At 37.3% G+C, this 140,863-nt stretch overlaps 3 protein-coding genes and 1 non-coding gene across 5 annotated transcripts; 3 read left to right on the top strand and 1 right to left on the bottom strand.

Annotated features, from left to right (window-relative positions):
- Positions 1 to 29,651: 29,651 nt before the first annotated feature.
- C5H4orf54 (chromosome 5 C4orf54 homolog) lies at positions 29,652 to 49,286 on the top strand. Its single transcript, XM_001099986.5, has 2 exons — positions 29,652 to 36,609; positions 44,603 to 49,286. The coding sequence occupies exon 1, from the start codon at positions 31,180 to 31,182 to the stop codon at positions 36,571 to 36,573; it is 5,394 nt and encodes a 1,797-aa protein (XP_001099986.3). The 5' UTR covers positions 29,652 to 31,179; the 3' UTR covers positions 36,574 to 36,609; positions 44,603 to 49,286.
- Positions 49,287 to 61,867: 12,581 nt separating this feature from the next.
- Positions 61,868 to 110,075, bottom strand: MTTP (microsomal triglyceride transfer protein). The gene is made up of 18 exons (XM_028848642.2): positions 109,749 to 110,075; positions 102,828 to 103,015; positions 101,408 to 101,551; positions 95,568 to 95,675; positions 93,959 to 94,075; positions 93,524 to 93,663; positions 90,417 to 90,567; positions 88,086 to 88,243; positions 84,571 to 84,739; positions 83,592 to 83,699; positions 78,451 to 78,663; positions 77,268 to 77,479; positions 75,011 to 75,108; positions 74,798 to 74,919; positions 73,098 to 73,325; positions 67,074 to 67,198; positions 64,944 to 65,114; positions 61,868 to 63,175 (listed from the first exon to the last, which is right to left on the bottom strand). The coding sequence occupies exons 1-18, from the start codon at positions 109,807 to 109,809 to the stop codon at positions 63,004 to 63,006; spliced, it is 2,685 nt and encodes an 894-aa protein (XP_028704475.2). The 5' UTR covers positions 109,810 to 110,075; the 3' UTR covers positions 61,868 to 63,003.
- Positions 110,076 to 120,322: 10,247 nt separating this feature from the next.
- Positions 120,323 to 136,785, top strand: TRMT10A (tRNA methyltransferase 10A). 2 transcript variants are annotated; one of them, XM_015138874.3, is made up of 8 exons: positions 120,323 to 120,449; positions 124,916 to 125,123; positions 126,062 to 126,224; positions 126,852 to 126,923; positions 128,055 to 128,129; positions 130,282 to 130,431; positions 133,188 to 133,293; positions 134,825 to 136,785. In XM_015138874.3, the coding sequence occupies exons 2-8, from the start codon at positions 124,939 to 124,941 to the stop codon at positions 135,091 to 135,093; spliced, it is 1,020 nt and encodes a 339-aa protein (XP_014994360.2). In that variant the 5' UTR covers positions 120,323 to 120,449; positions 124,916 to 124,938; the 3' UTR covers positions 135,094 to 136,785. The 2 variants fall into 2 exon arrangements, with proteins under 2 accessions (XP_014994360.2, XP_077858149.1); XM_078002023.1 differs by lacking the exon at positions 120,323 to 120,449 and adding an exon at positions 120,665 to 120,802.
- On the top strand, positions 120,694 to 120,765 carry MIR7190 (microRNA mir-7190). Its single transcript, NR_128376.1, has one exon. It is a non-coding gene; the product is annotated as a microRNA mir-7190 (primary transcript).
- Positions 136,786 to 140,863: the final 4,078 nt, after the last annotated feature.

The raw sequence follows: 140,863 nt of genomic DNA, 5'->3' as shown, positions 1-140,863 counted from the left end.
AGAAATGAGATGTTGCTCAAAGAGTACAAAGCTTTGGCTATATAGGATAATAAGCTCTGGAGATCGAATACATAGCACGGTGACTATAGTTAGTAATACTGTATTGCACACTTTAAATTTCCTTTTTTGTTTTTTGTTTTTATTTTGAGATGGAATGTCGCTCTGTTGCCCAGGCTGGAGTGTAGTGGCATGATCTCGGCTCACTACAAGCTCTGCCTCCTGGGTTCACACCATTCTCCTGCCTCTGCCTCCTGAGTAGCTGGGACTACAGGACACCACCACCACACCCAGCTAATTTTTTGGCATAATTCAAATTTTCTAAGAGAATAGATCTTAAATAGTCTCAGCACCAGAAAAAAAGCTAATTATGTGAGGTGATACATATGTTAAGTAGCTTGATTGTGGTAACAATTTCACAGTGTATGTATATATCAAAATATCACATTGTATACTTCAATATACACGATTTCTATTTGTCAATTGTACTTTAATAAGACGGGGGCGGGGAAGAAGACCCCCAAAAATGAGACGCATAAAATAAGTTGAAGAACAGTACATAAAATGTAATTTCAATTGTGTTATTAAAAAGAAAAGATATTTTAGTATTCATGAAACATATCTGGACTGAGAAAATGGCTGCCATAGGGAAGAGGTGTGAGGAGGTCAGGAGAGTGATAAGATACAGGAGATGTTTTTTTATTCAGAGGTTTTGAAAACATTGTTTGCTTTTCCACATGGGATTCTCCAGGTGACAGGATGCCATTTAGGAGGCTCATGCCTTGTATGTAATTTAAAACATTAAGCTCTTTATTTGTTTACTAAAGGTTGTACTTTAATTATAGGTCAGAAAGACTCCTAATGAAATAAATTAGTCTTTCACAAAACTGTTTTATATGCCTTTCACTTTTCAGAATGGCTATACCTTCCACCAAAGAATATAGTGAATCTTTCAAGTAACTAATATATATTTCTCTTGTTTGATCAATGCCCACCTACTTGGCACGTTGTTATTGACTCGTAGCAACACTGATTTTGCGGTAAACAGTTACAATAGTTTCTAGGCAAAGAATGCTTTGTATGGTAGACATACACTACACCCGAAAGTGAGACAAGTCATTCAGTGGCTGATCACAGTTGAAAGCAGAATCAATAAATCTCTGTAACATTGGGCTTGCCAAACAGAGCCCTGTTGCACTACAAATATACTGACTAGTGAGAGAGAGAGCCTCCAGGTCACATCATTCACTCCACACCCCCGACTATCTTCTTCTCGTCCAACTTTTTTTTTCCATGACCATATTGCAGTCTCTGCTGAAACTTAAGAAAGACTAAAAATCAGGGACAGCTGTTGTAGTTGGAAACAACCATGTTTTCTGTGTTATAGTGGCCATTGAGCCCGACAGCTGCACATATGCAAGGCCAGTCAGTGTTCACTTTAATAGAAGTGTCTTCTCTGTTTGGAAGAAAACAATGCCATCAGAACCTCAGATTATAAGCTGATACTGGGGGTTGGTTCATTTTTGCAGAAGAAATATTTTATCATTTGTTTCTTTCACACATATAAACTTAGATGATGGCACTTGCAGTTAATTTAAAGTCAAAGTGGGGAATCACATAGATATATGTATATATGTTTAAATATTTTATTTTTTCTTAAACTATAGAAGTTTATTTATTTTCTAATGTCTGATGTAGAGCCAATGATGATTTTGGTGTGAACACGGTGTTTGGAATTCTCTTGTTGCCTCTTTTATGTGAATGTCACTTTGTATTTTGTACAATTTCTTAATGTATTATGCATTATAGATTTATTTAAAGTAGAATTAATACTCTAAGATAGTTATAAAACAATCTGAGAGTAGCTTCCATTTAGATTATTACAATCTTTCCCCAAAGAATTAACTCTTTCATACATAACTCCTCAGCAACACTTCTGGTAGTTTACTGATACTAATACTTCTTAGTATTCATAGAAAAAAATGTATTAGTTCATTTTCACACTGCTGATAATGACATACCTGAGACTGGGAAGAAAAAGAGGTTTAATTGGACTTACAGTTCCATATGGCTGGGGAGGTCTCAGAATCATGGTGGAAGGTGAAAGGTACTTCTTACATGGTGGCAGCAAGAAAAAATGAGGAAGACGCAAAAGTGTTTTTGTTTTGTTTTGTTTTTTTGTTTGTTTTTTACATAAACCAATCAAATCTTGTGAGACTTATTCACTATCATGAGAATACCATGGAAAAGACTGGCCCTCATGATTCAGTTGCCTTCCCCAGGTCCCTCCCACAATACGTGGACATTCTGGGAGATACATTTCAAGTTGAGATTTGGGTGGGGACACAGTCAAACCATATTAAAAAAAAGTACTCCCTTTTCACTCGATTTCACTGGCTTATATAATATATAATTAAATCAATATAATTGAAATAACAAGTACAACTGGCATTTACTAGCTTGAAGACAAAGTCCAACTGATCCTTGGGCAGTAAGTGGCTCTCCTGGAGGGAGGAGGGGGGTAGGTATCTGTGGGAACAGCCCATAGGAGTGCCCCATCAGTCACCAAGTGCATCTATCAGCACATCTTACTTAACTCTGGGAGAAGGTGATGGACATGTTGGTTCAAGGAACATCTGCTGTTTATTAATTTCTTTTAGAGATTTTTAATGCGTTTTAAGCAACATGACCCTTTCTTCAGTTGAAATCTTACACAGAAAAACAGAATATCCATCAAGAGAGGAGCTGTTCTGGGGGAATTATATTCCTCATCTCTATTCCCCCATGGAGGTCCTTGAGAAACATCTAGAACTGTCCCAGGCTATATGAAGCACAGTATAACAACCTATGACAGAGTCCAGTCCTTTTGCATTAAAGTGATATGCTGGAATCTAAAGATCTTCTGACTGGAACTCAGTTTTTCTGCTTCCTGGGCTTATACTTTTTCTGTTACATTTTCCATCTTTTACTTCCCATGTGACTTGCAGCTGCCTCTCATGGGGTCTTTTTGACATCTGATTATCTCTGAGTGGCAGCCCAGAGTCACTTACAAGTGCCCAAGTACTCACCTCCTTGGTGTCAGCCCTGATATTTGGCCTAGAGGTTAGGAAGGAAAATAGCTTGGCTCAGCATGGCCTTACTCTATATAGTTAACTGAACTTACCACTAGCGACTGACCCCTGTGAATCAGGTGTATGGTGGACCAGGCATGAATTTCTTTCTTTCTCAACTTTTCTTCGAGACTGTTACTTTTCAGTAGTCTGTGGGTAAGAGGGAATTTTTTTTTTTTTTTTCTGAGACAGAGTCTCACTCTGTCACCAGGCTGGAGTGCAGTGGCACAATCTATGCTCACTGCAACCTCCACTTCCTGGGTTCAGGCGATTCCCCTGCCTCATCCTCTTGAGTAGCTGGGACTACAGGCATGCACCACCACCCCCAGATAATTTTTTGTATTTTAGTAGAGACAGGGTTTCACCATGTTGGCCAGGAGGGTCTTGGTCTCCTGACCTTGTGATCTGCCCCCCTCGGCCTCCCAAAGTGCTGGGATTACAGGTGTGAGCCACCATGCCCAGCCAGAAATATTTTTATTGCCTTCAGATTGCTCCCAGGCGAGGTTGTATACAAGCTGGGCTTGGTCTGTAAAAGGAGATGGAAGGGTAAAAGGAAATTCTAGGCAGAGGGAGTATCAAATGCAGAGGCCTTCACTTGACTTCACCAAGCATGGTATTGCAGAAGCAAAAGGTAAGAACAAAAGCCAGAATCATGAAGGGTTTTATGACTGTGCTAAGAGGGAGTGGAAAGTTATCAAAGTTAAAAGCAAGCAGGGGAATGGTATGATCAGACTGTGATTTAGATGGGTCACCTGTCAACACTGGAAAATGAATGGGGACGAGGAGAGATTGAGGCAGGGAGACCAGATAGGAAGCTGTAACAGTAACTCAGGGGAAGAGATGATAGAGACCTGAACTAAGGCAATGATAATTCAAATAAAGAGGAGGAGATAGATTCCTAGATATTAAGCATGCCTATACTTAGGACACTTTCCAATGCTAACTGACTAGAAAGCTGGATTAAAGTGCCAAAACAATCTTCGGGGACATGAAAGAGAGTGTAGATTTCACATGTAATCAAGCTTCAGTTTCAGTTTTAGGGAATATTGTAGAGCTTCTAGTTTTCCTATTGGGGTTGCCTTGTATGGCTAGATATGCTGTGCACTAACACAACTTTAGTTTTTAAAGTTTTTAATTTTTTTTGAGTTGGAGTTTCACTCTTGTTGCCCAGGCTGGAAGGCAATGGCACGATCTTGGCTCACCACAAACTCTGCCTCCAGAGTTCAAGTGATTCTTCTGCCTCAGTCTCCTGAGTAGCTGGGATTATAGGCATGCGCCACCATGCCTGGCTAAGTTTGTATTTTTAGTAGAAACGGGGTTTCTCCATGTTGGTCAGGCTGGTCTCTAACTCCCGACCTCAGGTGATCCACCCGCCTCGGCCTCCCAAAGTGCTGGGATTGCAGATGTGAGCCACCATGCCCGGCCACAACTTTAAAATGTGCTATGATTATAGACCGGAATGTTTGAAGCCTCTTTGAATTGTGCAGTGCTTCAACTCTTCTTCTTATGGTTGTGCAAACAAAATTTTCCAAAGATAGTCTACACAGCTTCTTGAGAAATGTCATGTGAGGTATATAAGCCCTAAGATCTAATGTAAGACTGAAACAGTTATTACTCCACACAGGTGCTGAGAGAGGTAAGAGGAATGCCGATGGCAACAGGCTCTCAGGTAGCTGGAGAAGGACCCCACAAGAAGGTAATATAAAGCCTTTTGTATCAAAACAGACTGAGGGAAAACTCCACTTCCATCAATGTGTCACAGCCTGGAAACCGGTCCCAGTAGGGACACTCCACCATGGTGCCCAATTCAGGGGTGCAGGATATGGACTGCAGAAGAATGTGGAAGAGTCTCTAGATTGCTAAGCTCCTCCATAGGATCTGCTCCCAAAAACCAACAGTCCTTTTTCTTTCCATTCTCTTTTTGGGAAAGGCTAAGATACATGCACCTTCCTTTGCTTCACTGTAGCCAATAAAGTTTGTAAGTCTTCTAGAAGTAGGCCCTTTGTTCACAATCCATGGTGTATCTGAAATATGTGAAGAAGTAAATGAATGTCTGTACTTGCCCATTTCTGTACACAGTAGATGTATTTCTGATAAGTTGTAGATATACTTCATAGAAACCAAATTTTACTTTTAAATAGTTTTTATCATGATGACATTATAAAACTATCTAGCAATTATAGTTTATTTAAACATTTATTAAGCATTTTAACCCAGGGTGGACGTCTGTAAGAGAGGAAAATTGCAGATGAAAGTACACACACTGTGTTGATTATAATATCAGTGCTTAACACATATATGTACCTGACACATAGTAGATGCTTGATGAATGTTCACTGACCACAAATAAATGAGTCTGTTCAACCAAGAGCTTCTACACAAGTTATCTCATCACTAACAAGTCTGTGAAGTAGGTGTTGTTATCTCTGTTTTGCATAAAAGAAAACAGAAGCTCAAAAATGTTAATTGACAAGTCCTAGTTTCTATTCATTTTGAAGATGGAATAATTGAGTACATGAAGAATATACAAATAGTTGATAGGCACAAAAAGAGAAAAAGGAAAAGGGCAAAATACAAAAAAATCCAGGAAATTTTGACTTCTTAACTCTCCTATTTTGTTCTGCCTATTGTTATCACTTCCTTCATTTTTTAGCTAGCATTATATAACACTTATTTCTTTTTTTTCTATCTGATTTCAGATTGAAAGATTTGTTTTCCAAAATTGTTATCCTAATTTGCTGGGTTGACTTGACAAACTGATAAAATAGATATTTTCTGGAGAAGAACAAACAAGCTTCAAAAAAAATAGCAGGTGTTGAAAACGATAGATGGAAGGGGCCATGATTCACTGGGACTCTGATGTTTCCTCTGCACAAAATCTAATGCAGTTGACCCTAATGTTGGGGAAAGCTGGTTTCATAGTGTCACCTCTCCAATATACCAAAAAGTAGAGACTCTGCCCATTTGTGGTTATTCAGGTTCCCACATCTCTCCCACCTGCCTGGAGACCTCCTGGGCTAAAGTCAGCTCAAACCATCACATCCTCCCTTGGTGATCCCCATGGCTTCCACTGGAGATCATGTTACTTGGTTCCTGTCCTAAACCAGTGCTGAGCTTTGTACACTTGATGTGCTTTTTCTCTCCTATCTTTTTTTAGGTGAGGGTGAACAGAAGTCCAAGGATCAGGTGCTGGCTACAGAACAGAGAGATTTAGTTTCTGTCAGGATCAAAGGTGAACATAAACCAAAAATAAGGACAGCACCTCCACTGTTAGGGTCCTTTCAGACAATAAAACAGGATACATATTTACAATCTGCAAACACCACTCAGGAGAATTTGTAGCAAGCAATGCACTGTCTTAATTTGATTGACCCAATCCTTTTTTGGGGGCATTGGGTCTCTACAACCTCAGTTGACATTTTCCAAGAACTGCAGAAACCTCAATCTTATCTTTGGTTAAACTTCTTTCATTCAACCTGCTCTGATTCAGAGATCTTTTTATTCATACTTTTTCTAAATCATTGAGCAGGAATTGATTAAATATCAGACTTTAAAACAAAAAATAAATTTGCTGGGGGTTTTAGTTGATAAAAGAATGTCCAATAAGCTAGAAATAAATACATGCATGCATGAAATTTTGGTGGAGGTGGCAATGTACTCCCCAGCAAGTAAACTGCAAATTCACAATGGTGTTTACTGAAGTGCACTATTTTTAGAAAAGGCAAGTCTAATAGAGGTTGGCTTTGAGAGCTGTTTGATCCAGCCTTTCATCGCTATGAGGTGGAGACAACTTTGGCAAGCCCTCAGCTGGGAGAAATCACCACCAGGGCTTCCACTGCACGAACCTCTGCTCTTGTGACCAAACATAGACTTGCTGCTTCAGGAAGGTTTGCATAAAAAGGGATTGATTTTCATTTGATTCTGCAAATGGACTCTCTGAGCTAGCCTGGAGGAAAGGAAGAGAATAAAAAGGGGGACAAAATTTCTTTGGCAGTTCTGGCCAGCTTCCAAACGCTTCAAGCTGCCAGCACAACTGGCTTAATCTGCTTCTTTAGAGCAGAAGACATGCTTAACTTTCAAGGCCAGAAACTCAAGACTTAATGAGGGATAATCTAAAATTCTGAATCTTTTTTCTGGTAAGAAACAAAAGCAAAAGAGAAAAAAAGCAAGTTAGTATTCTTGGACTCTTCTGCACTTAAAAATTTTTTAATTGCAGGAATGGTGGTCGTTCTCCTTTAAAAACATTTTTAAAATTGTAAAAATGTGCAACATCTATAAGAAAGAATCCTCCTGCATGTGTTGTTATTATATTATTGAGTTAAAACAGTTTAAGACAAGAAAATATCTCTCTGAAATAAAATTTTTTGAACTTGATCTAAAATTGCTACTTTTTTGCAGACCATTTATCATGGGCAGGCATTAATTTTAGTTTAGTTACAAAGATGAAAGATCAATAAAACATATTCCCTATACTCAGGGACCTCACAATCTAGCAGGAGAAACACAAACTCATGAATATATAAAGATATGTCTCCTAATTTTCATGCAGTGTGAAGAGCATTATATGAAAGATATGGGCAAGATGTGAAACAAGGTAAGGTAGCAACAAATTCAGCCTAGGTGGACAGAAGTTGATTAAGGCTTCACAAGGATATTAATGTTTGAGCTGGACTTTAAGGAAATATTATCTAACAAGTGTTGGAAGTGAGACCAGGACTAAGTGAGGACTTAGAAAGCACTTGCTAATGGTGAGGTCAGCTCTGTTCAGACAAGGGGGGCTGGGCCACACACAAGATTGCACAGCTGCTACCACCTGGTCAGAGCTCCAAGAGACTTCACCAGAACTGGAGCACTAAGCTTCTGACAGGGCTTCTTGCTTTACCCATTATCCTTCTGTAGAAGACTTTTCTCCCCAGAGTGTTAAGACTCAATCCTTTAATATATAAATCATTTATTTCTTAAACACATATTTATAGAGTGCCTACTATATGTCAGGCTCTCTACTAGACACTTGGAATACACCAGTAAACAAAACAGAAAAAAAGCCTTGCTGAACTAATTCCTTAGTAGTGGGAGATAGTCTCACCATGAAAAAACATAATAGATTAGTATAAACTAAAATTTATAGTATGTTAGAAAGTAGTATTTTTTTTAAAACTATGAAAGCAGATCAGAAAGACTGGAGCTGGGAGGAGGTTAAAGTTTTAAAAAGAGTGGTCATGCTAGACTGCACTGAGGCATTGGTCTTTAAGCATAGACCTGAAGGGGTTAGCCATGTGAATGATTGGGGAAGAGTGTTATAGGCAGAGGGAATAGTCGATACAAATGACAAAAGTGTTTTCAAAAACTGCAAAGAGGTCATTGTGGCTGGAACAGGGATTGAGGGAGAAAGAAATAAAGTCATCTCATGAAGGGTCAGGGTATTACAAGATATCTGGCTTTGCTTGGTGGGAAATGGGTTTTGAGCAGAGGAATGACATGCTCTGATTTATACTTCAAAATGAAACAACCTGGCTGACTTGAGAATAGACTACAGGAGAAAATGTTGAAATGGAGCATGCTTGAGAGACTACATCAGCAACCAGGAGAGAGGAGGAGGAGGCTGAAAACAGGGAAATAAGCAGAGGAAGTTGGGTGAAGCAGTGAGAGTCTGGATATACTGTGAAAGCAGAGCCAATAGGATTTGCTGATGAATTGACTGTGAGGTGCGAATGGAAGGAGTTGGTGATGACACCAAGGTTTTTGGCCTGAGCATCTGGAAGAATGGAGTTGCCATCCACTGAAATGGAAAAGACTATAGGTAAAACAGGCTTGGGGATAAGACAAGGAGATTAATTTGGGGCATAGCATATTAAGTTTAGACACCCCAACAGAGACAGAAACCTGAGTTTATGGGAGAGGTGAGAATGGGGATATTCATTTGGAAATCATTGGTGTATAAATTGTATTGAGTCATGAGCCTGGATGAGATCACAAAGTGAGTATGTATACAGGGAGAAGAAAAGAAGACCATGTGCTGGGAAAGGAACAAGCTCAAAAGACTGAGAAGGAGCAATGATCAAGGTAGGAGGAATACCCAGGCAGTGTAGTTGCCTAGAAACCAAATAATGAAAGTTATCATCAAAGAGTAGAAAATGGACAACCCTGTCAAATGCTGATGAAAAAAAGCAGAGAACTGCCCTTTGTATTGATCAACATACAACTTATTGTTAAATCCAGGGAGTCATTGGTAAATTTTACAAGAGCAATTTTAGTAGAGTGGTCAAGGTAAATCTTGATTGGAGTAAATTATTCACAATTCCTGCTTTGGAGCCATATTCCCAACCTTTTCTTATTTTTGCCCTGCATCTGATCCTCCTACTCACCTTGCTGTTTTCTTTTTTCTCTTCTTCAACTTATATTTTAAGTTCAGGGGTACATTTGCAGGATGTGCAGATTTGTCACATAGGTAAAGGTGTGTCATGGTGGTTTGCTATACAGATTATCCCATCACTCAGGTATTAAGCCCAGCATCCATTAGCTATTCTTCCTGATGCTCTCCCTCTCCCCATTCCCTCAACACACTCCAGTATGTGGTATTCCTCACCATGTGTCCATGTATTCTCACCATTCGGCTCCCACTTATAAGTGAGAAAATGCATTGTTTGCTTTTCTGTTCCTGTGTTAGTTTTCTGAGGATAGTGGCTTCCAGTTCCATCCATGTCCCTGAAAAGGGCATGATCTCATTCCTTTTCATGGCTGCATAGTATTCCATGGTGTTATGTACATTTTCTTTATCCAGTCTGTCATTGATTTATATTTAAGTTGATTCCATGCTTTTATTACTGTGAATAGTGCTGCAGTGAACATACATGTGCATATATCTTTATAATAGAATGATTTATAATCCTTTGGATATATACCCAGTAATGGGATGGGGGTCAAATGGTATTTATGCCATTTGTAGATCTTTTAGAAATTGTCACACTGTCTTCTACAATAGTTGAACAAATTTACACTCCCACCAACAGTGAATAAGCATTCCTTTTTCTCCACAACCTCACCAGCATCTGTTGTTTATGACTTTTTGATAATAGCCATTCTGACTATAGTGAAAAGGTATCTTATTGTGGTTTTGATTTGCATTTCTCTAATGAACAATGATGTTGAGGTTTTTTCATATGTTTGTTGGTCTCATGTATGTCTTCTTTTGAGAAGTGTCTGTTCATGTCCTTTGCCCGCTTTTTAATGGGTTGGTTTTTTTCTTGTACATTTTCTTAAGTTCCTTGTAGTCTCTGAATATTAGACCTTTGTCAGATGGATAGATTGCAAAATTTTTCTCCCATTCTGTATGTTGTCTGTTCACTCTAATGGTAGTTTATTTGGCTGTGCAGAATCATTAGATCCCATTTTTCAGTTTTTGCTTTTGTTGCAGTTGCTTTTGGTGTTTTTGTCATGAAATCTTTTCCTGTTCCTGTGTACTGAATGGTATTACCTAGATTTTCTTCTAGAGTTTCCAGAGTTTTGGGTTTTACATTTAAGTCTTTAATCCTTCTTGAGTTGATTTTTGTAGGTGGTGTAAGGAAAGGGTATAGTTTCAATATTCTGCATATGGCTAGCCAGTTATCCTAGCAGCACAATTTATTAAATAGGAAATCATTTTCCCATTGCTGGTTTTTATCAGGTTTGTTGAATATCAGATGGTTGTAAGTGTCAGGTCTTATTTCTGAGTTCTCGATTCTGTTCCATTGGTTTATGTGTCTGTTCTTGTACCAGCACCATGCTGTTTTGGTTACTGTAGCCTTGTAGTATAGTTTGAAGTTGGATAGCATAATGCCTCCAGCTTTGTTCTTATTTCTTAGCATTTTCTTGGCTATTTGGGCTCTTTTTTTGTTCCATTTAATTTAAAATAGATTTTTCTAATTCTGTGAAGAATGTCAATGGTGGTTTAACAGGAATAATACTAAATCTATAAATTACTTTGGGCAGTATGGTCATTTTCATGATATTGATTCTTCTTATCCATAAGCATGGAATGTTTTTCTATTTCTTTGTGTCCTCTGATTTCTTTGGGCAGTGGTTTGTAGTTCTCCTTGGAGAGGTTTTTCACTTCCCCTGTTAGCTGTATCCCTGTTCTCTTTGTAGCAATTGTGAATGGGAGTTCATACCTGATTTGGCTCTTTGCTTATATATTGTTGGTGTATAGGGATGCTAGTGATTTTTGCAAATTGATTTTGTATCTGAGACTTTGCTGAAGTTGCTTATCAGCTTAAGAGGCTTTCGGGCCAAGATGATGGAGTTTTCTAGATATAGGATTATGCCATCTGCAAATGGAGATAATTTGACTTCTTCTCTTCCTATTTGAATACACTTTATTTCTTTCTCTTACCTGATTTCCCTGGCCAGAACTTCCAATGCTATGTTGAATAGAAGTAGTGAGAGAGGATATCCTTGCCTTGCACTGGTTTTTGAAGGGAATGCTTCCAGCTTTTGCCCATTAGTATGATATTGGCTGTGGGTTTGTCATATATGGCTCTTATTATTTTGAAGTATGTTTTTTCAATAGCTAGTTTATTGAGAGTTTTTAACATGAGGGAATGTTGAATTTTATTGAAGGCCTTTCCTGCATCTAGTGAGATAATCATGTGGTTCTTGTCTTTGGTTCTGTTTGTGTGATGAATCACATTTATTGATTTGTGCATGTTGAACCAACTTTGCACCCCAAAGAAGAAGCCAACTTGATGGTGTTGGATAAGCTTTTTGATGTGCTGTTGGATTGGGTCTGTCAGTATTTTGTTGAGTATTTTGCATCAATGTTCATTAAGGATATCAGCCTGAATATTTTGTTTGTTGTTTTATCTCTGCCAGGTTTTGGTATCAGGATGAAGCTGGCCTCATAGAACAAGTTAGGGAGGAGTCTCTCCTTTCTAATTGTTTGGAGTAGCTTCAGTAGAAATTGTGCCAGCACTTCTTTGTACCTCTGTAGAATTCAGCTGTGAATCCATCTGATTCTGGGCTTTTTTTGGTTGGTAGGATATTCATTAATGTATAAATTTCAGAACTCATTATTGATCTGTTCGGGGATTCAATTTCCTCTTGGTTCAGTCTTGGGAGGATGTATGTGTCCAGGAATTTATCCATTTTATTTAGGTTTTCTAGTTTATCTGCATAAAGGTATTTACAGTATTCTCTGATATTCTGTGGGGTCAGTGGTGATATCCCCCTTATCATTTGATTGTGTTTATTTGATTCTTCTCTCTTTTCTTCTTTGTTAGTCTAGCTAGTGGTCTATCTTATTACTATTTTTTTCAAAAAACCAACTTCTAACTTCATTGATTTTTTTGAAGGTTTTCTTTCTGTCTCCATCTCCGTTAGCTCAGCTCTGATTTTGATTATTTCTTGTCTTCTGCTAGTTTTGGGGTTTGTTTTCTCTTGGTTCTCTAGTTCTTTTAGTTGTGACATTAAAGTGTTAACTTGAGATCTTTCTAGATTTTTGATGTGGAAATTTAGTGCTATAAATTTCCCTCTTAACACTGCTTTAGCTGCATCCCAGAGATTGTGGTATGTTATCTCTTTGTTCTCATTAGTTTCAAAGAACTTCTTGATCTCTGCCTTAATTTCATTATTTACCCAGTAGTCATTTAGAAGCAAGTTGTTCAATTTCCAGGCAGTTGTGTGGTTTTGAGTGAATTTCTTAATCTTGAGTTCTAATTTGATTGTTCTGTGATCTGAGAGACTGTTATGACTCCAGTTATTTTGTATTTGCTGAGGAGTGTTTTACTTCTGATTATGTGGTTAATTTTACAGTAATTCCCAGTTGCAAAGAGAAGAATGTATATTCTGTTGATTTTGGGTGGAGAATTCTTTGATATCTGTCAGGTCCACTTGATCCAGAGCTGAGTTCAGGTCCTGAATATCTTTGTCAATTTTCAGTCTCCATGATCTGTCTAATATTGTCAGTGGAATTTTAAAATCTCCCACTATTATTGTGTGGGAGTTTAAGTCTCTATATAAGTCTCTAAGAATTTGCTTTATGAATTTAAGTGCTCCTGTATTGGGTGGTTATATATTTAGGATAGTTAGCGCTTCTTGTTGAAAGGTATTACGTAATGCCTTTCTTTGTCTTGTTTGATCTTTGTTGGTTTACAGTCTGTTTTGTCAGAAACTAGAATTGCAACCCCTGCTTTATTCTGTTTTCCATTTGCTTGGTAAATTTTCCTCCATTCTTTTATGTTGAACCTATGTGTGTCTTTGCATGTGAGATTGGTCTCTTGACCACTGCATACCTATGGATCTTGGCTCATTATCCAACTTGCTAGTCTGTGTCTTTTAATTGAGGCATTTAGCCCATTTACATTTAAGGTTAGTATTATCACATGTGAATTTGATCCTATCATCATGATGCTAGCTGGTTATTTTTTAGACTTATTTATGGGGTTGCTTCATAGTGACACTGGTCTGTGTACTTCAGTGTGTTTTTGCAGTGGCTGGTAACAGTTTTTCCTTTCCATATTTAGTGCTTCCTTCAGGAGCTCTTGCAAGGCAGGCCTGATGGTAATGAATTTCCTCAGCCTTTGCTTGTCTGAGAAGGATCTTATTTCTCCTTCACGTATGAGGCTTAGTTTAGCTGGATATGAAATTCTGGGTTGGAAATTATTTTCTTTAAGAATGTTGAATATTGTACCCCAATCTCTTCTGGCTTGTAGGGTTTCCACTGAGAGGTCTGCTGTTAGTCTGATGGATTTTCTTTTATAGGTAACCTGGCCTTTCTCTCTGGCTTCCCTTAACATATTTTTTTCATTTTGACCTTGCAGAATCTGATGATTATGTGTCTTGGGATTGATCTCCTCATGGAGTATCTTACTAGGGTTCTCTAGATTTTCTAAATTTGAATATTGGCCTGTCTTGCTAGGTTAGAAAAGTTCTCCTGGATGATATACTGGAGTATATTTTCCAACTTGGTTCCATTGTCTCCCTCTCTTTCAGGTACCCCAGTCAGTCATAGGTTTCATCTTTTTATGTAATCTCATATTTATCAGATGTTTTATTCTTCTTTTTCATTATTTTTTCTCTATTCTTGTCTGCTTTATTTCAGCAAGATAGTCTTCAAGCTCTGGAATTCTTTCTTCCACCTAATCTATTCTGCTATTGATATTTGTGATTGCATTGTGAAGTTCTTGCATTCTATTTTTCAGCTTCATAAGGTCGGTCGTGTTCCTCTCTAAACTGGGTATTCTAGCTATCACCTCCTGTGTTGTTTTATCATGATTCTTAGCTTCTTTGCATTGGGTGACAAGATACTCCTTTAGCTCAGTGAAATTCCTTATTGCCCACTTTCTGAAGTCTACTTCTGCCATTTCGGCCATTTCAGCCTCAGCCCAGTTCTGTCTTTGTGGGAGAGGTATTGCAATCATTTGGAGGACACAAGGCACTCTGACTTTTTGAATTTTCATCATTTTTGCATTGATTCTTTTTCATCTTTGTGGGCTTATCTACCTTCGATCTTTGAGGTTGCTGACCTTTAAATGGGGATTTTTGGAGTTTCTTTTTGCTGATGATGTTATTGTTTTCTGTTTGTTTTTCTTTTAACAGTCAGGCTACTCTTTAATAGAACTTCTGTGGTTTGCTGGGGGTCCCCTCCAGATCCTAGTTTCCTCAGTTTTTCCCATACCTGGAGGTATCACCAGTGAAGTGTGCAAAACAGCAAAGATGACAGCCTGCTCCTTCCTCTGGAAGGTTCATCCTAGGTGGGTACTGACCTGTTGCCAGCCTGAACTACACCTGTAGGAGGTGTCAGGAGGTCTTACCCAGTCAGGAGGAATGGGAATAGGGACCCACTTAAAGAAGCAGTCTGGCTGCTTTTTGGTAGTGCAGCTGTGTTGTATTGTGGGTGACCCTTCCTCATCTGCACCATCTGAACTCTTCAGAACTGGCAGACTGGAACAGCTGAGTCAATGGAACCACAGAGATTGTAGCTTTCCCTCCCCCTTAGAACACAGTCTTTCTCAGGCAGACTCTAGCCTGTTGCTGGTGGCTGGCTGGAATTCCAAGCCAATGGCTCTTACCTTATGAGGTGCTGTGGAAGGGATTTAATACAGAAACCAGTGGCTCTTAACTTATGGGGCCTAAGAAACAATGCTGCTTGGCTCCCTGGATTCAGCCCCTCTCCTGGGGGTATGCATGGATGGATCTCCCACCTTGCTGGAAATCCTGAGGCAGAATATGCAAAACTCCTTGGTCTCTGTGCATGCCTGAGTGGCTGCTCTGCTGGGACTCCACACTGCTCTGTGTGTTGGAACCAAGGCCCTGGTGGCATGGGCTTACAAAGGGATATCCTGGTTGCAAAGATTAGTGGGAGAAGCATGGTTTCCAGGGTGGGATCACATAATCACTCACTGCTTCTCTTGGCTGGGGTGTGGGTTCCTTTGGCTCTGTGCTGCTCCCGGGTGGGCTGTTGCCCCACCCTGCTTTTCTTCATTCTCTGTGGGCAGAGCTGTTTGCCTAGTCAGTCCCAGTGTGAGAATCTTGATATTTCAGTTGAAATTGCTAAATTTACTTGCCACTTTCATTCCCTTCTGTGAGTTCTGCAGACTACTGCTGCTTCTAATCGGCTATCCTGCCTTACTGGTTTGTTTGTTTGTTTCTGTCTTCCTGTCAGGTTTGTACTTGGTGATTGTCCCCATCTCCATGGTTACAACTTTGCTTCCTTTAAATAATGACTATCTGTCCCAGTCACATTGCCTTCAGATGTGTCAAATACAAACCTCTTCTAGCTCTCGCTGACCCTTATCTCCATGGCTTGTTGCTACTGGATTTTTTGTGGCTTTAGAAGGGACCAGAGACAAGTGTCAAAGAGCTTACTGTAAATTGGATTGTTGGCAAGACTTCCTGGTACACAGATCCTAAACCAAGTTTCGTTTTTCCCTTCAACCCAGTCTGTTTCATTTTCCCTAAGGCAGATTCACCAACCTGGCTGTAACGATTTCTCTACCTTTCCATGAAACTAGGATATTTCATGTCTTTATCTGGCCACAAGACCTAGTTTTTTTAATGGAGAGTTCTATCTCCTGGAAAACTATCTTCTTCTGAATTACTTTGAAGATACTTTGGCATTTTCTACTTCTAAGATCATCCCATATTAGAACTTCCACTAAGTTTTTCTTATCAAGAACAGGTCTAATATTCGTCATATTTGCAACACTATATGCTAGGGTCTGCTGAAAGCTAGAGACACACAGATGAAAAGAAGGTCAGGAAGGTTCCTAATACTTTTCATCAAAAGAAATATGATATAGGGTATTCTTCAGGAGCTTATGCTGATCCTTATGTTTGTTGTGGCTCCATTCAATACCAAGATGTGGCTATAACACCAGCATGACAGTAGATCTAGTATTTAGATTTCCATGAAAATTAAGGGGATGAGCGGATAAGAATAAAGAGTTGTTGAATAATGACTGCTAAAAGACACTCTCCAGGGAGAAAACTAATTTCTTTTTGTCCATATTCTTTAGTCCAAATATTTTATGATGGCTTCCTAAAAATAAACACAGTAGTGGCACCTTAGAATGGCCATAGTGCTTATGTAAGGCATCCTAATAGCAACTGTGTAAAATTCACCATTTACTTAATTTAACAATAATGGAAAATGTTGATGGTAAGCTCTTTGACACTTTGATAAAATGATGATAGCCAGCCTCCAAGATGGTCCCAGTGGTCTCTTCCTTCCAGTATTCCCACTCTTATGTAGTCCTCTTCCATAATATAATCAACAGAATGGGGCAGAAGTGATGGATGCGACTTTCAAAACTAGGTTATAAAAGGTGCCATGGATTCTGTCTTGCTCCCTCTCTTTCTTGGATCAGTTGCTCTGGGAAAGCCAGCTGCCATGTTAGGAAGCCATTCAAAACTGCCCTGTGGAGAGGCCCACGTGGTGAGGAACTGAGGTCTACCAACAGCCAACAAGGAACTAAAATTTCTTGCCAGTGTATGAGTGAACCTGGAAGTGGATTCTCCAGCCCCAGTTAAGCCTTCGTACATCTTCAGCCCTGTCCTACATCTTGACTGCAACCTCATGAGAGGTTTCAAACCAGAACCCACTAGCTAAGCTACTTTCAAGTTTCTGACTCACAGAAACTATGCGAGATAGTAAAAATTTGTTGTTTTAAGCCACTAAATTGTGGCATAATGTGTTACACAGCAATAGATTACAAATACAGTGTTTTATGGAAACTTTTGAAGGTACTATCTCCTCTCAAATTCTAGAGCGCTAATAAAATAATTGACTTTGTTTAGTGTCTCTGCGTACAATTTAATTTCCCTTTGAAAATGTTTTCAGAATTCTGGAAATTTTATTTCTTTACCTTGATATTTACCAAATTTTAACAATAGCACTAAATGATTCAAAAGTTGGGCCTTGGAATCAACAAACTTTAGTTTAAATCACAGTCCTGCTATTTGTTACCAGTATGACCTAAAGGAAGAAGTGCCTCTGTTTTCTTGTTTGAATCATGATTGTAATAAACACCTAACCTAAAAGACTAACATAAGGATTAATTTGATAATTGCAAGATCCCCCAGTTCCTCTTGCTTTCTTCCTGTGTCCTTACTGAAAATCACAGAGTGCCTTGACCATTTTGTGAGCCAACCAGCCGCAGGTTTATCCCAGCAGGCCTGAACCCAAACTGGGGCCTTGAACATTCATAGACACTGATAAAGGTCTCTAGGTTGTTGCCCAAAACACTGAGAGGAACTGGCTCCAGCCTTGAGCAAAAAGTTTTAAACCCTCATATAAACTCTGTACCCTGACCCCCTCTCTGCAGACATACCTAAGTAAAATATCATTTTTTTCTCACTGTCTGTCACAAGGATTAGTGCAGCACTCTGTAATTAGGTTCACCTCATAAATGCTTTGGGCCGATTACCCTGGCATTTATTGCTTCTTTCTTTGGAATCCCAACTAGCTCCATCTCAGCTTGGTGTGTGGGCACTCCTCTGTAGGAATTCCCCTGACACGGCTTTTGGGGTGATTCCAGCCTCAGCATCAAAGGACCAAAACAAAAATATATGTAAAACAGTGTATTGCTAGCTTATAACAACTACTCATTAAATTGTACTGAGGATGATGATACGATGATGATGATGATGATAATGTTGACATGATGATGAGGATGATGGGAAAGGAGAAAAAATCTCCTTGTTTTTAACCTGTAGGTAAATTCTTTATAAAGTAAAAGATAGAACATTTGCATTTCTGTATTATGATGTTCTCAGTTTATTGCCCTGTATTTTCTTCTTGAACATGTATAATTACATCTTTAATAATCATTATTTAACTTGGCAACATAACTCCCTAGCTTCTTCACAGTTTTCCATAGCCCATGGTAAAGAAGGCATGTTGCAGGTATTCTCATGATAAAAGCACATACTATTGAGTCAATTAAAGGACAATTTTAGCAATAAGTTTAATTTTGGTCATTATTTAGATTCCTATTGATTGCTTTTTCTGCGGTTAGTTTACTTGATAGTAAAGAGATAATGAAATGCATAAATTGTTCAACTATTCAACTCTTTGTAGAGATGTACAACCATATCCTTTGGCCAAGTGTCTGAAAACCTTGTGAGGTTAGTTAAATCTCAATAGTAGGATTAATTTTAAAAGCTACATAGAGTTCACTTTCTTTAACAACATTTTACTGTGTTTCAATCTGATAGTTAAATGTGAGTTTGGATTTCCTTTCCCCATGGAGTTTAACAAATGAGCAAAGAAGACCTACTTATTATCACTGATATGACAAGAATTTGGTGCTTCTCTTAGTCGCAATTTTATTATCTTTAAAATAAGTGGATTGAGCTAAATGACTTACAGAGTAATTCTTCTTACAGATTTCTACTCATGCTCCAAGTGGTGAACCACAAATCTACTTCCCAACAAAGGTTACAAAATAAATGCTTCGCTGAATCGTCTTTGCTTCTAAATGAATATCTAGCATTAGAGGAGAACTCCACCCAGCCTTTTATATGTCTTTGGAGTACCTGGGGTCAGTAAGTTATGAAAACTTTGCTAGATGTTCCCCAAAAGATCAAAACTCATTGCTAGGATGTCCTTTGTGATGAGACTGCAATAGAAATGATAGCAACAAACAACAATGATGGGCTCACTGTAAGCTGGGCACTGTTTTAAGCAATTCACATGTATTATCTTGTTCAATCCTAAATCTGACTCTATCAGCTATTGCTATATTTTACAGGGTCACCTGGTGTCTCACTAAGAATATTCTACATTCTCTACTTCCAGACACAGGAGAGATCATTCTTATTCTCTCTACAGTGTTCTGGCCTAAGCAATTGAGTCATCAGCGTTGTCCTCTTCATGCCAGTAGCCATGGAAGCTGAACTTTTAAAAAGTGTAGTTCTGCAAACCTAGAACTAAGTAAGAAAATGTCCATTCACAGCAAAAGGATAAATGTGTGGTTTAGAAGTCCATTTTGAGAGATATAAACACTTTGCTCAGAAGCTGTGAAGCCCAGTACTCCCCTACCCTTTCACTCCATTATAAACACAAAAACTGTATACACATACAGGAGGTGTTCACTTGTGCCATTTTACATAACCTAAATTTGATTGCATACCAGAAGAAATGGAAAATACATTTAATGGCTTTTTTTAAAAAATGCAAGTAAACCAGGTGAATGAATCATTTTATACAAGAAAGGCAACAAATAACAGGAATTTGAAAAGATCAGGGCTATGGCTAGGAAATAAAAAATTCTGCCTCTCTAGCTAATAATATGGATCAGTGGTTCCTAGATATGTGTTTCTTGTGTTTATTTGATTTGTCTAATTAAGATCACTGGCATTTATGAAAGCATTTTCATGGAAACAATGTCTAAGGTGAACAGCTGGTTCCAAATGACCTTGTTTCGGACACAGAACAGGAAGCAAGACTTCAGAATAGAACTCAGAGGCCAAAAGGTATATCTAATCTCTGAAATAGAGAACTTTCTTGACTCAAGTGCATTTGATTTCTATAAATTCAACCACGCTGTGTGTGGGGGTGGGGAACTCGGAAATAAAATGTTGTAAAGTGTTATTTTGCATATATGTTCTTTATTATATACTGAATAAATATGTGCACTTATATATTGCATACAAGTACGTGCATTCACATATTATGTTATGCAGGTTTTTACTCAAAATCCTGAAATCAGAACTTATGAGTGATTTAAAGGATTTCTAAGGATAATTTTGACCTTTCCTGCTTTTTATCTTAACCTGCCTTAGAAGCCCAACCAGATAGCAACATGAGACTCCACTGTGAATTAAAATGGCCCTGTGAGTGAGTGACAAGGCTGATAGGATGGATATCTCCTGCTTCCAAGAATTAATTCAGATCTGTTTGCTAATAAAGTAGGGTCTCTCCCTTTCACATACTGCAATTCACCTGGAATAGAGAAGGAGGAAAAGTCAAAGTGGCTCAGGATTGTATTTGATCAGCCTGTTAGATTTGATCCAGAATTGTGCAGAAATTGCTTTCGTTACACTAGGACAATTGGGAGAAAACCCAGGTAAGAATTATCTTTCAACTAGGAGAACATATTCCAAAATCACTGAGAGAGGGTTTTGTATGGTATCATATTAGAACTGTGTTGTGTTGAGTTAGAAATGGTTTTCTTGCTCACAATTTTTCTTCCTCAGCTGCTGAAGGCAGGCAGAGAGGATGACTTACCAGAGTTAGTCAGAAAAGCCCCCTGCACCTATTTCTATTCTTAGAGGCTGTGTGCATGATAAAGGTACAGAGATCAACTCAAGTCTTGTGGAAGGGGGCGTATGTTTCAGGGACTAAAATAATACCACGTATAAGTCAGGCAGGTACTTGCCTAGGAATGAAAAACCATCCTCTCAAAAGAGTCTCTGGAGGTTTTTCTTTAAATGTTTTCAGCAAAATAAACTGTTACTAGGAAAATATGTTCTCATAAATATAAGAAGGGTCTGCAGGCCTGAAATGTATCTGGCTGATGTATCTTTCTTTGTAATCCCACTAAGCCCAGATACTCAGCCATGAAAGTCAGAACTCCCTGCACCCTTCATCACCCATTGCTGCTGGCAGAAAGCAGCCAGTGTTCTGAGCTTAAAGTAAACAGTCTTTCTTGATTAATGACCCCTGACCTTTTAAAGACTATGTCTTCAGTGAGCTATTTTGAACACAGAGGCTCTTACATGATATATGGGCTGATCAACAGACTTGGAAGAATTCTGTTGTCCCGGTTTAATGAAGTGCTATAGCATACTCCAAAGAGACCTACTCTTGATTTGCCTCATCAATTTTTGAGCTGAATGATAAACTAAAATCATTACTTCAGAATTTGTTAATTCTGAATTTGCATCATTTAATAACAACATATTAAGTATTTTATTGTCGCTTTAATTTAAAAAGCATTTTATTAAGCAAATTCATAATGTAAACAAGATAAGGAAATTTTTGCTAACTTTTGAAAATTAAGTGTTTCTAAGGAGTTTGTATAAAACTATTTGTAAACAACTTGCTAATAACACCTATAGATCATAATGCTATGATGCATTAATTATAAACTTTTTAGCCTATTCAATAAAGGAGGATTTTTTCCTAAATATTCTTGCTACTTTCTCTCCAGTTATCCAAAAGTAATAATTAGACAGTTTAATTATTCATTCAATAATGTAGGTAAAATAGCATTTGCTGTGTTTCTATTGTTCAGTCATTACAGAGTTAATAAAGATGTATTGCATACTCACTGTGCTAGGCCCTTTTATGGGCACTGAAGACAATATAATGAATGAAAGAGAAAAAATAAAAAGAACAAAAAGAAAAAAGAAAATCTTTGTCCTTGTGAAGCTTGTATTGTCCTAGATGTTACAATTAAAACAATAAATATGTTAGACATGATTCCTGCCTGTATACAGTTTTGATTCTGGTGTAAAAGATGGGCAACAAACCAGGAAAATAATTTTATAAAGAGAATTCAATAATAAGGTAATGTACAGGGTGATGGGATAGGACATGGCCATTCTAACTCCCACTTTGGATACAGTGGTCAGAGAAGATCCTGTGAAGAAATGATTAAGCTAAAGCATGAGGGATAAGGAGCCAGACATTTAGAGCCAAGGGAAAGGGAAGAGTTTTCCAGGCCGGTTGACAGCCCTAGGCAGAGAAGAGTTTGCTGGGGGAGGAACCTATGACTAGAGCTTAGTGTGAGCAGCCCTGGAGGTTCAGGTGGGAACCAGCTCATATGTGTTCTTGTAGCCTGAAGTAAGGGGATTGGGCTTTACCTAAATGAAATGGAAAGGGGTTTAAGACAGGGAGTAGCAACCAATTTCTATTTGTAAAAAAATATTTCTGTCTGCTGGAGAATGGATTGTGGAGGGGCATGGAAGGAGCAGGAGGGCAGCTTGGAGCCATGTAAGAATGGTGACGGCTTGGACCACGGTAGTGACTCTGAAGATGCAGAGTAGGGAATGTGTTTGGGATGGACTTTGGAGGTTTATTTGAGAGCCTTATTTAAAAATGGGATGGGGATGAGCACAGCAAAAGGGAAGAACCAGGTCTAAATTGATGAAGTGCCACATATTAAAATGGAAAAGACCAGGGTAGAAATAAGATTTGCTGAAGGGAAAGTTGACATGAACAATGACGAGTTCAATTTTTGATGTGTTAACCTCTGTGATGCCAGTCAGGCATCCACATGAAAACATCAAGTAGCCCATGGGATATGTGAGTTAGAATTGAGGGCACTGTTTAGGCAAAGGTATAAAAATTAGCAAGCAACCATCAGCAAACAAAAAATGTTTAAAACAAAGGGCCAGGATGAGATCAACGAAGAAAATAATATAGATGAGCAGGGGCCAATTAGTCAGCAATTCTTTATTGTGTGCTCCTTATGTGAGAGGCACCCTGCCTCGTCATTTTTGACAAACAAAGATGTATAGGACAATATCTTTATCCTCAAGAGACTTACATTAAAGGTGAAAGGAAAAATACATACAAATGAAAGCAAATGTCAATAAAACAATCAAAATGTATTAGTCCAGAGAGTAATTACTTTGGGTATCGAGAATAAGAGTCATTTTGTGATGGTGATGGTAGTCTGGGGAACCCTAGATGGGGGGCTGGTCTAGGATTCAGGGGGATTGTAAAACTTCCAAAACTAGATGGTTTGTATACATGTGCTTTTTTTTTTTTTTTTTTTTTTTTTTTTTAAAGAGTGAATTGTGAAATTCTCAAAGGGTTTTCTGAATCAAAAAAAGGATTAGAGGCATTGCCGTTGGAGATAAATTTAGTCTCAATCTTAAAAGGATGGGTTAAATTATAGAAGGTACAGAGAAGGAGGAAGGATATTTCAGGAAATGGGGAGAGCACAAAGAAACTTCCTGAGATAAAAAGACATTCAAGGCATCTGTGGGAATAGTTTTAGACACTGTGTTTGGGACACGGGATTTATATAAAGCAGTGAATAAAATAAAACTAGAAAAATAGTTGGGAACTGAAATGGGGGACAACCTTAAAGGAGAACTAAGGAGATTTAATTTTCTTCTACAGACTATGGGGAATTATTGCATTCAATTCAGCTAAAAAATATTGAGCATCTGATAAATGTAAAACAATGTGTTGTGTCCTGGTGTGTGTGTGGTAGGGGGTAGAGACTCACATGTAGTAGGAGAAGGGTTAAAATTTCCCCATAGCATAACAATAGTTAGCAATTATTAGCATTTATTCAGTGCTTACTATGGGCCGGGTTCTGTACTAAGTGCATTAAATGTATTCTGTAACTTAATCCTCACAACATTATTGAAGTGGACCCTATTAGGATACAAGGAAGCTAAATTTCATGTCCTTGGTTACATGACTAGGAATGGTGGAGTCACTATTCAAATTCAGTCACTATTCAACATTCAGTGCCCATGCCCTGAATGTTGTCTCTGACTCCCTGCTTCTCACACCAGGGGCATTGACACCTCTAGAGGCACTCTGCAGTGTACAAACTGGCATGTGAGGGGCAAAATAAATATTGCATATTTTAATAAACCATAAACTTCTTTTGAAGATTTGAAATATATACATATGAAAACAGACATGATTGTAAAAATCACATGAATTCTTAATGACCATATTGTATAACATTTATTCAGAAAAGTGCACAATCATAAGGATACAGCTCAATATACTTTCACAAAGTGAATGCAACCATGCAATTGCCACCCAGATGAAGAAATAGAACATTATCAGCACTCTAGAGCCCCAGAGTGCTCTCTGACACTGTAACTAAAATTAACCACTATCCTGATTTCTTACTAATCACTGATTACTTTGTCTTGTTTTAGATTTCTATATAAATAGAAACATATAGTATGTTCTATTTGCCACTGACTTCTTTTCCTTAAAATTATGTTTGTGAGATTCATTCTTGTTGTTACATGTGACAGTAGTTTGTTGATTAAATTCACATAATTTTTAAGATAAAATATGATGTCACAATGAAATTTTTTGCCTTTTAAGGGAATATACAATAATTTTTTGAGAATGCAATTAAGTCTCCTCTTCCTTCTGGTCACTCTAATGACAAAGTTTGAACAACACAAGAGCAAGCCCTGATTTGAGGTCAGGAGAAATGGATTTTAGTCTTCCTCCACTGTTCATAGCTCTGTGACTTGGGCAAGTCTCTTCTCTAAACTTCTGTTCCAGTACTGATAAAATAAGGAAGTTAAGCTAAAATGTCTGTCTTTAGTCTACTCCATTGTGAATGTTCCTTGCTCTAACTCCAAACTTCAGCTTAGTTTGGGTTTAACTTTAGGAAAGTTATAGAGAAAATACATTTTTCCAAAACAAAATTATTTTTTCTATTATAAAAGAAAAGCACGTTTGTTTTAACAATTCAAACAACACAGAGCTACCTAAAGGAAAATGTAATAATGTACTCATCCCTTTGTTGAATTCTACCTTCCCAGACATACAAAAATAACGTTAGTTTTGTATTTATACTCCCATAATATTTTCTATGCTGATAGAACTATATGCTTACTTAAATGGATGTTACTGTTTGTTTATTTATTTATTTATTTATTTATTTATTTATTTTGAGACGGAGTCTCGCACTGTTGCCCAGGCTGGCATGCAGTGGCACGATCTTGGCTCACTGCAGGCTATGCCTCCCGGGTTCACGCCATTCTCTTGCCTCAGTTGCCCGAGTAGCTGGGACTACAGGCACTTGCCACTATGCCCAGCTGATTTTTTTTTCTTATTTTTAGTAGAGATGGGGTTTCACCGTGTTAGCCAGGATGGTCCCGATCTCCTGACCTCATGGTCCCCCCGCCTTGGCCTCTCAAAGTGCTGGGATTACAGGCGTAAGTCACCACGCCTAGTCTGTTATTTTTGAAATGGAATGGTACTAACACATTTTATTCTTCAATTTTCTTTTCATGGAAATCCTTTCAAGGTCAAAACTGTTCATTTTAATTAATGTCTGCACAATGTTCCATAGCATGCATTCACTGTAATCAGTCAATCATTTCTCTATTGATTGATATTTAAGTGGTTTCTGTTTTTTTCTATCATAATGCACTGCAATAAGCATCCTCATGCATATAATATTAAGCCCTCATAGTTTTTCTCATTTTGTATGATAGATAAAAATGGTCAGATTGTTTTCTAAAAAGTTGCTCTAAATTGCATCTCAGTACTTGAGGTTTCTGAAGTTTTGAATGTGAGATTTAAAGAAAGGTAAGACATGATGTCTTAAATAATTTTCAAAAATATTCATAGAAATAGAAAGCTAAAAAATAAAATATTGAGTGTATCTTTACAGGCTCGTGTTTGAAATTGCTGAAGTCTGAAATCAGATGTATAGGGAGAAGAAACATTTTCCAAACTAAACAGAAACAGAAACATGGTTTTAGCCCCCAAAATGCAATATCAAGAATTAAAAGGCAAAAAACAATTATTTTTTAAAAAGTCACAGAAATAAGTCATTCATGTGATTCTGTACACAGGCAGCTGGGCTGGCTGCTTAATTAAACTCTGCTTCAACATCAACCTGAAAAAACTTACAGCAACTTCTGAAAGCCTAATGAGGCAGCTCTTCTGTCCTGCCCTCCACACTGGGGAGAGTATCCTTGGCCACTCACTTCTCTGGGCCCTATATCATTCATGCTGGGATAACAGACAGAGGTCTTGGATAAGATGGACCAAGATTTAGGATTAGGCTACTTGAAATTGCCAGTATTATATAGAGAAAGAAAGATTTGTTTGTCCTGTTGATGTTTCATTCTGAGGCTGGTCTGGAAGCAATAATTTTCCATTATCCAGCAAAATCTGAAACACCAAAACTTCCACAACTCCCTTAAGAGAAAGCCAGATGAAAACTATTATCTGGGACAACAAGTCAGGTGCTAAGAGGAAAAAGAGGGGCAATGGGAGGGAGGAAAGGGAGGGCAAATGCCTAAGAGACCATTCAGAGAGGAGAAGGAGCGGGAGGGAGATCAGAGAGGAGTGACTCCTTAATATACAACCTGACTCAAGGGGGAAGGTAGCAAACATTTTTGCATCACCTCTGGCTTCTGTGTGCAGGTTTGAGTGGCTGTTAGTAAGCTTTTATTTCTGGCGGTGAATTGTTTCTTCCTGTCCTTCCAAGTTTTAATGGCATAGCTAAGGGGTCACATCTACAATGTGTATGGCATGATTCTACAATAACGTGCTCTTCTTTGCACAAGAAGATAGTGCTACTTATTTATCCTCGTAGTACATGCTGTTTTTCTATTCACAGGGATAGTTTATAATAGTTGTGCCACTCCATTTCCTTGGACTCCATGGTGACCAGCTGTTCCTGTGTGCAGGCAGCTGGTTGAGGCTGTGAAACAGCTAACCGGCCAGCAGTGGGCACGACCCTGTGACCTCCACCAAATAGGCTAAATGCTCAATCATCAACTTAGCCTGAGCTCCAGTCACTCAGAGCCGGGTTCTAATCAAGGCTCTAGCACTTACTGATTATGAAAAGTCATTCAGGGCACGTGTCTTCACTCAGCCTCCAATTCTTATCTATACCTGGGAATAATAGTTGTTCTTTCACAGTATGTTTGAGAGGACTAATGAGCAAAAATATGTAAAGCATTTACCCCAGTAGACAAATAAATAATAGTCTTTGGCACCCTCAGGAAAAAGATAATACAGTACCTTTCCTTCAGATATAATTCTTTTGCATGCCTCCCTTGGCCAGGAAGAGAAACAGCTGGCCACCCTCTGAGTATTAAGCTGTGGCCCACGGAAGAGACTCCTTTCCATCAGTGTGTGTGAATACCTGCACAAGAGTCTATGGAAAGCCTGACATAAAATTTAAGATAGTCAGAGAATATCCCTCGCCCATCACAGCCCAGAAAATCCTGAGAATGTCTGTGTTTGGTAAGTCCTTTTTCTGACCCCTTATTTGAGTCTGAGTTTGACTCTGTCTTCATTTCTGGTCTAGCGCTCTACCTTTGATAAACTGTTCTTCCTTTTGAATAACATATTTATTTGTCCTATTATGCCACCGTCAGAGACCCTAAATATAACCGTGTCCTTTTACCAACTGGTGGATAGTCTGGCCTTCATTCTTTTACATACCATCATCTCCAACACTTTCAGGGAATGCTAAGAAACTTTCTCTGCAGAGATAAAAATAATGATACTGAGTCATTGCCTTTGTTACTCTTTGAATTCCCATATAAAGTTATCAACTAAGTGTACCTACCCTGGTCTAGCAAGTATGCCTGCTTAATATGGTTTAATGCTGGTGACATTAGTCACTGTTAATTGCTCAAGAGTTGAGATCAGGTAGGCAATCACTGAGTTCATCTGTAAAAAAAAATGACTGTAGTCATATTAAGGAATAAAAGGCTCAATGGCTACCTAATAACTGCAAGTTATTTCAACAGAACTGACAGCATCCATTTTCATAGTAACATATACTACAGCAGAACTCTGAAAATGCCAGAGGGCAAGCAGTTTGGAGTTCTTAATTGTTTTACTTTAGCCTTTATTGTTTTTCTATTTATCAGTTGTTTTTGCTTTGAATAGAGTCTGTTCTATTAAAATTTTTCAGCTCATACGGTTTTTAAAGAGAATTTGTGGTTTGAATTAAACCCGACTGGAAATTGACTTCATTTAAAAAGATTTCTCTGTAAATTTTTTCCTACACTGGCATTCATTTAGATAGAAAGCAGTAAAGGAGCCACACAGATACTTTGGAGGTAAGTACTACTGTCAGAACGATGTTCTCTCTTTGCCTCTTGGGGAGTTTTAACTAGGACTGTGCTCTGTGGAGGAAGCAAGATGCTGGAGGTAGATTTTCAGAACTTTGGGTGTTAAGCAATTATGTTTTAACCTACACTTACGGCATATGACCTTCCAATTTTGCAGTGTGCCAACTGCAGAGAGAAACTCTGCTGAAATCTGTTGTCATGACAGACAAGGCCATATGAAAAGTGCTGGAAAAATTCCTCCTTAGACTATAATTGCCTTGATGGGCAGAAACTCTGCCTTCTATTCCACTATGGAGTATGTATGCGCCACAGCCCTCAAGGCTGTGTTCAGGGTTTATCGTCCAAGACACGGTTAGCCTCAAAGCAAAATTAAAATGGGACATTGAAAATATTTGGCTTGCCTGAAGGAGCCAACTATATTTTATTTCATTTTATTTCTAGGATTATGATCCTTAATCCCTGAGTAGATAAAATGTACATAGTTTTGTTATATGAAAAACCACAAAAAACAAACAAGTTATGTGGTATATTTGTAGTCATGCAGATGAAATGAAATTGCCTAGTGGATAAGTGGCTTCCTTCTAATTGTGAATCTGGGTGCCCTGTAGAGTATTTGAGCATGGAAGTCAGTAACACTGTGTAGCATAATGGTTAAGGTCCAAGCTCTGAAGCCAGACTACCTGGGTTTGAAGTCTGTCACATCATTTCTTAATATCATTCTGCCTCAGTTTTTCCATCTATAAAATTAGAACAATGATTACACCTAACTCATCAAGTTGTTAGGGGGATCAAATAAATTAATACACACATTTAAAAATGTTTCAAGTAGTTCTTGGCACATAGTAAATGCTCTGGAAGTCTTAGCTGTGAATATTGTAATTACTATCATTAAGAATCTAAGGGCTGGGCACCGTGGCTCATGCCTGTAATCCCAGCACTTTGGGAAGCCAAGGCAGGTGGATCACCTGAGGTCAAAAGTTTGAGACCAGCCTGGCCAACATGGCGAAACTCCATCTCTACTAAAAATACAAAAATTAGCTAGGCATGGTGGGGTGCCCCTGTGGTCTCAGCTACTAAGGTCTTGGCTGAGGCATGAGAATTGCTTGAACCTGAGAGGCAGAGGTTGCGTTGAGCCAAGATCGTGCCACTGAACACCAGCCTAGGCAACAGAGCAAGGCTCCCTCTCAAAAGAAAAAAAAAAACCCTAAGATTTTGTGGTATTAAACATGGTTCTCTATAATCAAAAAGTTGATTGCACATTTAGCAAGTTCTCTGTCTTTATTCTTTCATTCTCTTCCTTTGTTTCTTTCCTTTTCCTTTCCTCTTTTACTCTCTTCACCTAGATCTCTGGCTTTATGTCTGCATTCTGATTCTTGGTATTTTTAGTCTTGCCTTAAGTCATACTTTTAATGGCAGTGGTGTGGGCAGAAAGGAGTTGGGAGGATAATGGCAGGCCTGAGCTGTCCACAGCCCAAATATGAGAAGGTAGATACTTCAGTTGTTAGGGGCTCCCACTCCATACCTACCCACATGCCTATTCGGAGGAAAGAACATTTTTCTGTGTGGAGGTGGCATTCATGTTGAAAGGGGATGGTTGATGGTGTTATTTTTGTTCCCCACAAATGTGGATGTTTAAAATAGTGCTTTATTCAATCGGCATAAGTGACACATAGACTATGTATAGTGGTGGAACTGGGCCTGGCAGGTGACAAGGGTCAGATCTCACCAAAACCAAGCATCATGGTTCTCCACCGATAGTACCCAAGGAATCAGCTCTGAGGATGGCCAGCACAGACCCCCATCTTAAGTGGACTGGCAAATTTGTTTGCACAACTACCGAATTGTCTGAAATGGAGGTACCTCAGAGTCAGTGAACTGGGATTTTGGCTTCATTTCCATGGGTCATGCCAGTGGGTCACATTTCCTCTCTGAATCTCCCTCCAAGCTGCACTGTACTCTTGAAGGGTAAGTGTATTGGTTATTATTTTGCTTTTTGACTCAGTGCCCTGCAGGCCTGGAATTCAGCCAGTGTAACTGAATCATGAGGCTGCAGCTCAGGCTATATTTAATTGGAGGTTTATTGTCTTGCCATGGTTCTACAAGTTTAGGGATCTTTTTTCAGATTGATTAAGGCACTCCAGGGATTTGAAGTAGTGTCAATTTTGGCTCCACATATCCTTTTTAGTGACTATAATGAAAAGTTTACTTAAAGTGTTAAGTTTAGTTCTTTGAAAATTGCCCTTTTATAATTTGAGTCACCACAGTAAGGATTCCAGGAGAGATCCTTTTGAACCAAACAGGTCATGTTTCATAGAGTGTAACTTTGGGGGAAAAGGGATGGAATATTCTATTCCTATGAAAAGTTTTACTACCAAAACTCATCTGATTTGGCTCTCCAAAGAAAAAGAAATGCATAGATTTTGAGGCGAATATAAAGCTACCATATGTACCAGGGAGACTTTGAAATATTTCCAGAGTGTCCTTAATTCATTTGAAATGCGTGAAAATTTTGAATTTTATTTAAGAACAAGTGGGGGGAACCATTTAATCAGAAACATGAGAGTGAAAGATGGCTGTGAGGAAAGAATAATTTCATACTTGCTAGACATCGCTATAATAGATTACATAGAACATTTGGCTGATTTGAATTAGAACCCACATGCCTCCTCCACCCCCAACCTTCTCTTTTCATCTCATTAGAGCCTCTTCTTTTTACCCTCAAGTGTGGTTTCGATATGACTAGGGAATGGACACTAAAAATATTTCTGGAATGACGTGACCCTCTCTCGCCCCATCCAGGAAAGGGACAAGGCTTCACAAGAAACAGCACATGCTTTCCTTTCATTTCTGGGAGTCCCGGGGTCAACCTACAGATGCTGCTTCTTCCGTGGCCGATGGCATTCAGACTCCTCGCTGCTGCCGACGGGGCCAGGCAAACAACTGGACAAGACAGCTCAGCTACAGAACACTGGCCACAGTCTCGGCCAGAGCAGCAGCCCCCCAGCCACAGACCACCTCCACCGCCCCATCCAGGAGCCTTCCCACCTCCCTCAGGCTTGCTGCCGCCCCGCCACAGGGGCTGAAGAACTGGGAGGTGGTGGCAGCAGTGGCAGCGGTGCCTACAGCCTTGGGGCCAGTCCAGACACGTGGGACCCTGCTTCGGGCAACTCTGCAGCCCCTCCGGGGCGGGAGACGGACCCAAGGCTTCCCCAGTGCTCACCATTGTCTTTTCCTGTCGCTGAAACCTGGGCAAGGGCTCATAATGGAAGCTGCCCCTCCTGAGCTGAATTCGAAAGCAAGACAGGCGGAGGTAGGGGACGGGGTGAGCAGTGCTCAAGACAGCCAGGAGCTCAAGCAGCAGCTGTGGCCACTTCCCAAGCCTTCAGCCTCCTCCCAGCGAGAAGCGAAATACGTGGAGATGTGCGCTTCAGCTGAAGTCCAGAGGGAGAGTCCCCGGACCATGAAACTTACCCTGGGGCACTGCCCTGGGGATCAGAGGGCCTCTAGGAGCCCAAAGGAGAAAGCCCAAGATGAACCCAGCAGTCAAAAGTGCAAGACTCCAAGCCCCCAGAACAATCCTGCCTCCTCCGAACTCTCTAGATCCCAGCATTCTGCCTCTGAAGAGGGTGGCAACTTCTCATCTTCCTCATCCTCCTCCTCGATGAACAAAGTAGAAGAGGATGGCCTTTCCAAAATGGAGGACTCCACCACATCCACAGGGGCTCTGGCCACCTCTTCTTCATCCTTAGGCTTTGAGAGTGAGACTGGTGAAAGTGAAGGTTGCCAGCCCATGGGAGGAGAAGGAGAGAAAATATCAAGAGGAGGGGGAGGAGGAGGAAAAGGAGGAGGGGGAGGAGGGGCAGGAGATGGAACAGAGTGCAGGGACATTATTGCCAAGTCCCAGGGCAGCAGGGACCCCCCCAAAGTCGAAGAGGCTCACTACATCACCACCCATGAGATCCAGCTGAGTGAGGTGGAACAGGACATGGATTTCGACGTGGGACTGGCCTCCCGCTGGGATTTCGAGGACAACAACGTGATCTACTCATTCGTGGATTATGCTTCCTTTGGTGGCAGCGACGAGACCCCAGGGGACACCACCAGTCTGACCGAAGAGGACGACGACAACAGCTGCTACCTCAGCACCACTCCCAGCACCAACACCACCCGGACGCCCAGCCCTACCAGCAGCGACCTGGCCCGCCCCAATGCAGGCCACAGTGGCCGCGACACCAGCAGCACGGAAGTGGGCAGCGGCCCCTCTGACAGTGGCCCCACTCCCCCACCCACTGGGCCTGGCACTGCCCCCCTGACTGAGGCCTTGCCCGAGACCCCGGAGGCAGCTTCAGGGGCAGCCGCCGCCGCCGCAAGCAGCTGTGGGAGTGCAGCAAGCCAGATCCTCCTATCAATCAAACCGGCTTCCCGGGCTATAAATGAGCCTAGCAACGTGCGTGCAAAGCAAAACATTATTTATGCTGCCAAGCATGAAGGCGACATGAGCCTCCGCGTCTCTACAGCTGCTGAACACAATTCAAGTTCTCTGAAGCAAAACCCGGCTGCAGCAGTGGCTCAGGACCATGCAAAGAAATTCATTGCTGTCCCTGCTCGCCTGCAAACCAGGTGCGGGGCCATCCGGGCAAAGGAGCTGGTGGACTACTCCAGCGGAGCCTCCAGTGCCGTGAGCGAACTGGACGATGCCGACAAAGAGGTGCGTAACCTGACCTCCCGGGCCTTCCGGAGCCTGGCTTACCCCTACTTTGAGGCTCTGAACATCAGCTCCCGGGAGTCCTCCGCCACGCTCTCCGAAGTGGGCTTTGGGCGCTGGTCCACTTTCCTGGACTTAAAATGTGGGGGTGTTGGGGCCAGGGTGGAGCAGAGCCTCCTCAGGAGCAGCGCGGCCTCTGTGGCTGCAGGTCTGAGGAAGGGCAGTGGGGCCCGGGCCACTGCCGACCAGCTCTACATCCAGTCCAAGAAGTCTCAGACCAAGGCCTTGGAGTTCGTGGTTAGCAAAGTCGAGGGGGAAATCAAACATGTGGAGACGCCCCTGTGTTTCCAGAAGCAGGTCCAGACGGGCTCGCGCGTCGTCACCCTTTTGGAGCCCCTGAATGTACGCAGTGAGAGCAAAGCCAGCTCAGCCCCTGGGCCTGGCAGGACCACCAAAGGCCCCGGCAAGGGTCCCGGGTCGGCATACACGGACGACGGCTCCGAGACCTCCGAGGGCAGCAAGCCCGCCTCCCGCGCTGATGGCCCCCAGAAGTCCAAGTTCGCCTCTAGTCTGCTAAAAAATGTCATTTCCAAGAAGATGCAGCGGGAACACGAATTCAAAATGGAGAGGGGAGAAGTCACGGATACATCCCACCACCTCACAGGCACCTCCAAGGAGACGGAGGGCGCCCCCGGGAGCGAGAGGCAGCGAGAGAGGGGCCTGCAGAGGCAGAGCTCTCGTCACTCCGAGGCCGGCTCCGAGTTCACCGTGGTCAGCGTGTCCGACGCGGGCGGGGAGGGGTCCGTGGCGGGCTCCAAATCCCCCGTCTTCAAAGCCAGTACTCCTCGCGAGCGCAGCGCAGGCCCTGGCCGGAATTTCACCGATGGACACACAGAAGTGTGTGAAATTAAAAAGAGTGCCTCAGAGACCGTCAAGGGCATCTTCCTCCGTAGTCAGAACAGTGCGTTCCGGTCATGGAAGGAGAAAGAGGCCGAGAAGCGAGAGGAGCAAGCCCCTATCGGGAAGCTGAAGCTGCCCAAAGGAGGCGACTGGCGGGCTGATCTCGGGGAGATTTCTGCCAGCAAGAACACCATCATGTCACGCCTCTTTGTCCCCAACATCCAGCAGACACCCAAGGACAAGCAGCCGGGGAAGCAGGCCACCAAGTATCCTGCTGCTCAGGCCACTTCCACAGCGGTGATCAGACCCAAGGCTCCCGAAATCAAGATCCGGCTGGGGAGTGTGCAGCAGCCGAGCTCAGACTTCAACATTGCCAAGTTGCTCACACCCAAGCTGGCTGGTGGCAGCGCGTCTAACCTGTTCAAGACCATCGAGGACAATAGCAGGGCACAGCAGAAACTCTTCCGCGGGGACAACCTAGAAAAAGTGCCTCATTTCCAGGTGAGAGACATCAGAGACAAGTCCAAGGCTCCAGGCCCCCTCCACCAGGTGAGAGATGTCAGGAAACTAATTAAAGGGTCAGGGGATAGCAGTGACAAGGGCAGTGTTACCCCAGAGCAGGGGCTGACTGGACCCAAATCCAGGCAGCTGTCTGCAGCAGCTGGCGGATCTGGATCCCTGTCTCCCATGGTGATTACATGCCAGGCTGTAGTGAACCAGAGGGAAGATAGCATGGACCGAGAGCCCAGGGAGAGCATGGGCAAAGGGGGCGGCAGCAGAGTCTTGAATTCCTCCTCCCCAGAAGGGACAGTCTTGGTTCACAGGGCATCTGGCAGGCTGCCTGTGGCTACCATTGCCCCCAATAAGCCCGAGCAGGGCTCATACCTGCCTGTGCTCAAGATTGTCTCCAAGGCTTCCACCCAGAAGACCCCAGAGAAGCTCAAGGAGGAGGAGGTCAAGGAGGAAGGGAAAGCCACAAAGCCAGCCCGGAATGCCCTGGAGAAGCTGACTGCAGCCGTGAGGTCCATGGAAGAGCTGTACAGCTTCAACAGGAATGAGTGGAAGCGCAAAAGCGACCCCTTGCCTATGATGATGGACAGCCACGTGCTGTCGCTCATTGCCAGTGAGGAGAGGGAAGGGGTGGTGGGTGCTGAGGGAGACCACGACAAGCTGTCCAAACGGCTTGGTGAGGTGGAAGAACGGGGCACAGGAAACAAAGCTGGTGTGGTCCTGCGAGGGGCCCCCATAGAACGTCTGCAGCGGAGAAACTCCAACCCCAGCGCTGAGAGTGTGTCTGCCAGGGCAGCGGCCTTTGAGAACCTGGCCAGAGAAAGACCCCGATCTCTCTATATTCCCCATGTCCACAAGGATGTGGAGAGAACACAACCCCTGCAGCCCCTCCCACCACTCCCCAGCAACCGGAACGTGTTCACTGTAAGTGCCAGCAGCATCCAGAAAACTGGGGGTGTCGCTGGCAAGTTCCCACAAGGGCCTTCTCCAGAGAGTCCTTCAGCGGCTAAGGGCATCAAATCGCAGGGACTCCGGTCCCTCAAGATCCCTCCAGCCACCCGGACACCTCCTGATGAGGTGACCAACAGGAAAAGTGGCAGCAATTTGGAGAAGAGCAACAGTGACTGTGAGAATTACCTGACCATCCCTCTTAAAGGAAGCTCTGCTGCAGGGGAATTTCTTAGCAGGCCTGGGGTTTCCAGGGAGGGGCCCCCCAACTCCTCAGCTGCCACTCTCTGTAGTTTACCCCCACTGAGTGCCCGCAGTCAGGTCCCCAGTAGCTCCAAAGGCTCTCAGGTTAGTGGAACCAGCCGACCAGCTTGGCGTACCAAACCTGAAAACCCCCGGGAGACAGTAGCTGCCCCCCAAGGGCCCCAGAGCCCTGAGCATCCCCCCACCACCATCTACCACCAGCCTCCGCTGCCCTTCACTCTACAGGGGGCCCAGCCCCAGGTCCTCTGCTTCTCCCCACCCAGCATGCCTGCTCCTGCACCTGCAGGCTCAGCTCCAGTTCCCACAGACCCCTTCCAGCAGCCACAGCCTCAACAGACCCAGCGTAAGATGCTCCTGGATGTGACAACTGGCCAGTACTATCTGGTGGACACACCAGTACAGCCCATGACCCGGAGACTGTTTGACCCTGAGACAGGGCAGTATGTGGATGTGCCCATGACCTCCCAGCAGCAGGCTGTGGCTCCCATGTCCATCCCTGTGCCTCCCTTGGCCCTGAGTCCTGGGGCTTATGGACCTACCTACATGATTTACCCTGGGTTTCTGCCCACTGTGCTGCCCACAAATGCCCTGCAGCCAACACCAATTGCTCATACTCCAGGAGGCAGTGAGCTCTCCCCAATGGCGGCTGAGCCTTCCAGCAAAGAGGCAGCTGCAGCGTTCACGGAGGCCCCATACTTCATAGCTTCTGGTCAGTCTCCAGCCGCCTCATCCTCCTCAGCCCCAGCAGCCACATCTCAACTTGTAGGGGCCAAGGGCTTTGCCCAGCTGCATGGCAAGCCTGTCATCAGCATTACTTCGCAGCCCCTGGGGCCACGGATCATTGCTCCCCCTTCCTTTGATGGCACCACCATGAGCTTTGTGGTAGAACACAGATGATGGGCAGCCACCAGGAAGTGGAATGAAACACTCCTGGTAAGTGAATTTCACTTTGATAATCAGGTTTAAGAGAGTAAGAACAATAATTTTTTTGTTTGTGTTTGAAGTAAGAGATTTACAACAAAGGAGGCTGTCTCTAAAAATGGATGTTTTGAGAGAATAGAACAAAACCACATCCAATTTACAAAGGGGATAATTTTGCCAGGATTCCCCCCTCTCTCCAGGCTTCAGTCCCCAAGGTCAGCCTTTGCCCTTTGACCTTTTCAGATTGCCTGAGTGTTTTTTCCCACCTGAGAGTAGAAGGGGAGTGAACCTTGGGTCTGTCCTTTCAGTCTGTTGTAAACGTTGTCAGGGCAAAGAAATGAAAATCCAGCTTGGATTTTGTGGAGTGAGCCTCACTCTGCTTGTGACAGCCCCAGGGACAGGAGGCACTGAACATCCTAGGAGGTCATTGCAAAACCCTTCAATCTGTTTGCTCCCCAGAAGTATGGAGAAGCAAAGACAGATGTTTCTTGTAGAAACATTTTCTAAAATCTGCAGAAAAGCTTCTTTCTCCTCTTGTATCTTCCTTTTGAAATTGCTTATAAAAGCGGCTGTATTTTTTAAGCTCTTGTTTTTCAGTTTTCAGATAATCAGAACACATTCTTAGGATGAGTTCAAGGTCTTTAATGTGTCTTACACACACACACACACACACACACAGACACACACACACACGCACACACTTTGATTTCTATGGAGGATTCTGGAGCTGCAGTTACTCCTTGCTTGAATGGAGTTGCTGTGTTTAATCCAGTCCTGTTCAGACTGAACACATTATGCTTTGCTGCTAATCCCCACAAGACTGTTATTTTCATGTCTGCATTCTTTCTTCAGAAAAGAATCAACTTCTACACCTACCCCCAGGTAAAGGAAATCAGAGTAAATAGATTCCTGACACCTAAGTTAATCCAAATGTCCAAACAGGAATCCCTGGAAATACAGTACATGGAACTTGATAGGAAGAGGGAGCTTTACTTGTTCAAACCGGGACACTTCAGGTCAAACACATGACAGGGCAAAGACACCTTCAGATATGAGCGTAAAGGTGTCAGAACTGTGTGGGGACAAACTTGCCCCTTACACTCCTGTTCTCTTCAGATGGGGAAAGGGTGATATTATAAATGCTTCTAGGACTTTCAGTCTTTGGTAAGATCATATTCTTAACCAAAAAAAAAAAAAAAGAAGAAGAGAAATCCTATTTATGCTTCTATAATAAAAAATAAGTTATTTCTCTCTTCTCTGTTATAATTGAAAAGGAACGGGAATATTGTTGCTTTGTGCAATGAAAGAGCCTTCATTCTGGAGTTAGGATCATTGGATTTTGGAGTCACACAGCTTCTCACCAGCTGTGTGATGTTGGGCATTACAAGCTTTTTAGCATTCATGTGTCATCTCTAGTGGGGACAATAATATCTAACCCTAAACATGTATCTAAATATCAGATGATATAACAGTGTATTGCAAGCTAAAAATTTTGTTCAAATTAAGGGATTGTTACTGAATATTATTACACTTATTGGACTGTAAGACAACATTAGGCATTGTTTAAAAAACCCTTAAACCTTTCTCTAAGAATTCAGTTGAAAGCACAAGCCTCATTTTAGCTGCAATCTAGAAATACATTATTTTAATTATTCTTCTGGGAGAGTCTGCAACAGGCACTGTGTGATGATAACATATAAAGAGGGGAGGGAGAAAATTAAAGCCAAATAAGTCATATTTTGTTTAGTGTAGAAAATTAAAAAAAATATTCAATATGCATGGGTAGGAAACTCAGAATTAGAGAATTAGTTTCGCAGAAGGAAAAGAGTAGCCTATAGGCAAAAGTATTTTAATCGCTTAGACAGGTGGTGTGTTTACCTAGGGCTGTTTGGGACCAGCTAATGCTATGAGACCTTTGTGCAAGCTGTGAAGGTACAGAAGCAAGGGGAAGGGAGGACAAGGAAGAGAGGAGGGAGGATCGGGCACACACTTGCACAGTATCCTCTTAAGCAGCTGCCTTTGGCCTTTCTCCTGTCTGTTGAGTCTAGAGAGATTAGACTTGGGGTTGTTTCCAATAGACACAGATATGCATTAGAGTTTTTAGCATTTGGGACTTGAATGGTGATATTTGAAAATTTTTCCCTTTTTGAAAGCACGACCTTTATTTTAGTAAATAAAGCCCTAAAGATAGACAGAAAAGCCAAATCTGGTTGGCAACTAAAGATTAGCTTTTTGTATGTAGGCAAAAGTTGACTTAGCCAAATTGAAATAATGAATTAAAAATTTTTCAAAATTCACGTTTTTGAACATTCAATACCACCCTCCAAAGAAAAGCCAGATGGATTTTTTTTAAGTGTGTAATTCTTCTCCTTGTGTAAAAAATTGTAAGTACTGTTCAGATATTTCAAGATGCTCATATAGATGGTCAGTGTGAGAAATCTTGAAAGGTGATTTCAGGTCAAAATTTCCTTTAAAAACCAGACTTATTGCAGATATTTGTTTTGAGGTAGGGTAGATTTATGTGCTCTTTTCAAATGAAAATTTATGTAAATTATTTTTATCTGACCACAATATTTCACAGAGAAGAAAACTGGGACTTAGAAAGAAATGGTTTGCTGAGGTCCCCAGAGAATGAGACAACCAGGATGTTTAGAACCAGCTCTTAACTCCTGGGCGACACCATGCTCCCTGCAGACCACTCTGTGTTCCTTGGTGTGATGCATGGAGCAAAAAAGGGACAGTAAAGAAGGTGTAATAAGCTCTGAACTGGCAGCAAGGACACCTGGGATCTACTCTGTGGTGGCATTTGGCCATTAACCATCTGTGTTTCCATTTGCCTCTCTGGACATTTGTAAAATGAATGTTTCAACAAAATGCGCTAATTCAACAAGCATGAATTACATGCCTACATTCCACCAGCCACTATGTACTCCCTGTTGGGGCCATAAACCCACATACAGATAACACAAATGAGGGGCTTACACTCCAGCAGGAGACAAACTTGTACACACAAAACTACAAAACAAGTGTTCAAGAACTGTCATAACCTTTAAGATTCCTTCCAGTTCAAATAATAAGTATTTCATCATCTATTTTTAGCACCACATTGCAACAGGGAGCTTCACTTTTTTTCCTTCCCGTATATATTTGGACATAAACAGCTGCTGTTATCTTTTTCTGATTATTCTCTTATAAATGTTCCCTTATTAAAAAAATTTTTATAGGTGAGTTTTTCTCACTTCTCTTCATCCTGTGGTCAATATTCCAGTATTTCTCAGATTTTGCCATGCTACACCACATCTAAAAAGTAATAATATTGTTCATTTTATTATTATTTAGGACTCCCATCTCACACTGTGATTAATGGACAAGGCTGTGTACCACCTGGGACCCAACTGCTCAGGTGGCTACAGCAGTAACCCAATTGCAACACACCAGTGCACTAGGCACACCAGCTGCAAAACTTCACCACTTTCTTTTTCATTGTTGTTAGGCCTTTTTGTCTGTCTATTTTGGTTTTTAATGTTCCCTCTTCACATGATCTTTGAAAACTTTTTAATGAGTTTTTTTTTTTTTTTAAGATTTCTGTTATTTGAGGCACATGGCTATATTTTTCTCTTCCTGACATACTTTCCTGCCCATCCACTTAGATGCTATATTTTTGTTTTAAGATTTTATTTGAGACTTGATACTAAATACAATTTACAAGGGCATAAAGATAAAATAAATATGTAATGTTAATAAAAGAAAACTTTCATTGGCACAAATAGTGGATATCAGCCTAAGGGAACTGCAATTATTTTGTTTCATTTTTATGTCCTTTTTCTCTTTTTACCGTAAGCCTTTGTTTCTTCATTTCTCCCTGTGTTTCATGTTGCTCCTGCATTGTTGGTCTTTCTTTTCTATTTACTTCATCAGAGTTATTTCTACCCCCTGTATAGGGCCCCATGCATCAGCAACAGAAGTAGGAAGAGCAAGGGCTGGATTCAGGGAGAGCTGTTTTATTATTCTAAGGGGTCCCTAGACTGGTCCTTAGATTATCAAACCCAGTCTCTTTGTACTAAAATTCCAAGAGGAAATTGGCACATAGAGAGATTAAGTGACCCTTCCTTAGTCACAGAACTGGGACTCAAAACCTAAATATTCCATGCCAAAGTCTTTTCCTTTTTTAGAGGTGGAGTCACTACATTGCCCAGGCTGGAGTGCAGTGGTGCATAGGCGTTTTCTTCTTGCTGTCCATTTCTCCTTTTCCTTTTCTCCCTAAGGCCACTTTTCTTTGGAGTTACTTCCTGGTGTCTGTCACACTAGTCTGTCTTTTTCCCATTGCCATTTACTTGAGAATTTATTTTCTGTCCTTTGCTTTTTTTTTTGGCAACTTGTTCCTTACTGTGGTTTCTCATTTTCCATTCACTGCAACTTGATTTAGTTCAATGTGCCGCCACCTTACTTCTTCCCTTTTCCTCACTTTTTTTGTAGTTTGTTTTTATCACAGATTAGACCGCTTAAAGGGTAGGACCGGGTGGGTTCTCCAGCTCCCTCACCTGAATGTTCTTAAAGCATTGTACTTGCAGCCCAGGCAAGTCATCTGAGGGACAGGGACTTTGGTGACTCAGCGCATGCAGGCCAGGTAGCTAATCCGCAGGCTATAACCTAGACATTTTATTTTCACTTCGTTCCATAATTACCTTCATGAATTGATTAGTTTACTTCTATTTTCCCCACTAACTTGGTAGTGACTTCCTCTCCCAATTATTGTATATAGCTGCCGTTTTCTTTTATCTTCTTAATGTATTTTTTTGTTTTTGCCTTTTCTTTTCTCCCTTTCCCTTTAATTGCATTGTGGCTTTCCTCTAGCTTACTATTTCATACCTTTCTTCACAATTCCACTGCCTTTATATTTTCTTTTTTAACTTACCTAAAATTAATAAAAAATGAAAAGTAATAGCTAGTGTGTATGAATCATTTAGTATATACCAAGACTTAACATCATTGAATTTCTAACACAGGTAGGTACTATTTTTAATCTCTGTTTGACAAATTAAACATTAACTTGTCCCACATCAACAGCTATTGAAATCCAGGCACTTGGAGCTCCATGCCCGTTCTTTTATAGATCACCCCCTTGTTCATTATTTGTCTTATTCTCTGCTTTCTGGTCTCAGTTCTTTGTTGTAAATTGTACCTCTTCCCTTATCTGTTCTTTGTGTCAGGACTCTCCCACTACCTAACTTCTCCAAAATTTTTCAGCCCTTGCATTTTTCCTCTCAGCTACATCAGTCCGCTAAAGGGTTAATTATATGAAACATTAAAGTCCTTGTGGATGGGAGAAGAGAACACAGTTGGCATTTGACTGGCTGCCCTGCTGCTAATTTTCCAAACTTCTGTTTCATTCAGAGGAAATAGAATCTTCTGGCCATTTTACTGCCGTGGAGTGTGTGTGTGTGTGTGTGTGTGTGTGTGTGTGTGTGTGTTGTGGTTTGGGGCAAAGGGCAGGGAAAGGGAATAAGGTAAGAAACTGACCCTGAATCTGTCAGTGTTCAGCATATACTAAAACTCTGTGTGTGCTTTTCATTTATTAAAAAACTAGCTGTCCTTAGAACACTGTATGCCCCAAAAAGAAACCTGAGCCAGCTTAAGGACTCCTAGGAGCTGTGGCTCCCAGCGGTGGGAGAATTTTTGTTTATGTAAAGCAGAAGAATGTGGGGTATAAAGGTAAGGGTGAAATCTTCTTGGATGCCAGTGAATTAAAGCATTTTAGTTGAAGGGGAGCTGTGTGGCTTTTACTAAAGCACAAGTACGTGTGCCTTGAAGTCAGGCAACCCCAACTCAGATTCTAATACTGTTACTTACTAGTCTAAGTAACTAATCTTACTTACTAGTCACAGTGTAGTCCAGGCAAGTGACTTGCTGTCACTGAGCCTCATTTTCCTCATCTGTAAAATGGGGTACATTTCAGGAGAGTAGTGAAGACTGAATTACAGAACCATGACAGAAGACAGCACATATACATGGCATGTAGTAAGTGTTCAAGTTCCCTCATAAATGCCTCAGAATCCCCTTATCTTCTCAGGGCCCTTCACCAGAGCAGAAAATCAGCTCTTATCAATGCAGACTCCCAGGGTAAGCATCATGGACCTGTGCCCAGGATTGCTCTGTATTTCCCCAAACCGGAGGCAGTGCCCACAGCTCTGCAGTCCTCTTTGAGCTAGCTGGCTCAGGGCAGGCCAGTTGGCTGTGTGTCAGGGTACTCTAGTATCCCCCAAGGCCTTCCAGAATGTTATACAACTCTGAGCATAGCTTGCCAGCTGTGTGTGGTGATTTTCCCCTCTGTCTGGGCACAGGCCGGCGTGGAGAAAGGGAAAATCTGACCCAGGATCCCTGTTGAACTCTGTCATGTGTTCTGGTCCTAAAACCGTGGGAAGTCATCCAGTTAAACTCCCTGGTGACACAGTGTAGTCATCCTTCATCTTTACTGACTTCTTCATGATCCATTCCACTGCAGCAAATGTTTGTGAGGCCTCTGACAGGTTAGCTATATTGGCGATTTTTATTACTTTGTCTTTAATAGGAATTGGGAGCAACTTTACTAATTCTCAATTTCAAATCAAATTCCTCTGAAATTAGTGTAAGCAGAAGCGATATTCTGTGAATATCCAAAAAGGCAGTATCTATACTATCAATCCCTAAATATGATCCTAGTAGATTGTATAACCAGATTTCTCCTTCATTTCTCAGACTATTAGTGTCCTATAGTGCAATGTCTCTCTTGACTGTTTCTTTCTTTTCTGTCTCTCTGTCTCCCTTCAATGTCTTCTCACTGCTCAAGGAGTCTTTGCAAACCTTGCCTTGTGATAGGACTCAGCCAGAGTTGTTGTCAAATCCTTGGATCCACATTGAAATTATTCTTCTGAGTCCCATATTTTCTTTTCTCCCTCTTGTAATCAAATTTTATTTTTCTATTGCTGCTTTTGATGTCCTAAGGTAGAAAAACTTACATTTAGCACATGAGGGGTCTCCAAATTCACAACGGTCCCTTTCATCTTGCAGGTCATTCCTCAATATAAAATACAACACAATAAAATAAACATGGAGTATATACATATGAGCTTAAAAATTATTCTTATGGACTTCTTTTTTAAAACACATATTTAAACAGGTTTGTTTCTAGATGACAGAATTAAAATGTCCCTTGCCTTGCTACTCTGAGTGCATATAATTGGCTAGACAGCTGTTATTTGATACTTTTGGGAGGTTATTTTTCACATGAGTCTTCTTAATCCCTAACAAATATTACCTGTAGGCCACTCTATTTCTGTTTTCATAATATTGTGTTCAAATATCAACTCCCAAATGTTTAAAAAAAAAAAAAAAAAAGCTTACTTAGGCAGAGTTCTGGTAGATATGCTAGAACTTATGTGGAGATAGAGAGAAAAGGCTAACCTTCAGTAAGCTTTTAAACATGTCAATGCTATTCTAGAATTGATTTAACTAAGTTAGGTTCTAATCAGTACATCTTATTTTAAACAAAATGTACTATGTGAATTTCGACATAATTTAAGTACTGGTCATTTGCTTTACAAGAATTCTCAGTATGGAGTTTACTCATTTAATAAGATTGATAACTAAATTTCAAATATTTCCATTTAGCTTAAATATTTCTGCATGCTAATGTTAGAAATACATCTATTATTTTATCTTTGCTATGAATGATTTCAATGAAACTGAGCATTTAACTTTAAAGTCATTTTTGAAGAGTTGATTAGATTTGATTCAAGTTCCAGTTGGGGCAATTTCTCGAAGTTGGCATAATGTTCAGTAAGTTCATAAACACATTTGCCAAGCACATTTTAAAATGTTAACTTCATTGTTGACATTGAAATTAGCCAAACAGTTAAATAAAATGGATTTTAATATTTTTTTTTGTTTCGTAAAAGTGAAATTTGCTTTTAGAACTAAAAATGTTTTCCTTGACTATGTTTTTTTTTTAAATTTTTTTATTTTATAGGAGCAAGACAAAAAGATGGACTATTCTTCTTTAATCTGGAATTTGCATTGTAATAGCACTAAGAATTAATTCATCTGGAAAACTTCTTCCACATGTGTTATTCTTAATTTTTGCTGCTTATAAGCCAAGTGTGTAAGTTTCTGTATTTTTCTGAATAACCCTCTTAAGGCAGTTTTTATTTTAATTTTATTAAGTTGATTGAATGGTTGCATTTTTTCCCTTTATGACTATTTCTTTTTATACTTCAACACAAGATATAAACTTTCTATTCACCTCCTTTCCCCCTGTACTTGTGACTAGACAAACAATTCCTTTGTTCCCATTGTTCAGTCAAAACATGCAACAGAATGGGATTGATTCTGTTGTGAACCAAGCTAGCAAATCAGTAATTTGGATCACGAATCTCCTTATAGGTTCTTGGAATATATCAAGACTAGCTGGCTGAGTTGTAGTACATATTTAAGTTTGCAATATGGTGGTCTGCTCTTTGAATAATATATCAGCCAAACCTACCCATGCTCTTGGTTATGCTCTATGTGTTATTTTATTAGGTTTGGCATGATTTCAAATGTGATTGTGAAAAATGGTGGTTTTAATGTTTGTGCTTTATTTTATTTTTCCCATTTGTACAATGCCACAACACTATTTGTTGTCTTAAAATAGAATAGCTTGAAATACTGGAAAGCCAATGATTGCATCTAAAATTAAGTACTTAGTCTCAGAAAGGTATAAAATATCTATTTTCCTTTAAGAATCCAACTATTTTTGTGGGTGTATAGCATTTTTCTTTTCTTCAGTAATTCCCTCCATAGTTGCATACTCATGTCTCTCATGGATTGTTTGGAGTTTAAAGAGTGACCCTTTGGGGCAGTAGAGTAGAATACGGCACTAATTCAGTGGCTCTGATTCACTCCAGCCCTAGCCTTGCTATCCCAATAACAGTAACCTAGAGTTACAACACTTGCTCCTTATGAGGCAGGTTTGAAGAGATGTCAAGAATCCAAATCACGGAATCTTTTATCGACATTCAGTACTGTCTCAGTTGTAACCCAATTCTGAAGGCTATTTGAGTGAGTGAGTGCAGTGAGTCTTGAAGACTGGAAGACTTGATTGAACAGATAAATATTTAGCTTGCCATAATAAGTGTATCGATAGATACTTGGCAAATGTTACGTTGAAATATTACTTAATTACTTTTTAAAGGAATAATTTGAAGTTTTTCTCAGGCTTTTTTTTTTTTTTTTTTTTGAGAATCTCCCTTTATTTACCAATTTGTTGAAAGATAAAGCATTCTGGTAATTTTTTTAATGCCCTATTATTATTTTAATCATCAGCAATATTTTATTTCTGCTTAAAATTTCTTCATAAGCCACAGAGTTTTATGCTACTCATGACAAAAAGTGTGAGTAAAAAACTATGAAACTGAGTTTTGTATGATTTATATAATCTTGTTACTTTGTAGTTATGCTTCCCATCTCGGACTCTTAAAAAAAACTTAATTTAACTTTCAGGGTCTTCCTTGAAGGGATCTTACTCTGAAAAAAGCTTCTCTTGGGTATAGGGAAAGGTTTGAGGCAGGAATAGTCAACTCTGATCATGATTCAATTGCTTGTTGTGCTGATGAGCTATGAAATGAAGCTATAGACTTTATGAGATACGAAATACGAAACATAGTCTCTATGCATAAAAAAGACGCCCTTGTGCCAAATTCAAGAAAAAGATATTTCTTTATCCTAGAGGTCTTCTTACCCAGGCATATCAATCAATTCCCCCCAGAACTTACCGAGGTTTTCTCCACTGGGGAACAAATCTTACAGCATCAGAGCTTCCTCGTTTTCAGAAGAGATTGGCTAGGTATAAGGTAACTTAATATTGACCCAAGAAAGTAGAATCCCTTTCAGAAATCTTTACACTTATTTTACTGAAAGCAGCACCAAGAAACCTCCAGTATTTGAATACACCTGGTGAAACCTATATAGGATTTGGGTGGATAGTACCAAACTTGGTAAGACTGGTTTAAAGCCAAATGTGACTTTCAGGAAAAACCAGTGGCCATGTTGAGTAGTGACCGCTCACTCGCCAACTCTTCAAAAAGAGAAACAACTCCTTCCCTAGAAAATGTGGTAGAGTTGAGAGTTTGGGGCCCATAATCTATGTATCAGTGTTTCTCGCCAGCAGATTTGAGTTTTAAATTCTCACATTGAGGTAAATTAGGACACAAACTAAGGAAAGAAAGAAAAAGCTTTTCATTTGTTTGTTCTATACAAGAGACTTCACCTTTTAGGAAGTTGCCAAGGACACAGTGATGTCCAAGTGGTTAAAAACGCAACTTTTAAATAATGTTCTATTAATATCACGTCATCTATTGATAATTTTATGGTTCTCTATTTCACCAAATCATACAAAGCTGCTAGGCCATTCACTACCTCCAGTGATAGGAAAAAATATTTTCACAGGCATGAGGTAAATCTCAATCTTTATTTTTATTGTTTTGTCATTTCTTGAGGTTGCATGAATATTTGAATGAAGTAATATACCCTTCCTTTTATAACTCAGGTGGAATCAAACAAGAGTCTAGGAAGCCTTCTGACCTATAAAACTGTTACTCTAATAATGTCCCTTTAGCTACTGAACTTCCCCTTTATTTTTTATTACTATAATACCATTAGTAAAACATTTCCTAAATAGTGCCTTGAACTTGAATCTAATCAGATTTGCAGAGTCTGGCTTTTATAATATCCTCTTAGGGTTATATGTGTGGCTCAGTTTTCCAGAAGGGCCACTTTTTACTTCTTGATAAAATGGTCATATTTGAAATCTGTTCCATTTCAATCGTTTCTGGAAAACTGAACACATTTGTAACCATATAAAAATTTAATTCACCAGAATGTATTTTTTTTAAAAGTACTCACTGAAATTGCCCTCAGGATTAAGTGAAGGCCCAGATACGTAGGTAATGACATAGCAGATAGGCTCTCTATATGTCCATTTATCATGGAGTAAATAAGCTAAAGCAAATTACACTTTATATCTTTATAACAAATCTCAACTATTGACACGCATTTCTAATACATCCTTATGTCACTGGAAATATCTGGTGATATAAATTCCTTTTTCTTATTTTCAAATTTGACATTATCATCTTTACCTCTTAAAAAGATACATCTTAATTGTTTTCATACTTCATAGAAATCAAAGTCTGTGTTTGCTACAAATTGAATGCTCACATTACCTGAAATAATACTTTGGACTGCAGGACAGGACAGTATTGATTCCTAAGTAGATTGACTATAATCTCATGATAAGTATGTATATGTGCATGGGAAAACAACATTCAACAATAGTCTTTGTGTTTAAAAACTATCATGGTATACATTTACTTATGTGGTGCTTGAGGAGTTTCATTCTACAGTTTACAAGGTGTAGGTTTGCACCCCAAATTCTCAGGGTATGCTATTTCACCCAAATACTTGAAAGAAAAAGGTGCCCTGTATTTTATCAGTACTGTTAAGGGGGAAATTTTTTGTGTAAGTTTGTTTGAGAAAACTGCTTATAAAAATCAAATTCACAAAATTTGTTAGGCTTTCACATAATTTCTAAGGAGATATATGTAGAAATAAGATATATATTATCAAAAGACTGCTTATATATTCTTAACTAACTTCTGGGTCCTAAGTAGACCTCACAGGTGCATAAAATCATTAATAAAGCATGTAGCACTTGCTAATTGGTGCCTTAAGCTTGAATCTAATCAGAATTGCAGACTCTGGTCCTCTGGGGTAAAAAACATGTCCATCTGTGGCATGTGTGAGTACTAGGCCCAGGGGAAGAGTCTGAAAATTGAACTCCTTTGTATGTCCTGTGTCTCAGAAGAGAGCTGAATGTTCAGAGCAGCGTTTGTAAGCTGTTAACATTCAGTATTTCATGTTGCAACTAGAACACATTAGATTTATTCTTGTTTAATTCATCATGGTGCAGAATAAAACACACATACACATCTGATTTGATTTCTTTTTTCTTTTTTTAAGTTTCATAATTGCTTTTTATGGCTAGTGTTAATGGCAAGAAGTCCTTCCCAGGGCTCCCTGAATAACCTACCATACCTGTATCCACAGCAGGTGATGCTTTCTTTTTATCCCCACTTTGAAGACATGTGTTTCTGTATTTACATATAAATTATACTATTGTATAGTAAAGACAGCAGTGGTTGAAAAGAATGTGAACACTGTAGAAGTTATGTTGGAAAAGAGGAGAGTAAATTGTGTGATTAATGGGGAAGGATGTTGGATAATGTTATACCCCGGACTATGAAAAAAGCTGGTGGTAAATGGGAAGAATGTGAAATTTTAAACTGCTCTCAACATAGGAATCTTGGTGGAAAAGGTTCCTACCAGAGGTCTGATATGATTCAATTGTAGAATGCAATAAACTTGGCCAAGGGAACTTTGAATCCAGCCAAGGGGACTTTGAATCTCAACAGCTCTGAGAATCACATTTTCAGTGCATTGAATATGGAGTAAACTATTTAGACAAGGATTCTGTGAGACTAGCCTACTTACCTTTAATTGCCAGCATTTGTAAATGATTGTGCAATCTTGTGTAATGGTCTTTTATTTTGACTGTTTTGGAAAAAAAAAGTTTTATTGGTTTTTTTTTTTCCCAGTAAAAATTACTTCAAAGAAAACACGCATTGTCTGTCTTTATTTTAACTCAAAAAACAAGCTTTGGATAGTTTTATTTTCTTCTACTTTAAATCCTTCATTTAATTAAAATACTCTATTAGTATTTCACATCCAGGTACTATTCATTTTCTATTGCTGTGGTAACAAATGACCACAAATTTAGTGGCTTAAGACAACATAAATTTATGATCTTACAGCTCTGGCTGTCAGAAGTCTGGTACTGATTTTTGCCTGTACCCAGAGTATTTTACTTCCTGTACCCAGAGTATTTTGGCCAACCTAAGGAGTCTGATCTCAGCTCATTAAGTAGCATTGTGAGGAACACCTACAAAAGTGCTGACACTCCACTGACACCAAAGAGCAACACAGACAACCTGTGTGCCTGAGAGTCCACACTGGGGCCCCAGAAAGTAATGTGACCATCCCTCTCAGAAACTACATATCAGAGACATACATTTTGGAAATCTACTGCACAATGAAGATTAATGCTGTAATATGTCCCTTAAATAATCCACTAGTCAGGTAAGATCACTATAAACCTTAAGATTAAGGCCCCAAAACGCTTGAACCTGTATTCCACAAAGACAGACATCCAGGATTCCTCACATCTGTCTAGTGGTTGGGGAATATAAAGCAAGAAAGGAAATTAAGGGCAGTTTCAGATCTTATATGTCACTTCTGAGTCACCTCTGGCTTCCGGGTCTTGTTTCTAATGAATTCTCAAACTACAGTCTCCACTTTGCATCAAGTATGCGCCATTTTTCTCTGCATTGCATTGCCCTGCCAGCCTTCATTGCAGCATGCTCACCCAATCCTGAGTATTTCAGAAACAGGGACTGTATGTGTGCCAGGATTTGGCTGAAGGTTTACTGTAACTCGATGGAGATTAGCAGGTAGTTCATCATATGGCAGGCAGCTGCATTAGCATACACCTTAAACCTGAACCACTGGCATTCCTATTCTTAAATAGCCTCATGCCATCTCTGGCAAAATGTCATTTTCACTGGTCGTTGAGTTTATTTGTGCTCCAGATACTCTCCTAATTGCTAGAGCCCTCTCTTCCCTCCATCCTCCACTTCCCCTGCTTCCTAGGTTTCTGACTTCCAATCCTCCACGTTTCTGTAATTTCTTGTATAAAGCAATTTACCTATCTAATGATCCCTACTGATGCAGACCCACTACACTATATCCAGAAGATCTTACTTTCATAAACAAGCATGCCCATTGTTCTAGTAATGTATTGCTGAGAAACAATCTACCTCAAAACTTAGTGGCTAAAAACAACAAAAATTCTTCGTTTAGCTCATGAATCTGCAATTCAGGCAGGGCTCAGCATGGCAGGTTTGGCTGTGATTCACATAGTATCAGTCTAGGAATAGGAGAATCCACTTCCAAGATGGCATACTCACATGACTGGCAAGTTGATGCTAGCTGTCAGCTGGAAGCTTAGCTAGGCCCAAAAGAAAAGGGTCTTGATTCCTCTTCATTTGGGCGTCTTTCTGCTTGGGCTTCCTCAAAATGTGGTGACTGGGTTTCAACAGTAAGTATCCCCAGAGACAGGAGGCAGACAGTGCCAGTTTCTTAAGACCTATTTCAGAAACTGACAGCAGCACTTTCATCATCTATTTGACAAGAAATCACAGAACCCAGATTCAATGGACAAGAACATAAATTCCACCTCTCAATGGGTAGAGTGCTGAAGAACTGGGGGACATGTTTTAAAAGCACCATACTCATTAAGGGGTGTTTTTAAACAGCTATTTTTTTAAAAGGAATTCTAAAGTCAGTTCTTAGATCAGTATCATCTGTGTGAAATAAGTTTAGTAATAGCACTATTATTAACAGTATATAAAATACTATCGTTTGTGTGTGTATGTATATAATATACACAAACACAATATATTTAATAGTATTGCAATATAACATATTATATTTATGACATATGTATTATTATAATGAGAAAATTATGAAATAATATATATCACTCCCAGCTTATAGTTAGCATTCGAGAAACATTAACTGTTATGATACACCTCTCCATTATAGCACTTCTTCTGAAAACTTCAAATTCACTGTTATACAGCATACTTAAAAATGCTCAATCATTTTTTGGGATTCCTTGTATGCATTGTATTTATAAATATAATGCATATTCATTAAAAAATTTAATTACAATATTTTTAAAAATTAGAAAGCAGGGGGAAAATTTTTGCTTGGAGACACACTGCACAAATTGTCTCTAGAAAATAACTATTTATAAGTGTATTTGATACTTTACGTGCTATTTTGTTGTCTACTTTTTTTCACTTCATAATATTGTACCTCTTCATTTGCCAATTGTCAGGTTCTAACTGAGATCCAAGGGGAGTCGGTGGGCGAGTGCGGGTAGCTGGAAAAACACTCAAGGCAACATAGACAGTTTCAATATGGCTTTACTCTCTCTGGGCACGAGTGAGTCCAGGCACGAGCCATATGTACAGTGTTAGCAGGATAATTATATCTTTTACAAACAATAGTGGCTCCAAGCCAAGCAGGAACTCAAGTGAATGATCGTCTAATGTGCCTCATGTGGCACGGTTACACAATGAGCAGAGATGTGCACCTCTGCTCCATACTCGCGGCGTCATGCTGGACTGGATGTCCGCCTCAGCCTATTCTTGACCACAGCACATCCATTTTCCTTACACCAATATTCTACCTCTTTATCTTCCAATATTCTTGGAGGAATGATTTTTAACTGCTGTATCTTTTTTCTTATATGGCTGTATTATAATATGTTTAATCAATCTCATATTTTAAAGTATTTATAGTTTGGAGCTATGAAAATGATGCTGCAATAAATATTTTTGAACCTAAATCTTTGTAAGCATCTCTGATTATTTTCATGAGGTAAAGTCCTCTAATTAGAATTACTAAACAAAAGGGCATGAGCATTCTTAGAAATTTTGACACATGAGATTTTGAGACATCTTCCTCCCTCCATCTCCCAATTGCACCATCCCCACACACACCTGAGTCACCAGTTCCTTCAAAGTATTCTATTCTAACGAGAGCTGCCTTGCAAACGCTCCATTTAGAAACCTCATATTTTAGCACTTCACTTATTTCAAATTATCTTGAAGGTGGAAAAATGAGCAGCTCCTTGTGATTTGCAGAAATACATATTTCATTGCATATTTCATTGCAGAAAGTATTATATAAACTTTTACTTTGACATCTCTCTCACTTGCTACTTTACAGACATCAGGAAAGAGTAATGGACTAATGATCTTATGTGGTCTTATGATTGTCATTGTTTTTCTTCATTCCTGGCTCAAGTTTCTCTAGAACAGGGCTCTCAAAGTGTGGCCTCCATATCAACAGCATGGGAAACTTCACCTGTTTTCAATGCAAATCCTTAGACCATCTTACACCTGTTAAATCAGAAATGGACAGGGAGTGGTGAGAAGCTGCAATCTATATTTTAACAAGCCCTCCAGGTCGTTCTCATGCAAATTTGGGAACCGCTGCTCTGGAACACCGTGCCCTGGCAACACAGTTTGGTCACCTTCCTGGACGGCAGCAAGACGGATATTCCTGAGTAGAAAACTCTGCTCTTGACCCATTATATTAGTGTACTAGTCCCCAGTGAGATATTTTCTCTCCAATCCTCATTTTCTTCAGTGACTTTTAACAATGGGGACAATAAATGCCTGTCTCAAGGTTTTTGTGAACATTTCATAAAAAAATCTTAAGAAATATTGTTTTCCTTCCATATTGGTACAATTAATCTAGCCTTTATTTTTTGACCCTTTATCTTTTTTTTCTTTTGAGGGAAGTGTCAGAGTACCAGGGCATGAGGGAAGAGTAAATTGATTTGCTACGGAGGCTCTAACAAATCTGCCCACTTCAAATGGCACCTTGGCCATCTTGAAGAAGAGTTTAAGTTATGGATGCCCTTAGCATCCATAGGGAATAGCTCAGTGGTCATTGAACACAGACTATACACTGCATGGAGGATACTGAGGATATATACATGGCGCTGAGTTTGAGAAGCTCACACTTCATTTAGAAAGCTATTTACATAAGTAATCTTAAAGTAAAACTTCTAAAAAATAATGACATAAGGCAACAGAGAAAGGCAGTCACCCAAGTTGGTTTGGTCAATTTCCAGTTGGGTTGTATATTTAATAAGCATACATGGGAAGCAGGTGTCTCCATAGCTGGCAGATTCTATGTGCAGGAAATGTAATAGGAGCTGGGCTAGGTAAGATTTGTTTGGGCAGAAGGGAAGGGGGAAGGCAAGAGCAGAGAAACAAACAGCTAAGGGTAAGGTCTGTTTGGGACAGTACATATTTCAAGGGCAGGAAAGGTGATATTCATGAAGAGTCATGCATAGGAGATGGGAATGAAGTGTGGAACCTGAGTGTCAGGAGAGAATAGAATTCTAGTCTTAGGAGCTCAGACTGGATCTTGCCATAGGTAGCAGACTCCTCTAGAGTTAAATCTTTCAGAGTTAAATCCAGACTCTGCCTTTCACCAGCCGTGAGACATTGGACAAGTCACTGAATCTCTGTGTTTTGATTCTTCCTAAACAAATCAAGTGTATAATAATAGTTCCTACTTGGTAGGGTTGTTATGAGAAGGAATTGATTTAATGCCTGTAAAGGGCCTAGAGCAGTACATGACACTTAACAAGTGTAATATAAAATGTTTGCTAAATAATAAAGGTAGAGAAAACTTTGTTTAGGCATGTTAAGTAATGTTAATTATTGGGAATTGTCTGCTCATCTACCAAGTGCTTTGTATTTACCATAACTCTTTCAGATCTCATTAAAGAGCGAACATCTGCTTCTTTTTTTTTTTTTTTTTTTTTTTTTTTTTTTTTTTTTTGACAGTCTCACTCAGGCTGGAGTGTGGTGGAGTGCAGTGGCATGATCTTGGCTCACGGCAACCTCCACCTCCTGGGTTCAAGTGATTCTCTTGTCTCAGCCTCCCAAGTAGCTGGGATTACAGGCACCCACCACCCTGCAAGTTTTTGTATTTTGAGAAGAGACAAGGTTTCACCATTTGAGGAATATATGAGAGTGTCTCTACCTTTAAGCATCTCTGTGTATCTTGGCAATTTGAAAGATTCATTGCACCCTGAAATTTTACTCCATGACTGTTTACATGGTTAATCTTCAGGCAAATTGAGTGGGAGAAGTGTTTTAAAAAGATAGGTACCCCTAAACCAAATAGCATTGACTCATTTTCACTAACAAAGGAAATCAGTTAGTTTATAACTAAAGCCTACTCTGGAAAGAGAATGTCCACACTTTTACATGTAATCCTAGAAGATTATGGCAGGAATCTTTCTATTAAAAATAGAAGGGTGAAAATAGTTTACAGATTTACATCATGTTCCAGTTAACTATGAATAAATTAAGCTTTTATGAATAGGAAGGTAGCAAAAGATTACTAACATCATTCTAGACTAACTATAATCCCAAGATAGGAGGCAAATGATTAGCTAATATAACTCCATCAGTGGAATTTTTATCAATCTAAATATTCATCTTCTTTTCTACTCTCATCAAATATAATTGCAATTTTTACAGCAGGCTCTGTGAGACTGCAGATTATTTCTCTGCACACTCAAGCTGAAGACCAACAGACCTGACTCTATGCCGGGGTCTTAGATATCATGGACAGTAATGGAAGCTGATAAACAGTTAAAGTAAAATAGCAGTTGGTTAAGTAGCAGCTGGGGTTGAGGTAAAGGAACCATGTAGCCTAATTCAAATATCACCTCCTCAATGATGTTTTCTTTATCTTTTTTCTCTTTATGCTCCATTAGGATTTTGACTATGTTTCTTCTACACTTGTTTTATTAAACTAAATTATTTTTAGTTGTATTGCTTCCCTCACTTCACTGAGTTTCTTGAGATAAAAGCAGCATATCTTGCCTTTTTAAAAAAAAAATCTAGCACGTTTCTTGATTCTAACAGATGTTCCATATTGCATAAGACAAATGATTAAAGAAATTAACAAGTTGTAGAGAAGGACTCATCAAATAAGCTTGGCTGGATTTATTTCATTTTTCCCTCCACCCTGCTCTTGACTATTTCTACCTGCTTTGTATATAGTTTGGATTAATAGGGCACTATTGCCCTCTGGCTCCTGGCTGGTTCAGCTAAGGTGTACCATCAACAGAAGACAGAGAGATGAAAGTGAAAACAGAGTTTCCCCAGTTTCCACCCAGTGGAGATAGTGAGGGTAGATGCATTCCTCTATCCAAGGCCACAGCTCCACACAGTTTATATCCCATGGGTGCCAATAACCACTCCCTCCGTTGACTTTTCGGGATCCCTGTTGTTAGGAGCCTCAAGGAGCTACATCATCCCTTGTGGCTTTTCTATATCCTGCCCACATCTTTATGGAGTTTATTGAGCTCTCCTCAAATTACCCAGTTTCAGTTTCAGGCAATAACTTTATTTCTTACAGGGGCCTTGACATGGAAGGAGAAACTGATGTTAAGGAAGATGAAGACTGAGAATAGGTCGAAGTTTAAACATAGATATGACATTCAGCTCAAGTCTTAAAGAAGAATGACTGAGCTGGAGTGACGTCTTCTGGTATTTTCTTTCCTCTCAAAAATCCTATACATTTTACTTATGATGTAGAGTTCTTTTAAGATTTTCTCCAAAAACTTTATACTAGAACTTTCTTATTTGGTGGATGAATTTTAGATTCATTCCATGCCCCCTAGTGAAAAGACTTATTCTTTCCTCTTGGTAATTATCATATTTACAAAGGACAAAAGCAAAAAAAAAAAAAGGTAAAGAAAGGATCAGTGAAATCTGAGGTCAATTTAGGTATGCAGAGAAATGGATGAAAGTCATGTTTTTAGAAAATGGAAGAATAATTTTTTTATAATGTGAAAGTAGTGTTTTCATGATAAGGAAACAAACAAAGCTGGTTGCCATTCCAAAACTCATGATGTTCATGGATGAAAGTCCAGCAAATAGATTCACTCCATTGAGTCAGAACATAAAATGTTGCTTTGCTTAGAAATTGTATAAGACTGCACATGAAAAGTTAATATTAATGAGTACTTATTAAATGCTTGTTATGTACCAGGAACTTGCTTATTACCTTACTTCATCCTCACAACAGCCTATGAGGTACTGCTCATATTCCCAATGTGGAAGCTGAGAGGTTTGAAGCTTTATCTAGCAGCAGTAAGAACAAGAGGTGAGATTTCACGTATGCAGGAGTATCTTACTCCAAATCTCCTCACTGCTGTAATCCCCTGCCCCCCACCTTCCTGGAAGCTGCATGGGAAAGATTTTCATGCCATTCTGCACCGATTCTGGAGAGTTAGAGAGAAATGACTACTATGCTCTCCAACTACCTGTAAGGAGGAGGTAGAAATAAAGTGCAAACAAACTCCTTTTTATTAAAACTAATCAGTTATAAGATATTGCTCACTACATCTCCAAAATTAAAAATATTAACCAAATGCTACCAAGTATGTGCTGGGCAGTATGCTTCACATGCATAATCTCCACGAATCCTTAAAACAACACAGTGAAATAGAGATTATAATACCTATTTGGAAATGGCAGATAGGTTGAGTCACATGCCCAAGATCCAGCAGGTAGTGGAACTGGATTTCTAAGCCAGACCTCCCTGTCCTATTCCCTTTGTCTCCACACTTCCTTCTGGGAGAGGACTAAGTTGACAAGGAACATTGAAGCTTCGGCCAATCTGAATCTCAAACATATTCTTAGTGCTGGGACAGGCGCCTCAAGTTGTGTATCTCTTTTCTGTGCAGTCGGGCATCTAGACTATCTTGAAAGTGTTTTAAATGTTCAAATGAGCTTTTATTAATTTTCAAGCACAGCAGAACTTACAATACTTCCTATTCATAAATTCTCCATCTATGGATAGATTCAACTAACTGAAAATCAAACATATACGGAAAAAAAAATTCATGAAGTTTCAAAAAGCAAAACTTGAATTTGCCCCACATTGACTACTAAGTTGAAGCCATGTGAATGAAGTGATGTTTAGACATTGTATTAGGTATTATAAGTAATCTAGAGATGCTTTAAAGCATAAGCAAGCACAGGTGTAGGTTATATGCAAATACTATGCCATTTTATGTAAGGGATTGAGCATCTACAGATTTTAGTATCCCCAGGGGTCCTGGAACCAATCCCCCACAGACATCAAGGGACAACTGTATATTACTTAGTGAAAATAGAACCAGAGCTACTGCCAAATGATTTGGGCCTTCCTTTCACATCCCGTGGTTATTAGTGTCTGTCACTGTTGTCAACACCACCACTTTTTTTACCAGCATTATCATCTTTGGTATGTCTACTCTCACCACTTCTATTCAAGATTGTGCTGAAGGTTCTTGCCAGGGCAATTAGCCAAGAAAATAAAAAATAAAAACATTCAGATGGGAAAGAAAGAAGTAAAACTATGTCCATTCAAAAATGACATTATTCTTTACATAGAAAATTCTAAAGAATCTATTACCAAAAGATACAGAATGGATAAATGAGGTCAGCAGTGTTGCAACATAATTTACTTTTTATGTGAGCAATATATTATACAAAAATAAACTATATTTTTATATACTTGCAATGAGCAATCAAAAAATGAAACAAAACAAATATATTCAGAATAGCATCAAAAAGAATAAAACATTTGAAATAAATTTAACAAAAAAGTGTAAAGCTTATACTCTGAAAATTACAGAGCACTGTTGAAAGAAATTCAAGATGTGCATAAATGAAAAGATGTTTCATGTTCATGGACCTGGAGACAATATAATTAATTTTTGATGCACAGGTTCAACACAATCTCCATTTGAATCCAAGCTGGCTTTGTGGAAATTGACAGGCTAATCCTAAAATTCATATGAAAACTTAAGGCACTCAGAATTGCCAAAACAATCTTTAAAAAGAACAAAATATGTGATTCACACTTCACAAGTACAAAACTTACTACAAAGCACCAGTAATCAAGGCAGTGTGGTACTGGCATAAAGATCAACATAGAGATTAATGGAATAAAACTAACAATCCAGAAATGAACCTTCATCTTTGTGGATGCCAAAATAATTCATTGAGGACAGAGTTGTTTTTCAACAGTCAATGATGGGACAACTGGAAATCCATACACAAAGGAATAAATTGTAACCCTCTACTTCATATTATATAAAAAATTAACCATAATGGACTAATTTAAGAGCTAAAATATGAAGTCCTTACAAGAAAACATAGGGTTAAATCTTTGTGACTTTGGATTTGGCAATGGTTTCTTAGATATTACACCAAAAGAACAAGCAAACAAAAAGGAAAAAGTATAGATAAATTGTATCTCACCAAAATTACAAACTCTTGCACTTCTAAGGCCATTATCAAGGAAGTGAAGACACCAACAGAACAAGAGAATATTTTTGCAAATTATGTATGTGATAAGGGACTTATACTGAAAATGTATAAATAATTCTTACAATTCAATAATAAAAGGTAAAATATTCAATTTTAAAAAGGGCAAGGACTTGAATCTTTTTTTTTTTTTTTTTTTTTTTTTTTTTTTTTTGAGACAGAGTCTTGCTCTGTCATTCAGGCTAGAGTGCATTGGCACCATCATGACTCACTGCAGCCTCAACATCCTGCGCTCACGTAATCCTCCCACCTCAGCCTTCAAGTAGCTGGGGCTACAGGCATGTGCCACCAAGCCCAGCTAATTTTTTTATTTTTATTTTTTTGTAGAGATGAGGTTCTTCCTATGTTGCTCAGGCTGGTCTCAAACTCCTGGCCTCAAGCCATCATCCCACCTTGGCCTCCCAAAGTGCTGGGATTACAGGTGTGGGCCGCCAAATAATTTTTTTTGTTTATTCAAGCCAAATACTTTTTTTTATTTATTCAAAATATAGTGATAACTTCACACCCACTAAGATGACTATAATCAAAAAGAAGGATATTAATAAGTGTTGGTGAGAATGTGGAAATATCAGAACCCTTAAACACTGCTGGTGGGAATGTAAAATGGTTCAGTCACATTGGAGAAAATTCTGGCAGTTCTCAAAAAGTTAAATATAGTATTACCATTTGACTCACCAATTCTACTGCTAAGTTCACGGAAATGTAAATATACGCCCACCAAAAAGTTTGTACACAAATGTTCATAGCAGAATTATTCGTAATATCCAGAAGCTGGAAACAAACTGAATGTCCATTAACTAATGAATGGATAAGCACATGGCATGACTGTATAGTGAAATATTATTTGACCATAAAAAAGAATAAAGTGCTAATACATGCTACAATGTGTAAGAAACTTGAAGCACAATGCTAAGTGAAAGAAGTCAATCACAAAAGGCTACATAGTATATATGATTGCATTTATATGAATTGTCCAGAATGAATCTACAGACACAGAAAGTAGGCTAGTGATTTTCTAGGGCTGGGAGATGGGTACATTGGAGGTGGTAGCTAAAGGGTACAGGTTTCTTTTTGGAATGATGGAAACATTCTACAGTTGATTATGGTGGACTTCTGATTCCATCGGAGGAGGAGACTGAACAACCATAGAGAAAGGGCAACAACTCTGTCAAGCATGGTGACTCACACCTATAATCCCAGCACTTTGGGAGGCTGAGGCGGGTGGATCACAAGGTCAGGAGATTGAGACTATCCTGGCTAACGCGATGAGACCCCGTCTCTACTAAAAATACAAAAAATTAGCCGGGCGTGGTGGCGGGTACCTGTAGTCCCAGCTATTCGGGAGGCTGAGGCAGGAGAATGGCTTGAACCTGGGAGGAAGAGATTGCAGTGAGCCAAGATCACGCCACTGTACTCTAGCCTGGGTGACAGGGCGTGACTCCGTCTCAAAAAAGAAAAGGGAGGGGGCAACAACTCTTAGCTTTATAGCTGCTGTCACATGTTTGTCATTTTCATAAACTACTGTCTGTATTCGTTTAGCAGCAAATCTTTAAAACCGAAAGCATGTGGGAAACATCCTATAGTGGGTTCAGAGAGCAGGTTCTGAGGTGAAACTACTTATATTTGAGTCCTGGTTCTTTCACTTTCTAAGTCAGAAAGTGTCTTCTGTGGGGCAAATTAAATGTCTTGTGTGCCCAATATTGTACTATTCAACACAGCAGCTTCTAGCCACATGCATCCACTGAACACTTGAAATGTGTCTCATCCAAATTGAGATGTGCTTTGTATACAAGATATATACCACATTTTGAAGATCTAATCTTCCCCCAAAAAGTAAAGCTTCCCATTAATAATTTTTATATTACTTACATATTGATACGATAATACTTTGGATATTTTGGGTTAAATAAAATATATTATTACAGTTTATTTCACCTATTTTGGTTTACATTTTTAAAGTGGCTACTAGAAATTCCAAATTACTTATGTGACTCATATTATATTTCTCTTAGTGCTGATCTATAATGCGGAAATAATGCTACCTGTTAAATATAGCTTTTGTGAAGATTAAATTAATATATGGAAAATGCTTTAAAATACCTTGCATATAATAGGCACTCAGGAAGTGTTAGCTTTAACACTTACTTGAAGGTGGTCAGTTCAGAGAAGCAGGGAGCGACTTGTCACAGGCAGGACTGCAACATGAGCCAGGGAATGACAGCAACATTTCACAGAAGAAAAGAAGCCAGGCTAACTTTAAGGCTTGCAGGAAAGACCTGACTGGACAGAGGCCTGGAGATTCGCATTGGGGGCTATACAATTCCCAAATAGGTGTCTTTTCAGAAGACAAATGTGTCTGTACGCTGACATTTGTAATGGAGAAGTAGTCAGAACTAGAGGACTGCAAATGAGGTTTAAAGTTATTTTTCTGGCTCCGATACTATCTTATTTTCAAATGTGGACTGTCACTCTACCCCTCTTCATTTTCTATCTTGTTTATCTACAAAGGAGTTACTGTTTGTCCTATGCTGCTGCTTTCTTGTTTCTTTGGAGCATGTTAGAGTTGCTCGGGATTGTCCATTCTCCACTGGGTGGGCAGATACTTGGCTCAGCAGCCCAGTAAACAGTTGGGAAATGGCCAAACACTAACATTCAGGGCACCACAGTCGTCACTGTTAGATAAATGATTACATTTCGCAGAGCTGGCTGTGTTTTGTTAAACCTCACAGGGCTGAAGCGCCTGAGTCCACAGCATATTCAGCTTAGTACCCTAGACCAACTCACTTTCCCTGCGATGTCAGCATCTTTACAGAGTGGTTTCCCCAAGGCTGATGCTACCACCTACCATGTTCCACCCACCACCTTAGTTTCTGATTCCTTTCTTCCTTTATAGTAACATGAAAGTAAAGGGGTCGGTCCAGAGCTTTATGAAAATTGGGGTTATGGCATGTTTTCAAGCTCACAGGTCCTTAAGAGGTTTTGACTGCTGGTATTTTCAGTGGCCCATTTTTCAAATGGGTCTGGTCTCCCATCTAGAGAACCTGGCCTGACCTATATTGCTGCAGAGGCTTAGCTGTGTATGTGTCTAGGCTCAGAAAGTGGCAGGAATGAGAAATATGGTGTTGGAAGTAATGAAAGACAAAAGGAATTCAATATTATTTCTATATATTTATTTTATCACACTTCGTTTTCAATTTACAACAAATAGTGGGCTAGCTAAACTTTCATTTCACGTGTGTGTGTTTAGTGGAAAATAAGCACCTGTCATTTGTTTTGGGTTTATCACCACATCTGTTTATTAATAAATATTTGCGAATGTTCAACATGGCTCTTTTAATTCATGCAAATAAAGACATTGTTTTCTTGATTTCATATTTTGGAAATCCATTTCTTGAAGCAATGTTCTCTTAGTCATCCTAGCTATTGTGCAGATTACGGTTAAGTGAATTAGAGCTCTCACCCCCAAAAAGTTGAGATAAAACGATTAATATATGAGGATGTCCCTTAGACGACAGTGTACCACAATACAGTCTCAAAAAGACACAGCAAAATAAAAATCAAAGGGAGTTTCTGAAATTAATTTTTCTGATTCCTCTGTCCGAAGTCCAATATTTTTGCAGGACTGGAGGTAGAGATCTGAATGCCTTTGGAGCAACCTTACTACATGGTCAGCAGAAAGATGAGATATTATTTCTATGTGCCTTCTACCTTAAGGCTTAATAAAACTAACAATAACAGACACATAAATATTAATTCTTGAAGTTGGTGAATAAAAGTCTTTTAAAAGTCTTGTCGCTTCTCCCCGAGCCCCCAACTCCAAAAAAGAGAAAAAAAAAAGAAAAAAAAAAACTTTTTTTTTTTTTTCTGATTAGGGAACATGCTTGGTTTTCCTGACATGCTTAAGGAAGTCTTATCAAGGGCTTCATAACATTGATCAAAAATTGTTGAAACAAAATTAGGTTCTCCTTGTGTGGTTTTGTTTTTGTTTTTAACAAACACTAGTTTCCTCTTAGAGAATAACTGTTCTCACTGTACCAAATGGGATTTGAGAGACGTACAAGAAAACTAAGAATGTTGTTGAAAGTGTCACATGATGATTCAAAATGACACTGTGGGTAGCATACTGCATATACCCAAATTTGATCAAACTGCAGTTTTTTGTAGCTTTTTACAAAAATCTTAAATACAGGTAAATATGTAAACGCTGTGCTCTCAGAGAGCAAGTACTTAGTCATGTCACATCGTGTCCCTTTCGGGGAGACAAATTCAAGTAAAATATCACACGTCAGTTTCAAAACCATCCGCTGGAAGTACTATCCGGCTGAGGGGCAAACACCACTTTGCACATCTCGGAGTTCTCTTGATGGAGCGGGAATTCACATCCTGCTAACACGCTTTCTTTTCTTTTCTGAGAGACATAACCTCTGCCTGTGGACAGCCTTTCGTACTTTTTCTCGAATTGCCTGTACAACAACAGCAACAATAACAGAATTACACACACAGTTAAGTCACCCTACACCTCTCCAGCCAAGTTACTGAATGTATACTTGAAGTTTCTGTTCCAAAGTAATTTGAGAAAGGATATGAGTGTCAAAGGCTACTCCATGAATGGGTGATTTTCTTCTCTCTCTCTCTTTTTTTTTTTTTTTTTTTTTTGAGACAGAGTCTCACTCTGTCGCCCAGGCTGGAGTGCAGTGGCACGATCTCGGCTCATTGCAAGCTCCGCCTCTCGGGTTCACGCCATTCTCCTGCCTCAGCCTCCCGAGTAGCTGGGACTACAGGCGCCCGCCACCATGCCCAGGTAATTTTTTCTTTTTTTTTGGTATTTTTAGTAGAGACCGGGTTTCACCGTGTTAGCCAGGATGGTCTGGATCTCCTGACCTCGTGATCCGCCTGTCTCGGCCTCTCAAAGTGCTGGGATTACAGGCGTGAGCCACCGCGCCCGGCCTCATTTCTTTTTATACCAACAGAAACACTTCAAATGCCTGGGATACGGGAGTCCTGCCATACAGTTTTCTAGAATGAAAGACTAAATTCCTTTCAGCTTTTTGGTGATGCTGTTACGCTTTGCATGCTGTGCTGTGTCTCACCCTTCATTCCAGAAGCCCCACCTTGGGAGCACTCTCCTTTTGAGTAACAGGCAAGCCCCGCTGGATTTAAGCAGAGAATGCGGACAGAGAAACATTCCAAGAGCTCTGGCCCAAGGGAAATGTAGAACCAAACCAATTAACCATGTGGGTGGGTTGGTGGTCACTGCATTTCAACCATTAGAAGGTTGGCTTTTTAAAATGCATTTGTGGAGGTTTATTCTAGATGTAAGTTAATGTAAGTTAGTGACAGCTTAATAGTTTAACTATAATGCACAATCTTTTATTCGGTGAAAATACAGCCTATTCATGTTTACATTTATATAATTGATGCATTTTTTAATATGAATCATGAAATGTCAGTAAAATAATGAAGGTGCTCAATTTTGGCCTACTTATCAAAGGAGATGATGTAAGATGTGGCTTGCTGTTTTAAGTCTACAAATGATCCTTATGGTTAGTGTAGGTCAACTACTATGAAAGGGTCAGTGCTACCTAGACCCAAAGCATTCTAGCTCTATGTGATAGTACTGGTACAAATAATGGTTACAAAATTCAAATGACACAGCATAAAGTTAAATGGAAATTATATCTTTGTATTTTAAAACACTAACAAATCTACCAAAAGCAATATTTAAGAAAATTCAGAATCCCAAACTCTGAAACTTGAGCCAAAACTTAAACAGGGTCAAATTGCTGTTATATGGAATACTTAATAACTGCAAATTCATTTTTGCCCTTAAAGACAGTAAATGGATTGCCAGGTGTTTTATTTGAAATCTTCTGTCCAGCAGTTTATTGTGAAGATACCAGAAAGTAAATGTGTATCTGATTTTTTTTATGAAACTATGTGGCAACTCCTATGGTAAATCATAGGCCTTTCTTTCCTTGATAAATTGTTTCTAGATTAGAATATGATACTATCTCCAGAATCAAATGAACTAGTCATTAGATTTTTTTGGTACCCCAGAAATTGACTTTTTTTGGCCTTATCAATTATTCTTCTACTTATTTAAAGAAAATTCATCTTTCACTGGGTTTCTACTGTTTCCTTTTAATTCTGAAACTGAATGTTCTAGACTGAATGCAAGTTCCTGGTGCACTGGTGATGGTCCTGGAACATTACCTGAATGCTGCATCTTACCTGAATGGAGCTTCATCCTTGTCCATCTGCATGCAAACTAAGAATGGGTACTGAGAAAACTGCACTGTGGAGATGAACTCCAGGCCTGCTTCTGTTTCTGTACTGGTTTCCAGGCCAGCTTTCACAAAAGAGGAGTCCACTGTGATGTCAGTGGTTATTACCACAGTCACCCTAAATATTTGAGAAAAAAAGAAAAAACCTGTTCATATTATATTTAATGGAATTGGACTAACAGCTATAATTTTACAGGATCTGAACTTATGATGCCAGTGACTGGAAGAAGACACTTAAGGGATTCAGAAGTGACCTGGATGTGCTCAGAGTTCTGCTAGTAACCAGGGCCTGGTGAGTCTCAGATACTGGGCAGGGAAGATTTGCCCTTCCCCTGAGCTCTCCCCTGCCTTCAGTTGCAGGTGTGGGGAGTGCCTATAAGATATTACATTGTTTTGTATTGGCATAACAAAGACCAAAATGAAAACATTCTTGGAACCCAGTCCTCTTAGGAGGTCAGAAATACTCAAGTTATATTAAAAGGGAGTCTAAACTTACCAAGAAGACAATTGATATTTATAGTTTTTGTTAACTATCTCTCTGTTGGCTTCTAGGCAGCTTTTTAATCTCATTTAATTACCTTCACCAAAGAATCTCTAGAGGTGTAAGCCCTTGGTTGCCAAGATATTTGAAAAAAAATATTGTGTTACAAAAAATCAGTCTTACAGTGGGGCATGTACAGTGAGTAGGTCCCAGGAGGAATGAATATGGTGGGTCCTTTAAGAACTGGATAAACAGATTGCACTGGCTGGGAGTGTGCCTTGGATAACAATGAAAAGGATAAATAATTTCAACAGAAGTTTTACCTCTACTTTAATTGAATTGTGGACTTTAAATCAAACTGCGATAAATTATTTTCACAATTAAATCAGAGTTCTATGCCCATATTTTTTGACAGGGGTATTAATTTTTGCTGTGCAAATTAAAACCCCTGCTGCTGTTATGATCAGTGTAAAAGTAGGTCACAGGTTGTTTTAATCCCTGAATCACTTAGAGTACCTTCTGATGTCCTATATTCAGCAAAGGCTTAAAATATATTTTTTAAAATGAACAAGTGGAAATGGAAGACAGATTGGTTACACTATGGCTAATGGTAGATTCTTAAGGATACTGTGTACTTTAGAAAAAAATCCAAATTACTTTTTGTTGTTGTTGCTGTTGTTGATTTCTCTTTGCAAAGAATTCAATTCCATTTCATTTGGAAAAACTTCTGTCTAGAAAGTACTTTGGAAAGAGGTGAAAGATGACTGATTATGTGGGAAGCCCTAAGTTATATTGCTGAACCCTTTGATGACCAGTGTCATTTTTCATTCTGTGGTTCCTTTTAGTAACACTGTGGGTCACACTTCACATTAAATGTGCTACTGTTTGATCGCTCTCAGTTCCTTCATCTGTAGTTCAAAATGAATCAAAAATTTGATTTTATCACGTATCTCACTTTTGCCCGAGTGTGTTTTTAAATATTAAAAAAGTAAAAATAAGTTGCATTTCTATTTCCTTTTTAAAAATTCTGTAACAAATAGAATACTAATAATTTTCATCTTCACACTAGTTCAAAGACATTGTTTCATGTTCAAAGTAAAACACTTTCATTAAATCTCACAGGTAGATTAGAAAAATTAAAGGAGCTTAGAGTATTTTATTTAGAAAAAGGAATGCTGATGAAAAGACTTAAGGACTCCTAACGTTTAATACTTAGTTTCTGCACAGATGAAATTATCTTCTTTATTTTTCCCCATTGAAGACAACAAAAGAGGAAAGTTTGCCTTAAAGTAAAATTTCTTCTTTTGGTGAAACACCAAAAGAAGATGAACCATCTGATTCACAGGGCATCCTGTCTATGTATGTCTTTAAAAGCAGGAAAATTCTTGGCTGAGTAGTGTTAGGTTCTGACCTGCGCATAAGAAGCTATGGACAGAATAACTTCCTGTGATCATTTCCAACTCTATCATTTTATTATTACAAATAGAAAGCATAGATTTTGAAAAGTCAGAAGGTTAATTCCCAAAACATATTTCTGAAGTTCTCTGCATATAGTATTATATGTAATTCATAAATGTATAATGCATAAACACTGACCTATTTTTCACTCGGGTTTTAGACTCACGATACCACAAGCTAAACTCCATTGCACCTGAAATATCAATAGCTAGACCACCCTGGACCTCTATATTGGCTTTTAGTCCAGATTGTAACTGAAGTTCCTAGAAGAAAAAAAAAAACAATAATAGTTATAAAAATAATAATTACAATTTAGTTAACCCCCTTTCCAATGGCACATTTGACCTCCTGCTGTAGATAATTCCATTTGAATTGCGTTGATGTTGGAGTCTTTCTCTAGGCTTGGAAACATGCTGTCCTAATCCTGATCACCAGAAGTAGACTCTGTTGATTTGCTGAATTAATTAGTAAATTAAAACACCAGAGTAATGAAGTGCCAATTAAGAAGGATGTTTTCCTTCAATCATTGCTACACTTTGAAAGGAACAATTGTTCTCAAAGTGTGTTTCTGTGAGGAACAGCATTAGCATTGCCTGGGAACTGGTTTGAAGTACAGATTATCAGCTCCCCTTCATACTTATTAAATTAGAAAATCTGAGGATGGGGTTTAGCAGTCTATGTTTTAACAAGTCCTTGTATGATTCTGATCCACCTAAATTTGGAAACTTTTGAACTAAGGAAAATGACGTCATCTCCATCAAAAATCTAGCTGTGGCTTTTTGTCCAGGGAAGTAAGGGGAGGAGGTTTGGATCAGGTGATCTCTCGAGGTCCCTCAGCACTTCTCTAGTTATGTGCTGTGTCAAATACAGTCAACTGCATCCTGCTAGAAAGTAACAGACAAGTTTTAAAACTCCCTGTGGAGTGTGTTTGTCCGTTAGTTTCCAAGAGGAACTTGTTACAGGGCTACCTTTGCCCAGACTGAGTATAATAAAATCCAAGGATGCTCAAGTCCCTTATATAAAAAGGCATAATATTTGCATGTAACCTACACCCATTCTCCCACACACTTTAAATCTTCTCTAGATTACTTATAATAACTAATACAATGTAAATGCTATGTTGCTGTTATGCTGTATTTTTAAAATCGTATTAATATTTACTGTCGTTTTGCTTATTTTATTGTTCGGGTTTTTTTTTTTTTTTCCAAATATTTTTGATCTGGGGTTGGTTGAATTTGATGAGGAACCAGCGGTTACAGAGAGGCCAACTGTATACAAGTTCCAGGAACTGCTTACATCCAACTAGAAAAAGAAGGCAAAGCAATTTAACTAAGCCTTAATATGCTGCTGTTTGACATTTGAAATGACATTGAGTTAATGGTCAAGTTCAACAAGAACTCAGTAGCATTTTTCAGAGGGACAGTAATTATTTACAAACATGGTCCATCCTGAGCAATTTTGTGGTTGTCTGAAACCCATTGTTTTGTGATGTTTGCCTGCATTTAGCCTTTAAGTCTTGCATTTTTTTTTTTTTAATGTATGTTAGTTGAGGTGATGTTGGCACAAAACTTTTTAGCTGGATTGGAATCAGATTGCCTGGGGACAGTGTTGAAAGTGATAATGATTTTGAGAAAAAGACTCAGTATTCTTAATTTTGATATTCCTCCAAAGATCTTAAATTCCTGGCAACCGGCAGGATGACTAACTTCTTTATGTAACTGCCCTACTCAGACCAAACAAGTCATGCATTTGCCAACTATAACTGCCATGATTTTACTTTCTAGAAAGGATTGTGTTGATCTCCTTGAGTTCTCTCCACTTTCCAAAAAAAGGTGACAGGAAATCCCAGGCAAAGGACTTGGTTTACAACCAGGTGTACTAAAAAAGTACGGTTGTGGCATGAAGCTATTTTCAGTCTGAAGGACACTCTTTGATGGAAGTATGAGATTCTCAGTGCCATGCTCAGGACACATTAGGAGACAGCCCTAAGGATACTTATAGAGACATTTGGTATAGAACAAAATATGGCTGAATGGGATGAAGGGGTTGTCTCCGGCATTATAACTAATGTGATGGATGCAAACTATCCTGAGGAAACCACAATAGTCATGTCCACATTTTCACCTATGCCTGTGAACTACAGGACCAAAACATGAGAGTTCTGTATGTGTATGCAAACATGATTGTTCCCAAATGAAAGCTATGGTGTGCCTCGCCTCAGAAGTATTCCTTTCTTTGCATCTTTTTCTCTCTTCCTAATTTGAAAATTATAATCTCGGTCATCCACCCAGTCCAGCAGAGGCCTGTGATGTGGACCTTGGCCTTCCCACCAACCATATATTAAACGGAAGGTAAAATACACCAAGTGCCATCGAAAAGGCCATTTCATGGCTGTTAGACAATGCACCTTTTGTGGGGTGAGAGCATTTCCATTGCAAGGTGGGTTATGAGGAGTGCCTTGGATTTCTGGGAAAAGTCCACTTCTTTACACAAAGGGTCAATAGAAGAGTGTGTATGTGCAAAGAGGAATTTTCTTGAACCCTCTTATAAAGATAAACCACTGACTCCTGTAGAAAAACAAAGTACTTTTTCCTTTTTGAAAGGGACTAAGCCACATGGTGCTAATTTTTAAGCAGTATAAAGTAAGTGGAACTAACAGGTTTTGAGTACCTACTGTGTGCCCAAAGCTCTATAAAGCTTTGATGTCTCATTTAATCCTCATGCCCAAAGCTCTATAAAGCTTTGATGTCTCATTTAATCCTCATACCAATCTTCCATGGTAGGCATTATATCTTAAGATTGAAAGGAAAAATCAGTCTCAGCGGCTACACATCAAGCCAGAATAAACGATCCAGCTGTCTGTAGGGTGAAGACATTTCTTTCTTTCTTTGAGATGGGGTCTTGTTCTATCACATAGGCTGGAGTGTAGTGGTGTGATCATGGGCCACACCAGCCTCAGCTCACCCCTACTTCAGCCTCCTGAGTAGCTGGGACCACAGGCATACCCCACTATGCCCAGCTAATTTTTTTTAATTTTATTTTTTGTAGATCTAGGGTTTCACCATGTTGCCCAGCCTGGTCTCAAACTTCTGAGTTCAAGGAATCCACCTGCCTTGGCCACCCAAAGTGCTGGGATTACAGGTGTGAGCCACTGCACCTGGCCTGTGTGAAGACTTTTCTACTAATATTCATAGCTATCACAAGCTCATAACTCTCTTTTGTCTTCTGGTGTACAAGAAAGCCTGTTCTAAGAAATATTTTAAAAAAGAGAGAGAGAGAGAGAGAGAGAGAGAGAGAGAGAGAGAGAGAGAGCATAGGTTTATATCCTTATTTGGCCCAGAGTGCATATCTATTTAGATTCTTTCCTATGAACTAGAGGAAAAAGATATTAGAACTTTGTATTTGTAGCTAATGTGACCGCTTTGATTCTCTTGGTCCCGTAAGTGTTTCTTATAGCTCAGATGCTGACATTTTGACAACTCATCCCATTGCTTCCATTTAGGGAAATATGTTCTTTACTGGCTAAAGAGGATCCCCCTTATTAAACTGACTTTATCAGACATCTTTCTCTGAAGAGTAATCCAATTAGCTGAAGAGAGAAAGTGTGAGCAAGCACACAGTAATTGCATCTGCCCTAGTGGCTGTGATGGGCTACCCACTGCCAACATTTCCTTCAGTGTCAGCACTTGACCTAGAGTGGTATGTGCCTCTGAAGCTAGGATGGCATTACTGGAGTGCTCTGCAGAGCCAGGGGGCCTCAGACAGCTTAATTTGTATAATAACCTCAGATCTGCCAAATACTCCAACCTGACACACAGACACTGGGCTATGTTTAATAGCTAGGGGACAATCTTTCTCATAGAATATGCCTTGCCTTAGCTGCCCTAGCTTAGTGAATAGAAAAACTGTACAACATAATCTAGATCAGGGATTGGCAAACTACAACCAGCAGGCAAGTCTGGTCCACTGGCTATTTTTGTACATAAAATTTTACTGGAACACAGCCATACTCACTTGTTAATGTATTGCTGATGGCTGTCTTCACTCTACAGTAACAAAACTGAGTGGCTGCAACAGAGACCATGTGGCCTGCAAAGCCTAAAATATTTACCTTCTACCCTTTACAGAACAAGTTTGCTGACCCAGGTCTAGATTACTCCTCGTGGTTTTACACCCCAATTCAAATTCTCAGGCATTGTTTATGGATGGCTAAGCACATACAGCAGGTGTTGAGCTGTCCTCTGTGTCTTAAAACGTGGACTACTTTTTCAGTACTTGTGCTGCCTTTAGATGATTCTTTCAATAAACTGGAATTGTGCAATGTAAAATTCTGATATAATTTGAGAACTGCTTTTTTTTTTATGTGTGACTTGAGGATTAAGGGATACAAGAGGCACTGTTGTTTGTCCTTTCTACATTTGTATTGACAGAAACAATTTTGTTCAGATACCCATTGAAAAACTATGTTCACAAGCTTCCCTCTCAGCTAGAGGTAGCCATGTAACACCGTTTTGGTCCAAAACCTAGACAGGGATTCCAAACAATTCTTGAAAAAGAGTCAGACTCTGTGACCTCCTCTTATCCTTCCCTTCTTCCGTCTTGGAATGAGGAAGTGGTTCTGGAAGTGGAACAGTCATCTGATAATCACAAGGTGACAAGCATGAGGTCAAAAGTTACAAGTAAGAATGGCTGAGCTGAAGGAAGGCAGCTTGAATTCGGATGATACCTTAAGTTTTCCATATTAACCCTGGACCACCTACTTCCAAATATTTGTTACACTATAAAAGTCAAACTATTTAGTTAAGCCACTCTAAATTGCTTTTTGTTTTTGTTCTATACAGCTATCCTGAGCTGATACGAGTAACAAGAAAGATAGAAAATTAACACTGTTTAATCCCAAGTAATGAGGTTTTGGAGGAGTTTTAATACAATCTAATATCTAAGATGTCTCCCAGCCCTTAAAATCTATGATTTCTCAACCAGAATATAACAAATCAGAATCCTCAAATTATCTGGCAAACAACAAAGCTGATGAAATCTTCAGACCACCTGCTCCAGGTGCCTCACTTTACTAGTATGAAACTGTGTCTTAAGGCTATTAAGTAACTGCCCAAGAGCACATAGCAAGAAGGTAATGGAGGCAAAATTCAAATGTAGGCTATTATCCATTAATGTATTAAAACAATAAAGCAAACTTTACAAGTCAATCCAATCATCTGTAAATTATTATTTCAATCTCCTTATATATTCTCAATATAAGTATGACTCAGAGTACACAGTGATCACTTTGATTCCCTATAAGATCTTATTTAGCAAATATTTCATTGTTTATGTTGCTATGCTTAACGAAGCAGGAAATAAACCAAACTATTAAAGAAAAATTTTAAGCACCAAACATTCAAACTCAAAGGCTATTCAGATTAACCCTCTTCTGTTTTTCAGAAAATCTAATTAGGCAGACCATCTCCATACCACAGTATCTTGGCCACTTAAATCTTACTGCACCAAAGATTGTATTGTCATTTTTTGGTACAGTAGCTTAAGAGTTTGGGCCACAAAAATTGAAAACCAGTTTGAAGAATGTGACTCAAGAGAATGAAAGTACTCCTATACTCTAAGAACGAACACAATTTTCTAAGATTTTATATACATGAGACTTGTGGGCAAAGAGCCTTCATGATTTCTTGCGTGTGGCTCATGGCCGTGGTTGCTTGTGCCTCTACTAATTTGGCAGGGTCAAAATGATGCACTGTACGCATCTTCATCATCACTGTCATTACAAATGTCATCAGTGACTTATAAGGCCACATAGTTCAGCCTCTGCCTTCAGGATAAATATCACCTAAGCCCTCATGCCTGAGAAAGCCAAGTGAGAAGACAATGGTAGCTCTATTCTCTTGTGTCCTAACCTTTCTTGTTTCTGTTAGCATCAACATTTTCTCTTTGCCTCAAATTAAAAGCACTTATTAATCATCTAATAAATGACATTATAACATATCTATAGTAAAGGAGAAAGGGCAACAATACCAAGGGCCAAGTGCTTGGAATATGAGCTCCAAGATGGGCACAATTTTGTCTTGTATCCTCCAAGAACCAAGCATATTTAAAACATGCCTGGTATATTTTAGGGACTCAATAATACTCACAGACTGAATGAATTACCTGAGAATGATCTATTAGCAGAATAAGTCCTTTCACCACACTGATAGGGTCGCCAGATGCTGACAGCATTTTGGACATCAAATCACTGTATCCATTGAAAAAGGTGACAGGTCTGAGCTGAACATCAAAGAGGATGGCTGACATGCCAGCATAGGAGTCAAGGTTCTCCTCCCCCTCGTCAGGGGTGGCTGCGATTAAGGCTTCCAGTCCTTGGGCTTCAATAACTACCTGCAGAAAATCAATATAATGTTCATGATGCAAGCTCCCTGCCTGCTCTGTAAATAATGGTGAAGCTTCTGAGCTGCAGCTAGAACTTCTCAAGGGGCCAAAAACTTAAATATTTGCAACAGCTAAAAACAGAAAATAAAACAGACAAAAACCTCTATGCCTGAATATAAGGTGGGTTAGTTTTTTATTTAATCCTCACAACCACTCCTTGAGGTACATATGATATTACCCATTTTGTAGATGAGGCAAAAAAAAAAAAAAATCTCAAGTTTACTCAGCTAATATATGTCAGAGGCAGGACCCATACCCCTTCTGTCTGACTATGAAGACCATGAGCTTTCCATTTTATGATGTCATCCTAGAAACTCTTAGTCTTTCCAGGACTGTCATATACCATTCATCAGCTATCTTGCAGAGCATCTAAAAGGAAATGGAAAGGTGTTGGCAGAGTCATTCTAAGGCTGCTGCTATGTGAGGACATGGTATTCTCTAAACCATGACTCACCCCATTCCATGTCAAACTTTTCTCCCTAGCCAAAAAAAAAAAAAAAAAAAAAAAGTCGATAAACACCATGAGGGGACTAACACCCTTATTTCCACCAAAAATAGGAATCCTACATATTTTCTGTCCTCCATACCCAGCCCTTTAACTCCTGAGTGTTTTGCATTTCAAAGTACATATCAGAAAACTGATGGTGATTCCTCAGGACAGAAGGGCATAGTATTCTGACTACAGTACTACCAAAAGGTATAGTAATATAAGATTGATAAAAACTCAAGTTTTTATAGCATTGGATTATTTAAAAAACTTAAATGGCTGTATTTATGAGGTTATAATTTGATGTACATAAAAACTAAAAAGAAAGTACATGTCATTATTAGGAAGTCTTTACAGACCATCACCTCAATTTGGTTAACACTAAAGGGATGGAAGTCAGCCAACTGTTGAATGCCTACATTTTATTCTTTTCTCTCCTAGCAGTGTTGGAGAAATATAGATTGACCCTTTAGAGCGTCATATTCTATTATGAAAGGTTTTATTACGGGGAATCAATCTCTTCATAGAAACACCCAGAAAAGGAAAATATATTCTAGAATTAAATACTTGGGGGTGAGAGTGGGCTAAGAAATATATCTGTGAATAAAAATAAAATATTATTTTTAAATGTTTATGTGAGAAATATTGGTACAATTTCAGTTTTTTGAATATGTGCACCTTTGAAAAGACAAATGGACATTTGGCAAGTTCAATGGATCAAATTACTTAGGTTTCAAGTTCATATATGAAACGTTCTCTGAGTGACTATAAACCATACAGCCTCTTACAGATAAGGGAATCTTGGGCAAAATAAGACAGAGGCCACCATTAACTTATACATTCTACAGCATTACCCACAGTATATATGTTTTATTTTACCTCAGCCTGATTTCTTGCATACTTTATTAAGCAAAATCCATGAGAAGTGAGTTACCTGGCTACCATGAAGACCAGCCTTCCCAATGTACTGAAAGATGTTCAGGTTACTTCTCCTTAGAATGCCAGAACCCGAGTAAAGAATGTCTAGGCTGTAAGTAGACGCCGAATGGGGACTACCTGATGACACACAATAACTGTAATTTAATAGCAGTTCCAGCAATGCTAAGTTGTGGGGTACAGAAGGAGAACCTCTTTTTGGTGTACATACGTTCTATGTAGCCAGTGTAGGCCGAAGAAGATCCACTCCTGGAGAAACGGTCATAATTGTGAGCAACCATTTCCTTCAGAACTCGACGGACAATTTTGCTGCAACATATGAGGGGGGAAAAAAGCTGCACATTCATTGTAATGACTGTTTCCCAAGTCAAATTTGGAAAAAAGAAATCCTCAGTGGAAAAAAGAGGAAGCCAAATTTTCCTCATGCCTTTCCAAGAGCCGGGGCGGTGCCAGCTGGCGTGGTAGCATCAGGATTAGGGCTAGCCCCTTCATTACTCAGATATTTGAAATTTAGTTTGGTATCAAAATGACAGCAAGGCAAGGGTGTCCAGCTTTGAGGTGGCTTAAGTTGACTAGTAGACACATTTCAGGCATGGCAAAATTCGTCATGGCTTTATTGTTAAATAGTGCGTACACTTAAAGGAAAATTGTGCCAAACTGGAGAGGTTGCACAATATTTCTTTAAATGTTTTTCTTCATTCTCTAATAGTCTCTTTCACTAATGACATATAACAGTACATTTCCAGTATTTCTTCTATATCTGTGAAGTTTCCAATTACAGAAACAGCTCAGTAATACCCATATAGAAACGACTGTCTCCTCTGGAGCAAGTCTTAATCCTTACCCCATGCCTCCATCTTGTTGTCTAAGTAATTGGTGTTAAGATGTTCATTTCTGATTACATAACATTAATCATATCAGTAATAGCAACATTACGACAACACAGCAAAACATCAAAATAATCAACTATAGAAATCTGGTCCTAGGTCTGAGGTAGAAAATAATTGAGGGGAAGCGATGGCATCCTGAGAAGTTTCCCTTCCAATATCACTAGGTTATAAGATTTTAGCCTAGAGAAGCAAAGATGAGGAGGGTCATGACAGCTGTTCTCAGATATTCAAAGGGTCTTCTTGTGGATGAATGGCTAGATGTATTTTGCTTTGCTCCCGGGATAAAACCAGAGCCAATAGGAAGATTTCACCTTATACAAAGACATAATGTTGAGTCTCTGACCAACACTGGCACAAGTTCCCTCAAAGATGGTGAGCTTCCTGTCACCGGGAGAGGGAAGCAAAGTCTGAATACCACCTGCTGGGAGACTACAGCCCTACAGTGGAGAGATGCCAAGCAAGGGAGCCTTTAGTGTTCCTCCCCACTCTAATGTTTTTGGTTCTGAGACTCTGACCCATAATGTTGGTGATACTTTCCTCACAATTTCTAGTCTGTTCTCTACCCCACTGTCTCCTCTTTCCAGGTCCCTGAAATGCTAGGGCCACAAGACAAAGGCAGCAAGTACACCCAGGATCTCCTCCACAGGGTCGCATAAAAGCAAACAAAGAAATGGAGGGAGAAGCTAAATGCATTCTACTAGAAATACATGGCTGCAGAGAGGCTTGGCTTCTTTTCTCACCTGCTCTCTTCCTCTTTCCTGAACATCCTGCTTTTATCTCTGCTCTACTCACATCCATTTCTTATGTCTTCCTTCAGTCTTAGTCCTTGTTTCTCTTTCTTTCAAACTCTTAATGCCGTCTTTTTTCATTTTTTTTCTCTTTATTTTCCACCCTTCCAATCTCTGTGGTGAATGCTTAAATCTGATCTTTCCTGGGGGTAGTGTTCTGCGTGTAACTCAGAAAAAATGAAACTTCCTTCTCTGACCCTCTAATTCCAGGGAGGAGGCACCTTGGCGGAGCCACTTTGCATTTGGGAGGAGTGACTTGGGAACTGGAAGGAAATTAATTCAGCAAGAGTTATAGAGTGATGAACTCTACTGAATGCACTCTTTAAATTTTGAATCATCTTAAAATGTAGGCAGTGCCTAAGATTTTAAACTTAAATGGGAAATTTATTTGATCTGTGATAAATGAGGTTTCAAAAATTCCTAACACTCGAAATGTTACAATAAAAAACCATTTGGTAAGAATTTACATTGTTTTGTTGTACGTATTTTAAAAATCCTATTGAAAATGCAGTTAGCTTTTAAAACATTTGGCAATATACACTTTCCAGACTGAACAAGACAACCCTAGTAAAAATTATACCCAGAGTTCCCACTCATGGACTCATAGTGCCACACTGAAGTTGTTTCATCTGGTCCCCTAAATAGCCCTATTATGGGAAATCTGGCACTCTTTGGTTTTATGCAACGTAACCCTGCATAATGGCCACATCATTATTACTAGCTACATGGGTACCACATGAACACACAAATAAGCTTGACTACACAGAGAGACATGTGCAATATATTATACCTTGCAGGCATTTCAAAATGTAGGATGTCTTGAACAATGGCGAGCATGTATTTATTCATTTCTTGGGGAAGCTCCCCAATAGACAGCAGGATGTTCTTGACTTCCATGTAGGATGGATTGTTATTTAAAATGATAGCAGCTGCAGTAGTGCGCACAGTCTTTTCGTGAACTTTACGGTTTTGGTGGTATATTCTGTTCAAGGTCTTTTTCACCTGTTCATGAGATATTCAAACTCAGTGCACATCTAGATATTTTTTAAATGGACATTTCAGCAGGAATAGTGAGTGTTCATAAAAATATATATGTGTTACTACATTTCTCAGATTCCTTTGTGATCTGGTGGGGGCCACGTGAGTAGTTCTGGCTAATGGGCCATTGACAGAATCTATGAGGATCACTTCTAGGCTGAAGCCATTAAGAATGCCAAAATAATTGCATTCCATTGCAACAAGTAACTTCATAGATTATTAGAACTGCCTAACGATATGCAATATGTAAGGATCTACACTAAGCATCTATATTTATTTAATTCCATTTCCCCTTACCTTTTACTAACTCCCTCAAATCCTGGCTTTGCCCTCAGATATATAGATGTTAAATAAGTCACCCAAGAACAAACAACCAGGGAAGGACAGAGCCAGAGTTTATATGTAGGTCTGTCTTTCTCAAAAGCGTGTGCCCCTAACCGTCATGATTTGCAGCCACCAACTTCAACACAAAACTGGTGGGCAGGTGCTTAGCTACAAACTGGAAACACCATTCTCGGCAGATGGTTTATCTTGAGATTTGTAGACATTGTCTGCCCTAACAAAGGTTTAATTTAGTTGGCTTCCTGAAACATGTAGTTGTAGTAACAAACAAAGTTATATTTAAACCAGGATATTTCAGTATTGAAAAATGTAACAGCATCTTAAAACTTATAAAAGTAAATATATTTCAAAAACGAATTTGTTTCTTAAAATAAGAGAATATGCTTCAATATTTACGCTTCAGGATATAGGATGTTACCCTGTGAGGATATTTAGAGTAGCCTCAGATGCAATTTTAGAGTTATTTTTAAGCAGGAGAGAAGACTATTTGGAGAAAATATAGAGTGACTTGAGAGGAATTTGCATTTGACTCATGTTCAGACGTGCTTTTTTTTTTCTTCTGTTAATGTCACAAATATTCTCAGAGATTTTACCTCATCAGTTATGAAAGGGAGATCATATCTCTGGAGAGTAGTGGTAGCCAGGTGGCTGATGGGCCCTTCTCCTGCTTCTGCGTACTTCAGAAGACTTGGGATGCCTTCTGGAAGCAGGGCATTCTTCAAAGCCAGCAGATACATCCTGGTGTCCTCTTTTTTCTCTGCTTTTTCAAGTCCTCCCAGGATTAACTTCTTAGCTTCCACTACTGCCTGAAAAATCATATACCTTAGATATATGCATGACCATACATTGAAGAAGACTTGGGCAAGACTGGCTTTATTCTTGGGTCGAAGAAAGCAACCTACAGTTTTACAAAGTTTTGCATTGGTTGCTTGACTGAGGCACACAGTGGAATAAAAGCAAACAAGTAAAGCCTGATAAAGGTGTTATGCTTTTTTTTTTTTTAAATACATATACATTCTTAAGAAGCAGTGAGTATTATCAATCGCTAAAGCAGCAATTAGATGGAGCCTTAGTGTCACCATGCACCTTTCCTTAAGTAAAAAGTCGGGTGAGACCTCTTAGAGCTCAACCATAAGGTCTGGCTCTAAATGTTTTAAAAGTGCTTGTTTTTACTTAATTCCAAATTTAATTAGTGCTGCAATATAGTTTAAAAAATATTTCTTAAGTACCTCCTATGTGGTAGGTACTTTACTAGGTACTTTTCAAATACATTCTATAATGAGAGAAGTCCTTTTGTCCTAGTATGAGAAAAAGGGGGATGAGTGTAAGTTAATCGTTTGATGGGAAAGCAAATTAGAAATAGGGACATCTGGGTTCTGGTCTTATATTTGCCACTACATATGTTTTAGAGACTTCAGTTTCATGTTTAAAATAAAGATTATTTGGATGACAGAGCCTAGGCTGAAAAAATTTTTTTAAAAATAAAGGGTTTTAAGATCTAATTCATCCACAGGATTCATAACCTCTGAAATTAGGCTACAAGCACACACACACACACACACACACACACACACACACACGGGGTTGGGGAGAATGAATGATATGGGGAAGAGTGGAGAAGTATTAACAAAAGGCTCCCAATAGAAGGGAAGATGCTAAACATCACACTTAATCAGAGAAGTGACATTTCTCAACTACCAAATTGGTGAAAAATTCAAAAGTTTGCTACCATATTTTTTAGGTGAGACTATGGTGAAGTAGGCCTTTTCATAAATTGCTGATGAAAGCCTAAAACGGTACAATTCCTATGAAAGATAATGTGACAAAAACAAACAGAACTGGTTTTTGACAAGCAACTCTATCCCTAAAGCTACATCTCAACAATAGCAAAAATCTGTGCCTGAGATTAGTCACTTCAGTATTATTTGTAATAGCAAAATAGTGGAAGCCACTCACATGACCATTCATAGGAGATGTTAAATAAAACATAGTCCATAGACACAATGGAGTACTAGGCAGTTGTCAAAAGGAATGAAAAAGATCTCTATGTAGTGAATATTTTCATGATATATTAAGTGAAAAATGTAAGATACAAAAAGAGTATATGCAGAATGATATATTTTGTGCAAAAAGGTATGTAAATGTGTGAACATCTGTTTACTGTTGCAAAAGGAAACATAGAAAGAATTTTTTTTTTTTAATCAGTGATTTTGTTTACCTAGAGGAAGTGGGTGAGATTGGGGGAAAAGCATCAGGAAGCGAATGAGAACTCTTTGATAATACTTTTAAAACACAGTTTTGTCTTTTGAACCACATTACTATTTCACATGTTCAAGAAATAAAATTAAATCAACAGGATGAACAATTATCAAAATTCAATTTAACCAGAAACAAATGAAACCAAATGTCTATCAACTTGTTAATATGACTAAACAGAAGAGAATAAAAAAGAATTAATCCAAGTAACTTTTGAGCATAAAACTTTGTACATATGCAATGGAATATAGTCTAAGGACAAAAAGAACTATAATAAAGTCTTGAACTTTACTTAGTTTGTTTCTGTAGTAATACTGGTGTAGCAATTCCAAAAAAATATTGTGTATGTTTTAGAATTGAGCAGATGAATCAATATATTGGTGTTCTCGAAAACCACATTTGTCACAGTGGGAGAAGGAAAATATAATGATGAAACAAGGGAAAAAAGAACCCTATAGTGTTGAATTAGAATTAGAATTAGAGATAGCAGTGGGAATTCACAATTTGGTAAATACATGTATTTTTTTTTCATTGTAAGATACTATTTGCAATGGCACTCAAGTAATAAGAAGTAAAAGTATTCAGAGGTAAATGTCAGAGGTCTGCAAATTACTGTCAAATTATATAACTAAAATAAAACAGAAAGAGATAAAGCAAAGATAAGAATATGTTAACAACTGATGAATCTAGATGAAAGATATCCGGGTGTTCATGGAATTGTACTGTTCTTACAACGTTTCCGTAGGTTTAAATTTTTTCAAGTACAAATTCAGTGAAAATAAGCAATTAGGATGCAGGGAGGTCAAAACATAAGCAAAAGACAAACATAAAAAAGAAACATGTGGCATAGTACTGGTTGTGCACTTGTCTAGCCACCATTCAGACTGTCACAGGAAAGTAGCTTTTATGCCAGTAAGTTCTGAAAGGCTATAGAACTACATAGGATGGCAGATACCTTTTATGTAGTATGCCTATAGTGTGCCCAGTAGCTACCTTAAATTTGTGCTTATTTAATACAAGACATCATTTTCTTTCCTTCCTTTCATATATCTTTGATTTGGGCAAAAGATAAATGAGTGTTCCACAGCAGAAAATTCAAAAGAAAAATTGAACCTTTACTACAGTTGTTCGGTAGTAAATTCACTACAGCCAAATCTCATCATCCTCAAAGATGAAAAAAAAAAGTTTGCGCAAAAACATGAACAAAACTGAATGCCAATGATAGTAGATGGTCTGCAGCTACCTTCAAGGTAATTTTAAAGATGTGATGAGAACCAGGCTGTCCATTATCAGAAGAACTTTAAATTTGATCGTTTGCTCTGTTTCCTTATGCTACATGACTTTCCTAGGTAACCCCAGTCTCTTTCAAGGTTTCAGCCTCTCTCTATTTCTGACCCTAACTTCTCTCCTGAGCCATAGGTGAATATGGACACCTGTCTGTTGGACAACTGAACCTGGTGACCCAAAGGATTTCAAACTTAACATGGCCAAAACAAACTAAGTGCTCTACTCTCCTCCCACCCCCCAAACCAGGCTGTATAAACCTTACTTAAGTGGTTGGCATCACCATACACCTGGTATCCTCAACTGAAAGCTTTAGAGTCACCTGGATTCTTATATCTTTCTCGTTTCCCACATCTTATCAGTCACTAAATAAAATGGCCCTTGAATCTATCTCCTCTCAGCCCCCTGCCCCTACATTAATTCAGACCTTTACTAATTCCTGCCTAGGTTATTGCAAATGCTTCCAGTCAGATCTCAGTAACTCTAATCCAGTAAACAATCAGTCCACACAACATCTTGCTTCTGTCTTAATAAAAAATCTGAGTATGTCATTCATCTGCCTAAAGACTTCACTGGTCTCTTGTTTCTGTAGAATGAAAGCCAGACTCCTTAGCTTGTTATTAATGAAGATCCAGCTCACCTTCCGTCTCTATTCTCATCTTTCCTGTGTCTCCATTCTCACTTATCTGCCCCCAGAAACATACATATTTTATGTTCCAACCCCACAGAATTTCTCACTTTCCCAAGAATACCAGGCCCATTTTGACTTTGGGCCTTTTCATACATTGTTGTATGTCTCCCAGAACATCTTTCATTCCATACTTTGACCTCTTCACTTAAAAACCTCTTCTAGACTAAGTTTAAAAATTGTTATTTTGGTGGAAACTTCTCTAGCACACTCAAACAGAAAACATTGCTGCATCTTCTGTATTGTCTGAGTACTTTGTTTATATTTCAATATTATTTATTTGTTTATATTTGATAAACAGACTAGGAGTTCTTTGAGGATGGTAGAATATTTTACGTATATTTATATTTGAGGATTAGCATCATGCCTTACACAGAGTAGATGCTCATTAAATACTGCTGAACAGATCTTTCGATATGTGGGTTTTATCTTTAGCCAAGATATTTAATACACGAATAGCTGAAGTAAATCGGCTACTCAAATAATTACGGAAATTGAAAAATATAAGAAGTAATGCTTCCCTAATATAAAAATAATAAATTTAATTTCTGCCAGAACTTAATACGTTCATACTCAAGCTTTTTCAGTACTACTGGTTTTCAGTGATCTTTTTCATACTTAATGTATATTCTAGTTTTGGCTTGCCTCTTTTGGGACTATTTGGTTTCAAGAACATTTTCCCTACTATTTTTAATAGCAAGCACTTAGTAAGCAAAATGATATATAGTGCTGTCTGAGGTAGAAAAAATGCTGATGGAACACTGTCTGTATAATGTGGACAGAAAAAAGACTTACGTTTTTATATATTTAGCATCTTTATTTGCATTATAGAAAGACGGGCTGTGTTAGACATTAATCTATTTTGGTTTTCCATATTTAGTTATACTTAAAAAGTGTTTTTGCTTTTTGATTTTTAGTAAGAAAGATGTGAAAATTGATAGTCCACTCAGGCAAGTAGAAAAGCTTTAGGCAAATGAAATTGAAAATAAAATATAAAGTTCTCTGTGATTAGAAGTAACTAAATTCCTACTATCAAAACTTAAAACTGCAAACCACACTTACTATAGACAAAGTTCTGCTCTAGGAGATAGCCTTAGAGTCTAATATTTATCTGAAAACAAGAAGTATATCATACACACCATTTAAAACTGAATACATAGTGGGTACTCAATAAAGTATATGGGTAGGTAGGTTATCGTACTTTCACTTTTTAGGAAGTCTTTATTAAATATTATCCATGTACCAGGAACTGGTAAGCAATTGGTGTTGAAAAAAACTGAGTTCCATTTCTTCATGGAACTTACATTCTAGTGAAATGGAAATATGCAATAAACATAATAAGTGAGTGAATTGTAATGTATGTTAGATGGCAAAAATTGCTATGCAAATAAGGTAAGTAGAATAGAGTAAAGAGAATTAGTAGTGCCAATAGTAGGCAGCATGGTGAGTATCAAATAGGACGATGGTGTAGAATGATGTAATACATGAGATTGGATTTGCACTTACTTTGAGTTTGCAGCCTTCGTTCTGACACAACTTTCTGACAAGTGTCCCAATGATGATCATAACAGTTTCTCTGATGTCACTGCTCCCAATAGAACCTTTGAACTTACTCTATTAACCAAACAGGGATAAAATAGGTTACCAAGACATTTAAATATTTCCAAGGAACACTTTTAGTTAAAAAATAAAGTAACCAATACATCCTTGGGAAGTATTTTTATGTTTCTAGATTGCAAACTCAGAATTTTGCTTTTGAGACACTTACACATTTGCCATGTAGCTTTGAATTGAAGAGTTAATCCCCTTTTCAGGGATTTTTAACCTGCGATATAGGGAATTCTTAACCCTGGAGGTTTATGGATTGGATTCATTGGGTCAATGAACAAAAAATAAAAGTGGGGGAGGGGTTATAAAATTTTATGTATGAGTAAAAAGGGGCTTCATCACTTTTATCAGATTCTCAATGGGTACATTTTCCATAAAGATTATGAACTATTCCACTAGATCATAGGTAAACAAGTGCAATTAAAAAGAAAACATTCTTGGACACAAGAGAAGTCTAGCTTTCATTTTCAATATAAATCTTTAACAGCAGAAGAATTGTATCTCTTCAATGTAGGTATACTAAGTATCACGAGAATTTTTGAAGTCGAAACAAATCTTGTAAAATTGATTACTGAAGCATAACCCAGACTTCTCCCCTCTGAAATTCTGTCCTGTGCTATATAACATGATAGGTGAACACAATCTTTAAATTACCATATAGTTTATACTATTTAGTGAAATTGTGAATAAGGCACTAAGTGAAATAATTTATTATACAGTTAATAATTAGTGGATAGAAAATACCCCAATTTGGATATGAATACTCAGAGGTCTCTAGTTGATAGCCTTCATTCTGATCTAAGAAACTTTTAATTACTGTTAATAGTCTTAAGAAGTTTTACAGGAGGTGAGGGTCTTTATTTTCTATTTGACTTACAATGAGGGCTCTCAGGAGTTCTTCATCGGGATGAGAAGCAAATCCACAGGCATACAGAAATCTCTCCTGGAGGATAATGCTACTGTCACTTTTGAAATCCAAAAAGTCCAAAATGGCTTCTAATGAGTCTGAGGTCTGAGCAGAGGTGACAGCGTCCACCAGCTGAGGTCTATATAAAAAAGGCATAATCATGGATATCAATGTTTAGGGGAAGGAATGCTTAAAAATCTCTACCATTCACAGAGTCTCTGTTGGCTTCAGTTTTCTCAAGAAGTGATTTTTTAAAATTTGAACCAATGAAGAAATGATTAAGAGTTTCTCAAAAAGACCCCTCCCCATTTAATTTTAATTTTCTCCTTTAACGCCCCTCTCTCTCACTCAAACAGTGTATACTCAGAATATACAAACTAATTTTACTATATTAACCTAAGCTAAGTATAATTTGGAGATTTGTAAATAAAAATTATATAAATACAATTAAAAATTAAGTTCAAATTCCTTCCTATATAGTAATACATAAAAGCTATGGGTCCCCAAATTTATTCTCTTTCTTTAATTAGCTTTACAAATACACACATTTCAGAAGTGCCTACTTGAACTAAAGCAGTCTTATTTGATGGAAAATCCTTTAACTTTATATCCAAGGAGGAAGGTTTTGTTCTTTTTAAAAATTAAAAAAAAAAAAAACATGGTATAGCTCTATGTTTAACCACAATGAATACGTGTGAGCAGAATAGAACCCCTACAGAAAAACTCTAGTTACATATTTTAGTCATCAAAAATCTTTGTTTTTTTGAGCCTGGGACGGTAAAACTTCTAAGAGTAGTTGTCATATTAATGAACACATGTATGTAAATATTACATACTACATCTATTTAAACACACCAGACAATGTGACATGTGCTTAGTAGTTTATACTTTTAAAAAATGATATATTTGTACTATTTTGATCCTAACAAAAACCTAGTGAATTAAGCTTAGATAACTAGAAGACATAATACTTATTGAGTTTATATTGTGCAAGCTCTGTACTAAAAATTTTATGTGTCCAACCTCTCTTTAAGTTCTTCATCTGTAAAATGAAGTTAAAGTAGTATTTACCTCAGGATTGTTGGGAGGATTAAATTATGTTATCTCTGTAAAACATTCAGAAGAGTGCTTGACATATAGTAAGTGATTGATAAATATTAGCTGTTATTAATACTACCACCTCATTTAATCCACTGAACATTCCTATCAGTGTATATTAATATTCCCCTGTACATGCTAGGAAACAGACACAGATATACCTAGTCATTTGTTCAAGGTCACAAAGCTGGTAAATGGGATTGCTGGAATTGAAATCTAGGTTTTTCTGACTCTGGAGTCCATAGTTTCTTAATTACATTGATGTTTCTCAAAGTGTTTTCCATGTTAACACTAGTCCTACAAAATGCTTTAAGAAAAGGGATTTTCAAGGTCATGTATTTTAGAAAATATTCAAAACGTACCAGAATATTATCTGATTAAAGATACTATAAAATTCTGCAACAGAGAGAAATTGACATGGTTTCATCCAGTTTTGCAAACTCAGTTGCTCACAGAATCTTTTCCTTTTTGCATACCTGTTAACTTCCTGCAAATTACAGGATACAACATAGAGGCTCTTTGGGAAATGTTACATTCCACCACCCTGCCTCTCACTATCCTACAATAAATAGAAAAAATTATTATCCTTATTTTACAGATGTTGAAAGTGAGGCTCAGAGAAGCTAAATATAAAAGACTTCCTTGGCCGGGTGTGGTGGCTTACGTATGTAATCCCAGCACTTTGGAAGGCCGAGGTGGGTGGATCATCTGAGGTTGGGAGTTCGAGACCAGCTTGACCAACATGGAAAAACCCCATCTCCACTAAAAATACAAAATTAGCCGGGTGTGGTGGCACATGCCTGTAATCCCAGCTACTCGGGAGGCTGAGGCAGGAGAATTGCTTGAACTCTGAAGGTAGAGGTTGTGGTGAGCTGAGATTGTACCATTGCACTCCAGCAGCATGGGCAATAAGAGCAAAACAGAGTCTCAAAAAAAAAAAAAAAAAAAAAAAAAAAAAAAAAAAGACTTCCTTGAAGGATATACTGTTACTGGAGGTTAGAATTTAAACTAGATGTTCTGATTTTAGTTCATCTTAGTGTCCTTTCTATTACACTACACTACATGTGTGTTGCATGTTATATGGTTCAATATTGTATAAATAATCTGATTTAGAAAATGCATCATGCAGTCCTCCAAATTATTGCTGCCTTAAGATTTTTAGGATACAGATAATGCTAAAGTTTAGTGTAATCTCTATTCTCAATTAATACCTAATGATTCCACTTTCATTCTCAGTAATTTCTGCCTTTAATGTTAAGACAATGCCTATGTACTTTGAGAGTGGTAAAATTTTTAAAGAATCTTAAAAATACAAAAAGTAATGTTAAGACAAGTCCTTCTACCAATATATTTTAACATGCTGTAATTGAAACAGAGCCTAAGAATTTATGATTTTGTTTATTTTTCAATTTCTGGTTTAAATATTTATTTTTGAAGAGAATAACCAACTTTGAATAGTAATTTGGAATTCCTATCAATTTTTTAATATCCTTAAGGCAAGTAAATAAATGCAAGTGAGCATAAACAGACTATTCAGAAAAAAGCTACAATTTTCCTCCTGTTGGGGAATTCAGTCCTTTGAACTCAGTGACTACTACTGCTGTGTGCGTGTGTGTAACTTGGCTAATTTCCACTTTTGATTATGTTAATGACTGTTATTCACTGTCAAATTAATTGAGCCTTGTTCTATATCATCAATGAAGATAATTGGTATCATAAGCTCAATTTGTATATATAAACAAATTCTGTATTATAGACTAAAAATACATTGTATTTAGAAACAGATGCAATGTTTTGGGGAAAGAATTAAGTCAACTCTGTTTATTACACATGTAAAATGCATCATATTTTCATCAAATATTGAATAATGTATGGATTTATTTTTACAGATTCTTTTCACCATTCACCTCAGTTCTCAGTTTTCTACATAAAACGTAGTTTCAACTGGCTCTTTAGTGAAATCACATTTTCAACTGAACAAGTCAAACCTTTCTTGTTGTTTTTTTTTTAACCAACTCAAATCTGTTCAGGTGTCAACAGCACTAGGAACACAATTTCAAAAACAGCGAGGCAGCACATGCCCCACGGTGTCATGACGAATCTCTGCCTTCACTTATCTATGTACCAATCTAGTCCCGATTTAAACTCATAAACACAACAACATATTTATTCCAAGTCCCTGCTGAAAATCTGCTATTGTATTTCTGGTCAAGTGACTATTAAATTACAGAACTGTGGAATTACTGTTCAATGAAAATGTAGTACAACAAAATAATTGTTTTGGAGGTGGGGCAGTCGGTTTAAAAGGGGTCTTTCTTGCTTCAAAAAAACCAACAATCCAGAAATGTTTCTGACAGACAACCCCATACAAAGGTTGGGGAACTTACAATACTTCCTTGCTTTCCATCTTTAGGATTTGAAGGATCTCTTCTTTCTTCGCAGTCCTGAGGTGCTGAACGAAAGCCAGGAAGTTTCTGACAGCCTCAGCCTTGGAGAGGCTGTCAGGCTGCAGGTACTTCCTGGTGGACTGCCAGTGCTCCAAGATCTGCAAAACATAGCTGCAGGCTCATACCCCACTCACAACTGTGAACATCCACATTTACAAAGGGTGTTCTCCCAGGAATAAAATGTCCCTTGTGTCTGAAGCAAAAGCAGCTTTTTGTACCTTACCTCAATATACCTGATAGTTCTCTGCCCATATCACACCCCTGGGACTTCCAATCACTCTGTGTACCATTCCTCTGTAGGAGGACTGTTTTTGTCTATTCATATTTAGCTTGAATAGCCTAGGGCAATAATTAACTGGTTTCTGGGTATATAGGTCATTTCATGGCTACACCAAGGGAATTCTATCTGAGACCAGGCTTTGACTACCATAGTGCAATTTAAATTGTGCAGAATTTTAATTAACAGCAAAATATTTCAGTGATAAAATAATAGAACTGCTGAAGAATTGTATCAGGTTTCTAATTTACCTGCACCTCATTGAAAATCCATTTTTTGGTGAGCTCCCCATTCTATCTCTTTATTGTATTATTTGTATGAAATTCAATGTTTTGCTATTGCTAAGGTCTGAATTATTCATTTCTTATATCTATGGTTTTTAGAGTAGCATTTAGATAAAGGTAATTCTCACATACACTAAGTTACTCTATTGCAGTTTTAAAAATAGTATTAGGTTGTTGCAAAAGTAAAGGCAAAAACCACAATTACTTTTGCAACAACCTAATAAGTAGTTCTAATTAATGGTATCTCTTGGCTTTGAAACTAACGAAATAACTTATTTTTCATACTTTACTACTTCCCCCCCTAGTTTTATGAAATCCTATCAGTGACTTCTAACTCTCTAACTCTATAGTAATAATTTGCTGCCAGTTTTTAAATTATTCATTACTTCTAATAAGCAATGGATCCTTTTTTTCTCTTTTTCAAGTCCCTTTTAGCTATCTAATCTTAAGAAGATGTTCCAAGTGAAATTCAAGCTGCACTTAGCTAAAGATTTACTGGGTCATTTCTGAAGGCAGAGAACATATCAATATTAATTCAGGTGTTTTTGTTTTTCTTTAAAGAGCTGCAACAGAATTTACAAAAGCAAATTTGGAATTTGAAATTCCAAATTTGGAAAAGCAAATTTCTCAATGACATAAATAAATCATTTTCTATAATAATTAGGAAATAATTATCAAAAATTTTAGATGGCTTATAATGTTTAATATCTATGGGATAGAAATTAATAGTGCAGAGCACAAGAAAAGATTAGTTTTATTAGCCACCTTCCTAATTTCCGTCTCATACAACATTAGAAAATTACATTAGAACATTAAATGACATATGAAAAAAAAAACAAGTAAAAGAAGAAACAATGTTTGAAGATGATGATTTTGTGTTTTAAAATGTTTTGTTTTTCCTCTAACTCAATTTCAGAAACTAATAAGCAATTACTGTCTTGTACTTTAAGCAAATTATGGTATTACATCTTGATGATTTCACTTTTCTGAACAAACACCAGTAGTATTGAAGGAAAGAGCATCTCCCTGTAGTTACACACAGAGCATGAAGCCAATGGTTTGTTCTTCTGACAAAAGATTACAGATAAGGAAATGCTGGATGGTAAGTCATTTCTCTGACTGTATATCATAATTGATTCATGCAATAAAAAGAAAATTTTCTTTGTTGGATTAAAAATGTTACAAGATAATCTACACTTTGCCCTGGGGATGAGATACCGCATTTCTGAGAGTAATTTTAGGGGAAACTGGGGTAAATAAATGTTTCCTAATTTAGGCAAAGATCCTGGTATCCTTTTTCAGTCCTTGCAGCAATACTCAGAACACTGAGGCCAGTAAAGTATGTCACCTGTGGACAAATCACTATTATGTGACAGAAATTTCAGGGTTCAGCCTTTGTCCACGTTCTTGATACCATATGCTTCCCCCTAACTTCATTAAGCCCTCTATCCTCCCTGAATTCTAGATGACTTATTAAAAGTTGCCCTTGAGTTATAACACTTTTTGAGAGGAATGAATGGTAACTAGTTGTTAATTATTGGTGTGTCATGCACCATGTCAGGTGCATATTGTGACTGCTGTCATCACAACTCTGTGGTAGCTGGTAGTTCTTCAGAAACTTTCTTCATTAAATGAGCTGATGTTTTCACTGGAGACAAAAGGAAAACAGAGTCTGATGTCATGATTATTCACACATTTGTCTGCACTTACAGAAGGACATCCTTTACAGTGGCTCTGGAAGACCTGCCCCACAATGGGAATGGCCGTGTACTTTGAATCAACTGCTTTGATTATGGTTGCAGCCTGTTTTCCAGACATCAGTCTTGGGCCTGCCTCGGTTGTCTTCAGCTCTAATTTCTGCCTGCATAATACCAAAGGGAAATGCTATATTATAATCATTCTTTTGAGTGAACAAGATACTAATTGCCACTCTTTTGGCAAACAAGATAGTAATTTATTCAAGTTGTATACAGCCATGTCTTTCAAACTGTGATATCTCCATAGGTAACTGAAAGCTCATTATGAAGTCTTTCTGCAGCAACAATTGTATGAAAAGATTTGAAAATTTAAGTTTGGATTTTCAAAATATTATGTCAACAGTATACAGGGAAGAAAAATTGCCTGGATGATGTATAAGATATGCGACGTCAGCTCTTTTGAATTTAGCCCAGCTTTCTGAAAATGATACTGTCAATAAAACCATGTGCTACTTATTAACCAAGACAGCTAGAAAAGCTTATTTTCCAAAAATAGTCTCAACTATATTTTTGTCTGACATGCTCTTCCAGAACCTGTCTGTCTCAAAAAGTAGGGTCTACATCCCTCTCCTTGAACCCTGGTAGGACTCTGCAACTGCCTCAACTAATAGAGGAGAGTGAAAGTAATGCTATGTGATCTCTACAGCTATATCTTAAAAGAGGATTCAGCTTTTCTCTGGCACACTATCAGCACATGTGCTTCGGAGCCTCGAGCTACTACATAAGAAGTCTGACATGAAGCTGCCATGCTGAGAGGCCACAGGGAAATAAAAGATACTTGCGCCAGGAGCCTCAGTTGTTTGAGTCTTTCCAGCCCATGCACCAGATACATGGGGGAACAACCTTTAAATAGTTTGACTGTCTGCAACTACATAGATGCCGAGCAAGGCCAAGGCAAGCCTATAAATTATGACAGAGAACAGTACAGTGATTGTTGCATTTTATACCACTAAATCTGGGGTTGTTTGTTACATAGCAATGGAAATCTCATAGGCCTGATAAGTAACTTAAAATATTGATTTTATATGAAAATATAATAAAACATTATAGATATACCGGTAGTATATGAAGTAGAAAGCAAAATTCTACTCCAGATGAGGCTTCTATAAAATTTCAAGCATTGTAATGAGGCATTTTTACTAATATTTTGTATCTATTTGGTACTAACATTAGAGCTACTCCAGAGAAATTTGAGAAGCAATGGCATAAGGTATAATACATTCACTGTTAGAAAACATTGTTTTCTGAATTAAAACCTGAAAATAACAGAAACTCTAAGATTTAAAATTCTAGTTCTTAATCCTGTTAGAACAATTCTGTCCAGAGAAATGGTCTTCAATTGAAAAACAGGCCTAAATATTTAAGTTGCATAAGTCATATCAAAAATTTTGTCACATCCCTTTACTATGGAACTTTTTATGTTTTTAACAACAATATTTATTTTAAAACTCTTAAAGAGAAAAATTACAAATGCTACCACTTTTTAACCTTAACATATAAAACATTTGACAGAGAAATTAGAAAACGAACTAGAATGAATCAAGTAGTTTGTCTTTTTAAAACTTAAAATCTGTTCAATAAATAATTGATTTTTAATACAATTTTATTTAAAACGTAGTTATTTACCATGTGCCATGAATTGTTGTAGATGATGTAAAAAATAAAGATGAACAAGATATAATTACTACTTTCAAGGAGCTCACAGCTGAAATGAGGAAGCACAATGAATACAGTCATGTGCTTCACAAGGACATTTTGGTCAATGATGGACCCATGTATGGAGGTGGTCCCACAGGATTATGAAGCTGAAACATTCCTCTTGCCTAGTGACATCATAGCTGTCCTATCATCATAGTGCAAAGCATTACTCACATATTTCTGCCAATGCTGGTGGAAACACACTACTGTGCTACTGTTATATAAAAGTATAGCACATGCAGTTATGTACAATACATATTTGATAATGATGACAAATGACTATTAGTGATTTCTGTATTTATTATATCATACCTTTTATTATTATTTTAGAGTGTACTCATTCTACTTATTAAAAAAATTAACTATAAGACAGCCTCAGGCAGGTTCTTCAGGAGGTATTCCAGAAGAAGGCATTGTTATCAGAAGAGGTGACAGCTCCACATATGTTATTGCACCTGAAGACCTTTCAGTGAGACAAGATTTGGAGGTTGTAGGTGCCTTCCACTGGGGGAAGACAGTGATATTGATGATCCTGACCTTGTGTAGACCTAGGCTAATATATATGTTTATGTCTTCAGTTTTTAACCAGAAATTTTTTAAAGTAAAAAATAAAAATAAAAAATTTAAAAATAGAAAAAAGCTTGTAGAATAAAGATTTAAAGAAAAAATATTTTTGTAATCTGTACAAAGTGTTTTAAACTATGTTATTACAGAGTAGCTCAAAAGTTAACAAAAATTAAAGAGTTTTTAAAGTAAAAATGTTACAGTAAGCTAAGGTTAATTTATGATAGAGGAAAAAGGATTTTTAGAAATTCAGTGTAGCATAAGTGTACAGTGTTTATAAAGTCTACAGTAGTGTACAGTGATGTCCTAGTCTATGATATTTACTCAGTTCTCATTTGGTGATTCATCCAGAGCAACTTTCAGCCCTGCAAATTTCATTTACGTACCTTTTATGAATAAAGGTACACCTACATAGTATCTTTTATACTGCATTTTTTTACTGACTTTTTCTATGTTTAGATACATAAAAACTTATCATTATGTTTAATTGTCTACAGTATGCAGTACAGCAATATGCTATACAGGTTTGTAGCCTAGGAACAATAGGCTATACCATATAATGTAGTGTAGGTTATGCCATCTAGGTTTGTGTATGTATACTCTATGATGTTTGCACAATGATGAAATTGCCTAACAATGCATTTCTCAGAACTTATTCCCATTGTTAAGCAACGCATGACTACACACACACACACACACACACACACACACACACACACAGAGAGATCTATTTACAAATCAAGTATAATAATATAACAAAGAATAGCAAAGAAAATAAAAATTTCAGCATTATCTTACTTTGATACTATTCTCCCTGTAATGGTTTGTAGGAAATTGAGTCCAAAAGCGTGTGTTTCTTCAGCAAGCACAGCTATAACAAAGCTGTCTTCTATCTTATAGGTGGTGACAGATGTAGCTTTTGAACTGACACCCAAGACCTAAATAAATAAATAGCCATCTTTATAACAAGTAATCATCTTTTAAATTATCGAATCAAGTAAATAGCAAACTGTCTTTTGGTCTACAAAACAACTTCCTCATTACACCCATCCCTCATTATTAACACCTACAACTTACTGAAATGGGTCTATTTATTTCATATATGTGAATTTACAGCCTAAACTAAAAATTATAAATGCTTCAAAATTCTATTTCTACTTTATTTTTCTATTACATTAATCTCTACAAAATGTAATTATTTGAATGCCTCAAAGAAAGTGATATCTATCATACCTGATTTGGGGTCGTAAATCCAGACCTCGCTATTTTGCATGAATCCAAGGCCTTAATTTTGATCACTTTGCCTTGATGAGCCTGGTAGGTCACTTTACAATTTCCAGAGATATCTACCTAAAAAGAAAGCAAGGGCATAATGTTTGGGATTCCTTGTGGGCCAGTTGAGTTCTAATGAGAAGTGGCTTGAAAACTGAGGTCTCTAATATGCCACAGGGGACTTTTTTTTTTCTCCCCCAGGATGATAAGATACAAAGACAGGAACAAGGTTTCTGGTAGCTTGTTGATTCCTTCCCATTCTCTTTGGTTGAGTCTTACTAGCGCCTTCTCATTTTTTTCAGGAATAATGTAGGATTTCCTACTTCTCTCTAAATCCAATCAGAATTAGACAAATGGCCTGGTAACAATTGAAACTTCTGATAAATGGGTAATTCTGTGGCAAGGGAGTTGATTGTTAAAGTTGTATCTAGATTCTGTGCATGTGTGTGTGTGGTGTGTGTGTGTGTGGTGTGTATGTGTGTGGTGTGTGTGTGGGTGTGTGTGTGTGTGTGTGTGTGTGTGTGTAACTTCAACTAGCTGAATATGATTAGAAATTCTTAAAATCCTGTGGGACTAACTCAAATCATCATTAGTTACACATCATTAGTTTGAATTTAGGCAAATGTATCTCAATACAGATTCTGTCTAGCTTCTCTGAGCTTTCTCCTGGGGCCTCTGCCAGCATCACAGAAGCAGAGGTCTCTTTTCTAGAAAGCTAACCAACATTCTTTTGGTCCAACCCTACCATCAGATTTTTCACCCACTCATGGGCTGGTTGAATTCAGTCTAAGAAACTTGGACTCCAGTCTTGACCCCAGGTATGATACTGGAAGGTCCACCTAACTTCTCTAGTTTCTTCTTTTGCAAAATGAACAGTGTTGGTACAGACGAGTGGTTCCCCACCTTGACAAGGCATACAAATAATCCACAAAGACTGTTAAAATACAGATATTTGGCCAAGCGCGGTGGCTCATGCCTGTAATCCCAGCATTTTGGGAGGCCAAGGTGAGCAGATCATCTGAGGTCAGGAGTTCAAGACCAGCCTGGCCAACATGGTGAAACCCCGTCTCTACTAAAAATACAAGCTGGGCATGGTGGTGCCTGCCTGTAATCCCAGCTGCTTGGGAAGTTGAGGCAGGAGAATCACTTGAACCTGGGAGGCAGAGGTTGCAGTGAGCTGAGATTGCGCCATTGCACTCCAGCCTGGGCCACAGAGTGAGACTCCATCTCAAAAAACAAACAAACAAACAAACAAACAAACAAAAAACAGATATTCAGTCCTCCCTGATCTACTGAATCAGAATCTCTGGGATGAATATAGGGAATCTATATTTGTAACAAGCCCCTCCATGGTACAGTGGTGCACAGTGACGTCTGGGAACCACTGGAATGATTCCCACGACGTTCCTTTAGTGTAAATAATTCTAATTCTCTAGGTAAACAAGACTTCACTACACAACTCACCTTTTCTGAGCATTATCTTAGTAGTAACTCTTCTACTTAAATTGTGTAAGTAGAAATCCTTACAAACTTATTGAGATGCTGAATCCTTAATAATATTTGTAAGTACCTCATTGGTGGTTCCAGAGCTTAACTGTGTCTGAAATAGGCTAGCCAGGCCTCTTTTGATATTTTCTATGGCCACTGGCTCATTTTGATATGAGTAGAACTCTTTGACCTGGTGGAGAGAGGGGAACAGAACACAAATGAAGCAAAAATGCATAATTTATCAGATTTAGTTAAATAAGTGTCAAAGTCAGATGCTTACCTGTATTAATCCTGGGAGAAAGAGATCTGACACTCCAAATCTGGAATTTCGTTTTTGTGAAAAGAAGCTATTTAAAATCTCTGAGACCATCAGAATGTGAAGTTTAGAGAGACTGATAGTGAAGGCTCTTGCACGATGGGCACAGCATTGGGCAAGAGCACTGATATAAGCTGGGAGCCTCATGAAAACAAGGGTGGCCCAAGGGAAGAGAAATGAACATTCTGTTTGAACATGTCAGCATGTTCTCTACCTGTAATGGTACTTGAAACAAAAAATAACTAAAGTTTAAAATAACAGCAAATAAAAAAGTCCTTGGCCGAAAATGGCAATCACTACCTTTGAGATTCCTGAGATGGCACAGCCTCTATGGGCTATCGCAAGGCCCCAGGCGTGGCCATAATACCCATGGTCAACATTTCACAGGGGCAATGTTCTTCACCTTCCAGAGTATTTATATTGGTATTGGGTAAAGGTATACCTATATATACACACACATATATATATACACATACAGAAGGCTGGGAAATTTGAGGTTGAGATTGCTACTGCTCCATAACCTGCCCCAGGCACTGCTTTGAGGTTCCCATCAGAAGACAGAGAAAGGAGGTTGAAATGAGGAGGGTGACTATGATTTGGCAGGAATAGTAAGCCACTTAGCTTTGTTTTATCATCTTTGATATCTATAGGCACAGAGATGATAACAGTGTCTTTTGCCATTTTGATAATTTAATGTTGAAGAAACAAGGATAAAAGTACAAAGCGAATTTAATGGAAAGCAGCTTGTTGGTTTTCATCCTGTAGACTTGATACACATCACACAATTTAGAAATAGAGGATAGATACGTGTTCCCTGTAAAAATTCTCAAGGTCTATGATAATTACAGTTGAGCATTTCTACCAGAAATATCCTGAATGCCTTCCTAGTACTCTTTAAAACCAACCACAGCTTCTAAAGTAAAACATAAAGCTCAATAATTTAGCCTACATAAAGACTCTCTTGTGCCTTAGAAGAAGAGAATATTTTTCCTGAATTAGCCAAACAAGTGTCTCAAATCTCTATTTTTACTTCCTACATATACTCTGCCTAGTGATGGATTTACTAGGTACTTTATCTGGCAATCAGCTTTAGTCATTAGACTGGACTAACCTATAAATGTTGGAATAGTGTTTGTCCAACTTAGAAAGAAACTGGAATAATGACCTCAGTGTCTGAAAATTCACAGTATCATATTCTCAAACAAATCACTGGCAATATCTCAGACCCAAGCCTGAGTTTCTGAAGTTCTATTTTGTAAACTGTATCTCCTTCCTTTAATAATCATAATGTAATTTCCTTTTCAAATATTTGGAAGTGTATCTCCAGATATCATGACTATTAGAAGTTCATAACTAGATTACCCCAAAATAGTCAGAAAGTGTTCACTCAGTGGCAATACACACATGTCTATATGGCCCATGTCTTTTTGGTATGAACCATAAACACTTTAGAAAGCAAGATCTCCTAAGTGGATAAAACAAAAGCATTGTCACCACTGTGTCATTTTCCTTCCAGGCTACAAAATGTACCTGAACTATTTTTAAAGTTTTACCTAGAAGGTAAGGAAACCCAGTTCTTGGATTTAATCTTTGGACTATGCATAAGATTAAGTGCTTATCTGTTATTGACCCACTGCTATGGACCAAGTTTTGATCTTGACCTCTGGATCCCTTAGAAAATGGTGTTAGAGCCTTTTTTTTTTCCCTCCTGGCAGGCTGAATGATAGCTATAAACTGTGAGACACAAAGAAAAAAGTTTTTTTCATCCTTTCTATTAGTTTTTATTGCTTCCCCAGAACTAGAAAAATGAACACATCTCTTTTTCTTTTATATGACTGCTACTTCTAGGGCCTAAATTCTTTTTCTTTAGTGCAGACTGATGAGATCCAAAGTGAAGATAGTACTGATATCCACACCAGCTAAATGTCAAAACTGTTAGAATTGAGCTGCCTTGTAATCATTTAAAAAATAATAACATGAAGTCAGAATTTTGCAGTTCAAGCCACATGGCTGTCACAGCAATAATCTTAAATTTATTATTTCACAACAGGAACTGAGTAAGTTTTATTATACTCAGGCCATAAAGTTGATTACTTCATTCAGCATTGAAATTAGTTCTGAACATCCAACAGCACAGGGCTCTTATCTAAATTCACAGTACTCAGAGCTTCCAAAGAGCAGCAGCAGGTACGACCTGGTTACAAACGAAGTCTTTAATCCAAGGAAACCACACCTAGAGGGAGACTGGGTAAAATGGCTGGGAAGGCAGTGCAGTGCCTCTTCCAGCCAAATATGAGGGGCCAATTTCCTCTTGAAATAGGTAGTCATCATTCATATTGTTTTTTTCTTAGGAAGACAATGCCTTTCTCCACACCTTCCTTTATATATCTTTTAAAAATAAGAGGAGACTAAATTCCATTAAGTGGCCAAACAATCAAAATAATAAAAAGAATCCCAGCAAACAAAGATTAGTAATTTTATATTTGATATCTATCTAAGACAGAGCACGGCTAGGAAATGACACATTGGAGAACAAACATGTAAAGGAATATATAACAAATTTCAGAAGGACTTTCAAGGTGTCACATTTCTTGTGGCAGTTCAGTGTGTGTACAAGAGCCATGCTGATTTAGAGAGCAAATCAATGCCTGGAAACAATACAAAATAAAGGCCCAATTCAGCAGCCACGTGGTTAATTTAGTCAACACAAAGCCAAAACCAGAAATGGAAATCTGGTAATTATCCAGTTAATTGGATTAGCCTTTCAGGCCAAAAAAAGAATCCATAGTATAACTTGAGGCATCTTTCACTCATCAGCGTTAATCAACTTAATCAGATTACTGTCACGTTTCCAACTCTATGATTTGTAGACAAAACTAGAGTCATGCCCACTTATGTAGGGAAGATGAGTGGGCATAGAAAAAAGATGTGCAATGAATATGTATCTAAGTATTTTAATGGACTCTCTTTTAAAATGTAAACATGAGACCCTCATATGGGAAAGGGAGAGAGGGGGAGGTCTGGAAGGACAAAAGTTACATGCTGATGAGCATCCTTGAAATCACAGAAACTTCAGGGAGCACAACTTAATTTGAGCCTATGGTAGAAAATGCTCTCTAAGAAAGTAGCCCGTCTGCAGTTTACTCTGCCTGTCCATAATTTCTCTCATAGTAAACTGAAATGATAATTTAAGTAATGATCTTTCTGATACTGATATGGCCAAAACTTCCTGTTGGCTTCTTAGTCTTCATTGTTTTTTCCAACAAATACTTTATTATATATTTGAAAGATACGATGATGTACTTTAACCTGTGGTTACAGTAAATCATCGCAAATCATAGCTCCTCTAGAATTAGCCCACTGCATTACTAAAATAATGATGTGGCAGTTCCATCCTAGCCTTTGAACAGTGAGGGTACTGAGTCCTTTCATGTGTGTAGCAGAAGACTTTGTACTCAGCTGCTACCAAAGGAGCTATAAAATGATTGGTTGTCATTAAGATTATAAATGCAAATGATATCTATGAACTCAAGTGTCTTGCCACATTGGAAGCTCAGAGAAGAAAATAACAATATTTCATGTTGTTAACAAAGTTGAGCCATAAGAAAATCAAATAAGTCAACTGATCTCATGATGTAAATAAGGAACACTGCAAGTCAACCAAAGAAGCAGGCATTTCTCCAAATACTTTCCAGCTGGAAGACAGTAGACATAAAAGTTTGAGCATAGACTCTATTTCAAATCCCAACTCCACCGCCTGCCAGTTGTATGACCATAGGCAAATTTCTTAACCTTTCTTAACTTTGGTTCCTCAACTATCACAAGAGGTTGATAAGGCAGCCGTTACTGCTCAGGGCCATTACAAGAATAAAAGAGACAATTCGTGTAATGCCTTTAGTCAGCACCTAGCACACAGTAAGTGCTTAGTTCGTCTTAGCTATTATAAAGTAAACAATAAGTAAAACCTTTATCAAAGTTCAATTCAGTTGAGCCCTATATAATCTTATTTGTTTATCCTTTATTTTAGAAGTATCTATATTCAGTCCCCCCTATGAGCAAGGTGCTGAATAGACAGAGATACAACTCTGCCCATGAGAAACTTACTCTGAATGTGGAGAGCCAAGACATAAAAAGAGAATGACAATACACTGTGATAAATGCTTTGATAGAAATAGGCCCAGAGGTTTGGGAAGATGTTGGAGAAAGCTTCATAAAAATATGCAGTGCAAGGTATGATTCTGGGTGCTTTGGGGAAGGAGGGAGTGGAAGGGCATGGATGTGAGGGGAGAGGCTGAAATACAAAGAGGAATTGGATTTTTTTCTATCCAAGATCCATAATCTAGCAATGAACACAAATGATCAAAAAGAAAGTGATAAGGGTCATGAGTGAGCTGCAAAGTGCTAAGAGTATTCTAAAGAGTGATGGTTATTTCCAGCTGGCTGGAAGGGTGTGAACTTTATGACAGAAATGGCATGTGAGCAGTCAGAAACATGGGAAGTATTTTGACAAGTGGAGAAGGAAGAGAAAGCATTCTTAAAGATAGTGATTCATACTTGGTTGTAGGAGAGGTGAAAATACAAGATTTCTTCTTGTGAGCTCCTTTTTAGAACTTCATACAAAAATGTGCATCATGATTAGCAATATACATATATGAAATGTCCAAAGTATTTGTTTTCAAATACTTCAGTTGAAAATAAATAAAGTATTACTTTATCAGTATATAAAGATCAGTTTATCTTTATTTTGAATTTAGAAAGTGAAATTTTAGAGATGTATGGAGTTATAAGTCTAATGTTCCCTTTCTGTTTTCCTGCTTTTGTTCCTAAAACTGAGCTCTCATCTTTAGACACATTTTTATGTATGTCAGCACACTATCTGTAATTTTCATAAACACACATATGTAATGCCTAATAATTAACTGATCACAATTGTTTCTCAATTCCAAATTTATTAAGACCATTTTAAGTGACTAGACTCAAGTCGTAAGTAATGCACACTTATAGAATTTTTAAAACAGAATTTCAAATAGATATTATAAAGTGTTCAATCATTATTTTAATATACAAAATGCTTTTCCGTGTCATAGTTTTAAAATAATTTCTAAAGGCTTTAAAAAACTCTACTTTAGACTTGTCATACCCTTTTAAAAGCTTTAACCTTGTACTTTAGCCAAATATTGATAATCTCATAACAAATCAATATTACTAATCTAAGTTGGATCATTTCAGTCTCATAATTTGTCTTCTTTCCTGAATTTATCCAACGATGCTTTGATGACTTCCTTTGTTACATTATGTTTGTAATCCCTTATAATTTGATAAGAAAATTACCTTTTAATAATGCCTTTCATCAATAAATAAATACTTGATTCTACTATAAAGATTTTCAGAAAAATAGGAAACAAATTGGCTAGTAAATGTAAGGGAACTCGGGGCATTGATTTAGTTTAGAAACATTTAATTTACAACCTCAGTTCTTTAGTTCTTGAAGAAATTCCATTTACCATAAAAGTAGTTATAATGTGATTACCTCAAAATAGTATCTGCTGAAGGGAAGAAAAATATGAAGTTGGAGAAGAAGATGTGGAACCTAAACGCCCCTTTACCTTTCCATGGATTAGATGAAGGAGCATAGGTCTTTGCAGAGCTTCCAAGTTTTCCTTTCCCATGATTTTAAGTGGACTTTTTCCTTTGAAGATGCTTTTCGCTCCTCTCTGCTGATTCACATTTTCAACATTTACATCCTTCATCTGGAGTAACAGAAAGAAACCTGTTTAAAAAAAACTTCCTATGTCTGTCTTCATCAGAGTCTCTCTGCAAATAAAATGGTAAAGAAACAGACAGAGTTGGCCACAATTTCTTCTGTCATTTTCAGTTCATAATTTACAGGACCTTGCCACTCACTTTAAAAGAATGGAGAAGGTATTTAAAAACTAGGTTTTTTAATAAGGTAAAAATAGCAATACTTAAAGAACTCTGTGACTTTAGGCTTAAAATAACTATGACTTGAATATGATTCTTTCCTATCGTTGCCCCTTTTCATTTGTTTTGTGTGGTTTCTGTCTGCCTGATCACTTCACTTTCTTTACCACTTGTTGGAAAGGACCCCCGCCCCCTTCTACCTCATCTGTGTAAATAACAATAAAGCTGAATTACTGAATAAGGAGGAATATAATGTTTTCTGGAGAATAGTTTACTGTTGTATTGAGAAATGGCTCAGAGAGATGGATGATGATGCTTTGATCCAACTTGGAAAACACAACAGCAATTAGAGACATCCAAAGAAGCAAATATCACTTGTAAATGGATTGCTATGACACCTCATTATAAAGGACACCAGCAACTACTTGTTCCAAATACTTTGTCCTGTGTGCCTGTTTCACACCAAGATGCAGAATAACTGACTTTACTCAAGGAATCTATTATCTTTAGGTTCTTGAGAAGCAAATAAGGGAATCACCATATATTACCATTGGAAAAGTCCCCAGAGACCATCTAATTTGGCCTCCCTCTTCAACACATAAATCTAAACCATTTTAACTGACCAAACACTGTTATTTGGGGGAGTACTTGGTTCCTTCCTCAGGAAGAACACAGACTGGGTTTACTCTCTCTTCAGTAATTCTACCTGTTGTATCAAGGAATGCAGGAACCTCCTAACTGATCTCCTCTTGAGTTAGTGGTCTAAATCATTTTCCATACAAAATGGATTATTGACCCTTCTCTCCGAGAACATTTTGAAAAGACTCTAGTATAATGTCCCTATTAACATGATCTATAGAACTGAACACCATACTCTGGTTGTTTACCAGTATATACCTTCTGTTGTCTGTTTCAACAATTTGGAAAGATCAGTTCACTTTTCATCAGCAAAACCTTTAAATATGTAGAATTGCTTATTTTAGTGATAGATAACAAACTAAATGGATGTATAACCAAGAACCCAAAACAAGTGCTGTCAAATGGTAGACTTCTCAAAAACTTCTGACATCTAATCTTTGCATTTATCTGGTAGAAAATGCCCACCGTGATTTGGATCAGTTGGTCATCATCACCATCAGGATTCCTCCACAATAAGGCCACATCCACGTTGGAGGAAATGCGGTAGCCCACGCTGTCTTGCAGTTTTCCTTTGCCCCGATCAAGAAGAACTTCAGTGGAGTACGTGAGCTTGTACAGCCGGTCATTATTTAATGAGAGACCAGTTGTGTGACCTGCATAAAGATAATGACACAAATCAAGTTTTCATTGTAAGGGAACATGCTGTCTCACCATCAGTGCATCTCTCTACCACAGTGGGGCTCAGGAAGCTTGGTAAATATTCGCTGATTGAAACATGGTTCTACTTCGTCTGCTGAAATCTTTGACTTGTAAAATATAGATAAACAAACAAAAAACAAACAAAGAAGTTCCCATTTCAGAGAACTTTAGTTTGTATTCCTAATCAATTATCAGCTAGTGCCATGGTTGAACTATATATATTTTGTTGTTTTGTTTAAATGCCATTGTATTTCTCTTAATTATATGAATATGATTTCAAGTAGATGACCCACCAATAATTGGTTTATAAATGTAATATGAGCCATTTGTAATTAACATATTATTTAAATGCAAGCAGATCAATTCCAAAGTAATTTTAGCGGTTAGAAGGAAGTTCTTTAATTTGGATATTTTTGATATTTAAGAAACATCTCTTCAGTGCAATTTACTCTATTAATGTAATTAGCAAACTTTTAGTACAAAGGTACATTTCAGGGCTGTACATATGTAACTTTAAATTAGCTGTGCCCAAATAAAATAATGTCTTACTATATGAAATCTTAGTACAGGCTTAAACTTGGCATGGCTTAATTTAAAAAGATCAAATAGTATACAAATCTGTACTGTGATCCAAGAAAACTGATAAATGAATGCGTTCACACAGTATCCAATTCAGTTTACCTAACCAAAAGAAATGCCAAGGAGCAAGTCTTTTCCCAGAGATGACTTAAAATGAATGGTCACATAAAGTTTTTTTCTTCTGTGTATTTTCTATCTATGGTTCTCAGGAGATAGTTAAAAAAGACTTCAGTTTACCTTATTCCTCAATGCTAAAGGGGTTTCATTGCCCGGTTTACTATAATAGGAAACCATAATCTTTTTTTCTCTCAGGAAATATACATATGGGGAGAGGTACAGGAAAGGGGTTTGGGGTGACTAGACCAAATTAAAGCAGTCGAGAAAGGTGATAGCAAAAACTACTTTGCAATGCCAAAAAATTAAGAAAACCTCTGAAAAGGACTTACCCACCTACACAGTAACAATCTGTTCACTGTCTCCTCTATCTATAACAGCACATACTTGCCCAGAGGAAATAGTGGTCAAAAATCCATCATCTGCATGTTATATGTATTAACTTATTTAATCCTCACAAAAATCTAATGAGGTAGGCACTATTATTAGTCTCATTTTATAGATGAAGAGACTGAGGGGACACAGAAACAATATAATTTACCTAAGGTCACTCATCATAGAGATGATTTTTTTTTTCTTTTTTTTTTTTTGAGACAGTCTTGCTCTGTCAGCCAGGTTGGAGCACAGTGGCATGATTTCAGTTCACTGCAACCTCCATCTACCGGGCTCAAGCAATTCTCCTGCCTCAGCCTAGCCTCCTGGGTAGCTGGGATTACAAGTTACAAGGCATATGCCACCACACCCAGCTAATTTTTGTATTTTTAGTAGAGATAGGGTTTCACAATGTTAGCCAGGCTGGTCTCAAACTCCTGACCTCAGGTAATCCACCCATCTCGGCCTCCCAAAGTGCTGGGATTATAGATGCACGTCTGGCTGGAGACATGATTTTAATCCAGGCTGTCTGTCTGTAAAGATTATGCTCTTACCTATACTATATATCTCTAAAACTTTAGGTTGCATTATTTTCCATTCCTAGGTAGTGAGCTAGAAATTTATTCATTCATTCAACTAGAATATAGTGAGTACCTGTTGAACAGTAAGTACTTTTTAAGGCTCTGGGACTACACCAGTTAACAAGCAGAGAAAGGCAGAGAAAGTTTCTTCTTGTTTTCTTTACTTTTTTTTTTTTTTTTTTTCCGAGACAGGGTCTCACTCTGTCACCCAGGCTGGAGTGCAGTTGTGTGATCTCGGCTCACTGCAACCTTCATCTCCAGGCTCAAGTGATCCTCCCATCTCAGTCTTCTGAGTAGTTGGGACCACAGACTCATGCCACTAAGTCCAGTTAATTTTTATATTTTGTAGAGATAGGGTTTTGCCTTGTTGACCAGGCTGGTCTTGAACTTCTGAGCTCAAGCAATCCGCCCACTTCACCCTCCCAAAGTGCTGGGATTACAGGTGTGAGCCATCGCACCCAGTCAGGAGACAAAGTTTCTACCCTCATGGAGTTTACATTTAAATGCGATGGAGAAGGGCAATTAAAAAGAATGAGTACATAAGCAAGTTATATAGTATGTTAGAAGTGCTCATGAAGAAAACTGAAGCAGGAAAGGGAATGGAGGTGCTGAGAGAAAAACCTCTGTGGAAAGGTGACATTTTGGACAAAGGTTTTTGGTGAGCCACATCTGTGGGAAGGGTACCCCCCTTCCCCAACTCCTATCCTTTCTACCCCTTCCCCTCACAGAGGAAACAGCAAGTGCAAAGGCCCCGAGGAGGGCTCCTGAAGGTGTAGTGAAGGAAGAGCAAAGAGCAGGGAGACCAAAGAGGCTGGAAATTAGTAAGTAAAAGACACAGTGAAGGAGATGAGGTCAAGGAGGTACCTATGGGTGGCAGGAAGATTTGGGGAGTTTGAGTGAGGTGGGACGCTGTCATAGAGTTTTGGGTAGTGAAATCATATAATCTGTCAAACCTTCAAAGAAAAGTGACAAGGATTTTCATAGGAATCAAGAAGAGCCAGGAGAAGGAAGTATGAAAGGATCTAAATGTGTATACACAAAACCAAGCTGTGTCCAAGCACCAAGTCAGGCAGAAACTGAGGTGTGAGATACAGAAGGCAAAGAGAGTCAGGAAAAACCTTGAAGGGGATGAAGGCTGGGATTCCCTCTTATCTCTATCTCTTCTACATTTTAACTGGGGACTCTATAGCAGGTTTAAATACTGGCTTTCTGGTTAGGAAAAATATTTTGGTCAGGAGGCCTTCTTTTTATGACACCTATCAAATTCCACATAGGGCATAAAGGAAATACATGTTGTCTTATCTAATCCTCAGAGCAATTCTTAAATGTAAGCATTGTGTGACAGCAGCTAGAAGCTGACTGCAAGTTCAACCCAATATAGCAAATATAATGCAGATTTGAAGTCTAAATTTACCGAAATCCAAGTTTTGTGGACTATATTAAGATGTCTTCTGGTTAAAATAACTATGAAATATTTGTAGGAAGGTAACCTTTCTTAAATTCCAAAGCTTTCCAAACTATTATGTTATTCACTTTTTTTCTTACCTCACTTTACTGGCCATATAATAAATCGATTTTTGACTATGACTTGGAAATGATAAAGCACAGGGAAGAATGGGCCTTTTATTCCTCCAAACTGTTTCTTACCTCTTTCAAAAGGAGAAAAAGCCTAAAATGGTTCAAATAATTTGGACTGTGCTAGAGTGTTATCCCTCTTATACTTTCCTTTTTGATCAGTATTTCTCTGTTTACGTTTTGCAGAGTTCTGGCAACATTGGGCATTGGGGCATGTCCAATTTATACTGTTGACTTAATTCCTTTTGTAGGCTATTGCTCTTCAGAGTATGTATAATAATATTTTTTGATAACTGTTGTTAGATAAAACCAAAACAGAAATTAGTATTAGCCAAAAAAAGTCAGAACCTCTTTAATTTGCCCTTCAAGTGCATTTAGAATTTTTAAGTGACTTAAAAGCAACAAAACTGTTAGTTTTGAATCTTCAAGAAATATTTTTTACATACTCCTCTGTCAGATTTATATGAGTACAATAACTGATAATTGGCTTAGTCAAGAAGATAAAGCAAACATAAGTTAATGGTGAGGTTTGAAGAGATGTACAATGATGATAAGGGTGATAGGTAATGGCATTTATGAACCCAACAGAAAACTAAAGGGTCAGAAGTTAAAAGGAGAATGAAGGGTAAGAACAAAAAAGAATTGGAAGATGATTAATAAAAATTGACTAAAAAGTAAGGGTGGGGTGAGGGATTGAGAGAAAGACTGGAAATGAAGGAAGCATACAGGTTTAAAGGTGACGAAATTAAATAGGTAAAAATACTTTATAAGGAAAATCCAGAGAATGCACTGAAAATAGTCCAGTCATCACAAAGTATAACTAAGAAAAAGTAGGGAAAACTTGTCTTTAGAAAGTTCACACAGCAAATCATATAGATGTGCTCTTGTATCCTAATCCTAACACCCTCTTCAGATTCCAATCTGCCATTCAATTTTCTTTTTCTTTCTTTCTTTTTCTTTCTTTTTCTTTCTTTCTTTTTCTTTCTTTCTTTTTCTTTCTTTCTCTTTCTTTCTTTCTTTCTTTCTTTCTTTCTTTCTTTCTTTCCTTTCTCTCTTTCTCTTTCTTTCTTTCTTTCTTTCTCTCTTTCTCTTTCTTTCTTTCTGTCTCTCTCTCTCTTTTTTTTTTTTTTTTTTTTTTTTTTTTGTTGAAACAGTTTTGCTCTTGTTGCCCAGGCTGGAGGGCAATGGCGTGATCTCGACTCACTGCAACCTCCACCTCCCAGGTTCAAGTGATCCTCCTGCCTCAGCCTCCTGAGTAGCTGGGATTACAGGCATGCACTACTATGCCTGGCTAATTTTGTATGTTTAGTAGAGACGGAGTTTCTCCATGTTGGTCAGGCTGGTCTCGAACTCCCAACCTCAGGTGATCCACCCACCTTGGCCTCCCAAAGTGCTGGGATTACAGGCATGAGCCACCACACCCAGCCTCAATTTTCTTTAGATTCTAACCTTCCCTCAACATCCACCCAGATCTGGGGATTTACTAAAGTTGCATTGGTAATTTAGAGATGAGTTTTGAGGCAATGAGGCATGAGATCCTCAAATTTTAAATGGACTGATTTTAAGGTAAACTCTTCACGAGTTGTTTGCTAACTAATGTCAGTTGTTAAAAGGGCAAAGAATCTATAACTAAATCATGGTACCATAATGCAAAAAGTTATTCCATCTAGGTAAAGAAGCTCTCAAGTCATGCACTTTTAATTTATGAAATCAGCATAAGCAACGTACCATGATGCTAATGAAGCTTAAGCTCTCTTGGCCAGGATCCTTCCAAAGACTGCAGAAGAGGACCCTAGCAACGTATCCACATGCCATCTCTTTTTGAGCAACCTTTGCAATAGTTAAGATATTTTTGTAATCTTTTCTCAAAAGTGGCCCCTAAATTATATGTTTTAAGCTTTAAAAATCTAGATTTACTACTAAGCTTGTACACAATAAACTGTAGCTACAGCTACCTATAATATTCTAAACCACATTTTCTCATTTATGCTGTTTCCCAATAGTCATTGTCTAGCGTATGTGTACATTTAAATCTTTTGTAAGTACATTTGAAAACATGAGGTCACCCAATTAACTAGTTTATAAAATGGGAAAAAGAAGAGAAGTTCATGATAAGTACCATGTCTCAATTATTTTTCTCAAAATACTTATGGTATTAGGTTTGATACTATGGTATTTAAATCACACATATTTTGACTACTCAACAGTTTATTTGGCAGACGAAATAGTAAGTTCTCTATATAACAACTCTCAGATACAATTTACAAATCTTTTTCTCATTAAAAAATTTCTTTTGTCCAAGTAAGAACTGTATGTTTAAATAGTAAACATTTAGAAATTGGTGAAAATATTTTCTTTAGTTCAAGAACCTACAGTGTGATTTGCTTAGGTGAATTGGTTTAAATTTAGCCCTCTATTGCTCCAATAATGAAGATTAGGTTTTTTTCCTCATGTGGAAATTTTCTAAACAAAAGTCCTGAGGCAAACTTTACTTTAATATCAAAAGCTACATTTATCCGTAACAGGTTTTAGAAGTTTATAAGTGAATTGTTTTCTATCAATTACTTAGAGTACATGGTTTTAAAATTGGTCCCTATAATGCTAAGCTGTTTGATCAATTGGTTTTAACAGTGTGTCTTCTTAAGAAACGAAAAAGTATTCATTGTACATAATGCAGCATTTGGAAATCCAATGTTTATAATCTAGCTGATTTGAAACAAGATTCTATATTAATACATTTCGCAACAGTTTTATGAAACCATTGCTCATAAAATGTTTTATCTCTTGCCTTTTCAATGGTATTAATGCATACGTATTTTTAAAATTAATTTCATCTTAAAATATAAACTGTAAGCAGCAACATTATTTTTCCAAAGATAATGTCTTATTTCTTAAATCTGTATCAGGAAATTTAATTTTCTTTAATTCACTATGAATTCTATCATTTTTGAATTGTAACAGAATTAAATACATGCTGTGCCATTTCATTCATAATTCTTTGGCAAATCAAATGCCTTTTTCATTGGGTCTAATTCTTCTTGAGGTCACATTGCTAAGCAACTAGAAGAAAATTTAAGAACTGGGTTTAAAAAAAAAATCCTCATTTACAATTCAAATGAAGGAGCTGCATTCAGTGTGACCAACAGCAGCAGGTAACAATAGCGGGTATCTTTTTTCCTTCTTTTAAAAACAGACCATGAATGAGAAATTAAAGCAAGAACACACTGGTCTGAGGAACTGAACCTAAGAGAAATCTCTGTTTTCTTAATGTTTGTAGGGATTTGAATTTGGTTTTCATTTCAATTCAACCATGCTTTCACAAACATTCCAAAGTTACATGGTTTTGAAGATACTTTAGTTAGAAACTCTTTCACTATTCACTCATACAAACACACACACACGCACGTATCCGCCTCCTACCCCAAAGATTGAAATTAAAGTTTAGCAAAAGGCAACACAAACTTACCTTTAACAGAAGCTGAATATGAGGAAATGAAGCAGAGAAAAAGCACAGCAAGGAGAATCATATTGACCAGCGACCCTCAACTGCATCCAGTGCCCAGCTAGGAGTCACTGAGAAGTAGGCTTTTTCAATGGCAGCCAGTGAGGGAGTGACCCTCTTCAGAACCTGCAACAATCATGTTTATCTTTGGGGAAAGGTCAGACTCCAAACTCCAAAACCACGACCTAAGTTCACTGAAGGGCTCACTATTAATGATTAAACGTAGGTGGGCTGCAGTTTTCAGTCTCTCATTCTTTTTAATTTTTTTTACCCAATGAGGAAACTTTAAATGTTTTCACTTTTGAGAGCTAAACCAAACCAGTATGCCATCCTATAAATGCAGAGACACTGAGGGACATTCCAAGAAAAAAACTGGTGGTGATACTTTCTGCTTAATATATAACCATCACTATGCCTGTTATAGTAACTGCCTATATTCACATTACAATACTATGTGGGAGGGTAGTAAGGATTCTCAAACTCAGCTAAACCTAACCAAATTTTAATATTTCTTGTATGGACATCTTTGAATTTTTATACTATTTGTATGCTATTATAAAAAATTCACACTGAATTTTAGGATTTATATTTAAACTGTTAAGTCATACCACCACCAATCACTTCAAAATAATGTTAGAGTAGATAGAACTTTCATGAAACACAGATGATCATCCTTATGTGTGAAACTGTATGAGGTTTGAGCAAATCAGCATTGTCTGTCGTTAGCACACTAGCAAGCCAATTGAGTATTTCATAGTAGACCTCTATTTGTGTCTGTGACAAGACACATTTGTCTGAGTCTCCAAACTGGTTGGATGCAGTCCTGTCCTTTCTGAATCCCATTTCTAGGAAGAGATTAAGAGGGGGAATTCCAGCTCTTAGTTCTTTTGCTACAGACTATTAATTAGAAAACTTCTGTAGAATTAAAGTAAATACCCTAGTATGGCTGAGGCCATACTAACTGAATCAATCCTTGTCCCTGGAAACTCCCATGAGAGAGACCTGCTATGAACAAAACCTACTAAAATGAGGTGGCTTAGGCAGTATGTGGGAATGTTTTGGCAAAGTAGGGAAAAATGTGCTAGTGAAGGGCTATCTGAATGTATTTTAAAATATTTATGGCCATATTTTCATATAAAATGAATTCTTGAGTCTACCCTGGTCACTCTCAAAACCCTTTTCTCAAACCCTAACCTTGAGATTAAATCTTCCAGACAATCCAGGTAAAAGATAGTAGACTTGATAGGGACACAATGAAATTTAAAATTTTAAAATCTACGAAGTTAAGCATATTTCCTCTTGAATAATATCTTTATATAAAGATCGAAATATGAAAATTGTTCTTCTATTGATAATAGAATTTCATCTGCTATCACAATGTTGTATAAAAAATATAGCTATAGTAGCAAGCAAAAATAAATTGTTTGGTTGGAAATATCACCTTCAAGTTATAAATACAAAGTTTTCCTGGAGTTAAACAGAAAAGTAGCTTTGTTAAAGAAATGTAAGTTTTTATGAATAATAGGGATTACGAATATAAGGTAATGTGAAAGTGCTTTACTTTCCATTTGAATAGATTTCTTTGTTTGCCACAATTTCTGTAATACATACATAGGGATATAAAGCCATTATAATCACTTGAACTTTATTTACATATTTATTTAAATTAAAAGCTAGTTTGTATCGTATTTGATTGTATGAAAACTGTCCTTACATATTTTCATTTGAGGCTCACAGTTGCAAGACCTTTAATGTTTGTGGTTAGACTATGTGGTGCATGATACGTGTCCTTCGGGTAAAGTACTATTCATTGTCAAGTGTTTTCCAGAGTCCAACCAATAAAAGATATATCACTATTGCCTAACAAACTAAATTCTGTTTCATTTGAGCATTTGATTTCCACTAGAAAGCTCCTATGAGTCACTGTTTTAAGTAGTCATTTCAACATAAGATGTTCAAATAAGGCTGCTTCTGCTGGTTATAAATAACATCATCTTATAAAATATAAACTTACAACATTTTCTTTTTATAAGGACAATTTAGAAAAGACTTCTTGAGATTGTTTCATTACAGATGAAATAAGAATGCCAAAGCCTTTCCAAATTCAGTGAACTCTGTGTATCGAAGAAGTATTCTCTTCTGTTACTCTGTTGATCAAGCACAGCAAACACTGTGCAAGTATTTGAGCACTACCTCCTAAAACTCACCAGCTATTTTACATAACATGTGAAGCAGGGCAGAAGCAAAGCACAATAAGAAAAAAAACAAGAGCTGCCATCTATGGAACAATTACATACATTGTTAATCACCTTACATTTTTATAGGAATCCTTACAACAGTCATTTGGCATATTAGATAAATGTATCTCAGATTAATTTACTGAAGTGATTTTAGGACTATAGAAAAATAAACCTTGAAACCTAGACTCAAGTATTCCTCTTTGCTTAAAAAAATTACAGGTGGGAAGTGAGTAAAAAATTGATTTCTTACAGATGACATGCAATTATTAATTGGGACTGTCTTCATAATAAATCATCACAATTTTGTATGAAAACTAACGGAGCCCTTGATTTTTGTGAATTTGTGGTTAGACATTCAGGCTGAACATACAGGGGTAAAAGTTGATCTATGATAGTTAAATTAAAATCAAATGATACATTTTTAAACAATGCTATTGCAATGAAATTCCTTTGGTAGTACATGACACTGTGAAATATTTGCTATACTTCCATTTACACTGATAAATAAGGAGACTATGAAATAAAGATGGATGATTAATTCCAAAGTACAGTTGTGTTTCTGTTGAGTGTCAGAGGTTGTCAGGAGTTAACGTATTTTCTTAGATTAGAAGACAAATGAACTTCACCCCACTAAAGGTTGGAAGGAAATGTATTATCCTACTAGATATAGAAAGTCAGGATGTGTGAAAGGTATGTGAAAAAAAAAAAAAAGTCTGTTTACAACATTGAAACACTTTGTTCTTAGAAAGAAGCATGACATTAATGAAAAAAAAAATTTAGAAGGACACTTTAAGTTATTCCTACATGGTCATAACAGTTTAAATCTAAAAGTATTTTCAAATCAATGAGAGAGTTAGCATTTTGAAAGAATCTTGAAAAAAATTCTTAAGTTAAAAATATTCTTAATGTGATGACTTTTTTTTATTCCAAGGCAAAATTATATAGGAATACATACATTATTTTGAAAGGTATTGTTTAAAGAATTCTCTATAAGAAAATAAAGATTCATTGAATTCCTTATCAAAAGCAAAACTGGTTTGAAACACTGGGAATCTAAGAATCTAAAAAGAACATTCATTTTTCCAAAATAGAGTCATTAACCAAATTGTATGCCCCCATACATATATACACGCATATAAATTTGACAACCAAAAAAAGCCTTTGTATCATATCAGTTACCATAAAAGGATTCTAAATTATCTTTGACCACACAAAACTGAATTGCTAGCATTTAAAGGAGAGAATTGATGGAAACTCTTTTAGTAGACTACTGTAAATACAATAAGATTTTAATTTTGATCAGAATAAATGTATTGGACATTCAAAAAAAAAGAAATTTCAAAACCTAAATTAAATTATATCCTAGCATAAATGCAATTTTCCTTTTAAAGTATATGCAATGCAACAATTACATTTATGAAATAATTCTTAATATATAGGTATAAAAATATGAATTTATTTGAAGTGGAACCAGAAGTCAATTATTTTAAATAATTACCCAAATAAGAAAATAAAAAATGTTAAAGAGAGATCAAGAGATATAGAGGATAGAGTGAGTGGGGCAAAGGCAATATTTGGGGAATATATTGAAGAATTTCCAAGAACTATTGAAAGGCACTGTATCAGTTCTCCATAGCTACCATAACAAATTACCACAAAATTCAGTGGTTTAAAACGCAAATTTATTGTCTTATACTCTTGGAAGTCAGAAGTCTAACACTGGGGTCACTGGGATAAAATGAAAGTATTGGCAGGTGTATCCCTCTCTGGAGGCTTTAGGGGAGTATTTGTTTCCTTACCTTTTCTAGCTTCTAGAAGCTACCTGCATTCCTTGACTCATGGTCTCTTCCTCCATTTACAAAACCAGCATGAGTAAGCTGAATCGTTTTTACTTCATGTCACTCTGACCATCTCTTCTGTCTCCCTCTTCCATTTTATGAATCCTTGTGATTATACTGGGCCTGCCTAAATAATCCAGGATAATCTTTTTACCCTGAGGTCTGCGGATTGGGAACTTTAATTTCATCTACAACCTTAACTTAGAATCACAGGTTCTGGAGATTAAGACATTTAACATCTTTGGGGTGCCATTTTCTGCCTATCACAGACACCAATCCACAGATTCATGAGGCTCAATAAATCTTAAGCAGGATAATTTTTAAAACACACATACACACAAGTAGACACATCATAATTAAACTGCAGAATATCAAAGAGAGAGAGAAGACATTTAAAGGAACCAGAGAGAGAGGATAGATTATTTTCAAGGAGAAAGAGAAGCAGACAACTACTAAATTATTAACAGTATCAATGAAAACTAGGAGACATTAGAATGTTGTCTTCAATGTGCTGAGAGAAAATAATTGTGAATTTAGTATTTTATATATATTCTGTAAATATGTCTTTTGAGTATAAACTTGAAATAGAGATTTTCCAGAGAAATTAAAACTGAAAATTTACAACTAAAGGACCCCTCCAAATGATATCTTTAAAAATCTGCTTCAATTAGAAAAAAAATTGACCCCAGATAAAATCTGAGATGCAAGAAGGGATGAAGAGCAAAGAAAGTACGGTGGAGAAACACACTAGCTCTTAATAATAGTGTCTTGTGGGTTTGAGCATAAAATGCACAAAAATAACATTAAAAATGTTACCACAAAGACGTTTGTGGTATAGTGAAAATTTGGATACCATAATGTTTAAGTACAAAAATTAGTTCAATAAATTATGGTGTATCAATTCAGCAGAATTCCACTAAGCCATTTTAAAATAATACTATATAAGCATGTATTTTGTATAATATGGTATATGTAAATATGCAAACATGTAAATATAGTATATTTACCATATCTTAGTAAGTAAACAGTCTGTTAAACAGCAGATGTAGATATGGTTTGAGATTTCTTGTTTAAACAATATACCTACATGTTAGCACAGAAAAAGATTAGAACAGTATTCACTGAACACCTTAATAATTACTATCTCTGAGAGATGGAATATAGTTTGTTTTTGCATTTTTTTTTGCCGTTATATTTTCTCACATACTATAATGTATATGTTACTTTAAAATGTTTTATTGTTTATAACAGTTTAGATTTACAGAAAAATTGCTAAAATAATACAAAGATTTCCCATACAGCCTGCACAGTTATTTCTACTGTTAATATCTTACATTAGTGTAGTTGATTTATTATTAATAAACCAATATTAATATATTATTAACTAAAATTCATACTTTATTAGATTACCTTTGTTTTTACCTCTTTTTTTCTGTTCCATCCAGGGTACATCACATTTAGTTCTCATGTATCTTTAGGCTCCTCTTGGCTGTAATAGCTCTGAGGAGAACTGGGCAGATATTTTGTAAGATACTCCTCTAGTGAATTTTTGTGATATTTTTCTCATGATTTGACTGAAGTTGTAAGTTTGGAGGAGGAAGACCACAGAGGTAAAGTGCCGTTTCTTGATACCACATTACATCAGAGGTACATAATATCAACATGATTTATCTCTATTTACATTGACTTTGATCATCTGGCTGAGCAGTGTTGTCAGATTTCTCCATTGTAAAGTTAATTTGTTTTTTCTCCCTTTTTTTCATACTGAGCTCTTTGGAAGGAAGTGCTATGTACATCCCACACTTATGGGGTTGGGAGTTATGTTCCTCCTCCTTGAGGGTGGAGTAGCTACATAAATTATTTGAATTCCTCCGCATGGGAAATTTGTCTTTAATTTCCCATTGATTTATTTAATCACTATATCAATAAGGACTTGTGGATATTTAATTTATATTTTAGGTTATAGTCAAATCCTTCTCTGTTGCTACAATTGTTCTATCTTTAGCCACTGGGAGTTCCTTCAGTTGGCCCCGTGTTCCTTTGACATGCCCATAAATGTGTTTTGTTTGGGTTCTGATTCTGGTTTTGGTTTTTAGCATCTCCTTATTATCTGGCACTGCAAGATGCTCCCAGCTCATCTTGTACATTTTTACTCCAATCTTAGAATCAGTCACTTCTCCAAGAATCCCTGGTTTCCTTTATTGAAGAACTGTACTAGAAACCAAGATCTGGACACCAAGATTGGCTCATTTTTACAGCATCAAGTCTTTCAATCTAAGAATACATATCTCTCCATTTATTTAGATCTTCTTTGACTTTTTTCATCGGTTTCGCAACTTCTTCATGTAGATTCTGTTCAAATTTTGTTAGATTTATACCTATTTCATTTTGGAGGGGTTGTTGCTTTTTAATTTCAAGTTCCAGTTCTGCCCTGCTGCTGTATAGGAAGGCAATTGACTTCTGCATGTTAACCTTATATCACAAGGCCTTACTATAATTGTTTATTAGTTTAGTGAGGGTCTTTTTTGGTACATTTTTGGGGATTTTCTAGATAGATATTCATGTCATCTATAAATGGTTTTATTTCTTCCTTTTATTTGATTTTTAAATCTTATTGCACTGGTTAGAACTTCCAGTATAATGGTGAATATATGGGTGTGCTTTGTATATTTCTTATTTTCTGAGTTCTGTTATTCATCCTCAAATATTCATTTTTGAATCATTTTCATGTTGTTCTTCAATATTTTCTATTATTTAAAATTTGCTGTTTTGAAATACTGCATTATAGTTTTCATCCACTTTTTTTTTTTTTTGGCTTCATATTCTTTTTTCTATTATAGCAACTTTAAATGAAATTCGACCACGATCCTTTTCTGTGGTGCATTTTTAGGCTAATTAAGTTATGCTGTATTTTTAAGAGGGAGGATTGGGTAGAATAGCTTTTCCAGTTTCATGGCTCTAGAGGTTCCTTTTCTAGTATTTCATAAAATGACACACATGTGTCTTTATATTTTCTGAGATCTGTCTCCTCTCTATTCTCCACTTCTATCTGCATCTGCTTTTTTCTTGGCCGCATTGTCTCTGTTTTGTTCAATTTGGATTCAACTTTCAGCAGTTTCTCCTTAGTGTTGGGCTACGTTCAAGAATGGAGATCCAGTTTGTTGGTTTTGAGACTTCACAGGCCTCACGTCCCTCCAGCAGCTTCAGACCCTCCTGCTCATTCCTTCACACTTAGCTGAGCTTAGAGTCAGATGAACAACCTGCCAGTTTTGCCGCCAACCTCACATTGGTTTCCTCTGTTTTTTAGTGATTATTTGTTTGGCAGTTTTGGGGACTTCCCATTCTGAGGGTCTTCAGATGATCTGTTGTTTTCCCACCACTCTCTCCTACACAGTTGCCGATATTAAGTTGGGTTTGCTCCTTCCTGTTCACATTGTGAGGTTTGTAGGGATTCCTTTTCACCTAGTTATGTTATAGCTATCTTCTGCGATTGTTATTTTCTATCCTAGATGCTTTACCTGTTTTTATGAGGAGATTCAGGAGGTTCACAGACTACACTGCCTCTCTAATCATCTTCCCAGAGTCTTCAATATTCATGTACTACTTGGGAGGATATGATTAATATGTATGTATATGTAAATGTACAAATACATTTTAAACGTTTTTTCTGTATTTTTGGAGTCGGTCGAAATGCAGGTTGAAATGATTATAGATGAGTGGTCAATTCTTCCTTTTAGCTACCTTTCAAGTCGTGTTTAAAAATGGGTTTCTTTTTGGCTTTCCTAGACTGAAATTAAAGTACTCACAAGTGTTATTCTACTTCCACATCTCCTCACTCACAACTTGTTGAAGAGTATCCTAAGACTTAAAATCAGAATTAAGCTTAAAATAATGAAATTTGTAATGATTGCCCAATATTTTGAAATCAAAGTTATGGAGGGGTTCATAATCATAGTTATTACTGTATTTTTATATTCTAAAGTTCCAGTTCTATCTGTGGCCTCCTTCTTATTCTATCAACTAGGGTCCAATTTAACAAACTGGTTATCAATTGTCTGAATATGGCCCACAGACGTATTTTATTTAGTCTGCTCAGTATTTTAAAACAAACTAAATAGCTGCCAACACTTTAAAACCAGATTTCATATTTATGGCTGTTCTTAAAAAAATGATGCCATTAGGCTCATATTCTGGTGTCATTAGGCTCATATTCTCTCTTGGAACTTGCACCCTGATTAAAGAGGAAATGCACTCTCAGTTTTGTAATACTTTGCTTCCAGACGCTTCTCTCATTTGCTACCTTCCAGTCCCCGTAGATAGTATGCATTTGTAACCCACGGAGTAGTATCTCTTTGAGTTCAACCTCTTATATTGGCTTAAACTACAAGTATGTGCTCATTCTTTTTAAAATCTGTTTCTACTCAGATGTCCTGCAGACTCCCCAGAATCTACATATTTTAAAACAAAACTATTTTTTCAAAACCTATTTTTCTTCCAGTATTCCCTAAATGACCTCGGTAATGTTACTGCATTGCTACAGTTGTCCAAGTCAGAGAAGCCCTTAGGGTTTTTATCTCCTCCTTCTTCCTCATTCTATCCACAGCTTTTCAGTCATGTGCAAAACTATGACACGCTTCTTTGCTTTCACTGTTCCCAAATCTTAAACTTCTTTACTGTTCTGACACCTGTACAACTCCTACTTACTTTCCAAGATGAAACAAAATTATTTAATCTCCAAAACTATGTTTTGCCTCAAGGAGCATTTAGTTGCTTCTTTCAAAGTACAAGCATCTCAAGTACATGTTGTATTTATTCACTGCTGGCTCCCCTATTAGATTAAGGATTCCTTAAGGACATCCTTAAGGATGACAGTCATTTCTGTATCACCAGTACTAACACAAAAAGTATAGAACTCGATACATGTGTCAAATAAATAAACACATAAATTTTACAAATCAATGAAAATATTGTTTCATATGATTTCACCTTCTTAAACTTTCCATGTTTCAATTTTTTTAAATTGACTTTTTTGCTGGTGCTTTTTTGGTGCTTACTTTGGATTAATACTAGAATCATTTTAAATTTTGCACCAAGTGACTACAAAGTTAGATGTCCATGTCAAAAGAAAATTTATTGACTTCATTATTAGAATATGAAGTGTTTTTGTTTTTTTGGTTTTTTTGTTTGTTTTTTTGCTTTAAAACTTTGCTTAAAATATCTAAGGATGCCAGGTATTAACTCTGAAAAAAATGTATAATTATTTATAAAACAGATCCCATAGAAGCAACTGAACAGCTGTGGAAAGATTTGGCACATTACTTTGCCAGCCTGAATTTAATGACCTACATGTGAAGGGCTACATATCCAATTACTAATCCTCCCTGAGCTACTCTTTGCCCTGATATGGAGGCAGCTGAAAAAAGATGCCCTACTAACAGATCAGAAGTGGATCCAGACTTTTTTGCTAGTGCTTAGTTAACAAAGATCTTTTAGGTTTGAGATGAGGAAGAAACAGAAGAGGCACTCACAACAGTGTTATAGCTGACATAGTGTTTCAAGTAAAATTTAAGGGCTTATGGCAAGACTGTAGTTTTGTAACTAAAGTCAAAGAAATTTCGGCTCTTTTAGAGAACCTCAAATTCTGGATTTAATTTTCTATTCATTGAAGCTTTTAAACATGTTCAAATACCTTCAAGCATCAAGGATAATTTACTTCAAAATTATTTCTATATGAGAAGCCAGTCTTCTATTCAAAGATGCAAACCTCATTCTTATCTTCAAATTCTGCAATAATCACCTATTAGAAGTAGAGGGGAAAAAACTAAATAGAAAACGACAATCTATGGGATTGTGTTTCATTTCTCTCTCAGTTGACATGGTCTATATATAGCAAAAAGATTATATAAGGTCAAGTATTATAAACAATGAAATGTCATCTGATGTTCTGCAAAACAGCATAGGAAAAATAGCTCAAGGAATGAATAAAGAGTAAAGTTATGACTGTTTTACTTCAGCCATAAAAAAGCCTTACAGATTCTAAATTTAAATGCATTTTATTGTGAATCTGACTCACTTTTCGAATTTAATTTTCTACTTGAGCTATGTAAAATCATGTGATATGGTAATTTGCTGTATAAATTAAAAATAATATAGGCAAGAGATGCGTTTCATTTTGAACACAGACAAATTACAAGCCTTTCTTCGTTATTTTGCGTTTTTAACGGTGGGACTATCTTAATTCCTCCATCCAATACTCACAAGAATATATGAATGAATAAATACATGTCTGCAGGTACACACTTACTTCTTGAACGTGAAAAAACAGACATCACTGTAACTACCTCTCGCTCCCAAAACCCTAACTCCACACCCCGCCCCGCATAAACCCCTCCCCTTTCTCCCATTGCGGGTTCTAAATTGGCGCAGTTCGATGACGTAAGACGCAGCCGCCGTAGCCTCCACTGTGTAACTACCGCCCCTGCCTCTGGGAATTGAAGTTTCTGTGGAAGGAAGCGTGAGCGGTAACCAGGCCAACCTAGAAAGGCTTTCTTTCTGAGATTTCACTTCCCTATCAACTCCTCATCTCGGTAAGTGTCCTGCACTGGCTGGCGCTCCCCCGCACTATGATATTATTTGGGCGCATAGGGGTGCGTGCCATGCAGCCCCCGACTACCAACAAGGGCTTCCGGGGTAGAGGGGAGCAGTGGTGTGGAAGTGGTCCTGCTGCGCTGTTGCCGAAGGAAATGACGTCATTGATAGGCGCCTCCCGCGGCCTACCCAGCTGCTTCCTGGTTCGCCAGCAGCAGCTTAATCCCGCCTCTGAAATGCGTTCGCTGGCTGGGAGCGTAGAAGGGAGAGTGGGCGAGGCTCCGCCCCTGTGGTTGTGCGCTCTTCGTCGGCGTGTGTTTTGGGGTTGCCATCGGCCCGTAGTATGTTAAAAGTGAGTTTGCAAAGAATGAGAGGGAAATCTGTACTCTAAAGGGCCGGAAAGCGTGTTACGACCCTGCCACTTCGTGGCCAGAGACCGTGGGCGTTACCTCTTTAAAGGTGCCTTACCTCATTTTTCCTGCGAAGGGCTGACGTGACTGAACCCTCTGAAATGTAGAAAGCCCGAGGGGAAATTGCTGCAGGTGCTGTGAGCTGAGGACGGTTTTAAAAAGATCGAAGTGTTACTTGATTTCACTGAACTACTTTAAATTTTGGGAATTTTTCTAGAGATATAAAGAGGATGGCGACACATTACTTGTCACTTTATGAATCTCCTCTGCCCCTTGCATTCCCAACCCTCTGCTCAAAAGGCTTGACAACTGAAGTGAACAAAGGGCTTTTCGCTGCTCCACGTTTAGCCAGCGTGTCTTTAAAAAGGGCATTCCTGACCAGGCGCGGTGACTCACGCCTGTAATCCCCGCACTTTGGGAGGGTAAGGCGTGTTGTAGATCACCTGAGGTCAGGAGTTCGGGACCAGCCTGACCAACATGGTGAAACCCCGTCTCTACTAAAAATACAAAATTAGCCGGGCGTGGTGGCGCATGCCAGTAATCCCGGCTAAGGAATCTGAGGCAGGAAAACTGCTTGAACCCGGAAGGCAGAGGTTGCAATGAGCCGAGATTTTGCCACTGCACTCCAGCCTGGGCGACCTAGCGAGACTGGGTCTCAAAAAAAAAAAAAAAGAAAAAAAAAAAAAAGGACATTCTTTTGCTATTGCTGTCAAGTCATTAATTCTAATCTGCATTATTCCCACATTCGTTGAGATTTTTCTGAAAGGGAGACTGTCATAAATTACGACGAATATTTATTTTATCCCAATCCATAAATTAATGCCGTTTTAAAAAACTTTTTTATTTCTTTTGGTGCTCATTGATTTAGGATGTATCCTCCTTGCCTTAAGCTGTGCTAAGATATGTAAATACAATGTAAGATAGTTTGTAAGCCCACCTGATAACCTATATCTGCAAATGAACCCTACAGATTTTTAAAATTTTATGCAAAAGTAAAATTTCACACACACACACACACACACACACACACACACACACACACACACACACACACATAGGAGGCGAAGTCTTGCTCTGTTGCCCTAGCTGGAGTGCAGTGATGCGATCTTGGCTCACTGAAACCTCTGCCTCCCAGGTTCAAGGGATTCTTCTGCCTCAGCCTCCCGAGTAGCTGGGATTAGACAGGCGTCCACCACCACGCTTGGCTAATTTTTGTATTTTTAGTAGAGACGAGATTTTGCCATGTTGGTTTCGAACTCCTGACCTCAGGTGATCCGCCCACCTCGACCTCCCAAAGTGTTGGGATTACACGCATGAGCCACTGCGCCCGACCTCACACAAATATTTTTATAGTTACTGTAAAATACATTCTTGAACATTTGTTGAACTTGGTTGAATGAATGAAAATGTACGATGAGCATCACTGCATGTGAGAAAGGAATGAACAACTGCCACAGAATTTTATAAATTATTGCCCAAACTAAAACGATTAGAAAGCAAGTATACCTAATAAAATGCTATGTTTTGCTTAACATTCAATCTGAACACGCTGGTACATAGTGCAGTGTAGATATACATTATACTTATTGTATAGTGTAGACAGTGCGAGTTGGTAGATATCTTTGTAAAGTATACTATAAGGAATAATTTATAAGATATCAAGCTGGCATCATTTTTGTTGCATTCCATTTGTCTCAGTGCACCTGGCTTGTTTAAAGCCTAAAAACTTCACTTAGTACAGTGTGTTTTCTTAATTAGGAATAGTTTTTAAAAAGATGATGGTGATGATGATGGTGATGATGAAGATGAGGATGTTGACCAGCTCATCACCTTTCCTTGTATTTGGGAGACTGAAACATTGCTGTACTATGACAGGTCAAATTAAATTTAACTGCAGACTTCTTGGATAGGAAAAGCAAATGCTCCCCCTGGTGTACATAAACTGTAAAACATTAATTGCTTTTTAAAAAGTCTTCACGTAAGCCAGGCCTGGTGATTTTTGTCTGTAATCCCAGCACTTCAGGAGGCCGAGGCGGGCGGATCACGAGGTCAGGAGTTCGAGACCAGCCTGACCAACGTGGTTAAACCCCCTTCTCTACTAAAAATACAAAAATTAGCCAGGCATGGTGGTGCGCGCCTGGAATCCCAGCTACGCAGAAGGCTGAGGCAGTGGAATCGCCTGAACCCGGGAGGCGGAAGTTGCAGTGAGCCGAGATCAGGCCACTGCACTCCAGGGTCAGGAGTTCGAGACCAGCCTGACCAACGTGGTGAAACCCCTTCTGTACTAAAAATACAAAAATTAGTCACGCATGGTGGCGCGCCCTTGGAATCCCAGCTAGTCAGAAGGCTGAGGCGGTGGAATCGCCTGAACCCGGGAGGCGGAAGTTGCAGTGAGCCGAGATAGGGCCACTGCACTCCAGCCTGGGCCACAGAGCGAGACTCTGTCTCAAAAAAAAAAAAAAAAAAAAAAAAAAATCTTCACATAGAAGTAATCAACATGTGCAGTTTTTGAATAAAATAGAGAACTGAAAATAATGCCACTGATAAACAGAAATGTGCTCTCTTGGAATATTATTATTTCATGAAGAGAGCAGTTTGTTTTCTGTGAATTTTAATTGTGCTTTTAAGTTTCCTCCACCCGGTATTGTTTTGGATACCTGCATTGCTGAATTTTATTTAATGTATTGTGTATTGAAAGAAAGGAAAATAAAAGTGATCCAGGGAATCAAAATATATATTTAAAAAATTTTTTTCCATGTAGTCTTTTTAGGCTTATTCAGTTTCCCTACCTCCAGTTTCTTAAATTGAGTGCTTACCTTACTTTCTAGCTTAAAAAAAAAAAAAAAAAAAGTGCATTCAAGGCTATATGTTTATCTCTAATTACCTTGTTTTCCTTTATCTCTCTCATTCTGTTATCCAAGTCTTTACTGCTCCTCCATATTGTTTTTCTGTTCGATTTTTGTCTGCATCCTGAGTCAGATTGTCAGGATGTCTTCTAAGTCATCAGTTACTTCTTGGGACTCCAGGTAATCTGGAGTTTGTCTCTTCTATTGAAGTTTTTATGTCTTCATTTCCTAGTTTTCAAATTGTTCTTTTTCTCAGATTCTTGTTTTACCTTTTAGTAAAGCCTGCTTTTATACCACAATTTTCTGTTTTGTTATTATAGTTATTATTCCCTTATGACCTCTCTGAAATGTTTCAGCCAAATTTATTTTAAAGTCATTTTCAGATTGCCCTATTTTTAATTTGTATCAAGTGAATTTGTTTCCTGGTTATTGATTTCAGTTTTAAAAATCAGTTCTGTCTTTTCTTAGTCTCCCTCATTCTACAGCATTAAAGAAGACTATAGAAAAGATGCTTTTCATCTCTTTTTAAGATTTTTTGTTTTATTAAAAACATTTTCATTACATAACTTTAGAAAATATAGAAAACCATGGGTAAGAATTAAACTTGTGTGTGTGTATACCTTTTTTAAAAAGTTGGTCGTAACGTATATATTGTTTTATTTGGTTTTATTTAACGTATAACCGTTTCCCCTTACTAAATAATTTTGGATATATACGTTTTACTGGCTGCTTAGTATTCCTTGCCCATGTTATAGATTAACCATAATTGTTTAGTTTCCTTTCACTGACATTCAGGAGGTTTCTAACTTTTCACTGTTTTTTAACACTGCATTCATTGCATGTACTCTTGTGCACATTTTTGTGTGCATGTCTGATTTATTTACAGAAATTTAAGGAAATAAATTACTGGGTCAAAGGGTGTCTAAATAGAGATTTTAAAGCTCTTAAAACATGTATGTCTTGCCTTCTGGAAAAATTGTACCATGACCACTAATAGTATATGAAACACCCCATTTCTTTAGACCTTTGCTAGCATTGCTGATGAATGATATTTAATTTATATTAAATGGTATTTAAATGATAGTTACCAATAAATGACATTTATTTGTCTAAAGTTTTATTTCTATTTATTGTATGGTTTAACTTTAATCATATTGATTGAGTTTTTTAACTTTTTTGTGCTTGTAAATTATCTGTTCATGTCAAAAGTTGTTTTTCAGAGGCACCAAATAATGTCATCTGAAATGTTGCCAGCATTTATTGAAACTTCTAATGTTGACAAAAAGCAAGGCATAAATGAACATCAAGAGGAAAGCCAGAAGCCAAGATTAGGTGAAGGGTGTGAACCAGTATCTAAGCGACAAATGAAAAAACTAATAAAACAGAAACAATGGGAAGAGCAACGGGAACTCCGCAAGTATGTGTTTCAAATGTATATGCTCTCTTCCTATTTAGAAATATGGAATGTTAGACCTTGCATAGCCCTTTGGCATATTTTTGTTACTTAAAATTCATTTACTAGTTTTAGACAAAAGCGGAAAGAAAAACGCAAGAGAAAAAAATTGAAGCTAAAAATGTATATTGTTAGCTAACACTGTCAACTGGCTGTTAAGACTATTTTTTAACATTATTATTGGGGTATCTTTTAGCACTGTTGATGATCTTGCACTCAACACTTTTTCTCATGCAGAACCTTATTATGAGTAGCAGCACAATTTTTGAAACAACTGACTTAGATAAGGGATGTAATTAGTGTCCATGTGCTAGTTATGGAATAAAAACAGCCAACTCAGAAAGATCAAGTTTTGGCCTAACATTGATTTTGCCACAAGAACCATTGCAGGTTTTGGTGAAAGCAATTAGTCTAAATTTGTTACTATGATAAATGCCAAAGTTTGTGGAGAGAAAATAAACTATAGTTGGTATAAATTGGAGCAAAAGTATGTAATTTTTTTAATGAACAATTTTATTTTGCTTTTTTCTATACCTTATAAATGTGGCTTAAAAATCATCTAGGTGAATTATGAAAGTAAAATTCAATACAACTCAAACTCAGTATTTAGAGGGTTTTCTTAGGGATAATATGATACTAATAACAAATGAAGCTCTTCAGGTAGTATAGTTAGGATTTAGACAGAAAGCTTTAGATCATTTTTGGAAGCTCATTTCCTTCCTATCTGAAGCTTTTAGATGTACTATATAAAACTGCTAATACTTGACCATTTTTGAATGGTCACAGAAGTGACAATTTCATATGGCTTAACTTGATGGTTTTTAGAAGTAATTGTTTATATAGAAGAGTTGTGAATAACTGAATACACAATAACAAAATGTTATTTCAATTACTAATTTTAGACAAAAGCGGAAAGAAAAACGCAAGAGGAAAAAATTGGAGCGACAATGTCAAATGGAATCAAACTCAGATGGAAATGACAGAAAACGTGTTCGAAGAGATGTTGTTCATAGCACCCTTCGCCTTATTATTGACTGTAGTTTTGATGACTTGATGGTATTAAAGGTATCATGAATCATTGTCAGAAAAATCTTGTATATGAATTAGATCAAATCATTTTTGTTTTAATATGTAATATCCCTTTTATATAAATTTGTGTATTGAAATGAATCTTAAGTTTTTCAAAATTTATTTCCCCTAAGTTAAATTAGCTAGCAAATTGCATTGATATAATAAATATGTATATTTATATGTGTGTGTGTCAGTATGTGTGCAGACAGGAAAGAGAGACAAACACACACACTTCACAATCTAGATGACAGAACTAAATTAACCACTTATTAATCATAAAGATCTACGGGGTTTTACCAGTGTTGTTGGTAAAACATGAAAATAGTAATATGGCTCTGAAAGTCTTTTGTTGTTGTTGTCTCTTAAGACAGTAACTGTTTTCATGAACTAGCATTTTAAATAAATACAAAATATGTAATAATGGGTCACTTACAGAGCATTAACTTACAGTAATTTTGTTAATGTAAGGAAATCAAATAACATTTATCAGAATGCATTTGTATTTAAGAAGAAAAATTGTATGTATATAGTCATCCCTTCTGCCTATTCCATTCCTTTAAGATTGTGGAATGGCCATAGACAATTTTAATAACTTTGCTTTAAAAATTGACTCTGTAATAGGACATTAAGAAACTTCATAAGCAGATTCAACGATGTTACGCAGAAAACCGACGGGCACTGCATCCTGTGCAGGTATGTCTGAAGATTTTAAAGCAGACTCTAGTTTTCTTTTATATCTTTTGTGGCAAAAGACATAGATAATTCCTATAGTCTTTGCAGGAGTCTTACAGATAATCTTTTTTAATGCCTATTTGAAAAATGTTTTCTTTTTTGACAAAAATAAAGCAAAATATTTTAAACATCTTTTAATATGTTATCTTAGACACACTGTTTCCAGTAATCATCAGTCTTACACAAATTGGCCTTTTCCTTGCCTGTAGTTGAATATCTTCTTTATGGGACGTACATATATTTTTATACCAGTTTCTCAGTTTACAATTACTTCCAATGTGGGAGAAAGATTGGATGGAGAGGCAGAAGCTGTGGCTGCCACCGCTTGATATATGCTGTGGTATCTGTTGTATAGGTTTTGTCTACTTAAAGGTTTTTAGTTTTCTTTTGGGTCACTGAGAGTTTTGTCAAGTCTTTTTTAAGCTGAGATGAGGGAGTGATTTGGGAGACTATTTGGCTACTGTTAAGAATAACATCTTTCTGTTGGAATTCTAGGTGACCTAAAAATTAATACTGGCTCACTGATGTTAAGAACCAGGAACTGTTAATATATTTTGGTTAGATATTTTGTTTTTACCAAGTAATAGTAATTTTAAATTTTTGTATTTTGTACTTTTTGTTTTATAGTTTCATATCACACTTCTCTGATAGTCCTTTTATCCCCATTTTTATCTGTAGTAGACCCCTTCTCACCTATGATTCAAACTTAAATAGGTATCAGGGTTTAGAATCAAAGAAAAATTATGAAGACTTTGTATTGTTTAAAAAAAAAAGAGGACTGGGAACTTGACATGGAAGCAGGGAATTTGCAGACAAGTGATGATTAAGGTATAGCCATGTTATAACTACTTGGAATGAAAATGTAAATGGGATACCCCAGCTACTGGGTTATGAAGCATGCACACGAAACATACCATTTCTGCCCCAGTTTATTGTATGTTCAAAGCATGTCACAAATTTTTTTTTCTAGATAAATGAGAATAAATATATTTTGTGTTTCATTGATCATCAGATGAGTAGATGAGAGAAATAAAACATTAGACTTAAATGGTCATATGTTCTCTCTTTCTATACCTACAAATCTTTTATCAGTTTTACTTGACAAGCCATGGAGGCCAGCTGAAAAAGAACATGGATGAAAATGACAAAGGATGGGTCAACTGGAAGGTAATTAAAACAGATGAACTCTCACATAATTCCAAGTATTTTTATGTTTCTAAAGGTCTACATTTCGTACCTAAACTCTATATAATGCTACTTAATACAACAATCTCCAGATGCAATCTCTGAACCTAAGTCTAAGATTACAAATCAGAGATGCTGAAGAAGGGAGTGAGATATCTGGTAGCTTGTATTTGTTCTCATTAAATCTTACCTATTTTATGGTCAACTTTTAAAACATATTTTTAAAAAGAAATAATTTTAAGGGCCTTTATATAATTTCTCCCTGGCATACTAGCTATACATTATATGTTACCTATAAAAATGAAGTCACTCTAAATTTTGGAAGTGTGCCTGCATTCTGTTTCTTCTTACCCTGTGCTGGCCACTAACTGCATGTGGCTATTAACTTGAAATATGACAGTCTGAATTGTGAATTGAGATGTGCTATGAATGTGAAATACATACAGGATTTCAAAGACTCGGTACCACAGAAGAGAGAGGAAGAATGTGAATATCTCCTAGATAATTTTTGAAATATTTATTATATGTTCAAATGATAAAATTTTGGGTATACTGTGTTAATAAAATAAATTGTTAAAATTAATTTCACCTATTTTCATTTTTAAAAATGCGGATACTAGAATATTTAAAATTGCATATGTGGCCTCACAATTTTTTCTATTGGACCAAATTGTTCTCAGTCATTGGTAAAGGTGACTAAATAGATTGGCTTTGGTACCAGTCCCTGAGGAACTTGATCCTATTTAGAGAAGTACTGGGTTATCCCTATACCTTTTTTCTTTCTCAAAGTCAGTTCTCTCAGTGACACATTTTCCCTTTCACACTCACTAATTGCATAACGAAGGCATTTATTTTATTAATAGCCTATGATATGAAACATTTTCAAAGGCTTTTAAGTTTTTAAGTACAATATATTTATCAAATCCTACATTTGTACCTGGTTTTCCAAGAAGTAATGTAATAAATTAAAAGAGGCATGTTTTTAGTTATTTTGCAACTTATTAAATTTATCATTTATACCATCAGCTTTCCAGAGAGACTTGAGATTAATTGTTCTGTAATCAGGTTCTTCTTGGGGCCTTTATTAAATTTATAATATAACATTTTCCAGAAAAGTGGCTATTTATTAATTATACATTTTAGGAGAGAGTTCTTTTGCTTCATTCTTGGTTTCATTAAAAATTATGGATAAATGTCATCTGAGCCTGGTGATACATCTTTTATGCAATCAATGTGGCTTACAAAATCATGACTGCCAGCTGTTGTTCAATTTTGTACCTGTGACCTGACAATTCTGGTGAAGAAGTTTTCAAATGTGTGTCTCTTTGTAGAAACAGATACATGGATTTTGAGACGTAGTCTCTTGTACTGTCACCCAGGCTGGAGTGCAATGGCACGATCTCGGCTCACTGTAACCTCTGCCTCCCGGATTCAAACAATTCCCCATCCTCAGCCTCCTGAGTAGCTGGGATTACAGGCACCTGTCACCATGCCCAGCTAATTTTTATATTTTTAGTAGAGACGGAGTTTCACCATGTTGACCAGGCTGGTCTCGAACTCCTGACCTTGTGATCCACCTACCTCAGCCTTCCAAAGTGCTGGGATTACAGGCATGAGCCACTACTCCTGGCCAGCTATTTCCCTTTCATGATTCATATAGATGGAGAGGAAGTAATTGGAGAAGGCATTCTTTGGTCCTAGAACAATGTAAGCAAATATGTGGCAGTAAAAATGCATTTGTTTTGTTGGAACCGGAAATAAAGCTGGCAAAGTAGATTAGTGCTATATTCAGGAAAGAGTTTCTAAATTAAGGAGTTTAGATTTTATCCCACAGAAAAAGATAAAACGTTAAAAGTAGTGTTTTTAGAGCCTGCTATCAGTGTGTGGAAGTAGATTGGAGGGATTTAAGGCCAACAATGGGGAAACAAAATTAAGAGGCTATTTAAATGATCAAAATGTGAGATTATAAGAAATTGATGTAGTAAATTCAAAATAATGCATTGTAATTATATTCTTTCAAACTTTGTTTCATATGTTTTTGACTGGATTTGTTTTGGGAAAATAGAATAATCATTTTTAGCCAACTTTCATAAGGTCCTATTAATTAGTAATCTCTTTCCCCATTGTCTTAAAGGATATCCATATCAAACCAGAGCACTATAGTGAACTCATAAAAAAAGAAGACCTGATTTATCTTACATCAGATTCACCTAATATACTGAAGGAATTAGATGAATCAAAGGCCTATGTGATTGGAGGATTAGTAGATCACAACCATCACAAGGTACTATTAAATTTTTATTTTTGCTTTTGCTTGTACTTAAAATTGATACATCACCATTTCCTGAAAGTAACAATAGTACTAACAATAGCTGATGTTTATTGAGTGCCTACTATACGTCAGTCACTTTTTGAGCTAAACAAAGTATTTCACATATATTAGCTTGCTTAATCTTCACTACAACCCAGTGAGATTAGTGCTATTATTATCTCCATTCCACAGGTAAGGAATTCACAGCACAGAGAAATTAAGTCTAAAATCAACAGTAGTAGATGACAGAGCAGCTATTTGAAACCAGGCTGATTGCTCTGGAGTCCATCCACATGCTTAAATGCTATGCTTTATTGATAGAAGAATCTGCTGCTAATCAGTTGCTAAGCCATTAGAACTTAACTAGTTTTTAAATATGTTATTTTCATGGGATGTTTTTTCTGTTCTCTTTCATTTGTACTTTTCTCTCTTCCCATCCATACCTTTATTTGGATGAAAAATTACAGAAAACCACTTTCTAAAAGAAAATGTCATTTTGTACTTCGCCAGTTACATTGCAGCATGCAAAATTCTTCATATCTGCTTGTCCAGTATGTTAGCTTTGTGGCTGTTGAGCACTTGAAATGTGTGCAGTATGACTGAAGAACTGAATTTTTAAAATTGTAATTAATTTAAATTTAAGTAGTCACACATGGCTACCAATTGGACAGTTGCAGCTCTATTGCATCATAAGGAATTTTATCAGAATGATCTTTAGCCTTTTTATTTTTTTCTTTGTGGAAAAATTCTATTTTGTTATTTATATAGAACCACATTTTTTCTCATGTTTATGTTTCTCTGAACTAAAACAATTTTGTTTTCAAAAGCACCTGCTTCAATCTATTATTATTTGCGCCCCCCAAGTATACAAACCATCAGTTGAGAAATTGAGCTTTTCTTTCTCCTGTACTCTGTTTTTTGACCATTTCAGTTCTGGTTAGACATAGGCTTCAAAGATTTTAATTTTGAGAAGAGATGAAATTCATATTCTGTATTTTTTTAATTGACAGGGAAAAATAAAACTTATAGTCAGTTATTTAAAATTTCTCAATTCAAGTTTTCATTTAACTTGTCTTTGCCATTTGTGCAAAGTAGTGTTATTGGAAATTTAATTTTTTTTTTTACATTTATGGGAATAATGATGGTGATTCTATAGGAATTCAGTTTAAGTATAGTCGTATATTGCTTAACAATGGGAATATGTTCTGAGAATTACATCATTAAGCGATATCAATATTATAGAGTGTACTTACAGACGGTACTTACTAGACGGTATAGCCTACTACACATAGGCTGTATGGCATAGCCTATTGCTCCTAGACTACAAATCTATACAGAATGTTACTGTACTGAATAGTGTAGACAACTGTAACATAATGGTCTTTGTGTTTCTAAACATATTTAAACATAGATGATATAAAAGATTTTAAAAATACAGGTTATACGTGGTATACATGTGTAGAGCACTTACCATGAGCGCTGCTTACACAACTACACGTTGCTCTAGGTGAGTCAGTAAGTGAGTGGCAAATAAATGTGAAGACCTGGATATTACTGTACACTACTGTAGACTTTATAAATACTGTACACTTACTCTACACTAAATTTATTTAAAAATTTTTCTTCAATAATGAATTAACCTTAGCTTACTGTAACATTTTTACTTTATAAACTTAATTTTTTAAACTTTTGGACTCTTTTGTAATAACATTTAGCTTAAAGCATAAACACATTATACAGCTGTACAAAAATATTTTCTTCATATATCCGTATTCCATAGGCCTTATTCTATTCTTAATTTTTTAACTTTTTAAAATTTAAAAAAAAAAAATCCTCTTTATTTTTTAACTTTCTAAACTTTTTTGTTAAAAACTAAGACACAAACACACACATTAGCCTAGGCCTACATAGAGTCAGGATCATCAAAATCACTGTCTTCTACTTCTACATCTTGGACCACTGGAAGGTCTTTAGGGGTAATGACATGCATGGAGCTGTGATAACAGTGCCTTCTTCTGGAATGCCTCCTGAAGGACCTGCCTGAGGCTGTTTTATATGTAATTATTTTTTTTTTAGGAGTAGGAGGAGTACACTCTAACGATAAAAAGTATAGTAAATACGTAACAGGTAATTATTTATTATCATTGTCAGGTATTATGTACTGTACATAATTGTATGTGCTATACTTTTATGTGACTAGCAGAAGGTTTGTTTCTGCCAGCATGAGCACAAACACTTGAGTCATGCATTACAGTGTGATGTTCCAACAGCTCCAAAGTCACTAGGTGACAGGAATGTTTTAGCTCCATTATAATCTCATGGGACTACCACTGTAAATGAAATCTGTCGTTGCCTGAGACTTTGTTATGCAGTGCAGGACTGTATTTTAAACTGAGATAAAGGCAGGGTAGAATGGGGAAAAGTTATTTGAGTCAGGAGATATGTGAGCCAGATTTTTCTTGTGGTTCTGCTGCTGAGGAGCTTTTTAACTGGGCAGGAAGCATGCCTTTGGTTTCCTCATTTGTAACTTGAGGAGCTTAAAACAAATACTCTGCACATTGACTATACTTATTTTCAAGAGAATGTTTCCAAATGAGCAGTAAAACACACACATACCCCCCATTCAGGTAGTCTCTGAACTATAAATCTTATCTAAAAATTATTTATACTATTACAGAAACTTTAAATAATTTAATGTTCTTGTCGAAGTCATCGTGTCTTTGTTTTAGGGACTCACATATAAACAAGCATCAGATTATGGAATCAATCATGCACAGCTCCCGCTTGGAAATTTTGTGAAGATGAATAGTCGAAAAGTTTTGGCAGTTAATCATGGTAAGCTATAAGGTATAAACTGAAAATACAACTGAGCGAACATTGTGAGAAAGAATATTGCATTTAGTATTTGAATAGGTAGAAAGTATTACACTTTCCTGGAGACAAAATTGTAAAACGTAATCATTTATAATTTGTTTAAGTAACAGAATGCATATTAGAAAATTTTGAAAATGTACGAAAGTGTTAAAAAATTAGCTATGTCTTACTGCACAGAAATACTTGGTATTAACTTTTTGGTGTTGACTTCTAGTTCTTTTCCTATGTATATATAATATTATTTATTACATAATTGGATTTTTAGTATATTACGTACAATGTTATAAATCTGGGATATTTTCTCTCCTTTATGACTTTATTTTTTCATGTCATTGAATGATTGTTAATGGTAGCCAGGCACAGTGGCTCACGCCTGTAATCTTAATCCTAGCACTTTGGGAGACCGAGGCAGGCAGATCGCTTAAGCCCAGGAGTTCGAAAACAGCCTGGGCAACGTGAGGAAACTTCATCTCTACAAAAAATACAAAAATTAGCTGGGCGTGATGGTGGGTACTTGTAGTCCTAGCTATTCAGGAGGACAACATGGGAGGATCACCTGAGCTCAGGAGGTGGAGGCTGCAGTGAGCCATGGTTGTGCCACTGCACTCCAATTTGGGTGACAGAGTGAGACCTTGTCTCAAATAAATTAATTAATTTAAAAACTTGTTGTTAATAGCTATGTAATAGTCCATCATTTGAATATACAATAATTTAACCATTCTGCTATGGTTGAATTGTGTTTTTTTCTTTGGGCTGTTGCAAATATCATATCCATTCTTGTACCTGTCTTTGCCTTGACTTTGCTTTAAAAAAAATTTTAAGCCGAGTTTTTAGTCAATACACAACTGCTTATTAAACTTCTTATACACTAAATACTTTCTATATAGCAGGTTCTAGGGAGTTATAAAAATGAAATTATTGATTCAACAAATGAATTGACTCTAAAACCTTTGATATATAGTGGAAATTACTTTTTCCACAAAGTAATTCAGGTTTGCCCTTCAGCAGTATGCTGATGTGAGTAGCCTGGAGACAATATTGATACTGTTTACTACAACCAATGGGAAAAGAAAAACAAAATAAAAAAAGCAGACAAGGAGCTCCTAGCATGAGTGGCTCTTTACAGGAAACATGAAGAAAGTTAAATGAATGCTAACTAGGTTGTTAGCATGTAAAGGATAAAGATGTGAAGGGGCTAAAAAAGAGTAGGAGATAAACTGAAAAGGTCTTTATTGATTATAATTGACATGGGATACTGGTAAAGTATCTGAGTGCTTAAGAACTGAACTGAGAAAAAGCTAGATAAGAGGTAACAGGCTTGAGTACCTTGGGGCAAATTGGGCTTGACAGACAATAGAAAGAAGAGATAAGAACAAAGTAGTTATTAGGAAAAACTAGCACTCTTAACACAAAGACAATGTATTTTAAAAGACATTGTGCAGCATTGTGATGAACTTGGCTAAGAAATGTATGGAGTTTGTCTTTATTGCAGTGTTTGAGATTATTCTGGAATACCTGGAAACAAGAGACTGGCAAGAAGCATTTTTTACTATCTTGCCCCAGCGGAAAGGAGCTGTTCCCACAGACAAAACCTGTGAAAGTGCTTCTTATGACCCTCAGTCTGTCAGGATGGAGGAGTGTGGATCGGACAGTGATTCCAGTGAGGAGGAAGATAGCAGAAATGAACTAGATTCACCACGTGAAGAAAAGCAGGACAAGGAAAATCACACTGAATCTATAGGGAACTCTCTGCCACACTAATGTTACCTGGTTTCCTTTTAGTTTAAGGAAAAATTAGGAGAAAGCGAGGTGCTGTATAGAATATTGAAATTGGAAGAACATTTTATTTTCTGTTATTTCTGTTGTGAATTTTAAAAACTTTTTTTTGGACCTAAATAATAATAAAAAAGCCCTTTAAACTTTGTAAGAAAATATTTTTGATTTAGAATAAGAAGATTTAAATGTGTATTTTTTTTGTTTCTTTTTAAAGCCTCAAATAGTGGTTTCTAGATAATTTTACTTTATTAATATATTTTCATATTCTTTAGAATGTGCCTTCTGACCTTTCAGTTTTTTAATTTTATAGTCACATCAACATCTTTATGATCTATTGCCTACGTATCTGTGAGGGCACATATTCATAAATATACTGTCAATCTATGAGAATGTTGTATATGGTAGGTTACCCTCTCTTTGTAGCTTTTGTGTTTAACTTAGTTACTTGAAAGAAATTTAGTAATTTTAGGAAGAAGTATCAGTTTGATAGACTTAGTTCATTTCTTTTGGACTATGGAGCGCATATCTGTTCCTTCTTTGTGGTGCCTTTTTATGGTTCTGAAGTAATTACTGAAGAGTTGAGAATCTCTTTAATGCATTTTCTTAATTCTTACAATGGTGATAAGTTACTTCAATTATAAAATTGAATTTTGCAGACTAAATTATTTTGTAAGGCTGTTGCTGTTGAAAGATCAATTTTGTCTTTACCTGCATTTAAAATGGAACAGTTTTTAGCAGCTGTGGGTTTTTTTTCCATATATATTTTTAATTTGTTGGCTCTTAAAATGAATAAAGTTTATATGTGCTTCTGCCTCCTCTCCTATAAGAATATGCATACTAATGTATGTTTCTATAAATCAAATACACATGTGAAAATATGCATGTAAATATATATTTACATCTGTCCTCATCATGTATGGTTCTTAGTTATTAGTTGTTGATAACATGATTGATTTGCCATATATCTGTATTACTTGAATAATACTGAAATACTTTATTATTCTGTAATACTGAATACTTATTTTATTACTTGAATGGTTGTGTTGAACACCCTAAGAACAATTTGAATTTTATTAAGTACAAAAATCCTTAACTAAACATTTTTATGGGAATGTTGGCAAGAAATAATAGTGTAAAAGGGAGCTGTTTTAGTTTCCTATCAGTAATTGTATATGCAGTTAAATGTTTAAGGTAAAATGGTCTCTGTCACAGCTAAAAGATTTCAGTAGCCTTCATTGAGTTTGGGTAAAATGAGTTGCTATTCTTTTGTCTTCTTCTTAATATATAAAAGTTGTATTTTAAAAATGTGTAATATACTGTATATGTTACTAACATATATACACAGAAAGTTTATTGGATTTAGTACTGATATTTACTGTCTATTTTTGTTACTTTGTTCTTAGTAATCTATTATAGTTACTATTTTAAGGTGAGGTCTATAGGCAAGATATGTAAGTAAAGACAAGCCCTACAATTTTAAAATAACAAAGCTTATGTCTTAAGTTGTATTTTTTCAAAGGTTCATGTTTTTCTGAGTAAAAAAAAATGTGGTTTATTAGCATGAAATATTATGCCTTTTACTTAAATTATGTAATGTAAAATAGGGCACTGTTTAATTATGAAAGGTGGGGGAAAATCATTCCAAATAAAAGTTTAATTTTTATTAATTATAAAAAACCCTGTATTAGTTTCCTAGATGTGCTGTAACAAATTACCACAAAGTGGGTGGCTTTAAACAACAGAAATTTATTGTCTTAACAGTTCCAGAAACTAAATGTCTAGACTCACAATGTCCCAGTGCCATGCTTCCTCCGTAGGCCCTAGGAAAGAATACTTCCTAACCTCTTCCTGGCTTTTGGTGGTTGTCACAGCAACCCCTGCTGCTCCTTAGCCTACAGTGGCTTGACTCCAATCTCAGTTTTTGTTGTCAAGTGGTCTTCTACCCTGTCTTCTATGTTTGTATCCGTGTCCTAACTCTTTTTCTAGGGAGAACAGCATTGGATTAGAGTTCACCATGATCCAATATGACCTCATCTTGACTACATCTGCAAAGATACTGTCTCCAAATAAGGTCACATTTACAGGGTGCCATGTGTTAGGATTTGACATATCTTTTGGGGGACACAATTCTACCCACTACAGGCCCATATCTTATCTAGGATATTGGTGGCAAGAAGGCGAAAAGAAGGCAAAGATTACTACCTCTTTTGATATAACTAGTTTCTGAGGTATTTAAAATTTTGGTTTTAAAAATACTAAGCTTTTTGCTCATTTTAATATATCCTTTTCTCTCAACATTGTTTTGGTTTATTTAGGTTATTTGTTAAAACTTAAGTAAATATTAAAGTTACTTGTGTTAGAACATAATAAAGGGAGAGAATTAAACTACCTAAATAAATGCATCAAAAAATATGTCTGTGGGAATATAGAATTTCCTCACATTTAATTTCTTTAATGACCTACGGTCATCATAAAGCAAGCTCATTCTTAAGAGAAGAACCATGCTTCATTCTGATTCTCCAGAGATTGGTGCTGTTGACATTATAGCATTTGAAAATGCTCAGAATGGAAAAACCAAAAACGAGAAAAGAAAGTAATTCTACTGAATAAACATCTTTTGGGAGGTGAATGAACAATGATGAAATCCACCAGTGACTGGCAATTATAAAGCAAAGGGACATACTATTTCACTTTATAGACAGAAAAGGTCACAGAAATGATGTAGATAAAAGGCAAGAATTGTCTATAGAGCCCTGAGAAAGTATACAGACAACAGGTGTAAAATGAGATAAAGAAAAAAAGAAAAGAGAATGGCAGGGATTCAAATTAAGGGCAGTAAAGGCATATAGTAGTCATTAAACTTTGATTTCAGTTAGCATGCAGGTATTTATCTCTGTTTCCCTGTCTCATTACCAGACAAATACAGTAGTCATCTAATAAATGTGAAGAAGAGAAGCAGTGACAGAATCAAAAGGTGGTACATGGACAGAATCAGTGGAAACAGTAGGGAATTGGACTAAGCATAAATCTTGCCACTGCCACTGTTGTGAGACTTTGAATGAGTTATTCAACCTTTGCTAGGTCTCAGTGTTTTTATATGTAAAATGGAAATATTACTCCATTTACTCTCTCTCTTAGGGCTTGAGCAAACAGTTGTAAAGCAGTAGCTAACAATTCTATTGGCTTTCTCATTTCTTGCCTCATTTCCCTTGTTTCTCAGTCTTTTTGACATTGCCTGCCCTAAAATGGTAATAACATATAGGCTTTTGTTTCAGGCTACACTTTCTGAGGAACCCAGGCTTAGATAAGATTTTTAAAGTGTAAACTTTCTAAGTTACCAAATGAACACTCACTAAACAAAACAAGGAAATTACAGATAATTTAGTGAAACATTTATAAAAGCAACAAAAACAATGCTAACATAAAACACAATCACACGACAAAATCTATATGTCCTATCAGCAAATTTAAATGATCCAAAAATCTCCCAGATTGGATTTAAAAAAGAAATACATGCTGTATTTAAAGCTACTCAGCAATATTGAAAATAAAAAATAGAAAAAGACATACCAGGCTATAAAATGAAGTCAGAAGTCACAATCTTAACATTGGATAAGGTCCAACACATTACAAATAAAGAAAAGGAGAAGGGCATGTTACAATTGTCAAGAATGCAGTCCTTAATAAAGATCTAACCATTATGAATATCTGTGTATCAGGTAACACAGTATTTGAAGTCATTGAGAGCCTTTGGGAATTAAATGAAACAATACATCAGTATAAGGAGTTTTTAACTCATATTTCTCAACCTATGACAATGTAAGTAGACAAAAGATCAATATGTAGAAAATGTACATGCTATAATTAATACAGATAGTAATATCAAATTTTGTAGGCTGAAAAAACAATAATACAACTCATATTCATAAAAGTAACTATATTAGACCACAAGGAAAATTTTCCAAAAGTAACAATATAGGCAACTTCTCTGATAACAATACATTAAACTGGAAAATAAACTTGGTAAGATGGGATGAAAGCCTCACTTTTAAAATTTTTTTCTCAAGAACTTATATAAAAGAGGAAACTAAATCTGAAATTATGTAATATTTTGAAAATAGAGATAATAAAAACACTACATATCAGATCTATAGATCTAGCTAAAGTTGTGATTAGAGGAAAATTCATCACTTTAAAATTTTATGCTAATAAATGAGAATGACTGAATATAAACATATTAAGAAGATTTGACTTAAGGCATTAGAACAATAATGAACCTAAAGAAATAAAAAGAAAAAATGGAACTTAATAAAAACTGAAAAGAGATACAAAATAGAAATAGGAAAATTATTGGACATATGAATAAATCCAAGATCCGTTGTGTTTTGAAAACTAGCAAAATGTGAAAGTAATTAGCTAACTGGATCAAGAAAAAAATTACAGATACATAAAAATGAGATTGTAGAATAAACAAATTTAGATGAATTATGAGGTAAAACTCAATTCTATGAAAATAAACTTGGAAACCTGGATGAAATGGATAATTTTCTGGGAAAACATGAAGTTCCCAAATTGATCCTCCTCTCCAAAAATACAGAAAATATAAATAGACCAGTTACCACAGAAGAAATAAAATTGTCAAAAAGCTACGACCCCCCAAAACACAAAACCTATGCGGTCTGATAGATGAATGTTAGCAAATTTTTTTTTTTTTTTTTTTTGAGACGGAGTCTCGCTCTGTCGCCAGGGCTGGAGCGCAGTGGCCGGATCTCAGCTCACTGCAAGCTCCGCCTCCCGGGTTCCCGCCATTCTCCTGCCTCAGCCTCCTGTGTAGCTGGGACTACAGGCGCCCGCCACCTCGCCCGGCTAGTTTTTTGTATTTTTTTAGTAGAGACGGGGTTTCACCGTGTTCGCCAGGATGGTCTCGATCTCCTGACCTCGTGATCCGCCCGTCTCGGCCTCCCAAAGTGCTGGGATTACAGGCTTGAGCCACCGCGCCCGGCCGAATGTTAGCAAATTTTTAGGGAAAAAGAATTGGCAATGCCATTGTAACATCTTCATAACAGAAAAGTGAGAAAGAGTGCACTTCATTAATTTTATGAGTTGAGCATAATCTTGTTATGTGTCAGTAGCACCTAGTGCTTAAGCACATAGATTCTAGCCATACCTTGAGCCAGCCATGAAATTTTTGTGTCGGAGAAAGTTGATTGTCCACCAAAAGCTAATTTTTGTTAACACAGAACATAGCTGTAATTGGAATACGATTCCCACTCAAGAGTTTTTAATCAGTTTCCCTTTCAGTTATACTAATTCTCAACCATGTAATGTAACTATAAGTGATATTTACCATTTCAAGGCCAAGACTTTAAGCAGATATATCCTCCTTGTGGAAGGCATAATAATGTCCCTTTCAAAGATCCTAATTTCCAGAACCTTTGAATGTGTTAAGTTACATGGTAAGGGGGAATTTAAGGTTGAAGATAGAATTAAATTGCTAATCAGCTGACCTTAAATGAAGGAGATTATCTTGGATAAGCTGGATAACAGACCCAATGCAATCGCAAAGGTCCAAAAGTGGAAGATGGAGGCAGAATCAGCATCAGAGTGATTTGTTATGAGAACAACTTGACTGACCATTGCTGACCTTGAAGATGAAAGAGAGCCATGAAGCAAGGAGTGTAGATAGCCTCCAGAAAATGGAACAGGTAAGGAAACAAATAGTTCCCTAGAGCCTAGGAAAGGCATGCAGTCCTGC

This window comes from Macaca mulatta, chromosome 5 (assembly GCF_049350105.2).
Source record: "Macaca mulatta isolate MMU2019108-1 chromosome 5, T2T-MMU8v2.0, whole genome shotgun sequence".
Taxonomy (NCBI): domain Eukaryota; kingdom Metazoa; phylum Chordata; class Mammalia; order Primates; family Cercopithecidae; genus Macaca; species Macaca mulatta.
The sequence above is the reverse complement of the archived record's forward strand: the minus strand, read 5'-3'. Positions and strand labels throughout refer to the sequence as shown.

Bases quoted from the DNA above. Each gene is read 5' to 3' on its own strand.
- MTTP (XM_028848642.2), bottom strand. From the start codon at position 109,809: ATGATTCTCCTTGCTGTGCTTTTTCTCTGCTTCATTTCCTCATATTCA. The intron at 101,552-102,827 runs GTGGGCATTTTC...CTGTTACTCCAG, and splicing joins ACCAACTGATCCAAATCACG to ATGAAGGATGTAAATGTTGA. The intron at 94,076-95,567 runs GTACTTACAAAT...CTTTCTTTTTAG, and splicing joins GCTCTGGAACCACCAATGAG to GTAGATATCTCTGGAAATTG.
- TRMT10A (XM_015138874.3), top strand. From the start codon at position 124,939: ATGTCATCTGAAATGTTGCCAGCATTTATTGAAACTTCTAATGTTGAC. The intron at 128,130-130,281 runs GTAATTAAAACA...ATTGTCTTAAAG, and splicing joins AAGGATGGGTCAACTGGAAG to GATATCCATATCAAACCAGA. The intron at 133,294-134,824 runs GTAAGCTATAAG...TCTTTATTGCAG, and splicing joins AGTTTTGGCAGTTAATCATG to TGTTTGAGATTATTCTGGAA.
- C5H4orf54 (XM_001099986.5), top strand. From the start codon at position 31,180: ATGCTTTCCTTTCATTTCTGGGAGTCCCGGGGTCAACCTACAGATGCT.